Source organism: Ochlerotatus camptorhynchus, unplaced genomic scaffold, assembly GCF_037179485.1.
Source record: "Ochlerotatus camptorhynchus isolate MF236.1 unplaced genomic scaffold, CSIRO-AGI_Acam_v1.1 ptg000022l, whole genome shotgun sequence".
Lineage (NCBI taxonomy): Eukaryota > Metazoa > Arthropoda > Insecta > Diptera > Culicidae > Ochlerotatus > Ochlerotatus camptorhynchus.
Window position 1 is genome coordinate 3,013,283 of NW_027040514.1, and position 102,062 is coordinate 3,115,344.

The 102,062-nt window shown below is 41.5% G+C and overlaps 2 protein-coding genes across 4 annotated transcripts; one reads left to right on the plus strand and one right to left on the minus strand.

Moving 5' to 3' along the window:
• Nucleotides 1–27,183: 27,183 nt before the first annotated feature.
• On the plus strand, nucleotides 27,184–48,481 carry LOC135705800 (uncharacterized). Its single transcript, XM_065227654.1, has 3 exons — nucleotides 27,184–28,362; nucleotides 47,192–47,428; nucleotides 47,750–48,481. The coding sequence occupies exons 1-3, from the start codon at nucleotides 27,762–27,764 to the stop codon at nucleotides 47,920–47,922; spliced, it is 1,011 nt and encodes a 336-aa protein (XP_065083726.1). The 5' UTR covers nucleotides 27,184–27,761; the 3' UTR covers nucleotides 47,923–48,481.
• Nucleotides 48,482–65,602: 17,121 nt separating this feature from the next.
• Nucleotides 65,603–98,601, minus strand: cmb (combover). Of its 3 annotated transcripts, none has more exons than XM_065226894.1 (10): nucleotides 98,487–98,601; nucleotides 98,109–98,292; nucleotides 96,630–96,846; nucleotides 86,772–87,355; nucleotides 86,588–86,704; nucleotides 84,353–86,335; nucleotides 83,427–84,283; nucleotides 69,446–70,225; nucleotides 67,877–69,377; nucleotides 65,603–67,819 (listed from the first exon to the last, which is right to left on the minus strand). In XM_065226894.1, exons 2-10 carry the CDS (start codon nucleotides 98,265–98,267, stop codon nucleotides 67,796–67,798), a joined length of 6,222 nt encoding a protein of 2,073 aa, XP_065082966.1. In that variant the 5' UTR covers nucleotides 98,268–98,292; nucleotides 98,487–98,601; the 3' UTR covers nucleotides 65,603–67,795. The 3 variants fall into 3 exon arrangements, with proteins under 3 accessions (XP_065082966.1, XP_065082957.1, XP_065082973.1); XM_065226885.1 differs by having other exon boundaries at nucleotides 86,588–86,707; XM_065226901.1 differs by lacking the exon at nucleotides 86,588–86,704 and having other exon boundaries at nucleotides 65,604–67,819.
• Nucleotides 98,602–102,062: the final 3,461 nt, after the last annotated feature.

The following is a 102,062-nucleotide window of genomic DNA, read 5'->3' on the forward strand; positions in this document are numbered from 1 at the left end:
CGTTGTTTAAACTAATATCATCAATTAATTAACGCGCTCACAACCTCCCCGTGTTGACGAATCACTTTGATTGGGTTCTCGCATGACGGCGTCTTGGAATATCCCTTGAGCCCAAGCGAAACCTCAGAAGGCTAATTTTCCGCGCCCAACAGAGCCACTCTTCGCACCGATGTCGTATATGAATAATGCAATCACGGCTTCCCGAAGCCGTAAGTAGTAAATATATCACGCTCTACATCTACATCAGCACCGAGCGAACGACCGATGGTTGTTCTCAATCTTCTCATCCATAACACACTGCACCTTCTACAATACTGAATCTTCCTGCTTACCTACATCCCACAACCTAAGCGCTGTGCTGTAGCCCACGCGGACATCCACCATGAATTCGGAAACGGAAGCGAACCATCACCGTCGGAAGTTCGAAGGATACTGTTGGTCCTGGCCTGGCATCAACAAACGAGCTAGGCTTCCCTCACTCGTCGAAAGCCGGCTGTGCTGCCGAGCCGAACTTTGACAAACCGAACCGAAAGGATCGGGCGAGAATCCGACGAAGTGAAATCCGAATGCACCGCACGGCCACGGGGGAACCCGAACCGGCGGAGCACGTTGTTGTTTGTTATCAGTGCTTCGGTTCGGCTGGCTTCGGAGAGGTGCATCCGTCATGGCGTGGACGTGGTGGTGGTTCCGGTGGTTCCCGTGGGGTGGCCTGGGTTAGGAAGTGGAAATGTTGGAAAAACTGGACCACCAAACAGATGATTACGATGACGACGATGATGATGCGATGTTCCAGATGAGTGGAATGCGAATGATAGTGGACATAGTGGAGAAAATGACATTATTAAAGCTGGGTGGGTAGGATTCGATCTATTCCACTCCGGAATGGAATCATTTAAAGTGACAAAGAATGCTTTCAGCGCCTGGTCCACCAACGCTACAGGTTTGATATTCCATTATTTCGATACTAATGTACAATAAAGTCCACACGTCTAATCGAAGTGTTTAATTTCATTCCACAATCGCATTTATTTTAAGTGCCACTCAGAAATTTTTTCACGTAGATGTTACATGAAAACATATATAGATTTTTTCCATCTAGTTTTTTTTTACGTAAATTTCACGTTTTTCATATGTGGATTGTTTTGAAATTTCTAATTTAAATCCACATACAACTCTAATAGGCAGTATAGGATTTGGAAATAAATTTCACTTTATTTTCATGTAGCATCTAAGCGAAAATTACTCAAAGTGAAAAGTTCTTTGCCCAATCCACTAGAAAACAACATAGATTTATAGATAAACAATTCAAAAGGTCCTATCTGCATTTATCGATTCTCTTCAACGACTTTCTCTGCTGCAAAACCTTTCCCTGATGTATTTGACGTTTTGGACGCTAGATAAAAATCTACTTTATCAAACTGGGTGGTAAAAATAGCGCGAAATCTGTTTGCATAGCAGCGGTTATCAAAAGAAAAAGTCGATGAAGAGAATCGATCAAAGCAGATAGGACCTTTTGAAATGAGTATTTAAAAAATGATCAGAGTACTCCAAAACAGCCCTATTAACTTAAGGAAAACTACAAGAATTTTTAAGGAATTCCGAGGAAATATGGAATATTTCTAAGTAAATTTCAGGAAAGTCTCAAAACAAGGGGCATTTCGGGGTCTTCAGGGATGTTTTATGACCATTTGGAAAATTTTCTGGATCATAAGAACAAGAGCTCTTTCTTCCGGAATTATGTCCTTGTTTCTTTCGACTGTTCCGTTAGCGTTCTGGCTTCCGACTTCCTCCAGATTTTTTTTTTTCCAATCTACCTTAGGAAGTTTCTGCCAGCGTCTCCAGGATGTTTCTTCCGTCTTCTCCAAGAAGTTCAATTAAACTTCTCCCAGAAATTTATTTCGTCTAGTTCTGGAATTGTGTCCAGTTGCTTATTTTTTTTACTTCTATTGGAAGATTTTTCCGAGCTTCTTTTGGCTTCCCCTGGAAATGGCTACTTCTGGAATTTACTTCCGATTTCCGAAACTTTTCTCCCTTCCTTTGAATGTGAAATCTGATTTTTTTTTCTGAAAGTTTCTTTAAATTTTCGCCAGAAGTTTCTCAATTTATGTCTTGGAAGTTCCGTGGATGTTTTTCCGACTTCTCTCAGAACTTTTTTAAAATTTCCACCAGAAGAGCTTCTTTCCACCAGGAGAGCTTCTTTCCACCAGGAGAGCTTCTTTCTCTGGATGTTGTTTTCAGCTTCCTCCAGAAGCTAATTCAAACATTCCCCGGAGTTTTCTTCCGGAATGTTCCGATCATAGTCCAAAAGTCAATATTTTCACTTTCAAAAACGGAAAAAATATAAAATTAATTAAAATAGTAAATACCGATTTTTTTTTAGGTAATCCAGCTGGACTCGAGCGATGAAGGTGCAATTCGGTTGAGGATTCAGTTTGTCAAGAGCGATGTTGTTTTTGGTGTACGGTTTGCAGCTGGATTTCGGTGTTTGCTTTTGTGCTGATTACATTTGGGATGCTAGTTCGTCAGACGATGATTTCACCGGCAAAAGGCAGATCTTCGATACTGGACGGATGTAACGGCCGGTTGGTGTTTGGACGGTGACTACCCGGATGATTCTGGCTGTCTGCCACTTCATTGGAGCGATGTTTTCGTCGCGCAAAATGACGAGTTGGTTTGGCTGCAAGTGAATCGGTGGTCAGACGGAATTTAGGCAACATTCGATTTGACAGAGCAGAGCTACCATGTCGTCGTAAGCGAGAGTGTGTGTTCCGAGAACACGAACGAAGTGCTTCTGAGCCGATTTGATTGCTGTCTCCCATAGGCCACCGAAATGCGATGCTTTCGGGGGGTTGAAATGCCACCGTATTCCTTGCTGATTACATTCGTGGACGATAGCGTAGCGATGCTCCTTGCTGCTGCCAGATCTCGGAGTTCATTATTTGCTCCGACAAAGTTTCTACCGTTGTCACTGTGCAGATCCGAACAAAGTCCACGGCGAGACACGAACCGACGAAGCGCTTGGATAAATTTCGACGTGCTGAGGTCTGCCACCAGCTCCAAATGTACTGCTTTCGTGGCGAAGCAAATAAAGACAGCACTGTAGGCTTTCCGGGGTGCAGCACGGCGATGAATAGGTTTCAGCTGGATTGGTCCCCAACAATCGACACCCGTGACAGTGAAGGGTCGACTCGCTGTAGTTCTCGACGCCGGAAGCTCAGCCATGAACTGCTCAAACATTTGAGGGCGTGCTCGGAAGCAAGTAACGCAGTCGTGGATCACGCGCTTGGCCAAGTTTCTGGCCCCTATGATCCAACACCGCTGTCGAAGAAGATTGAGGAGCAATTGTGGAGCTGCGTGGAGATGTCGTTCGTGGTAGCTGCGGACCAAAAGCGACGAGAGTGTATGTGCTGATGGCAGAAGGATTTGATGTTTGCTATCATACGGTTGCAATGCATTTCCCAATCTGCCACCGATGCGAATCAGCTGTTCGGACGAGATGAACGGATGGAATACGCAAAAGACGCTGGTAGTCGGAGAATTTTCCGACGAGCAGGTCGACGAATGACGGTTCGGTTGGTGACGATGGTACTGCTACGGAGATTCGACGTGCTTCTTCCAACGCCTCAAAGGGTTGATCGTGTGTACCTTTAGATATTGGCCAGCAATCTTGGGGTTGTCGAAGCCATTCAGGTCCTTGCTACCAGAGATCGAAGCCGATGAGAGCATCGGCAGCATTCCGCGAGAAATGCAGTCCGCTGGGTTCTCTAACCCAGCAATATGATTCCACGAGCAGTGTTGAGTGGCAAGTTGGATTTTCGAGGTTCGGTTTGCCACAAAAGTGTTCCAAGCAGATGGAGATGCGTTGAGCCAGCAGAGTACAACTGTGCTGTCAAGCCATAAATAGCATTCTGCGTCGAGCTGAAGTGATGCTTTCACCTTCTCAAAGAGTTGCGCTGCTAGAAGTGCTCCACAGAGCTCGAGTCGTGAAATTGATTGCCTTTTGAGAGGTGCCACTCTTGACTTGGCAGTGAGAAGAGCAACCTTTACCATTCCAGAGGCGTCGGTTGACCTGATATATACACAGGCTCCGTAGGCGAGTTGCGAGGCATCGGCAAATATGTGGATCTGAATGGTTTCTGGTTCGGGTAGCAGGATACAGCGGTTGATGCGAAGTTCGTTGAGTCTCGGTAGCTGCGTCTGGTATTTGGTCCAGCGGGTGTTATACTCGAATGGTAATTCCTTGTCCCAGCTCCACGATGATCCATCTTCGTTTTTCAACATCCACAGGTCCTGCATAAAGACTTTGGCAGTAGTTACGACGGGGCCTACTAGGCCGAGAGGATCGTAGAGTTTAGATGACCTGATCTCGGTCGAGCTCTACGGAGGTCCTTAGTGCGCGATTCTCCGGTGGAATTCCTTCGAGTACTGCTTCGTCGTTCGAAGCCCACTTTCGTAATTGAAATCCACCCTTTGCTAGGAGTTCATCTAGCTGGTTCCTAAGCTCGACGACTTCCCGCCGGAGAAAAGGTCGTCGACGTAGACATCCTTCTTAAGAGCCTTCGCTGCGAGAGGAAAACGATGACCTTCATCGTCGGCAAGTTGGATCAGACCCGAGTAGCGAGGAAAGGAGCACTGGCGGTACCGTACGTTACGGTCTTCAGTTGGTATGTCTCCATCGGATGGTCCGGTGACGATTTCCAGACGATGAGTTGGACTCGGCAGTCACGAGGGTCGACGAGAACTTGACGGTACATCATCTTCGCATCGGCAACTACCATTACTTGATGCTTTCGGGAGCGCATCGTGATCGATCGGATGTCCTCTTGCACCGTTGGTCCAACCATCAGAGCGTCGTTGAGCGAAGGTCCGTTCGGGGTTTTACACGAGGCATCGAAGACAACCCGTAACTTCGTTGTCATGCTTTCCTATCGTATCACAGCGTGATGAGGAAGGTAAAAGCGCTGAACTGCTGGATTCTCATAGTCGTGAATGCGCTGCATGTGTCCGAAATCGAAATATTCATCGATGAATGCCTTGTACTGTTGATGAAGGTCGGGATTGCGAACCAGACGACCTTGAAGTAGGTGGAATCGCCGAACAGCAGTACGACGGTTATCACTGAGCTGGTTAAGGACGTCTTCCTTGAAAGGCAAGCGGACTACGTAACGTCCTTCCGGGGTACGAGCTACAGTTCGCTGAAAATGTTCCTCGCATTCTGCTTCTTCGACGGAGTACGCTGTCGATGAGCAGTCTTCCTCGATCGTCCAGAATTTCTCCATAAGTTTATGGATATCGGTGACGGTAGCAACGTTTGCAACAACGAGAGCAGTAGACGGACTCATTGTGGACTTTCCAGCTACTACCCAACCAAAGACGAAATTGACCAGCACCGGAAGATTGTCGCCGAGAGGAATTCTACCTGCGACCTTCAACACATCGAAAAAGATTTCGGCACCGATGATTATATCGACTGAATTGGTGCTGTCAAACGACGGATCCGCTAGTTGGATGCTGGATGGCATGTCCCAAGTCGAAGTGTCCACGGATGTAGCAGGTAGATTGATGGTCACTTTCGGCAGAACGAGGAATTCGACGTTGGTGAAGTACTCGCCAACTCGAGAACGAATGGTAGAAGAAAACTTTAGCTTGGCTTGAGTGGACGCTTGAGCAATCCCCGTGATCGGTAAGTAGATCTTCTTCCGTTGGGTTTTGATGCGTTGCGAGAAGCGTTCGGTGATGAAACAGCATTCGCTTCCTGAGTCCAGGATTGCACGAGCGATGTGTTTAACCCCATTGTCATCGATCACGATGATAACTGCAGTGGCAAGGAGAACTGTCACTGATTGACTCCATGACCGTAGCAGTCGCAGACGTGGTCGGAGGATCGGTAGCTACGGCAGGAGTAGCAGCTTTCGATTGCTGGAGGCTGACAGACTTCGAGTTCGACGACGAAGAAGAATCATTCGGGCAGAGCTGGGTATGATGACGTCCACGATACTTGCGGCAGTTGGTGGATGACGAACAATCCCTCGAGTGATGACCCTTTCGCCAGCAATTCCGACAGAGTTGATGACGACGGACTTCCTTCTCCTTCTCATCGATCGAAAGTTTAGAAAAACTCCCACATAGATATAGAGGGTGGTGGTCGGAGCAAATGACACACTTCCGAGCGTTGAACTGGCTGGCTCCGTGGCTCGAGACGGAACGTTGAACTAGCTTCTTCTGTGCTATTGATGGTCTTTGCTTGGATAGATTGCAACACCGTGACTCGTCGCTGGATGAACATTGTCAGGTTCTTGAAGGTTATTGCTTCCTTGGTCGATGAGTGCTCCTCCCAATCTCGCCTAGTCGTCGGATCAAGTCGAATGCTGAGCATGCGGATCAATATTCCGTTCGTTCGCCAATGATGGAGAACCTTAACATTTGCCTCAAATTTCTCTACCAGACTGTGGAGTTCCGCTGCCGATTCTCGTTTGAGTGAAGTGAAGTCGAAAAGAGCTTCCACATACGACTGTTTCAGACGAGCAGGGTTCTGAAAATGCTCCAGCAGAAGATTCCAAGCCACTGGATAATTGTTAGCGCAAATTGGGATACTTTGAATAAGCTGCAAGGCTGCATTCGACAACGACGATCGAAAATAGTAAAACTTTTGTATGTTCGATAGACCAACCGACGAGTGAACCAACGACACAAACAAATCGTGAAATCATCCAATTCTCCAGCTTTCCATCGAATACGGGGGGGGGGGGGGGGAGTTTTACGTCGGGCAAACGCACCTGCGAAGCCGACGAAAGGGATTGCGCTTCTGAATGATTTGGAAACGGGTTTATAGGTGTAGTTGGAATTTTATTACGGGCCAGCAGAAAGCCCTTCACGTGGTAGTAAGTGGACTCCAGGGACGTTCGCTCTTTTAAGTGAGCTTCGATGGCAGCTTCATCGAGCGTCTCAAACTCACTCTGGACGGTGTTGTAGCAACCGGTACCCCATTCTAGTCAAAATTCTAGTACTACACAATGTTTGTTTTGATTCGCTATGAAAGTTTGACCGATAAAATGAGGGATTAGTGGATTTTCCTATGTTTCGAGGGGTGTATCGATTAGCTTGGGATCGAAGATAGTACCAGAGCTGAGCCAGAAAGTTGAGCACGTTTCTTCGGGACCTACTAGTCTTAGAGTTACCTCTATGGTTGTAGTCCGACCATAGTCTAATCAGACTCTCCAATCGCACAGGCACCTCATCAGCTTGCGTTTCTTCGTCGAAGTCGTCGACGAACGATTTTATAAGATTCAGCGACGTCACCAGGCTTTTAAGTCGCAGTTTCAGCGACTTGATACGGCGCTCGGTCGACATTGCAGCAATTCTGTGGACAATGGACCAGCGTAGCACGCACAAAAGGAAAATAAATGAAGTTGGAGAGCTAATTACCTGCTAGATGCACTAAATTGCCTTGAATTATTCGGAATTCAACCGTTCTGCGTCGTGGCAGAAATTACAGCAGGGTTTCCCTCACGGATGACATTAGTTGAAGTAGTGGAAGTCGTAGAGTGCAGATGATGGGTCTGAAAGCGAAAGACCCGCGTAGCTCACACAAAACCAGAAATAAAGACTTGGAATATTAATTACCTGATTGAGGCAATTAATTTGCCTTGTATGGTATGCAATAGCTGCTTCAGGAAGATGGCGTTCCGTAGCAAGTTATTCAGCCGGAACAATGGCGTATTCTGGGCTAAATCTCCTTGGCCTCACCAGAGGACGAAATGGCGAATGTGCGATGGTGACTCACCAGGCGCTGGACTATTGGATTAGCGGAGATTCGACGTTATCCGGCTCGAAGGACCAAAATGTCGAGAGCACAGCGAGCAGCAGCAGAATTTTTTGATCCAGCCGAAGAACGACGGACAGGACTATGCAGCAGGTAAGTTGTTTCACTAATTTTTCTTTATTTGCAGGTTTCCTTGATGGCGAACCAGTCTCTCGGAAAAGTGAGGACTCACTCGCGAATAGTTAACTTAAACGCACTTTATTTTTAAACTTACTTCAATTCAAACTACTATAATTTACTTAATTTCACATTAATTACAATATCAATGCAATTTCACTTTCACTTCTATCGGTTTGTTTTGATTCCTATACTTCACACTGATGATTGTTGACCGCTGATGATGACGTCGCTTGCAGAAAAAGAGGATGGCTCCTGTCACTCTTCGGCTTTTATAAGGGGCGCTCCGGAAGACGATGCAACGCCATGCTACCAATATACGTGAATATACATTTCTCCTTTGGGCGTTTTTCGGTGTCGATGAAAGAGGGATTGTTCATTATTGGCGCTGACACCCAGGTGGCGCATCGATGTACTTTCATCACTTTTCGTGGTAGCGAACACAGTCATTCACAAAGTTCAGAAAACGTAGCCGTAAATAGGCAGTACTTCCTAAAATTTAATTTATTCTACAGAAAATAATTGATTCTTTTAAATAATATTAAGCTAAAACTGCTCATTGTTGACTCTTCCTAAATATATCAATATTTCAACCGGTTTTATTTCGGTCGCAAAACGCACATTTTTTAAATCTTCTTTCATAAGATTCAAAAGTTTACATTTGATATTAAATTTGTATTGACGATGTAAATGGGACTTGAAACTATCAATTAAAGGGCGAACACGAAATTATTGCGACACCGAAAATGTCATGTCAATTTTCTTATAATGTTTAGACTCGAACCAAAATTTTAGGGTAGTTTTATACATAGGGGAATTTACGTATTCTCGTCAATCTAAGCAGCGTCCGAACTTCTATTAGCGATTTCTCAGCGTCACACACATACATGACAGGTTTGTTTGTTGACATTTATCTGCTGCTTGCTGTTCTACCAATTCCAATCGACAGAATTGATCAAAACGGGTTGAACATGTTTTTACAACGCTCCAAACTTCTCAGGTGAGAGTGACTATTGTCGGCAGTCTCTTTCTCTTCGGCACCCTTTCCATTTGAACTGCGTGTTAACCAGCTGTTCTATTATCGGCAACTCGAAATCAGCCGTATTTTGTAGTATGTATATTTCTTTTAAAGAAAAATATGGTATAACAGGAATTCACAGTCGTAAAAATGTAATCAGATTGAAGCTGAAAAGGTAAGGAATCGGCTTACTACATTCAGCGAAGAGTTTTGATGGGAAAATACACTGAAATAAACGTTTCGATTTCGGTTGTCAAAAACAGTCAATGGGTGCCGAAGCCATAATTTACCCTATATTTACTTCAAAAATCAAAAGAAAAGTTAATCGATGGAGCCTTGAGTGTAAAATTGAACGCATTTTCGCTTGATGCCCTCCATCAAAGTCTTTACAGTGTCATCCGGTACCAGTTCTCAGTTTTTTTTTTCTTCCATTTTCTTAACATGTCCTTCTCGTCTTTGACTGTCTTCTTGCTCTTCCGAAGTTCCCGCTTCATTATTGCCCAGTACTGCTCCACCGGGCGCAGCTCCGGACAGTTTGGCGGATTCATGTCCTTTGGAACAAAATGGACAGAATTGGCCTCATACCACTCCAGGACACTTTTAGAATAGTGGCATGATGCCAAATCTGGCCAAAATAGCGGAGCTTCGTCGTGCTGCTGCAAGAACGGAAAAAGGCGCTTCTCGAGGCACTCAGATTTGTAGATCTCGCCATTTACTGTGCCCTTTGTCACGAAAGGCTCACTCCTCAGTCCGCAAGAGCAGATGGCCTGCCAAATGAGATATTTGGAGGCGAACTTCGACATTTTCTTCTTCTTAAATTTGTCGTCCACATCGAACTTGCTCTTGCCGGTGAAAAACTCCAACCCCGGAATTTGCTTAAAATCGGCTTTTATATACGTTTCGTCGTCCATCACACAGCAGCTATATTTTGTCAGCATCTTCTCGTAGAGCTTCCGTGCCCGAGTTTTAGCCGTCGATTGTTGCCGCTCATCGCGGTTTGGGAAGTTCTGTACCTTGTATGTATGTAGTCCAGCTCTCTTCTTTGCATGCGTAGCTCTGCGACATGCCGATCTTTTTAGCCAAATCACGGCTTGAGACGTTTCACCTTTCCCTCCGTCTTTTTGTTCTCCGGTCCCGGTTTTCTTCCAGCTCCTTTGCCGTGGTCCAACGTCAACCGCTCCTGGAACCGCTTCAACACTCTGGAGACGGTTGAATGGTGAATGTTCAACATTTTTCCCAACTGCCGGTGCGACAGGTCAGGAAATTCCAGGTGTTTGGAAAGAATTTGTTCTCTCAACTCGCGTTGGTTCACCTCCATTTTCGTTGAATCGAAAAACACGACTTCGAGTTTGACAGCATGTACACAATACACATCAATGAGAAAGTGTGCAAAATTTGGTTGATTTTTACCCAATGGTAAAAAAGTTATGCCCTGTTGAATGTGTCGCAATAATTTCGTGTTCGCCCTTTAGTTAAAAGTCATTCGAATTTTCCACTGAATTCGGTATCATTAGTGGCTTAGGAAAATGGCCAAACTGCCCCACTTTCCCCTAACGCCTCGCACTTCGTGTGCCGATAATTCACATTAGCTCTAGCATTAGCTTCCATAGAAGCATAAGTGTATAGTAAGATGATTCCCCACCCAGCACACGAAAATAATAATTCTAGTTATGATGCACGTTGTTGGCTTCTTGCATGTTGGAAGCCACCGTGCATCAGCAAATTGCAGTAACAACATTACCAACTAACATATATTGGCTGAGACTATTATACCTCTCCTAAAGTTAAACCTACATATACCTCTAGCTGGCGGAATGCAGCAACGTGTGGTTGATGACAATGAGATTAGGCAGCAGCTCAGGTAGTGTTTACAACACCTCCTAACGACGAGCGAGCTACGGAGAAACCATCTACAGACTAACGCGGATGCTGCTTTATTTACAGCGTGGATTCATTCATGTTTGGTTTCCCTTGTTATAAAACATGATACGTACGAAGGTGGCGGATCGGGCGGTGTTCCTACTAAAACAACAGAGGATTAGCCAGCAACGTTGAAATTGATTACCGAAGCAACTTTAGATAGTAAAACTTTAAGAAGCAAGTGTGCCAATACATGTTGTTTTATAACGATTGAAACTAAGAATGAAATTAAGCTAAATCTTAAAGCTTCCAAATGTTTAATTCACTAATTTACGTATCTTTTAAATTCATAAAGGAAAAGTATGGCAGCAACTTGCTGCCAGCAAGTCGGGGTAAAAAATGGCAAGTCAAATTATATTTTCAAATCTATCAAAGTCGTTCCGTCACTCAGCGCCAGTGCAGAAAATTGTCACCGTTACCTACCCTCACTGCATAAGTTTGATACAGGGGAAATGGTTCTAATGTTGGCGTATGGATCTAAGATTGGGCCCATCGCTAGAAATCTACTATTTATCAATTGTATCTATATGAACGCATCATTGGGACGTTACTAATGGGTATTTTGGTCACTATTGTTGAAAATTTAGTCGATTGCTGAATTTATGTTTTTGCTCAAATTAGGGGCATTTAGGCCGACATTACATCCCCTATATGCAACAAAACCACATGTAATGACATTGGGATTCGAACGATCACCAGCCGCTTGCCTTGTCATCTGAGCTATCCTAGAATACAACATATCCCAAGTAACCAAAAGTTGCGCATTCAACGATAAAACTCACTTTCAAGTTCCATAAAGTTTAAATAAAGTTCCAACACAACTTTCTAGCTAATTTAGAAGCTATAGAAAGCACACGAGGAACTTCAGGCTCCAAAAAGTTCAGATGCGTACTCCTAGCCAGGCATGGAGAATCATTTACATTCATTTCATGCATTCATTGACATTCATTTGCCCCTAACTTTTTTCATCAGGGATGGTCCATTAATTATGTCACGCAAATTTGGCACATTTTCAACCCCTCCTCCCCCCTTTGTCACATTTTTTGTATGAACCTTATTTTTTTTTATGGCTCGTCACAGTTTTCAACACCCCCCACCCCCTAAATGTGTGACATAATTATGTATCACGAATTAGAGCGGGCAGAAGTCGTTACTGTTTTTCAGTGAATGTAAAATACATTCACTGAAAACAATAGTGGATTCTGTTTGCTCTGGTTCGTCATGTATACGAGATACGGATTTGGGTTTTGACATAGGACTACGTCTGTGATTTCTATATGGGGGTACACTTTGTGAAAACCGAAAATGGAACATGTAACACAATTATGAAATATTTTGAACGTTAATAACTCAGCTGTCCCTGGACCAATTTCAAAAATTTTATCACCAATCGATCAGAAATATTCCTACGCATCTGTTAAAGTTAAGGTTTTATCATTTTCCAAAATGTCACTATTGAAAATTTCACGATTGTGCAATTGTTGCTATGATAATTAAAATAATCACTGATTGCCTGTGAAAAGTGATTTCCCTAACAGAGATTTCAAAGTTGAATTCCATTCGGTCTCACCAAACGGTGTTAATTCAATCACCGCGTGGCGAGTGGTGGTGTTCTCCAGTACACAACGAAAGGCTGCCTGCAAGCGTCGCTGTGGGCCATCTATGTCAAGCGCGTCATACTAAAGAGCTTAAACAGAGAGAACCCCGCTCAAATTCCTATTCCTACAGAAAACACAAGCTCCTGCTGCAGTTAACAAATAAGATTTATTATATAAGACCACGTAGTCCTATGTCACCATTGCGTACAACTCCATAGGGTTGTCCCTTGAAGTTTTTAGCAAAAGTTGTAGCTAATAACAAAACCTACAAAAGTTTCAAACATTATTTTGTGGAATTCTGTTGATGAGAAAGTTAGGGGAAAATGAATGTAAATGAATGCACGAAATGAATGTAAATGATTTTCCATGCCTGCTTCTAGCAACTTGAAGTTCAAAAAAAGTTCCAAAAAGCATCCCTAAGCACTTCTTAGGAACTTCAGGCAAGGTTGAAAACATGGCCACAACAAAGTTCCGAACAAATTCCCAGCGGAACTTCTTAGTAACTTTAAAGTATCTTAAAAGTTCCCTGTGGAACTTCTTAGCAACTTGAATGTTTCTAAAAAGGTCCGTCATAGCCCTTATATTTATTCAGTGCATCAATATTCCATCCAAACATGTAACAAGAGCAATTTCCTGAATTAAAACCTGTGTATTCGGCAAGCGATCTACGAACGCTAACCACTGTGCCTCAAGTGTGTTGGAATTCCATGCGGGCAAATACCAATTTAAAATCCATCAAGGTGTTGTGTTTCGTATTCAAGTCAGTCAGCTGTCACTGAAAACTCCAACAGTAGACGGGACAACATCTCACAGATGACTTAGCGGTTCGTGCTGGGGCTCTCTACGCAGAAGGACTGGGTTTAATTCTTCAAACAGCTTCAATACTACTACTAATACTGATAAATCAATACACGTTCATACCTGACTTTAGAAATAACTTTCATAAAAACCTGACTTTAAAAAATTAACCTTCTCAAAATTGCGAACTAAATATAAAATTTATCGAGTTGGTTGGAAATGCTAACATGAAGCTTTAGGGTGATAATTTATTAGAGAATTATCTTTAGAAGAGGGAAGATGGATAGTTCCGTTAGAGCACACAGCAAAAAAAATGTAATATCGATCAAAGTAATTCAAGCTGATGTATGAAATAATGATGTAATAGCAAAAAGCAGATACAATATTACATCAATGGGTGTAATTTTGTTCGCAAAATCGATGTACATCGCACAACGTTATATTACACAACCGATGGATTGACCTGCCCTAGAGTCGGTGTATAATGAGTCACGCCAAGAGTGAAGCCAAGTCTACCTATTGAACTGTCAAATCGGCTACCTATCGTGCAAAGTAAATAAACATTTCGATGCTATGAAAGGTCCACGAAAGGTATTGCAATGAAATATAAAATAAAATTGAAGAAATCATCATAAACACGCAGCGAGCATTAAATGGTCATGGGATACGTTTGGTTTTGATCAGTAATGAGAATTTCTACTATTTTTTGATAAGATAATTTGACAAAATCACTAATATTATGATTCACTACAGCCGTTATTTTTGGTTCTCGCTAGAAGTCATTTAAAGTTGATGTAGAAGTCCTCTGTTGCCAAGTGAAAAGAAAGGGAATCCTTCGGAAACCGTGATGCGAGTTCAACTGTTTTTCTCTTGGCGTGACTCATTATACACCGACTCTAACCTGCCCGAATAGAAATTGTAATGTACACTCAAAAAATATTGGAAGCTAAATAGTATAAAAGTTACGCTAAATCGCAACTCTCCGTGCCGACACAAAGGTCGGTATAAAGGGAGAGAACACAGACTTAGTATAAAAATGATTTATGCCTGCCATAGTATAAAATCGAAATATGCTTGCAATGCATACATACGGTTTATTCGAGGGAATGTATTTTCTGCTTCTTTTTCGTTTAATGCTTAATATTTATTAAAATTAAAGTTTTAATTAGAGCAAAAGCAGTAGCATAAAATTATCATTATCGAAACCCAGGTTTATCATTACCCGACGTTTTGATCTTTGATAGGCGGCTAAAACTTGGGTCCACCCGGAATGGTCATATTCAACGCTTTGGCCATTTGGTCATTTTGTCGAACAGATTGAAGAAATTACTGTGCATCAGCAGATTATTGGCTAATCGATACAGGGTTGCCATTGATGGCAGGCTCTGATTCCACTTCCAACAGGCTTATATTATCGTTTCAGTAGAAAACCGGAAAATCCCACACGCGCCAATTGAATTTACTCTAGTTCTGTACGTTAAACATAACGTCGGACATAGTGCGCTGTATTCACACAATAATGCGCTATTCAACGCACTATGTCCGACGTTATGTTTAACGTACAGAACGAGGGTAAAATCGAATGTCGCTTGTGGGATTTTCCGATGTCCAACTTGAACGACAATATGCTTCTTTCGATCAATGAGCGGACGATGTTTGCAGAACCATTTGAGAACGTTACCACCTTCAACGTGAACTGAAAAACGACTACGAGTGCCATCGTGTTTGAAATTGTCATTTTTGATCGTTTTAGTATACACCGATCGAATTCCACTCCGATAATCGGACTTAGTATAGTTTTGAAGAAAATATTAATCGGACCAATGTATAAATTGTGATTAATAATAAAATGCATAAAATTTAATCAATATTAGTTTTGTAATATTTTTGAGTGTAGGAAACATCAGCAGACATCTTCAATACATTAAATTTTAACGTGTATTGCTGTACCCTTAGGCTGTGAACCATTTGCCGAGTTAAATTTAACTCGTGGTTAAAAGTGACATTTCGAAAGTTATTCTTGATGTTCGAAAATCCCTGTGCTATCGATCGACCGGTTTTCGAGAAGAACTCAGCCACGGTTGGCAACATTTAACTTCTTGTCTGTCAGAAATAACCCCGCTCGGATAGCAGGGCGAGGGGCACGCAGAACCTATACTTGGATGCGTTGTACTCAAATCGTTAGCAGGTTCATGGTTGTAATTATGGACTTAAAAATGTACTTAACGTACTCAAAATAAGTACAGAAGTATTTACCTGTACTTTAAATGCGTTAATGTAATTAAAGCTGTACTTTAATTACTTCAAGGTATTTGTACTGGACTTAAGTACTCAAGTGTATTTAAGGTGTACTTAAAGTACTTCTGATTATAACTATTGTAATTAAAGTAATTAAAATGTAATTACGAATATGGTTATTGTGAATAGCAGTAGGATTAAATGGCAAGCAAAATAATAGCAAAAGATAAGCGACAAATAAAAGTAAATTTAAAAATCTTTTACCATGGAATCAAAATGGTCTGTATAGAAGAGGCGATGGAAGTGGGTAGGACGGGTTTAAGACATAAAACCCACATATTTAAGATTTGATGTGCCTTTGGTGTTTAGTTTGTGCATACAGTTATTCTTAGGCTGATGCACATATAAGCTTCAACATAAAATTGCGTCTAATTGATTTTCAAACTAAGTCATTGTTTATATTTGTCATTGACACGGATTTTTAGTTTCCAAGCAGGATAAAAAAAAAGTATTTCAACAGAATAGCCAGAAACATTACGACTATAATCAAGCATATCCTCGTTAACGTCCATGGAGTATTTTCCATAAAAAAAAGTTTTGCATAGATAAAAAATGTTTTGAACGTAAACGAGAACTTGGGTAAATATAAGAAAAATGTGTTTCTATGTTGCAAACAGGAACAGAAGTGTTTTGAAGAGCAATATTGGCGATAGGACTTCGAATATTCTTATGTTGATGGTTTTTTTTTTATGTTTTCCATATTGCTTTTTCGAAAATTTCTATAACTATTCTTACGGTAAATTTTCTAAGCTACAACTTTGCGGAAAATCGTTTTTCAGCTTAATGTAAAATTAAATAGCTATTGATTGTTTAAGAGATTGATAATCTTATGGCATGATCAAGCAGCTGTTCTGTGGGCAACACTGTACTCTGTAGTGTGACATAGTGGCCTTGATATTGGTGCTTCTTCGCACCAGAAATACCAATATTGCCTGCTGAACGCTTGAAGGAGCATAATCATAAGACATCAGTGACTTGAATCATTAATAACTTTTGTTCCTTACATTTGATTGAAAAGTGGTTTTCAACAAAGTTGTAGCTGAGAAAATTTGCTACAACCATGGCTATCATTTTTAAAATGATAGTGATATGGTGAATTGTTATATAGATATGAACAAAAACATAAGTTTTCGCATATAAATTCCCATATAAACTTGAAATGGTTTGTGCCAAGTCAGTTTCTTACTAAAGTAGTTCAAATTTTGGGAGGCTAAGCAGGACCCAATTTGGAACCGTTTAAGCACTGTGGAGCGAAAATTTCAAATTTTGTATCAGTCTAATGCACACTACACAGCAAAAAAATAATTTTGATATCACATCAAAGTGGATGCACTACAATCATGTCGAAAATTTCATGTAATTTTTATGACCACATAAATAAACAAATGCAGTTAAAGCAGCGTAATGTCAGTTCATGCATTGTATTAATGATAATTTTGTCCTTTTTAGCAAGTAATATTACACCATATTTTCGACATGATTGTAGTGCATCCACATTGACGTGATATCAAAATTATTTTTTTGCTGTGTACATTTAAATTTACCCACCTGTGCTGATTTTAGCCAAGAAAAACCACGAAAACAAAGTAGATTTAACTTAAATTTTAAAAGCCGACATCTTACGCAAAACAATAAAAATGCGTGACGTCTGATATTTTCGAAGATCAGTCAACTGAAAAAAACGTTTTCTCAACAATATTTAGGCAAAAGTAATAATAATAAATGACTGTTAAGAATTTTAACGTGTAAGCATGTATAGAGATTTTCACGTCCGGTTGTGTTGGTGCGATATGTGAGAGCGTGTTAGTGAATATCCGAGGAAAATACATAACAAATCGATGTCAAACTCATTTTGACAGATCTACTTTCATACATTTTTTGGATTAGCCAGAGGAAAATAATAAACAACTTTACACGGCGTTACTTCCGCTAGTGTGCGTGTGTCAAACGTCACTAATCTCTATATACATTTATATACCTATTGCAATTGATCCAAAATATAGCCCATTTTTACAATACTGAGCGGTACATGGGGCATGAGTGGAAACTGGTTCATTGATGGTACTTTCTTTAATGATAACCAAATTTTATTGTATTTATTGTTTATTCATATTCAATGAGTATCAGCAATGGGAAGACGAAGCTGGCTTAACATGTTGCATGCATGTCCCTTAGCATGACCATCACGCGTGGAAATCTCATCCTTACTTTTATTTTTCAGCAACTGAAATTAAAAAAAAAATACATATTTATAGTTCTCAGTGGTTACGATTATTATTTTGGGCTACCCACAAAAACTGCATAATGTCGTCTGGAACTGCCTCAACGTGTTCTTTCAGCGTTATAAAACGCTTTTTGCTGCAATACGTCGTCTTCCCGATCCTGTAAGCACAGGCAAAGTTAAACCAAGAATATAATTTGAAATTAATTTTTCTTACCATAATCACCAAGCTTAAAGAGAAATCTACGAAGGAATATATTTTTCCGGACCGATCACCACTTATTTTTATGATTTGACCACCAACAAAGCGAACGTGTGCGCGACGATAGCAGATCGAAATGAAGAAAAACCTCGAGAAAAACGTTAACATCATTTGACAGATTGTTTGCATTGAGAGAAGGGGGCATCTGTAAACAGTGGTACGATTTTGTGAATTGTTATGTAAAACTCATGTATCTTTTTTATTGTTCGAGCCTTGACTCGAGTATAAATATGCAAATTTAGCAAGGTACCGAATGGTACTTAAAGTAATTATTTTATTTCGTTGTGGAATCAATGTACTCAGAACCGTACTTTAAGTACTTCAGGTTTAATTACATGTACCGAATAAATTATTAACGTAATTTAAATAATTTCTCCGTACTTAAAGTAATTAACGTACTCAATAGGTATTTAAAGCAACAACAAAAGTATTCAATGTACTTAACTTACCTTTTTAAGTACGTTTGATTATGCTGTGCTGTATTTAAGTGTTCTTGCGTGCCCCTCGCGTTACATTAGAATCAAACTTCATCACGATGTAAATTGTTGTCCCTCGGTCCCTCGCCGCATGCAAAGTTCGCTTTGTCCTGAGTCAGCACTACACGGCAAATGAGAACGACCCAAATTTGAGTTTAGTTCACTCATAAATCGCAAAAAGTGCAAGAACTCAGTTTTCCAGGTTTTTCCAGGAAAATTTTTCCGAATTTGAGAAAAATAAAGATTGGATTCTTTGGATTTTCGTCAATTTTCCTAATTTTAGGGCAGATTTTTGAGGTTTTCCACAGGAAAACATGCGGTAAATTTACTCATCCTGCACTTTTTTCGATGTTGATTACACTGTACTCAAATTTGCGTTGATCTCATTTTCCGTGTACAGTTTTTTTCGCAGTGGGAAAAGTTTGGTTTTTTGAGTTTTTTGACGAATTAAACCGGGAAACTGCCGCTAATGTGTCCGTCGCGAGTTTTGGTGGTGATTCGATGTTTTTCAGGTAAGTTAATTTGAATTAATATAATGTCAAGAGCAAATTTTCATTACGTCGAATGTAACAAAGGTAAACAAAGTCGAGCTATCAGTGTCAATCGATGCTCCTGCTATTACACTATATACTGTCCGAATATAGGATCACATCCCATTTTTAAATTTATTTACCAGTCGAATTGCTTTTTGACGTAATCACCTTCCGCTCAAAATAGTTTTCGATGTTACTTAAGTCACCCGATTTCTATGGAGATGCCGTTTGCCTTAAGTAACAGCACTGATAAACCCGTGAAAAGTGTACTTTCGTCGTTTCACTTTCTCATTATTAAAGTGAATAAATCGAACTGTTTGTTGCTAAGATGATTTCGGTGGTCCTGAAATGATAAATGGGCTGCAAGACGTAATTGATAATTCTCTCGAATATCCTGGTAAATACACTTTGACTTAAGTAACAATAGGGGCCACCAAACGACGTATAATATCTTTTGACTCAAAAACCAGTATTTCTTAGCATGAAAGCTAGCGATTTGCCTTTGTATGATTAAAACCCGGCTAAATATGTTAAACATTGCTATCACTATGAGGTTATATGTGTTAAATTGGAAATAGGAATAACTTTTCGGTCATCAAAACAAAACTTTATTTTTCTCGGATCGGTGCGAATGTTACTTACGACATAATGAAAATTTGCTCTTGATGTAATGTAATTATGTTTTTTAGGACAGTGCACCTGCCCGAAGCCGAATCCCGGTAGAGAGTTATAAGCTGGATCCCGGCGGGGAGTTTGAAGCCGGATCTCTGCAGGTTAGTGAATGTGTTTACTAATAGCAAAAATAAAGTGGAAGTGGACCCCGATGGAAATCCGATGACGGATTCCATAGACGGATCCCGATGACGGGTTCCGTAAAAGGATACCGATGGGGAAACCGAATACGGATCCCGATTGAGAAACCGAATACGGATCCCGATGGGGAAACTTAATACGTATCCTGATGGGGAAACCGAATACGGATCCCGACGGGGAAACCGAATACGGGCTCCGATTGGGATTCCGTAAAAGGATCCCGATTGGGATTCCGTAAAAGGATCGCGATGGGGAAACCGAATACGGATAACGATGGGGAAACCGAATACCTATCCTGATGGGGAAACCGAATATGGATTCCGATGGGGAAACCGAATACGGGTCCCTACGGGGAAACCGAATACGTATCCTGATGGGGAAACCGCAACAATCTGCAACAATCGTCAAGCTCGCTGTAATGTCACCAAGTGCCTCGTCACCTACAAATTGGCGCCTATGTCATTGGTCTAATAACTTTTAGCGCGCTAATGGCATAGTTCCCCTGCCGCATAGAGAGTTGCCGCAATGATATTAGGTTAGCTAAGGTCAGTTAACTAACTGGTGGGAAACGGGAGCTTCAGCATTGACTATTATGTACGCATTTTTATGATGTTATCTAACAACAATGGTGTGTAGTGTTTACACGATCATGTTTCTAATTCTAATGTGTTGTAAATATAATTGAAAGCATTTGAAAAGTAAGATTCTAGTGTTTTGTATATCTAAAAACATTAGTCTACATTTGAAAACATTCAAACAACGTTTACTTTAAACGTTTTGTACATCTGAAAACATCAGAGAACAACAAACACGAAGTACAATTGAAAACATCCAAACAACGTTTAGTTCTAACGTTGTGTACATCCGAAAACATCCAAAAAACGTTTGGTTCTAGCATCGGGAGACATCTACGTTAGAAAACATCAGGATACATTTACATAATAAAACATCCGAACAACGTTCAGTTCTAACGTTTTTTACATCCGAAAACAACCGAAAAACGTTTGATTCTAACATCAGGAAACATCTACATTAGAAAACATCAGAAAACGTTTACATTTAAAAACATCCGAACAACGTTTAGTTCTAACGTTTTGTACATCCGAAAACCTTAAAACGTTTGGTTCTAATGTCAATAGATTTAAATTTTTGACGTCAGACCGACATTAGAATGGCAAAATTTTGTTCCAAAATTACTGATGTATACACCATGTTACGTTGCTTAAATACAACTAAATCATAACGTTTTCTAATGTTTGACATCAGGCATACATTTGATTTCGATGCTGATGTAGACATCAAAATCAAACGTTGGGCTAATGTAAATTTCTATTCGGGTGGTTGCAGCAGTTTGGATGTAATATTCAACAACTTTTTTTTATTCTGTGTACGGCAGTATGAAAATTGAATAGAAGTTGAAAATGAACGAAGGGCCATTAATGCGACAGTTTTTAAAGTCAGACGCACATCTTTTGCCTAACCCGTAAGTTCTACATACTTGAAGTCTCCGCGTACATCGTACGGGTTAGGCAAAAGGTGTGCGTTTGACTTTATACTGTCGCATTAATGGCCCTTCGCCTCGGGTTGAGTAAAGGTTTCCTCATATCGTATAACATTTGAATACAGCTTGATACCCCGGACAGACTATGGTTTATATCATGTAATATAGGCTGTCTTGCAATGAGCACTCATACATAGGATTTCCAGTGAAAACTAGATGTATGAGTGCTCATTGCAAGAGAGCCTATATTACATGATATAAGCCATAGTCTGTACGGGGTATGAGGCTGTATAAATGAAATGGGTAAGGTGGTTGCAAAAAAATTTAGTTGGGAGCACTCCCGATCGCAACTCTAGCTCCTTCAAGGTCCCTGTGGGAATGATTAATTCATTCAACGCAATTGCAATTTTTGCCGAGATTTGAACTCGGAAAATGCTTTGCTGAATATCAGCAAACAACGTCATGTTTGCTGAGATCTCAGTAAAATTTATTGCTGGACACTCAGCTGTGTGAATTTCGGTGAAAAATTGTCGAGGTTTGGCGAAAACAACTAAGTTTGTTCCTCTTTACCTCTCCAATTTCCAAGGAAAGGATGCTGGGTTATTTTTTAACTAGATCAATGAATTATTTATCGTGAATGATGTGTGATCGATTATTACACGGCGAATGAGAACAAACCAAATTTGAGTTTAGTTCACTCATAATTGCCAACAGTGCAGGAGCTAAGCGATGAGTAAAATTTGTCTCATGGTTTCCTGTGGAAAACCTAAAAAGTCTGCCGGAAAATGAGGAAATTGACGAAAATTTTATTCAGTTTCGGAGTAGTACCAATAGACTGCGTGAATCCAATCTTTACTTTTCTCAAATTCGGGAATTTTTCCCTGGAAAACCCTGGAAAACCCTGGAAAACCCTGGAAAACCCTGGGAAAACATGAGGTAAATTTACTCATCGCTGAGTTCCTGCACTTTTGGCGATTATGAGTGAACTAAACTCAAATTTGGGTTGTTCTCATTCGACGTGTACGATTTAAATTTATTTGACGTAGGTATAACACAAATGAAAAAAGTGTTGAGCTTGGGTTTGAACTCGTGACCTTCTACTTGGAAAGCAGAAACGGTAACCACTACTCTACTGATTTTGTCTTGTTATTAGACTGAACCAGTGTTGTGGAATAATGAACCTAATACCATAGAGGTAACTCAAAGACTAGAAGGTCCCGAAGAAACATGCTCAACTTTTCGGCTCAGCTCTGGTCCCAAGCTAATCGATGCACCCCTCGAAACATAGGAAAATCCACGAGCCCCTCATTTTATCTGTCAAATTTCATAGCGAATCAAAACAAACATAGTGTAGTACTAGAATTTCAACTATAATGGGGTACGTTAAACGATTTGCTTGGAACCAATAGGCTACTCAAGTATTGAGCCAATTTAAAATCGTTAGTTTCCACCGGTTGCTAATACGTCGTTTATAAAGCATTTACAAAGCAATCGATTAATACATGGACGCATAGTGGTATAAGAACTATTATCAACAATCAATTCGAAACTAACGATTTTAAATTGGCTCACTACTTGACTAGCCTATTGGTCCCAGGCAAATCGATTGACGTACCCCATTCTAGTTTAAATTCCAATACCACACTATGTTTGTTTTGATCTCGCTATGAAAGTTTGACAGATAAAATGAGGGGTTCGTGGATTTTCCAATGTTTCGAGGGGTGCATCGATTAGTTTGGGACCGAAGATAGTACCAGAGCTGAGCCAAAAATGATTGAGAGGTGAACGAGTCACTGACAGCCGAGCACTCAGTCAGCACGTTTATTCTGCCGTGATGGTACTCAATACTTGTTTTGAATGACTGAGCGTACATTTTCTATGGAAAAATGACTTTTTTTACATGCTGTGTGAGCGAAGGCAAGCGGTGTGAGTCGCCTGTTTGTGAGTGACTGAATATTTTTGTTGGCTCATTCATTGCCTCGTCCTTTACCCTTTGGTACAAACGGTCTGCACAGAGCAATTGAAATGACGTTTACTACCACTCGAAATTTGACATAAAACATTATTTTGAAATTTTTTCTTCTAGAACCTCGAGAAAAGTAGCCATGATTTGAGCGTTTCATAAAAAAATAGAAATTAGTTGGTCCAGTTTTGTGAAATCGTTGGTAGAAAGTTACGCCAAAACTGCTTGACAAAGTGGTCAATTGAATAGAGCAGTGCTTTCACACTCAACCTAAGCAGTCAATAATGTTACGCTCTGGAATGTGGACAAGGTTACCAAGACGCCAATCACGTGATTTGGTCTTGCGTTGAGCATCGTGGAATCAGATCTGAGCAGTGCGATTCCCTTCGGGCTCGAGGTAGACAACCTGATGTTCCAGTTCGGGATATTTTGGCTAGACGGGATCTGGAGTTTATGAAATTCAAATATGTTTACTTTAAGAACATTAACCCTAGGTTTTAAGTTTGATTAACCTTGTATTTAGTTTGTGGTGGGCGTTGGCCAAATTTGGATTTTTCAGATATAATCCTAAATAGGACCTAGATTATTTAATACTCTAGTAACCTCAAGTCCGTGCTCTGTCACAATGTTTCATTGTGACTAATCAACACTCAATGGGTAAAATATCAAATTTGCGGTAAATTTGAAAGAAAGGGAACTTGGAGTGTAGAGCGCACTGCCCACTGGACGATTCTGAAGCCTGACCAAGTGAGTGGGTTACGGGTTTATTTGATTGTACGTCATTTCCAAGTTATATATAGATACATTCATACCATTGGCATTTTGTATTTGAGATAAGACAGAGACAGGATGCGGAGGGCCCGCTTAGGGGGAGCGTAACCCATGTTATGGTTTCCATTTATTAAATAGTTCAGATAGGCTGGAAATGACATGTTCATAGTGAGAAAATGTACCATATGGGGCTCGTTCACTGATCAAAATCAGATTCACATCGTCAGACCCTGCCCAAGAATAAGGGGATTGACGATGACTTGTCAAGTTTTATTTTGAATTTGCGTTTTGCATTTAATACTCTAGTAAATCTCGCGTCCGTGCTCATTCACAACAGTGTGAGGTGTCAATACTCACTGGACCAGTTCCAGATTAGTTTGCTATTAATATCTTCTGCATCGCAGTTCGCGATAGATTACTAAATATGGGTTCTCTTTTCCGACCATAATAGTGTGAGGGAAGGGGGTGAGTTCTGGATCAACAATGGAGGGGGGCCCATCGGCATTTGTGGGCAGACCGTCCAAAGCCCATTCCTCACAGATCGGAGGCTGCTCACGCAGGCCAACATCATCTTCGTGTAGGTGGAAGTTTCCCCTATCCGATGATGGTGTTGGTTTGCGTGGGTGGCCTTCGCTTTGTGAGTGGGGGGCTTTGGAGCGGTTTGTTTGCGAGTGCTGATGGGCCCTTTTCTATTGTTGATCCAGAGTTAAACGTTGCGATATGGGAGCGAATAGAGGCAAATAAATAGGGAAGGCAACACCATGACCCAAATAAGTAACCAATGCATGCGGCTCACACTTAACTTGTTCTATTTCTTTCTTTCTTCCTATCATGTACTAATATTAACTACCTGAGGACAAATGGGAACACGACCAGAAGATCAATCGGAGAAAAAGAAAATTCGAACAAGAAAAGAAGAATTAAACACCGGCAAGAGGAAGCAGACAGAAAGGATCATGCCGGTTGGAGACAGCCAATGTATACTGGACGAAGCTTGTATCTAGGAAAAGTCGTATGTGCAGGAAACCGTAAGTAGGATAAGAATCGTAAAAGGTGTGTGCTTGCTTGATAAGATCCTAACTTTACTTTAAATACACGGTAGGAATCGAATATCCATTTATGATTAAGGTTTTGCCCATTTTTCAGTGGGAGTGGCAATACTCATTGATGAGTGATTTATCGTACCCATTTATTAGTAACTGTTAGTAGCTAATGATTAATTGATTTACCTATTTTAGGATTACCTATACTTCACATCAGAACCTCATTTCCTTCAATTACTACTCCGTCGCAGCACACACCTTGATCGCTAACCTTTATTTAGTTTCAGCATTTTCGACATTATAATCAAAAGGTGAGTTTTAAAAGTATTTTTACCATGCATATAGATAAGTTAATGTACCAGAACCTGGACGGACACGAGCCTACCCAGGGGAGGACCCGGATACGACCACCCATGTGTGTCTAGAGTATCGCACGAGCTGACGAGTGCAACGGGAAGGACAGTAGGTGTATAGACTAGGGGGTTGGTCCCTAGATAAGCCTTCTTAGCGGAAGGCACAGCCTATGCACTGAACAATTACAATTACAATTACAATTAACCTTGTATTTAGTTTGTATTTTGTACGTGTGGGTTTTTCAATGTTTGTTTTCATGATAAATAGAAATAAGTTCATGTTTTAGGATTAATTAAATATTTGTATCGTATATCAAATGTCAAACCTCCTTCTCTCTTTTCCCATCCAAAATATTGTAAATATTCACTAACCTCGAGACAACCGCGAGTATTCGGTCCAGTTTCTTTAACTTTAAATATAAAACATTAATAATGTATAACGAAAATGATACCTCGGCTCTGTAAAGTTTATTCTATTGAGCCTTTACAAATAAAGTAATTATTTAAAAAAAAAGAAGCTTATACAAAATGCTTGCCTTTCGCTGCGCCCCTCTAACCAAAAAAAAAACACGGGCAGGACAGAAATCAGAGAACACAGTAAACCTGCAACGGTCAATTCAAAGAAGAAAATTAAACCATACCGTACGCAGCCAGTTCGACGGGTCGTCGGCCGATCGACGTTGGACTTTTCCCAACCCAATTGAGGGTTTCACTTTTAGCGTGTTCTGATGTTTACATCAGAACGCAGCTGGTCCACCGGTCGATGAGTTGACCCCCACCCCCTCACAGCACTCAAAGGCTCTCGTCACAATGTACTCACATCTCTCTTTCAAGGCATTCAAGGTTGTTAATTTTTTTAGCTGGTTCAACCGGTCATTGCATCAGTAGTTAAAAATGGAATCTCTAATATCGAATTCAGCTTCTAACTTCAATCATATTAATTCAACGTCAATTATTCTTTGAACTCAATTTCAATATTGAATCATACGTATCAGTTTGCTAAAACGTGACGAGTCCACCATTACTTCTTTATGCATCTTGGAGGCACTCAACAATCCAACGGCGGTCTCCCTCTGTGGCGTCCAGTGATGCCGCTTATTCAAATTGTTCTGGAATGGTGCAGGTTTACAAAAAAACAAGGCCCAAATGCGGAAGCTTTACGGAGCCGAAATGGTTCTGAATGTATATATCGATACATAAGTATTATATAACACGGATAGAAATCTCCTTATACCTTTTGGCAAATTACTATTGCTGATTATTCATAAAATCTATAAGTAACCTAATAAACAGACGCCTTGCAAAAAGTTAATAAAGATCATGTGTCAAATGAAATGTATAAGTGGTCACACATACCTTTTATGCATTATTTTAAGACCTATGTGGTTTGTCTGATGTTTTGACAAAAATGTATAAGTGAAACACATGAATAAAGTAATTGATTTTCGTTTCGTGAATAGTTTTGGATATGTAATCTGTATACAGAACGAATTTTGTAAAAAATATTCAGTTTCATGCAGACTTTGGAAAAAATCTACAAATTCATTAAGACTTTCGAAGCTGTAAAAATTAAAAAAGATTGTTGAAGTTTAAAATACAGTTGAAGATTTAAAACAATTATGGCAGCACTGCCTGCACATACACCCTGCTTCAAAGAGCGCGCTGGTTTCAGTTGTTGTTAGCCGCGGTCGCGGAATTCTCTCATTAATTCGCTTCTAGCTGTTGCCGTGTCGAGTTCGTTTTTCGGTCGTTGGCTTCTACGCGCGTTGTTCGATTTACCGCTTGTGACTTTCCGGGAGTTAGTATTTAGTGCCGCGCGGATTCGCATCTTCTCCACTCCACAACACAATCAAACCAATACGATTCACCAGCGCAAAATACATACGCTCTCAGGCATCACAGGGCCTGAGTTTCGTACGGTGGTTTTCTGCGACGGATGGGTGGCGAAGTGCTAAGAGTGGTGTCTTGAAACGCGGTAGTAAAATTGTACTACAAAGCCAATCCGAATCACTCGGAAGGAAAGTCGAATCGCGTTGTGTTGTATATCATCTGACATTTAATTGATCTATTTTTAATATCGTTACTAACGCGTTTTCCGTATGCGGTGGCGGTCGATGACTATTTTCACCACCCCCAACGCGGCCACCGGATTCGTTTGTGGATTTAGCAGCATTAGTGATTGATTGAAGACATTCGGCTTGACGCCAACCAACCTAGTGGAGGACAGACAACCAATATTGGGACCAAGCGAGCAATGGTATTTTCCAGTTACAGCAACACGTCCTACTTACCACTAGACAACGATCAGGGTGTAACTTTTTACAAAAACGAGAACTTGCTGTTTCCACCACCACCAGCAGCAACGGCAGCGGTAGTTGCATCGCCTTCAACGCTGGTTTGCCGACGTAACACCGCTGCAGCGGCAGCAATGTTAACCGCTACTACCGGAAGTAGCCCTTTCGGCAGTCAACCGTTGCACCACGGCTCGCAGCATGGCAACGTTTGTGATGACTTCCAACCTGTGGCCCATCTCAGCTCCAACGGTTACTACGGGTACGTGCCGGCCAACTCATTACCGAAGATGATGTCAACAGAGGGAACGCCACCCGCCGCTGTTGCTGTCAACGGTGATGGTGTTGGTGTCTTATTGGATTGCCATCCGGTAGCGGCATCAGTCGTCGATAATAATTCCTCCTCGATGATGGACTGCGGTGGTGGAATCGGCGAAGTGGAAAATTACCATCACCATCAGCAGCAGCAGCAACAACATCTACGAAAGCGAAAAGAGTACAGTGAGGAAGTGGAAGTAAACTGCAAACGACGGAAGACTTGGCTGGAACAACCGAACGATGCAGGTAAGCATGTTTTCCGAGTGCCATGAATCGATACACATTCATGCACTTTGGTTGAGACCAACATACACACACACGCTCACATGCCACAGCGGCGCTTTAAGTGAGTATGTGAATGTGAGTGACCCACCGCCGGCTGTTTATTGCACAATGTGACAGAAATTTAAATAACCTTACACCCGCATGGGCTGGTAGTGGTGGCGGTGCAGTGTTTACACAACACACCAACCCGGCAACATTCGAGAAAACAACAATAATGTGTAAAAAGTACATCGCGGGAAATTTTCATTTATCGACGAACGCCAGACGAAAGTAGGTATGATGCATTGGAGAAAAGGAGGTCAACCTCAAACGAGCGTGAGTGGCTGTCGTAAATGTAACAATCGCACTGTGAGGCACACGACACGACATAACCTTAAATTGAAGGAAAAGGTTCATGTGCGCGCGGAGCTAAATATTACAAAGCAAAACAAGCATCAGCTTGCCGCTTCGCAACAAGGAGGATGAGTAATACCTAATATTGGACAAAACGACGCTGTTTGAAAATGTTTTATTGCAACCTGTGGTGAACTGATAATCGACCGTTATAAAATCCACCATAACATGGTGATAGAGGAAATGTTTTAGCAAACAGAGCTCCAGTTTTCGAAGTTGAGGGCGGTGCGATATGAAACACTAATACCGCATGATAATCTGTGAATATGAGCATTATTTGTGTAATCAATTATGAGCAAATCCAAAAACTATACAAGTGTGACCATGGATGTGATCATAATTTATTAACTTGCTTAGGCTATAATAGATACCATAGATAAGCGGAGGAATGTAGCCAAACGTTGGTCTTTGCGGGGGAAGTATTGTAATATTACGAACACAAAACGCTTTGCACATTCCGATTTATTTCGCAAACAACGGAAGATCAAAACATTACGTTGGAAAGGTTTGCTTTGCACTTCATTTTGAACTTTTGCGCGCGAAAAAAAACTGCATAACGAAGAGTTTTATTATGGCATGAACGGTTTGTACGGATGCCAGTTAAATCATTTATTTTCCATGGTTGCAAAAAAAATGCACTCAAATATCATCCACTAATAGAATGAAACATCAGACCAAAGAACAGAAGGGGAAGTGCAAACAAATCGGTAAATCAAAAAGTGGTACGTTTTTCTGCTCAACAAGCGATGCGTTGTGGTAGCGGGCTTTCTATGCGCACTCACACTATCATAGCATGCTGCCTATCTTAACTGCAAGCAGAAGATGGCTTCTACCGCTAGGTGCGCTAGTGTTCGCCAAAGAAAACTAGAGTCACTTTCTGATCCGAAGTTCTACTTCTGTTATGCAGGGTTTCAAGTCAACCTGGAAAACCAGGAAAATGTCGGGAATTTTTTTTTACCAGGAAAAACCGGGAATTTTTTTAGCAAAACCAAATAATAATTTATAGTTGTATGTCGGTGCCTTTTCTTTTCACCGAATTAACAAATCTAACTAAACCAGTTATGGATAAATGGGTCAAACCGGTGCTTTTGAAATGTGAATGTCAAATCGCTCACATGTGTCGAACTTTCTGATGATTCTTTCTTGCCGACAGCCAAAATTGAGCTGGGATTTGCTGTGAAAACTGCGGTTGGAAGTGGGGAAAACAGGGCTGATAGCGGGTCACTTTTTAGTGACTTTTTCACTTTTTTGAAGGTGGTCACTAAAAAGTCCCTATTTTCGACAAAAAGTCACTAAAGTCACTATTTTCGCCATTCCCGCTTGCATTGCAATGTAAAATTTGTTAAAAAATAAATAAAAATTGTAACAGTGCTACACTATGCTTAGTTCTTAGTTGGAAGTTCATTAAACTAACTTACGAAAAAGTACGCAGAAGAAACCAAGACGATACATCATCAAAGCACACTTTTATTTGAGATTTCGCACCTTGTAGGAGTCCAGATTCAACTGCAAAATTAAATAATCAGTGTGACCGGAAAATCGGGATAACTGGAAAATGCCGGAAATTCGATGTCACCGGGATAAACTCGTGAACTTCGATGCCAAATAGAAAAAAAGGTGCTTCTTCTCTCTTTAAAAAATCTCAAGACCCTTGGATACAGTTACTTTAAAGAACTATTAAAAGAACTTTTTTCCAAAGCAGTTTTGAACAGATTTTAGAATAGATTCTAGAGATATGTAATACCATGGTACTTCGGACAGTAATTTTTCAGGTGAAAATTTCATAGTTGAATACCAAGGAATAGGAGCAAAATTCAACGGTAATTCCAACGTATATTCAATTAGAATTTAAACAATACCTCTAACGGATTTCTTAGGAATATCCTTAGAAAATTCTGAGCTAAATTTCAAGTGGATTTCGAGGAGTATTCTAAGGATATTCCGGTGTTATTTTTTTTCTGATAATTCAAAGGAGAATCCAAGCAGCATTGTCATTGGCCATATCTTGCTGGACCTTATTAATGAATCATTATAAACTGGACATGTGCCACAAATTTGGAAGGAATCCTTAGTGGTCCCTATTCAAAAAATTGCTGGAACGATTAAAACCGAAGAGTTTCGTCCCATCAACATGTTGCATACATTAGAGAAAGTTTTAGAACTTGTTGTTAAAGGCCAGCTGTTGGAGTATTTAAATAGAAATAGTTTGTTGATACCAAAACAATCGGGATATCGGGAAGGTCATTCTTGTGAAACCGCGTTGAATTTGGTATTAGCGAAGTGGAAAAATAACTTGGAGTGTAAAGATACGATTGTTACTGTTTTTTTTTTTTTGATCTTAAACGCGCTTTTGAAACAATTTCTAGGCCCTTATTGTTAAGATCAATCAAGCGCTTTGGAATTACGAGTACTGCATATAAATGGTTTGAAAGCTAATTGTCTGACAGAATTCAGCGGACTGTTTTTAATGATTCTGCTTCCAGTCCCGTGGGAAATAACCTTGGAGTGTCCCAGGGAAGTGTATTAGGGCCCCTGTTATTTATTATGTATATTAATTACTTGTTTTACGATTTTGCGATATTAATCTTTTCGCAGATGATACTGTGTTATTCAATGCAGCTAAGGATTTAGATGATGCCGTTTTACAGTTGAATGAAGATTTGTGTTCTCTAAGTAGATGGTTGAAGTATAAGCAGTTGAAATTGAATACAATTAAAACTAAATTTATGGTAATTTCGCGGAATCGAGTAAATGAGAACGTCTCTGTTGTAATTGATGATGAGACTATTGATCGCGTTCGGGAGATTAAATATCTTGGCGTGATTATTGATGACACACTTAAAGGGGTATTCCCGATCTTTTTTTTCAAAAAATCAAATTTTTTTTTTCACGTTTTTTTGTACTTTAGACTATATACTTTCATCCCCCCAAGCCGTTTTCCGATCAGCGAATTCGGTGTCCAGGCATAGCTGACTAATGGTAAGAACCCCCAAATGGTTTTAACTAAAGTCAAAACTTTAAACGCGTTTTTCTCGAAACCACATTTTTTTATCGGGCGAAGATTTTTCTCAGAAATTATAAGAGATATTGACTTGAATCTTTGCGCATTTTGTTCCTTATTAAATTCTTTGGAGCTTCTCCCACTTTCAGCCAAAAATATTAACATTTAACATTGTTTGAAGCACCTTAAAGCTGCAAAAAAGCGGGCTAAAAATCGCCTGTTTTTTCATATGGCCGCCATTTTGTTAATTTGCAAGATTTTTTGCTGCCAACGGGAGAAGCTCCAGAGAATCTTATCAGATTATTAATTTCATCACGAAATCTGTTTCAGATGAAGCCGTTCCAGAGAAAAGTCTTCGCCCGTCCAGGCGTTTGCGGCGAACAGGGGTCTGTTTGCCGCCATTTTGTGACGTCAATAATGTCTTTTTTTATGTCGAAAAAAATTTATTTGTAAACTTTAATGTTCAATAAACAAGAATCCCAAAGAGTTAGGCGCATTACTATTCATTTTCCTTGAAAAAAAAAATAATTGAAAAACAGGCCGAAAAAAGGCAAAAGATTGGGAATAGCCCCTTAAGTTCAACTCTAACATTGACAATGTCATCAAGAAAATTGCCAAGAAGTATGGAATTCTATGTTGACTGAAAAACGATTTAACTATTGCCAGTAAAATACAGTTATACAAATCAATCATCTCTCCTCATCTAGGCTTTTGCCCTTCTCTTTTATTTCTGGTCAATGCAACACAAATATCGAGATTACAGCGCATGCAGAATAAAAAAATGCGTTTGGTTTTGAAATGTAATCGATTTTGTTTGCTAACCTGGTTAAAATGTCATATTTAATTATCTTAATCATCATTAGCATTATCAGCATTTCGAAGAATTTTTGGGATCTCCTAGCAGAACTAAAAAGAATATTCCTAAGATAATTCTATGGGAATTTCAGGATAATATTAAGTAAATGCTGAGGAGAACTCCAAGTGAATTTTCAGGAGAATTCTTCTGGCAATTCCTAGCAAGAATTTTTAATAATGTTATGAGCATTGCAGAGTCAATTAAAATAGTTTTCTTAAGATGTTGTAATATCTCAATTTAAAATGTTTCCATTTTACATTTGGATTGTATTTTCGAAAAATGCGTGAAATTAGGATCATAGGTTAATGAAACTATGGTACCGTAAAACGGGGTATCTTTGATAATGCGGGTAACTTTGATAGTATAATTTAAAGATTAAATTTACTCGTTGTGCTTTTTCTAAATTAGTAACATTGCTTTAATATTGTAGCTTAGGGTATTTTCGTTGATATCGTATATAGTTCTTATATAGTATGTGCTACATATTTTACAAACATATTGAAAAACAAATTTCGTGTTTTTCGCCTGTTTGAAAAAGCACTCAAACCATCACTTATGAAATGTATTTACGATATAGCCATCACAAATTCAATGTTGTATTCTTATTGTTATGATGTTTTCTGATTATGTACTCATTCAAAATTTCATATTTAGAGAACTGAATTGTTTGAGTTTGACTCATTTTTTTTCTACATTCATCGAGCACTATCAAAGTAACCCCAAATCAAAATACTGAAGTTCGGTCACAGAACTTAAAAAATAGTGCAAATCAGTGCTAACATTTGAAAACGGCGCAAAAGCCATTTGTAAACAAATGGTTTGTGGGCCCTTTACTCGCTACCCGAAGAACGCCCACGCAAACCAACAGCATCGTCAGGAAGAGGAAAATTTCCCCTACCCGATGTTGCTGTTGTGTCGCGTGGGTGTACTTCAAGTAGTGAGTAAAGGGCCCACAAACCATTTGTTTACAAATGGCTTTTGTGCCGTTTTCAAATGTTAGCACTGAAATGCTTTAATTTCCGTTAAACATATTACTAACGCATTAAGTCTTGGATCGTCAGCACTTGTTTTAAAAATATAAAATTTGAAAAACATTCATTGCTGTAAAAAATATTTAGAATATACTTTAAAAAACTATCAATGTTACCCCGTTTTACGGTACTTTATGGTAGAAACATTCGGAAAAACCTGTCCCAAGACGACCTAATGACTTATTCAGCCTTGTTCGGTCCAGTAGATCTTCGGCACAGTAGATGTTCGGCACATGAATAGCAACTCCTGTTGTAGAAGAATTCTGCTTTTTTTTTGTAATTCAAGAATTAGATCTGGGTAACTATGTTATTTAATATTTAAAAACGCTATCTCGACGTTTCATTCCTCACTTCGTAAATAGTTCTAATAATTAGTAATGTCTTCTTATTAGGTAACCAAGCAAACGCGGAGCACCTTCTTGATGCAAGTTCGCAGATCGCATAAAGATTATCATAGTTCATATCTAAAACGCGTGACGTGTTAGAGAATAGATTTACTCTAGACTTTAATTCAGGAGACCATAATCATTTCAAATATGGTAAAATATCTCTGTTATTGGACGTCGTGTTACACAGTGTTGCTAGTTTTTAAACTAGTTGTGCAAGATCTTGCAATATAAACTTTTAACGAATTCGTACAGATAGAAAATCGATGCCTACATTTTTTTTGGGTGACTGACAAATCAATTTGCATAATTCTATTTCTGAAAGTTTTCTGATAAGGTTAGTCACTTTTTGGTAACTTTTTAAAATGATTTTGGTCACTTTTTAGTCACTTTTTATAATGATTTTAGTCACTAATTCACTATTTTTATTGCTTAACACTGCTATCAGCCCTGGGAAAAACATAGTGTCAGAGAAAACCCTCGTAATTTTCCGACAGAACTGTAAGGATTTTTACGTAGCAATCCTTCGTACAATGCAAGACCGATCACCATTGTCATACCCTATGACCAGATATGTTTCTTGCCTCGATCATGCTGTTATATCGAATTCTCCTGAAATAGGTAAAAAGCAGTTGAATTTTTGTCTTGAACAATTAGTGGAGAAGGATAATATTAATGGTACGGTAGCGGACAAAATTAAGGTGGAATATAATGCTCTTAATTTTAAGGAAATTATGAAAAATTATCGTAGAAATGAGGAACGTTTGGACAGATTGAGGATGAGGCTTATGAATGTTACTGGCAAAGATTTTTCCAAACGTCACGAAAATTCTTAAATTGTCGCATGGAAATGCCACACTGGAACAGGGATTTTTCGTAAATAAGCACTCCTGGTGATCAACCAGACAGAAGAAAGTCTTATCGCATTGTTCATAATTCAATACGCCTTTTTAATGCACCACCAACGTAGAGTGCGCCACGCGAGTTCGAGAAGAAACGTCAACCAAACCGTTTGTTTACATCAGAATAAGTATTTTTCCCCAACGCAAATAACAGCATTTTTCATTCAAAATCTTAAGCATTAATTTTAACACGTGGATTTTATATCTGCCCGATAAAATTGATCCATCCGATCCATTATTATCATTCAAAATTCACGTACCACAAATTACGTGAAAAGCATTTTAAACAAAACGATATGTCACGTAAGAGTTACTAGTTGTCCAGTGTTTTTCACCCCGATTTCACGTAAGCAGTATGTGGAAATCAGGTCTTATTTACCTGACTAATCACGTAGATAATCGAAACTGGATTTTGATCGGCTACATGTAGTTCCGGCAAAAGTTACGTGAAAAATAGGGTGGACGAAAACCACCTACGTTTTCACGTAAATCGGACGTGAAGATTTTTCAGAGTGTACGATTTTCCACAAATCTGAACTGATTTGCACCTTAACTATTCACACACAAGAAATCCGGAAGATCATAACCACTAAGGCACTTTTCTAATTTTCCATTTTGCTCAACAAAAATATTCCTGAACACCAGAAGGATCTTTTCAAAAACGTTACAGAATTAAATTTTTCAACTGTAGATTAAGTTTTTCAGCATCTCAGATGAATCAATTTATCAGGAAAAGTAAAAAAGTGTTCCGCTTCCTATGTCTCAAGGCAAAAATTTATGCTCACAACACTCTTTTTGACGTTCTCCTTCGCGTTCTCCTATTCACCACCAGAGGTTGAATCGATCGTTTAGTTTCTATTAAAAAGGCCTATAATGAAAGCTGGAGGCGTGACGGAAGTCGGAATCACGAAAAGTCTTGTTCCATAGGCCAAAAACTCCTTCGATCGGTACAATGAAGCTATCAGACTATCGATAGGGACACTAAACAAAACAAAAAACTCTTGCATCAGATGAGCAGATGAAACATCTTAACCCTTAAATACGCAATATTGTTTTAAAAATTCTAAATATTTTTTTTATTATCTGGTTTGACACATGACATGCATTGTAGTTAACGAATGCCATTTGGTTGGTGAAAGGTTGACACAGCTCAGCGAACGTTGAATATACTTAATGGAATGCTTATTTTACTTCTGTTTCTCAAACCAGTTTAGTATGCATATGAAGCATATAATTTGAAGTATTTCACTAAATACATATATAATATAGTTCAGTAATTTCTCTTATGTAGAAGAATTATAGGAAATATGCAAAACTGATAGATTTAAAGCTTTTTTAAAAAAACCGGAATTTTTATACAAGAAACCAGGAAAACCGAGAAAAAACCAGGAATTTAAAATCAGAAATTCCCTTGCCACCTTGATTGTGTAATCAGACCATAAATCGAAACATCGAAATCGCCTTTTCGAATGATAGCTGCAACCGGATCGAGGAAAAAAATTCTGTTTTGCTGTGTTTAGCTTCGCGCACGCTGAGTGGATAGAAATAAGATTGATGACGATTCTGAAGATTTCCTGCAAACATATGATGCACAATGCAAGTAGATGCGAGAAGATTTTTCGAAGGTTGATTCGCCTTTGTGAGCATCTAGAATTGAGATTTAGATGTGTCGCCCCCTTCAACCGAATGACGGTTGTTTTGAAATCAAGATGAACATTGTTATGAGAAGGGTTAGGGCAGGCCTGCCCAAGCTTTCTAAACTTGCTTTTTTCAAATGGCTGTATCTATGTTCAATGCACGTGTTTCTACCTGCATTTTGTTTATTTCTCATTCATTCTGGTCTTAAATTCATAATGATGAAAGAAAATTGCCACAATGATTTCACTGCTGAAATCCAGAAACGACGTCCGGCCTGCAGAATAAATGGCATCCTAAATTGAAATGCATATGACCTCTTCTACAACATTCCCCCGAATACCATTCACCAGTCTACCAGTCTATTCTTGATGAGGGCTTTAAAAATGATTACGTCTGATCTGCCTTGGACGTTCACTTCCATTCAAAAATGTGTACCTTTTGTCGGTAGTGAAGAAAATAGCTACGTTGCGTACTATCTTATTCGAAGTTATAGGAAAAGTGACAAAATTTAATTGTACTCCTATTGTAAAAACTATCCAATTGTTGGATCACGCAGCCCATTTACATAAATAACGCTGTTAATTTTAAACGCTCGTCGTATCTCAGCTAATAAGCTTGTTTTGCGATAGCCAGCAACGCACGCAACGTCGTTTGCCGCGTCACCGGAGCAAATACTTTCGTCCTGTTTGAGCTTAAATACCTATTTTTCACCAATCACTTTCTTTCCGATCGGCAAACTCACGAGTTCCCATGTGCCGTTATGTTCATGGACTCTAATTTCGTCTTTCATAGCACTGTTCCACTCAGGTGTCGGTAATCATCCGGCACACATAATTGTCCAAATGTTTCGGTAGAACTTCGCGAGTTTGTCGCTCGGATCTTCTCAAGCACTGCTGTCAATTGTTTTGATTTTCTTCTTCTTCATCTAATTTGACTCACTGCTTGACTAGCCTATAAACCTTTTTTGATGTTTAATCATCTTTCTCTATCTAGCACACATGGAAGAATGGACGGTTTGTTTTTCCACTAATCTGTTTCCCTCTTGCTCGCACTCGTTCGCTTTAAATGGTACAGTAGTGTGCGCCGATTAAACGTCAAAAAGCTCTATTGGTCCCAACTACATCTATAAGCGTACCCCATTCTAGTCGAAATTCTAGTACTATACTATGTTTGTTTTGATTCGCTATGAAAGTTTGACAGATAAAATGAGGGGTTCGTGGATTTTGCTATGGGGGGAGAGGTAGCTCATCGATTCTTCCGGTTCGTCTCCTAGCATCGTGCTATAAGGTACCAGGCGATAACCAGGGTAGTTGGTCGATAGCTCGATGACGTCATTTCGTTGGCGTCTGCAATGGGAAATTCTCATAGCATGCGTTGACGATGGGACGTTGTCGAGTTGTTGAATAGCAACTATCGTGGTAACTCACCGATTACGTGTCGATCTGCCAAATTTGGAAAGACGTCTGCATTGAATTGTCTCATATGATAATATCCCGCCCACTATATCACAAGAAATTGCGAGTAGCTGAGTGGAATGGAGATAAGTTAAGCATTGGGTACAGGACCAAGTCTCCCCTGGGTGGTGTCAAAAGATGAGGGCAATAGAATCATCAAGTTGCCATAAGGCACGGAATGAGACTATTGCATGGCTGGGTAGTCAAAGTCTTCCATTCGTTAGTCATTTCAGGTGGATTAGAACAGGTTTAGGTTTAGGCTGGGCGTTGGCCAGATTTGGATTTTTCAGATGTAATCCTGGATAGGACCCTGTCATTGAACGTCGCGTGAAAGTGGAACTTAATGAAGGCCTAAGTACTTTTTCGTAGTTTTTAGTTTTCGGATTTGAAAGATCGTCGGTTACAGTGGCCTGCTTACTGAGCAGAAAAACGCGGTCCCAGGTCCTTACATATCAAATAGATTTATGGTAAAATCGCTTGTGTATCGTGTATTTTGCGAAACTCGTTGTTGTCGTTGATTCCGGGTTTGAATGGATACACAAATTTGAGCAACGGTATTATGTGATATGAGGGGCTCGGTGGCCTTAGAGCAACCGTTTTTGCTTACTGAGCAGAACATCATGAGTCTAATCTCAGGCCCATCCACATTCAAGATTCGTCAATCGTTTTATTTGTTAATATGACTACATGGTAATAACAGCAACTCGGTGATTAAAAAGGTGCTCGTCTGCCTAGTGGCAAACGTTTTTGCTTACTGAGCAGAAGACCGTGGGTTTAGTCCCAAGCACCTTCGCGTTATATGATCGTTAGGACATCAATTCAGCTTATCGTTTACCAAAACGAACCCTGCTGCAAACCCAACCCTCTTATCCAACATCCCAGTGATTCCTCGTGGAAGTGCAGAGGTGTTCTCGGCTTCCATCAAAGCGAGTGTCATGTCAACACAATCCTTCCCATTCCTTTCTTGACCTGTGTTCGGGCGCGGCCGGTGCTGGTATTGCCTAATTTAAGATCACCAGTTTTTACACATTGAGGATGATTGCTAGTCCCAAGCATCGTTTATTGGTTCTCTGTGTAATTACAGCTGATCTGGCAGTAACAGAGTAGCAACCGTGGGCGGTCAATCAAGCTCAAGCTCAAAATGAGGGGTTCGTGGATTTTGCTATGTTTCGAGGGGTGCATCGATTAGCTTGGGACCGAAGTAGAGTACCAGAGGTGAGCCAAAAAGTTGAGCACGTTTCATCGGTACCTTCTGGTCTTAGAGTTACCTCTATGTCACCACTTCACATCCACTATCAGCTGCGTCTTCCTCAGGAACATATAGCAATACACTCTGAAAATCACTGCAAATCCCTTCAGTGTCAATTTTCGGACTGAAACTAGGCTTCCCTCCAGCGACGGCACGAACAGAACGTTCTCCAACCTGATTGCCATCACCATTTACGCCGAACAGAACACCATTACCACATACAGCTGACTTTGTTGTGGTACCATCAGCAAAAGTTACATCGACAATAATATCCCTTTTTCAACTCATTGAAAAACTCACGGTCGTTTGTCATATGGCACGTGCATTTACTATCCACCATCCAGGCTCCTGGAATTGCTCCAGGTAACTCTAAGAATAGTAGGTCCCGAAGAAACGTGCTCAACTTTTTGGCTCAGCTCTGGTACTATCTTCGGTCCCAAGCTAATCGATTCACCCCTCGAAACATAGGAAAATCCACTAACCCCTTATTTTATCTATCAAACTTTCATATATGATTCGCTATAGCAAATCAAAACAAACATTGTGTAGTACTAGAATTTTGAATAGAATGGGGTACTTTAATCGATTTACTTGGGACCAATAGGCTAGTCAAGTAGTGAGCCAATTTAAAATCGTTAGTTTCGTATTGATTGTTGGTTGATCTGCTGGTTTCGGCATCGCCTGAACCTGCTTCGCTTGCTGTTAGCGTCCTCTTTACAGCCACAAACTTCCGGCAGTTCTTTCGCAGGTGACCCGGCATGCCACAGAAGAAACACTTTCGTGGGTCACTCTTCGGTTTAACTTCTGCTTTCAGGGCACGCTTCTCCTTCCTTACTGCTTCCTCCCGGCTGACTAGTTCGTTTTTTGAAATTCGTCTAACATTCTAATCACAACCAAATCCATCGTTAAGTCCTCCTGCGGACGGTTTTCCAAAGAGGTAAAGAAACTGTTGAACGACGGTGGCAAGCTCCGCAGCATCATTATGATTCGCAGCAGCTCACTCAGTTCCACCCCCGCACAGTCCAGGCGCTCGTAGAGGTTTTTAATATCTTCGATGTGCTTCTCCACATCACCGCCTTCGCTTAGGTTCAAAGCACACAGTTGTTTGCCTACTCGTGGTACGTTTTTAGGTTATACCACATTTCCTTCGCTGGCGTTGCCTTCTTGACGAACTGGTTATCCTCCACGAACAAAGCGATTGTGGTACGAGCCTGCCTACCGGTCATCCTTCTGCCATTGCCGAAATACGTGCCAAACCTCCACCCGCTCCAACATCGTCATCATACGGTACCGGTACGGTTACCGCACCTCAGTTGTTATTTGAAGGAAGGCATCCAGTCGTAGGTTTGGAAATTGCAACTATTGTTTACCCCTACCACGATATGTGTTCCTGTCATCGTCGACTTGACGATCTCGACGATGACAGGAGCACAAAGGGGGAGTTTGGTAAAGAGAGATGAAAAAGTTGGAAGGGTTGTATACTAGATACGACCGCAGGGTTGGCGTTGGATAACGTATGTTATGTGTTGTACTTAATTGTGTATATTATTGTAGTGATACAGAAATCGTAGTTGAACTCTAAAATATATTGTAGATAAAACCAGGTACATATTTATTATACAGAATTCAATATTTAAATAAAAATAATAACACGGTTAAATGTAAGCACAACCCAAACGCTCACTGCATCATGTTTGGCAACCAGGCATGTAATTAACGCAAAGCCTATGCGTTTTGGCAGCATTTCCGGAATGTTCGGTCACATAACTGAGATGCGAATTGGATTCATTCCGTGTGCTTATTTCATGAAAGCAGGACGTGCGCTTCAACGTGGGATACGACCTCGGATTATATTTTAGGAATATTCCTTAATAACTCTTTTGCGAGAGTTTGGTGGCCCTGAAAAGGGCCGTTTTGTTGGGCTGATGTTGTTGACAATGATGGAACGGGCGACCTTGTTGGACGCTTAGTAGAACAGAACATATCAGAGGTGTCAGATACTCGCATACGTACGTTAAACTCTTTCTTGATAATGTTGTGGCCCTGAAAAGGGCCATTTTCCCAACGCGCTCGGCGTAGTTGCCCTTGCGGAGCAGACGGCGAATACGACCGACTGAGAACTGCAGCAGCTGGGCATTCCATGACGGCGGCCCAGTATACCGGAGCACTGGCACCAACGCACTCGGCGTAGTTACCCTTTCGCCCCCAGGCTCTGCTGCCGCTGCTCTGCTGCCGTTGCTCTGCTTCCGCTGCTCTGGTACTGCTGCTCTGCTGCTGGGTCGACGATCGGATAGACAATGATGGAGCGGGCGACCTTGTTGGACGATTATATAGTAGAACAGAAAATATCAGAGGTGTCAGATACTCGCATCTGATGTCTCGGTTGGAGAAAGTATAAGAATATAAAAAAATCAATCGATTTTCACCATCTTTAGACAATGGTTTACTTTTAACCATTTTTCAATAGTTTACAGAATGAAATCAATAGTTTTGAAACATTCAGCAAATTGCTAGAAATATTTCCAATCGATTGATGCCATTATCTCGTAAATCTATCGAGAGACGGTTGAGTTATTATCGTTCAAAATCTTTTAATTTTTCGTAACGCATCCAAAATGACTGTTTTCAATTTTGTACCCCCGTATGTTGCCGAAAGACGTTATCCAACGTCAAAAACCGATTTGTACCTTCCTTAAAAGTTGTCCTAGCTCGCTATTCTACTATCTATATGCAATTTTCACACTGCCGTACTCCAACGAAACTATCAACTCTATACTTTCATCTACTCCATCTATCGTATAAAAATTACCACTACAGTCTGTTATTTGAAATTACCATCTTCAACTATGTAAATCGTTGACTTCACGCAGAAGTAATACTAAAACATATAGTCAAAGTACGAAATGTAGGTTATAGAGTGGGCTCAAGAGAAAGAGGCAGTTATTCAGCTTTTCGACCCTTAACTCAAATAATGATGCAACTCCAAGGGGTAGGTCACTCCGCACATCAATCTTGGGTCATCTTTTTTGTCAGTGTGCCTCAAGTGTGCAGCAGGTATGTCGATTGTGCCGGTCATAAAGGGTGATACGGTCAAAATTTGGTCAATATCAACTTGACGTATTTATTTCAATTTTGCATTTAAAAAAACCTGAACACCCCTCATTTTGAAGGTGTGTGTGTGTGTAGAATGTTGCTCCTATTTTGATTTTGGAATTCACTCTTCAGTTGTCAAAATGCCGTCCAAGCAAGAAGAGCAGCGTATCAAAATTTTGCTCGCGCATCGCGAAAATCCGAGCTACTCGCACGCAAAGTTGGCAAAATCGCTAAAAGTTGCCAAATCAACCGTTACAAATGTAATTAAAGTGTTTGGGGAACGTTTGTCGACAGCCAGGAAGTCTGGATCGGGGGGAAATCGAAAACCGGAAGCCGCTGAGACGACAAAGAGAGTTGCCGGTAGTTTCAAGCGAAACCCTAACCTCTCTCTCCGAGATGCCGCAAATAAGCTGGGTGTATCGTCTACAACCGTGCATCGAGCCAAAAAACGAGCCGGACTATCGACTTACAAGAAGGTAGTGACTCCAAATCGCGATGATAAACAAAATACGACGGCCAAAGCGCGATCCCGGAGGCTGTACACGACGATGCTGACGAAGTTTGACTGCGTGGTAATGGACGACGAAACCTACGTCAAAGCCGACTACAAGCAGCTTCCGGGACAGGAGTTTTATACGGCAAAAGGAAGGGGAAAGGTAGCAGATGTTTTCAAGCACATGAAACTGTCAAAGTTCGCAAAGAAATATCTGGTTTGGCAAGCCATCTGTACCTGTGGCTTGAAAAGCAGCATTTTCATAGCTTCCGGGACTGTCAACCAAGAAATTTACGTGAAAGAGTGTTTGAATAAACGTCTGCTGCCTTTCCTGAAGAAACACGGTTGTTCCGTACTGTTTTGGCCGGATTTGGCATCTTGCCATTGCGGTAAAAAGGCCATGGAGTGGTACGCCGCCAACAACGTGCAGGTGGTTCCCAAGGACAAGAACCCTCCCAACACGCCAGAGCTCCACCCAATTGAGAAATATTGGGCTATTGTCAAGCGGAACCTAAAGAAGACCAAAAAAACTGCTAAGGGCGAGCAGCAGTTCAAGGCAAACTGGCTTTCTGCGGCGAAGAAGGTGGACAAGGTGGCTGTACAAAATCTGATGGCAGGGGTCAAGCGTAAGGCCCGGCAATTCGGATTTGGAAAAGCGGAAGCCTAACTGAATATTTTTCCTGAATTTTATACTAATTGAACCTGAAAAAGAAATTTAATTTGATTTTTTAAATAAACAATTTCACCGATTTACACGCGTTTTTCCTTGACCAAATTTTGACCGTATCACCCTTTAGAGCAAGCTGCGATTGTTTGTAAAATACCCATCCTGGCAACCCGGTATTTTGACACTTTGAATGTTTTGGTTTGAAATCGCAAGAATAAGTTGGATTGAGGATGACGCGGGAAGTTGAGGGTGTGCGAAATTTCGGTGATTTGTGTGTATACAAGTCCTGTGTTTGAGTGCTTTAAAATGCCCTTAAAGGTAGACCAGAAACCTAGCTTTTCATGATGTGAAAAGCATCGGTCTATCAGCGGCCAGAAAGAGTTGGAACCGGTGGGGAGCATTGTTGGAGACCGACTATAGAGGATGATGAATAGACTGTTTTACTTTATTTTGCGTGAGTTGCAGCATTATTTGAATTAAGGGTACTAATGCGGTACTAACTGCCTCTTTCTCTTGAGCCCACTCTAGAGCCTACATTTCATATTTAGATCTACAGCTTTCCCCCGAAGAACGCATTACCCACTGAGTTGCACTCACCGCTTTGTCTCGGTGGGTTTTCAACCAAGCGCTCTGATTTTCTGTGAGTAACTAGTTCTCCATTGGCACTACTTACATGCAAAAAATCAGACCGACTGGTTGAAACACCGCCGAGAAAAAGCGGTGGGTGCAACTCAGTGGGTAGCTCGCTCTTCGGGGGATAGCTGTATAAGTGAACTGCTGGTCTGAGTTCCTCTTGTATACTCAATTAGAGGATGTTCCTGAAAATGCAGTCAATCAGCACGTAATGTTGTGAACAACTTCAACGACAGTTGTCCAGCAGTGCTCCCATTTTATTTACAACAATTCAATGCCTACAAGATTGTGCCGAAGGTATACCGATGGATGTGCCCAAGCTGTGCCGATGCTAATTTCGGCACAATGTGCTGAGTGACTTACCCCTTGTGCAACTCACACAAACCAAACTACAGTAGTCTATTCATAATCCTCTATAGTCGGTCTCCATCAATGTTCTCCACCGGTTCCATATCTTTTCGGCCGCTGATAAACCATTGTTTTTCACAGCATGATAGGCTAGGCTTCTGGTCTGCCTTGGAGGGCATTATAAAACCCTAAAACACAAGACTTTTACCATCCTATGAACATAAAACACCAACACCCGCCACTTCCCGCGTCATCCTCAATATGATGGTTCCTTGCGATTTCAAACCAAAACATTCAAGGTGTCAGAAATACCGGGTTGCCGGGATGGGTATTTTACAAACAATCGCAGCTTGCTCTATGACCGGCACACTGGCGGCACATTGACAAAAAAGATGACCCAATATTGGTGTGGGGAGTGACCTACCCCTTGGGTATTTCCCTGAAGCGTAATTGCTGCCGTTCAGCTTGGCAAACGTAACCCTCACATTATCAGCCATCTTTTCTCGCTTCGTTCAGCACAATCAAACCTTCCGGAAAACAGCTTTTCTCTATGAACATCCACTTCTTCCGAAACGGGCCCCGTAACCTGTAGGAAAATTACGACGGAAATATGGATAATATCAGCGGAAAACTCACAAGCGCGTAATACTCGAGAAAAGGAACAATTTTTATTAATAACGGTTTCTTTTAGGTAACATATTTTGACACTAAGGATAAAAGTATGTGAGAAACAAGGTTGTATAATATTCTTCTCTACGGCTCAAAGAGCGAGGGGCGACACAGTGGTTATTCTTCTCCCCTAGAAACCCTAGAAACTGCTACTGTTTGTTAGATAAATACCAACCGGTGGAAACTAACGATTTCAAATTGGCTCACTAGTTGACTAGTCTATTGGTCCCAAGCAAATCGATTAACGTACCCCATTCTAGTCGAAATTCTAGTACCACACTATGTTTGTTTTGATTCGCTATGAAAGTTTGACAGATAAAATGAGGGGTTCGTGGATTTTTCTATGTTTCGAGGGGTGCATCGATTAGCCTCGGGACCGAAGATAGTACCAGAGCTGAGCCAAAAAGTTGAGCACGTTTCTTCGGGACCTAGTAGTCTTAAGCAAACCCCACACGTATCAATATATTGACGCGAAGAGGAATTATTGACATTAATATTGATGATGTGAATACAGAAATATTGTCAATACCGATGTATTGACGTCAATATTGAATGTATTGACAATACGATTATTGTCAATAAAAGCAATCGTGTACGGTCTACATTAGAGTTACCTCTATGGAAATACTTTCCAATGGGTATTCACCCTTCTTATAATCACATGCTGTTCTTTTGAGATACAGGCATTTCCCAAATAGCGCGATGGATGGTGCCATCCACCGCAATTTCTCTACTATCCTCTATCCAATTGAACAGCATTCAATGTTTCATAAAATAATTCAATGAAAATTAAAAGAAAAATAAAGGAAAGATCTCACCCGATGTTGCATAGAAATCCATGACATCACGATGATTTCGAAGATCTCCCATAGATATGCTGCCGCTACTTCAACCGGTGTTAAAAATAGCACTCTCGCCTTTCGTTCCTCATACAGCAACATAAACCCTCATCTTCTTCTTCATTCTAGTCTTCATTCCTTTATTCTACGTCGGTCTCTGTTCCGCAATCTAGTACCAATCACCGACGGACATCGATTACCATCTATTGACGGCAATCGAATGTGCAGGTAGGCAGCTTCTACACCTGCGTAGGATATTGCACCAATTCAAACACACATGGGCCGGAACCAACGACTTTACTATCCTTCCGAAGGAAGACGTAACCAGAGATTTTTATGCCTCAGAAAAATCCCACCGACCTCGGCTGGGATTGAACCCTGGCCCATTGGGGTGAGAAAGCAGTAACGCTTACCACTACACCACCGGCGCCGGCATAAACCCTCATCAACCAGGAAACACACTCTAGTTGCTCGAGGTAGAGGGACCTCAGCAGATAAAAAAAGGACTGCGTCCAGTTTCCATCACCAATCACTCGCCGCGACACAATGGCTTCAGTTCGCCAGTACACAGTGTTGTAAGACGCAGTTCCTCACCGGCCGAATCAACTCACGGCCAGCGACTGCAAACAAACGCGTCTAATAGCGACCACGGCACACTTCGATAGCATTTCAGAAAGACAACCTCAACGCTGAAAGCCAAACGTGAACTGCTTCATAAGACCTTCCAGAAAATTTCCCAAACCATCTTCTTATAGTCCAAGAATCAACCAGCACACACACGCAAGCAAAAGAACGTTAGAATTCCATAAGAAACACTTTTGAATTTTAGCCACAAGAAATCAGTATGAATTTCATTGATTTGCTTTATGAAAAATAATGTTAACAAAAAATAATAAATCGGAGCAGACTGGAACCTGTATGTCTGTATGTTGACCACTCGTCTTTCAACGCTTGGAACAATGGAATGGTTGAAGGCGTACAAGAGCTACCTCATGTTACCCGAAAATCATTCATAAGTCACGCTTATGAAATTCATATTTGTTGTTCATAAGTCGAGCCTTATGAAATTCTTAAGTCTATTCGCCTCAGTGTATACATAACTTATAAAACTCTCGCTAATCTCCTGCTACCTTTACAGGTTTCACCCATGTCCCAAACTGGCAGCAGGCATCTGTCCAGCAGATGGAATGCCACGATCAACCCATGGACACGGTTTCAGCTCAGCAATTCAATGGATCTCCGATGACCATGAACGCAGCTACCACCACCTTCAACGGTTTCCAGCTGCATCATCATCATCATCAACACCAAGCATTGATCACATCCCCACCGATGCCAGCCGCACCGCAGTCGCAAACAGTCCTGCAGCCGAAAAGTAAATATACCGAAACAAGTCGCTGCATGATGTCCCACATGATCTAGGACCTTACAGCACAGCTGTACACCAAGGGCGGTTCTGTACTTTGACCCAGCCCAAAATGGGTCCAACAATGCAATGCCTTCTCTCAACGTTTGGAAGAAGATTTTAGCTCAATTGTATTCTAACACTTTTAAGGACTTGCACTAATTCCACCCGTAGGTTAGATCCCCACACACTCCCCCCATCACCACCCACTTAATCTAATTTACACCCTGCGCCCACCCTTTGATTTTTGAAACATTTCTCTCTATATTGTTCTTTTTCCGCCTCCTGCAGATCGTTTGTTCGGTGGTTGTTCACCTTCCCCCATGCCACTGTTGCTGGGGTCCCAACTAGCGGAAAAACACACCTACCGTCAGATTCATCCCAATCGCTTCGGTGACAACTGCCAAGAGCTCGAGGATTTATTCATCAGCTTACATGGGTCCGGGTTTTATCTATCGTGTTGAATTGCCTGGTGTTTCCTAACAGGTGGCGATTTATGACGCTCCCTCTCACACACACACACACAACTAACCATGTCCATGATAAATCCAATTATGTCTTTATTACTAGTGTAAATAGTTTGCTGTAGGGATAAGTTCGACTAACACATTTCTTTAACGCCAGTTCAAATCATTGTACCTTTTTTTCCCCCATCCACAAATGTTCAAAAAATGTCCAACGAAAATGGAACTACCTAACCTTATTATTCATTAGTCTTAGTTTTTTTTTTTAGTTTTATTCCTTCAACCTGTGCAACTAGTTTGTAAGAATTTAATACAATCTCGGATGAACTTTTGTTATCTGATAGTGCTAACTTTTGACTTACAATTAAATAAATGAATACTAGATACCTATAACAGAGTACTAACATAATGGCACATATCATCGTTCAAGAAAGTGCTGGAACAATGCTACAATTACGACTTAGGGGAAGAGGGAGAGCGATAGAATATCGGGGATAACTTGTCTGTGAAAAATGCAATGTAATGTGCTTTTAAGTGATTAAATAAAGGATTTTTTTTTGTGTCTTAAAACAATGCTTGTTTGCCATTAGTTATCCGATCCGAAAGCAGTTCCGGTACGACTCTGAGTGCATTTGATTCTGAACACACTCTTATTGTTTATTACTCATCAAATTTTAATAATTGAGCGGTTCCATTTATTCTTGTATTTCTTGATTTGGGTGAAAATTTGCAGAAACGTTCCATTTGTCCACAAGTGCAATTTGAATCAAGTCTTATTTTTCAAAAGGACCTATGAGCAATTCTTGCTGAATCCGACCCACTTTTTGCACGAGTTTCTCAATAACCAACTTTTTTCTAGTTCTTCCTAGTTATGAAACGAGTTCTAGTTAGAACTCCCCTTATTGTTTATATATCATTGAAAAGGGGAAAATCAGGGCTTTCATTTGGGGAATTCGGCCGCCACATTGGATTTTTCCTTAGAAATGCGTTTTTCATGAGCTTACCTCCCATTGATTTTGAAAAGAAGCTGACCATTTTTTTTTTTTTTTGCTTAATTAGTTTTTCGTCGATTTTGTTTTCCGTGCTGAACACCAATGCTACCGATGCCAGGGAGGCAGTTCCCGCACCTGGACCCTACCTATAGACCCATCAACTCATGAACCGGGGACCAACGGCTTTACTTCCCTTCGTAATCAGAGATTATGCCTCAGAACATCTCGGCGGCGCCGACTGGGATTGAACCATATTAAACTGAGTTTAATGTCAAATTGATTTAAATTTCAAGCAAAATGGGAATTGTTCAATTTATCAGTGTTGCGAACGCCCCTCGTCCGACGCCGCACCTACCCGTTCACCTTATTTACGCAGCAACGCTGGATCAGTCCAATGAGATACAGACAGAGGTAAAGCAGATCGTGAAATATGGTTGTATTAGTAATCCAAAAAATCAACGTAAGCGCAAGTAGTGACGTCACTAATTGCTTGTATCGTACAGGGGTTTTACTCACACAACTTAACCGATTGCTTCACCTCGGTAATCCAGCTCATTGGGATCAGTCATCGTGCGTAGAGTGAAGCTGGCTGCGGTCACCAACGGACAGGAGGAGCCCTGGGGGGGGGGGGGGGATGTGCTGTCAAACCAGCCTACTGATCATCTTGTATGAAACTGGTTCCAAACGTAAACAAACGCTGTAGGTTTCTTATGGCTTGTTTACGTTTGGAACCAGTTATGCGAGGTAGGCGACGATTGTTCGTATTTGACAGCCACCTCCCCCCCCTTGGAGGAGCCGTCAATCAATCCGTGAACCTCACGGTAACCGCAAAATACCCAATAATGACTACAAAGTAAGCATTATCGAGGAAGACTGGGACTACCCATTAAATGAGTAAAATTTTACCCATTTATGAGTAATTACAACTACAAAAACAAATAGTAAGTATTCATTTTTGAGTAACAAATACTCATAAATGAGTAATATTTTTACTCATTTAATGGGTAGTCCCAGTCTCCCTCGAAAATGCTTACTTTGTAGTCATTATTGGGTATTTTGTGGTTACCGTGCGAGGAAGAAACGTCAAGGGAAAAGTGCAAAATAATCATCAACGAGTGAGGTGGAAAAAGTTTTCTTAATTCAGTTACTTAAAATATAGTTAATACCTTGTACAGACAAAAGAGCTACTAAACTATAAATAGAGGAAGAATAGCGCTGCCGTCGCTGTCGAAACCTCTTTTCCTTTACATCTAATAGGGACACAACTGTCAAAGCGAGAAAAAACTATGCAGTTTGACCACAAACGAAGTGACAGACGGAGCGGCTCGAAGTTTGATTTGACGCACTTTCATTTGAAATTTTCGAGTGTACCTCACGGCAACACTATCTACTCATATGTACTAGCTTAAAGTAGTTGATGCTATTGGGGCACCGCCTGTTATCTCTTTTTCTCTAACGAAAATTGAAAGGGAAAGCCTGTTGTCAAACAGCATGTCACTATGTTGTGTTCATTGTTATCTGCACTTCTTTTGTATAATGGAAGACCATAGGCCGAAATGATTAGGGGTAAACACATCGAGTTAACACTTGCTTAGAAGTAAACGATGTTGAGCTGTCAATGACTCGCGCTTGTTGGCGGCAATTGTTGCTAAAGATTTCATCAGTCGGTGCTCCTAACCAAAGCCACGGTCATTCGCGACCGAGAAGACATCGTTGTTGGACGCCAAACAGGACCTGCCCGTAAAAAAAACCAATGATTTTGAATGGAGATTTTTGTTGATTAGGGGTAGGAGGGGCATAGTGAGCATTCCGCACTTTGGCTCTGAATCTCCAGCTGCATGAAACAAATCAACTGATAGTAGGTTGATATTGATCCTACCACCAACCAATTTGTTCCAAACAGCCGGAAGACCAAGTTGGGGCATGGGATCCTCACTATGCCCCTCTTACCCCTACACAGCAAAAAAAAATGTAATATCGATCAACGTAATTCAAGCTGATGTATGAAATATTGATGTAATAGCAAAAAGCAAATACAATATTACATCAATGGATGTAATTTTGTTCGCAAAATCGATGTACATCGTACAATGTGATATTACACAACCGATGGATTGACCTGGTTGCAGCAGTTTCGATGTAATATTCAACAACTTTTTTTGCTGTGTACCATAAAATCACAACGAAAATCGTGGTATATGAGAAATGTACAGTAAAAAAGGGGGGTTGTTAAGCATCCTAACAATAAAAAAATTGATTTTTCTCGAACAAATTTGATCTCATCAAATTAATTTTCATTGATAATTGTTTCGTTAAAAACGAAATTTATTTTTTCTCCCGTCCAATAATTTAACAATAAATTTTTAATGTGCCCAAAATTCAACCGTAAAAATCATTTGATTTCGTTATTTAATTATATTTTTTTGCGGCCATACTCGGTATGCATTCGCTCCTCCGTAGCGGAACCGGAAGCTCTCGACGAGGGCGATCTGAAGGAGGAAAATTTACTCCAAAATCATGTCGAGATCCATCGAATCAAAGAGGCGATCGACGTGCTGGAGGTGAGAATGAAGGAGGATCGGATGGAACCGATTTTTTTTTAAATTTATTACGGCTAAATATGCTGTATGTCAAGCGTTTGAGCATGATTGCGGTACGATGCTCTATTCTGAACCGGTCTACTAGACGTGAAAAAACTAGTCATTATATTGCGCATTTCACACCAAATTGGACTAATAAGCGCGTTTTCACTTATTAAAAAGTGTGATGAAACTGCAAGTTTACTTCTAATCGTCTTGGTGTCTTCGGTGCACTTATTTCTTATGATGCAAGCTATAAGTGCTCCGAAGACATCAAAACGATTTGACGGAAACGTGCACTTTTATCACACTTTTTGCATTTTTGGGACAGTCCAGTTTCAGATGCAATCAGCAATACCTGCTACGTGTATCTTGTTACCTGAAGACGAGGAGGGAATCTTCGGATACATGGAGGAGGACTTCAGAAATGAGGAAGCTCGTATGCGAGGACAAAAGTCTGCAAGAAACGGTATGCAAACGTTTTGTGTTGCGTGAAGAAGTGCTTCCGTTCATTTCATACGCTTTGTGGGATGCAGAATGAGTGCCTGTCGCATTACGTGGATACGTTCCAGTCGTGGTGCGATAAGCACGTAGTGCTGGTGGGTAAGGTGAAATACTCCGAGACCGAAAAGACGAACCACAATAGACAGTGACGACAGCGATTCCGATCTGGTTTCTAAACGAAAGAAACCAACGTCGAAGCGACGACTGTCCACGTCTTCGTCTAGTTCTTCCTTGCTCGTTTCTTCGAATGGCGAATAAATCAGTTTGGAGGAACTGGTCAAGAAAATTCCACTCGAGATTCCACTGCCACAAGGAACTTCTGTCGAAAAATTGCTTCGAGCCAAACCGGTCGTAAGGCTCGAGAAGCTCAGCTCGGAAAAGATCAAATCGTTGACTTCTTCGGACAATGAAGACGAAGCATCCTCCTCCGGATCGTCAACCGTGAGGTCATCCGTTCCGACACGGACACGCTAACGGATGCCTCGGTGGGACAGGAAATCGTGCGTCCCAAGACGCATTACAGAAATCTTTTGAAAAGCTAATTGATTTTTGGGTCGAAACCCGTTCCAAGAAAACGGTCCCTCAGCGAGTCTGATACGGAGTACGTTACAGCGAAGAAAATTAGGTTGATTTAATTTTAATGGCGACCTTCCTTAGACGGCGAATTTTCCAGCGCTAGTCAGGTCTTTCCCACGGCGCAGTAGATTACTGCCAACGGTGCCACCTCAGTGGGAATGCGATTCGAAACCGGGTTGACGTTGATGCTCAAAAGTGACAAAATGTTCCGGATTTCACATATTAAGCGAATGTCAGCTGGTATCACGTTGCTTGCAGGTACTGAGGGAGAACCTTCCAAAACTTCTAGTGTTTGGACTGGTGGTATAGAGATTGCTAAAGTATGATTGTGTTAGTGATTTGTTTTCATCGGGAAAATTTTCCGCTATGAAGTTTTTTTTTCTCCCGATGAAAACATTTTGCGTATACGTATACGTGACGTAGTGTGCGTACGATAAACGTCAGCAATCACTATGACACAAATAATGCACCTGAAACTGACGGAGAATCGCAAGTGCTGTGATCAATGTGATTGGTCAGGCAGAAGGAAACAAGTCAGCACTTTCATTATCACGACGTTCTTATGCATAATCTACACAGCAAAAAAAGTTGTTGAATATTACATCGAAACTGCTGCAACCAGGTCAATCCATCGGTTGTGTAATATCACATTGTACGATGTACATCGATTTTGCGAACAAAATTACATCCATTGATGTAATATTGTATCTGCTTTTTGCTATTACATCATTATTTCATACATCAGCTTGAATTACGTTGATCGATTTTACATTTTTTTTTGCTGTGTAGTGTGACGAAACGTTGGATCATGCGTAAGAACACCGTGAGAACGAAAGTGTCGACTACATTCCTTCTGCCGCACCTATAGTAACGCACACGGTTCCCGCGCTGACTGTTCCTTACTTTCTCACTCTAATCAAAATTTCCTTCGATGAGTGAGAAAACAGCTCCCCGTCAACGCGAGTTGCCAGATCATTGCACACAAAACCAACTTGAATTAATTCAAAACAAAAATACTAGCGAACCTGGCGGTGAGGGGCGGAAGGTGGACTAAAATTCTATTACAGAGAACCACATTATTTTAATTAATTTCTTCGGAGAAAGTCGTCTGTCACTTCGTTTGTGGTTTGACTGTTCTGTACCCGGTATTATCACAAACGAAGTGACAGACGACTAACTGGCGAATAAATCCATTTAAATAATGTGGTTCACTGTAATAGAATTTTCTTGGAAGCTTGTGCCATCATCCACCAGATGGGTTAGTTTTTTTGTTTTGATTTGAACAAAGTTGATTTTGTGTACAATGATTGACAGTGTGCAAAGAGTGCGTATCATTTTGTCATTTTTTATGCATTTCAGTTTTGAGCACAAACGGCGGTGAGGGGCGGAAGGTGGACTAAAATTCTATTACTGAGAACCACATTATTTTAATTATTTTCTTCGGAGAAAGTCGTCTGTCACTTCGTTTGTGGTTTTGAGTAGAGTGAAAGAGATAGAACCAAAAGATTCTAGTACATTTGGTGAAAATGCTAGTTCAATCTAGTAGTAGTGTTGCCATGTGGTACAATCCAGTAGTAGTGGTGTTGCCATGTGGTACACTGAAAAATTGCAATAGCAGGTTAGTCACCAAAGTTTTCGAGCCGCTCCGTCTGTCACTTCGTTTGTGGTATTATTCCGATGTGCGGTACACAGCAAAAAAAGTTGTTGAATATTACATCGAAACTGCTGCAACCAGGTCAATCCATCGGTTGTGTAATATCACATTGTACGATGTACATCGATTTTGCGAACAAAATTACATCCATTGATGTAATATTGTATCTGCTTTTTGCTATTACATCATTATTTCATACATCAGCTTGAATTACGTTGATCGATTTTACATTTTTTTTTGCTGTGTATAAGAGGTGAGGAGAAAGGAAACTAGTGGACTCTTTCGTTCTCGCGTCTTCTTACGCAGGAACAGACGTGACGTCACGTCTGCTGTTGCATAAGAACACCGTCAGAATGAAAGAGTCCACTAGTTTCCTTTCTCCTCACCACTTATACCGCACATCGGTATTATTCAACATCGGAACAAAGGGAACACCAGCGCTATTCTTCCTCTATAGTATATTAGCTCTATTGTACAGACATACAAAGTACACTCAACCGGCGGAAACTAAGGATTTTAAATTGGCTCACTAGCCTATTGGTCCCAGGCAAATCGATTAACGTACTCATTCTAGTCGGAATTCTAGTACTACACTATGTTTGTTTTGATTCGCTATGAAAGTTTGACCGATAAAATGAGGGGTAATTTAGAAACACTGGAATAAGAACCAGCGGAGAAAAAAAACATGAATTTGGCAACAAGATAAACATCATAGCAATCCTCGCATCACTTGCATTTGTAACTGCTTGCGAGTGACTTCGCAAATGCACCGACGAGCGGGTTCATGAGTGATTGTTAAACGATTTTAATACTCCTCCCTAATTGAAGCAAACCATTTGTAAACATTGCAGATTGGAACCACTTTTGACAGTTCGATTGGAATCATAACAGTGTCTCCGCTGGTCTCTTATTCCAGTGTTTCTAGGGTAATGGTATGACCATAGAAGTAACTCTAAGACCAGCAGGTCCCGAAGAAACGTGTTCAACTTTTTGGCTCAGCTCTAGTACTATCTTCGGTCCCATGCTAATCGATGCACCCCTCGAAACATAGGAAAATCCACGAACCCCTCATTTTATCTGTCAAACTTTCATAGCGAATCAAAACAAATATAGTGTAGTACTGGAATTTACACTATAATGGGGTACGTTTATCGATTTGCTTGGGGCCAATGGGCTAGTCAAGTAGTGAGCCAATTTAAAATCGGTAGTTTCGTACAACTCCAGGCGAGTATGGTTGCGATTCTGAACTTTCGGTTCCAAATTTCCTTCGGTTCCCAGCTCCCGGGATCGCTTCTCGAATGGCCTACAAATTAAAAAATCAAAACGTGCGTGGGCTGAAGACTAAAATCGACTCGTTTTTCTTAGCTGTTGCGGAAGTTGAATATCGTACTGACGGAAACGGGACTGGATGACCGGATCTATGCATCGCAACTTTGGATCACTTTATTCCGTCTTCAAGTGACCGATCTCCCCTGCACAGTCAAATATCGCGCGGTGAAGGCGTTCTGGTTGCACAAAACATGCTCAGTATTGGCGCTGTCTACCCACCGACAAACCGGCATGAATGACCATACAAAATATCATCAAATTTATGATCAAAGCAGAAAACTGACATCTGCCGCCATGTTCCCGAAAATTGTGTATCCTAGCCACGAACACGCATACACTCAAAAATATTAGTAATCAAAGAAAGTTTAAAATTTAATCATTTAATGTTTTAACAATGTTTATACATTGATTCAATTAAAATTTATTTTTAAATTATACTAAGGCTGTGGTCCATTTGGTGAATTTTCACTTAAATTTGACACTTCGAAACTAAATTATAATGTTCGAAAATCCCTCTGTTGTTGATCGGCCAATTTTCGAGAAGGTGTGTGACAAAATTGATTCCTTGTCTGTCAGATATAAGTCTGCTGGAATAGCAGGCTAATTTGGAAATTTTCCATCTGTCAAGTTTAAGTGAAAATTCGCCAAATGGAACACAGCCTAAGTCCGAGAAATTTGATAAGGGGTGTATACCGCTGATTTAGTCTTTGACAAGAGTTCAAATATTTAACAACAGAATATCAACATCTTACTGATGTAAGTTCCGAAAAACCATAAGTCAAAAGCGGGATGTGAGCTGAAAAAGTACTCCGGTTTTGTTGTGAATTCTTTTAATAGCTATGACTTGTTCCAGATATGCTTGACTATTGGTTCGAATCCAGTTCGATGTCATTCTTCTAGAACCACAATCCAATTACTGCAGATTTCATGCGCAACAATTTTGATTCGATGAACCTGTTCACTATGCACTTGTTCAAGCATTTGAACTGAACCGGGCTGGTACTGTCTGGTGATAAGCAGAAGATGAACAATTGCAAAGATTACTTCCCAGATGCAATAGAGGTTGTTCAGAAGTATGGTGCAAATATGCTGCGGCACAACTCACTGGTGGTTCGCGCGAATAATTGCAAGTAAGTTAATATTACTGTTAAATTAAGTATATGCATTACTTCGTTCATGACACGTCCTGTGGTATTCCTTAACAAGAATACCTACGGGTGAATAACTGCTTGCAGTTTTGAAGTTGTAGTGAATTAAATGCTTCCATCATGCTCATCACACGAATGAAATTATTCTCCCCTCTCCAACTTCCCATTTTCAGGGTAGAAGATGTTAGAGACATCATCAAAGACGTCTGCTTACCGTAGTAGAACGCATTCTGATTCTTGATACAGAACATCGGTCACTTGGAGAAGGACGATACATCGTGTGCCTAGCCGAACACATCTCCAACAACGTGATGGACGTTTGGATGACTTGCTTCAAGAAATTCTCACGCCCGGTGATCGATTTGGATGATGATTTTGTGTAAGTGAACTCGGAGCATCTGAACTAAGCAAGCAACGGACCCCTTTACGGTACATAGAAAAGGAAACGCCGGACTAGGTATATTGTCGTGTCTCGAACGGCCGGTTGCAGCTCAAAGAAATCTGGATCGTAAAAAATAACCTAAGCCTTTAAAACCTTTTGTCATCAACCATTCACCAGCTTCGATTTCGAAGAAGTAATCCCTCCAGTCATTGGATTCAACTTCATCAATCGTCCCAGATGCAAGATGATAGTATGCAGTTGCTGGAGGTTCGGGGTTTTGTACTTTAGGGCATCGATGGTAGCAGAACTGCAGTGTGCGTATCAAATCCAGGTTACCGACAGGAGGATTATGTATGATAGCGATTTTTGGCTTTTCAGTGGACGGACGGAGTATGAGAACCTCGTCGATTAGCAAAAGTTGGTGCTAGAGTTAATACGGCGGAAAGCATCAAGCGGTTTTCAATTTAGATGATGTAATTTATTTGTTATTCAATTTAATGTAACTTGTGTTAAAAATAAAACTGATGAGCATTTAACAATTGCTTACATTTCAATAACAAATCCAAGACAGTTCGATAGTACAGCAATAATAGATTTGCCAAATAGAGCACAATTAAACATTATTCGCATACTTGCACATTATACATTGGATGCAGAATCGATTTTTATACTAAGTTCGTATTCTCTCTCTTTATACCTAGCTATGCGTCGGTCGGGAGAGTTGCGTTTTTGCGTAGCTTTTATACTATTTAGATTTGAATATTTTTTGAGTGTACGCAGGTGTGGAAGCTGCCTTCCTGCACATTCGATTGTCGTCAATGGATGGCAATCGGTGTCCGTCGGTGATTGGCACTAGATTGCGGAACAGAGACCGACGTTAAATAAAGGAAAGAAGAAATATCTATGGTTTTGACAGATGGGATCGCTGCTTATTTGAATCCACCGTTACGGATTCTCGATCAAGAGTTAAGTTTAAGTTTCATGTCGGTTTGTCGGTGGCCTACCTGCCGACTGCACGATCATCCGTGAGGATCATCGTTAGGTCTCCATTGAGTCCCCGCTCTCCCGCACTACTATTTGCCGACTACAACCAAGCTGGTTTACAGTGGCACTTTATCGACAGCGGCACACCATTCATTAACCCACTGCTATTGCATATGCCAGTGGCTTGCTGTACTCTTTTGGACGGATTTAACTTACACGGGTTTAGTCAAGTAAAAACTTGTCCCGACCGAAACGGACGTTAGCTAGATCTTGTCCTGGCAAATGATTTCGCATTACCGGCCACTGATCAGTCTAGATGCTGACCATCCCGCTCTCGTCGTGTCATTCAGGTTACCAACTCGGCTACAAAAACATTTCCTTTGTCGTATTAGATGCTAGATTGTTGCGTCTTCCATCGATCTGGGTGTCCAAAATATCCGGAAATATCTTAAAACGGCCGAGATCGATCCAAAGATAAAGTCGATGAAGAGAATCAATCAATGCAGAAAGGGCCTATTGAAAATTGACGCGAGAATTTTATTATGTGTACAAACAAGACTGACGCCTAATATAACGACAGTGAGCATGCATAAGGGCGTAAACGCTATGATCGATTCTCTTCGTCGATTTTCTCTTTTGTTTATAACTCTCTAGAATTAACGTTTCTCGGTGCGTTTGCTGTTGCTTTTGATAGCCAATACAACCTGTTACAGCACTGCATTGAGCAAATTCTAGAAAAATGTTTCGCTTAGCTGTAGCAATGCAAAGAGAAAATCGATGAAGAGATACGATCATCTCGTATACGCCCTTATTAGACTGACCCACAAAAATAAAAGTTCATATTTTCCACGGGCCAACCTCTCCACGGATAGAAATCTCCTTATACCTTTTGGCAAATTTCTATGGTTGATTATTCATAAAATGTATAAGTCAACTAATGAGCAGACGCCTTGCTAAAAGTTAATGAAGATCATGTGTCAAATGAAATGTATAAGCGATTACACATACCTTTTATGCTTTCTTATAGGACCTATGTGGTTTGTCTTATGGAATGTATTAGGCTGATGTTTTGACAAAAATGTATAAGTGAAACACATGAATAAAATAATTGATTTTCGTTTCGTGTAGATTTGTGCCTTGAGCCATTCTCTGCAAGTTTTAGCTCATTTGGTTGTAGGATGAACTGGTGCTTTTAGTTTGAATTTTGTATGAGGATTTTGGATTAAATACATGAAAAAACTACACTCCTACACGTTGAGCTCGTTTCTTCGGGACCTTCTGGTCTTAGAGTTACCTCTATGGTTGTAGGCCGGAAGTCCCCGATATTTGTTGTTGTTTTGCTTGACAGCAGCTTTTCGGCTTCGCACCTCCATGGATATGTTGCTGTGATGCGAAAAGTGAGAAAGCAAATGACTCGCTGAGCAATGTGAGTTACTCGAGGTGCCTCAAAAGCAACTCTGAAATTGCTCATGATTCGGAGCTGTCTTGCCCCTTGGGGTACGCTTATAGATTTACTTGGAACCAATAGGCTAGTCAAGTATTGAGCCAATTTAAAATCGTTAGTTTCCACTATAGATTCCATAGATAAGCGGAGGCAAAGTAGAATGTAGCCAAACGAACTGTCAGTTAGTGTAGCCAAACGAGCATGACATCATCATGGTGTTTTTTTACGGGAGAAGTATTGTAATATTATGAGCACAAAACGCTTTCTGCACTTCACATTACGATTTATTTCACGTAAACGGAAGAAGGGAATATAACGCAAACCACTCCTCGATTCATTGTTGTAAAGATTTGCTTTGCGCTTAATTTTGAACTTTTGCGCACGAAACAAAACAAAACTGCTCAACGAAGAGTTCTATATGGTTCTATGATGGCATGAACATTTTTCACGGATTCTAGTAAGATCATTTATTTTGCATGGTTGCCAAAACAACGTTTTGCGCCTCCGCTTATCTATGGAATCTACAGTATCTATAGTTTCCACCGGTTTGTTTGAAATTGAAAAAAATACTACTTATAACCACTTTTTACAGCTACAACTAACATATAACTACTATATACACCTAACTTACTATATACAAATTGCTTCTCAAAGCATGTTCTGATGTATTGCATTTCTGAACAAAACTTGTCTTAATGTCAGCAATTTTTAAATCTAATTTAGGAACGTTCGCCTCTAGATGGAGATCGGCAATTCTTTTATCGAAAGGACGATCAAGTACCATCCTCAGCACTCTATTCTGAGCGACCTGGATTGTGTACCTATGAGTCTGTGCACACGATTCCCACATCGGAGCTGCGTAGAGGATCGCAGGTGCTATGATTTGTTTGTAGACAGCCAGTTTGTTCAGCGAATACAGACACCTAACTAAGGCAGAACACTTAGCTACGGTTTTCTCTACATGCGATCGGAAGAGAAGCTTTTCATCGAACAACATCCCAAGATAATTAACTTCGGCGGACCACTCAACCCTTGTGCCATCCATGATTGCAGTACAAGAGGGAGCCGGTTTTAGTTTGGGTGATTGTCTGTGGAGGAACATGATTACTTGGATTTTAAAGGCATTGATTTTAATCTTCCAAGTGTTCGCATAATCAGCAAAGGCATTAAGGCATCGTAGAACGCGAGGCATCCTTCCGTTTGACGGCTATTGCGCAACCGTCTCCGAAGGGAGGAATGTCGGAAGTGTAGATGCTGTAAAGCCTTAAAGACCTTTGCTGGAGGCAGTTACGGGTGATTTCACCCAGTTGTAATGCGTAGTTGAAGTTACAAAGCTTGTACACAAGTCCGTCAGGCCATACGCATGTCAAACGCCTTTTCAACGTCTACCAAGGCCATGGCTGTGGGCTTTGATACAGCCTTGTTACTTCGGATGTTATTCATCACCCGTACTAGCTGGTGATTGGTGGAGTGCCCCTCATAAACCCGAACTGTTCCGGAAGGAGAGGGTTGTTTTCCTGGACAAACTTGAGCAAACGATTGAAAATTAGATTCTCGAACAATTTGCTCAGCGCTGAAAGGAGGTTGACTGGCATGTAGCTTGATGACAATGTTGGGTCGTTACCAGGTCTGCGGATTGGTATGATTTTAAACACCTTCCAGATGCTTGGAAAGTAGTGCAGCCACCGACAAACTGACATGAATGACCATAGAAAAAACAATACAATTTCTGACCAAAGCACACTACTTACATCTGGCTCAGTGTTCGCGGGAAATATTTAGCTAAGCCATGAACCCGCATGCAAAAGTTATGTATTGATCCGTGTCTGATCTATTCTGGACAAATTATTTTTATCTAGATCAATAAATCCTATGGTATTGACAGTTCGGATCACTGCACATTTAAATCGGCCGTATTTTCGGGCATAAGTCAGAATTGAGTGTCATGTCGGTTTGTCGGTGGTGCAGCTCCAAGCATCAGACAGTGAGCATGCATAAGGGCGAATACGCGATGAGCGATTCTCTTCATCGATTTTCTCTTTGCATTGCTACAGCTAAGCGAAACAATTTTCTAGAATTTGTTCAATGCAGAGTAGTAACAGGTTGTATTGGCTATCAAAAGCAACAGCAAATGCACCGAGAAACGTTAAATCTAGCGAGTTATTACCAAAAGAGAAAATCGATGAAGAGAATCGATCATCGCGTATACGCCCTTATGCATGCTCACTGTCGACTGTTGAAGATAGCGGTCAAAAGAGACTGCACTTTCATGCTGAGTCTCTTCAAGATTAAGTTGAATATACCGTCAAATCCGGGAGGCTTCTGTACTGTAATCTTATCACCGGAGTTTTGTACGCATTACACAACCTGATAATCGAGCGACTATGGATATTCAAGCCAAGCAAATGCGATGAAGCGACATGCTCCCCGATCGCATTTGCTTTATCCTGTGGGGTGATTAAAAGCCGATCGTCATCATTTTCGTCTCTGAGAGGTGGAACGGGTTTGGGATGAGTTTTCAGGACCTTGGCTACCTTCCAGAATGGTTAAGAGCGGTCGTCCAAAAATGTTCATTTCGAAGTGAGTCCATTCTGGAAGAAATCTTCCTGTTCAGATCGAAACTGGCGTCTACGCACATTTTTCAAGCGAATCAGTAATTGGGTGTGAGAATCAATAGCAACAAACTTACACATCAAGTCGGATAATGATGTGGTCAGGTAATGCTCAGAAGCTGTCGCCGGACTTTAGGTGGGTCTCGGTTAGAAGGCCCACGTCGATGTTATCTTCAGAGAATTCCTAAAATCTTATGGAGACATCTATTGGGGTCATTGGGGACTATCAGAGAGAGTCGCACGAGAAACTTTGTGGCAATGCTTAAAAAAATTCCAAGGACATCCTGTCAATGGTTCAAATGGAATTATCATGAAATTAAATACCCGAGGGAGACTCCCTAATGAAATTCGTATGGTTATTTTGCTTAACGACGTGTTCAGGGCATCATCAAAGCCATTTGTGGAATGGTTCTATCATTTGGGTTATCGTTCGGGTATGTTTTTTTTTCTTTTATTAGCGTTGTTCGGACAGATGAAGTAAGACATTTTGTTTTGCGTTAGGGAATAGTTTTATTATAATTTGTCGTCCTGTTTGTTTTCTAACACTACTGAGTATGATTGTGGCGGCATTTACTACCTTATGTAATAGTTATTGAGCTTCGAATGCAAAGCAATTGCTCCAAATGTTGTACCAGAGAGCCAGATTTTGTATGTTTCTATGTATGCATGCTACTCATAATCGACGTCATTAGACAATTATCCGATTACGGGCAGCATGTGGGTATGAAATCACTGTGGTCGATACCAACCTAGTCAGCCTAACCGGTCACACTTTGTATGTTGGTCGAGCAGTCGGATTGTTTATGCTTTGTAAGCGATGGCGACGGACGGCATAATGCTGATGCAGCGTGTGCTACGTTGACTGTTGTCACCCAGTTAGGAGTAGATTGAAATTGAAAATAAATTATCATTGCTGTACCAACCACCGGAGTATCAACTGGATGTCACACCACCAATGGTAGTCACTACGATAGCGACTAGTTCATTTAACATAATTTATTTAGACCTTGTCGGGCCATGACGACGCAGTGTGAATTGACGAAATTCATAACTGCAACACCTATTAAGGATAAGGACAAATCAACAGAAGTTGTCGCGAAAGCTTTCGTTAAGAACGTTCTTTAAAGCCCAGTAACGCCTGGTAAATTACCTTTTTGCGGTGCGTTACTGGCGTTAAGATCGACCACCGATGCCTAGTCCGAACTACTTCAAATTAGGGAAACAGGATTCTTTTTGTCCACCGAGGATGATCTTGAAAGGTGAATATTTTTCACCTCTTGATAGAGCTGGAATTAGGGCGTAATCACTTTTGTAAACAATCTCTAGATCTGCATGATTCCTAATCTTTTATTCGCTGTTCTCTACCTTGAAGTGGTTAAGGATTCTGATGCATGCTCATTATCGCCTTTGGAGGGTGTTCCAAGGGTATAAAGAGCGGGACCTTAGAATTAGAGTCGGATCCTTGAGATAAAGGCAAGAATGACAACTAAATCAAAACCGAATACTTCATCATTTCTAAATAGTGATGAAGTAACACGACATGCACTGAACTAAGGCCACGGGGGGGCATACACAATAGACCGCAGTGGATTTATGTCCCGAACAGAGGAAAAACAAAAAGCTATGAAATTCCGGATGAGATTAATACAGACCGTCGAACAGAATTTATGTCCGAGCATCTGCGAATTACTGAAAAATAAATAAAAATTAAACTCGACTGCATATCACCATTAAACAGTGGGAGCTTTATAGAACTCGCATAAAGTTGTGGGAGTGCATCAGGAACACAAGGTAATTGGCCATACAATTTACCTTTAACCCTACACACATGCGTCAGGGTATGCTTTGGGAGCAGTGCGGTCTAACCAAAATGGAAGAACAGTGGCATTTGTTTCTAGAGCTTTGCACAAACTCGACCTATACTACGGAACAATAGAAAAATAGCTTCTGACAGTGGCAGTTTCAGACCATAGACGTTGCGACCGATGACAACTGCAGTCAGCCTATGCATAAACCAGGATCCAAAGTACCTCAAGTCTTGGAGAGATGCATTTTGTCAAGCATTCAAGTTGACACCGGGTGTGGAAAAGATCGCTTGAGTTTTGGCCGCTAGCAGAACTCGGTTTCCTGCTATTTTGCGACAACTGGCTGACATCGGACTATTCGCAGTGACTCGCTCGTCAAACAAAGCGTTCATTCCCAATTGTCATGTGCATCCCTACAAATAAACCACGACAATAACCCAATCTTAAACAAACAAAGTCATTCCCTTCAGCCTGAACAAAGTTCATAGCCTCAAATTACATAGAATGCAATTGCAACCATATATATGCGGCGATTGCGCCACAGCGTTAGAGTTATTTCATTTCTACTTTCCTCTCCCCGCGTGAGACCTGGCCCGATGTGCAAACGAAAGGTTCCATGTTGCACAGTCGGGCAGGATCACCAAGTCACCAAAAGTGCAGACCTTGCGAAGAACATGTAAATGCTATATAAACCAAATTATTCTAAATACACACGACGTCCTACCGGAGTCATTCGAAGAAGTCGATCAGTGTCTGCAAACCATCGAAGAGGCAATATCCCGTGCCAGGGAGCAACACGTACCAGCGTCCAGACTGGTGAGCTATACTCTGAACCTTGACAGCCCAACCAAAGATCTTATCAGGCTCCGCAGCACCATTCGTAGGCAGTTCCAGCGTTCTGGGCTGCCCCACTTGCCCCAAATAAGTCAAGACCGATCCCTCCACTATCCTCTGTTGACCAGAACTTGGATCCATCCCTACTCATAACCCCAGTTGAAAAGGCCAATGCTCTTGGCCAGCATTTTGTGATTTCACATAATCTTGGTCAAACCATGGTGAGCCCCCATGAGCCTGCCGTACTGGAGGCAATGTCTAGAGTCGCTCACACTCCCGTAGTAGTGCATGATGATAGTAGAATATCGGCTTATGAGGTGATATGGATGGTGTAGTCAACCTCGAGTTGAAAAACTTGAGTATTGACTTCTTCAACCATCTTACCGTTATCTTCAACAAATGTTTGAAGCTTGATTCCAATACACAAGCCTGGCAAAGATCCTACCAGTGCCAAAAGCTATCGCCCCATCAGCCTCTTGTCCTCCATCTCGAAGCTATTCGAAAAATTGATACTCAGCCGTCTGCTGGTGTTTTCAAATGATAATAACATCTTTCTCAAAGAGCAATTCGGGTTTAGGAAAGGCCACTCTACCATCCACCAACTCGCACGGGCTACTAACATCATCAAGCGGAACAAGTCCGTTTCCAATACATCTGCCATGGCATTGCTGGACGTCGAGAAGGCGTTCGACAATGTCTGGCATGATGGTCTAGTGTACAAGCTGCATCGATACAACTTTCCGATCTACCTCGTGAAGATCATCAAAAACTACTTGCAGATCATTCCAGGTCTACTTGAACAATGTCCCCTCTGATACGTTCAACGTTGATGCAGGGGTCCCTCAGGGTAGCCTGCTTGGACCTATCCTATTCAACATTTTACGTCAGACGTTCCTCCCCTGCCGGGTGGTGGTATTCTGTCAATGTTCGCAGATGAAACCTCCATCATCTATAAGGGGTCGAGTGATCCGTGCTCTGGCGAGTAAACTCCAATCAGGCCTGGATGTTCTGTCCGAATATTTCAAGAGCTGAAAGATTTGTATCAATGCAGCTAAAACACAAACCATTCTGTTTCCACACTCGAATTCACCTCGGCTGCTAACGTCAAGATCCATCTTGATAGCACTCCCATTGAATGGGCGAGTGAAGTGAAGTCTACCTTGGTCTCACCCTCGATAGCAAATTGCTATTCCGATCCCATGTGGACAAGACATCCACCAAGTGTAACATCATGATCAGGGCGCTCTACCCTCTGATAAACAGGAAGTCCACCCTGTCCCTCAAAAACAAGCTTGCTGTCCACAAGCAGATCATTTTGCCGGCTATTGAGTATGGTATGCGGATCTGGGAGAGTTGTGCTAAGTGCCACCACCTAAAGCTTCAGAGGATCCAAAACAAAATCCTCAGAATGATCCTTAACAGTCCACCGCGAACTCGTATTTTTGAGATTCACCACCTGGCCGGTCTTCAAACACTCGAGGAGCGAAAGACTTCCACGCTGGAAAGGTTCAGAGTCGCCGGTCTGCGATCAAACCACCAGATCATTCGTGATTTGGCAACCTAGTTTAAGTAGCTAGGTAGGTTCCTGTGCTCAAGTACCTAGGTAGGTTATCAAATTTTTAAATTCAATCCCATAAAGGGTATCCTGTAAATTAGCGATAAACGCAATCATCCCATTAGAATAACCAATTATTAGTTAATTGGCAAAGATGAAGAGCCAAAGGCTAACCAATTGAAATGTTACACATAGTAGTAAACGTAAATTTGACTACTTACTAATACACACGCCAATTATCGATCAGCAGTCAAACTCTCGTTACTGCGGTCCTTACGGGTAGATACTTTTAATAAGTCTACCATAGGTTTCGATACCGCATGACCAAAGAAAGCCCTTGTCCAATTGAAGTCTGCTCGATTGAACCATGTATTCGAAAACCTGCTACACAATACAATGCTGTTGACTTTGTCAGAGAAGCAAGTAGCCTTCGTCCTTCCAGCTGAAGCAGACCGCGTGCAGTGTGTTACTCCAAACACCAATGTGTGAACATCATTATTGCATAGTGCATCGCATCCCTCAAAAATCTTTCAAAAAGAATAGAACCAAGGACTGCAGTAAGGAAACTGCATGCTAGTAAAGTAACATTGCATCCATTACTTGATCGGATTACACCAATTTTTGTTAATCAGCAATATGTGCTGATCTGCTAGCATTGTACCAAAAAGTAGCCAGCATAATGTAAACAGGGTGTCAGCATCTACCAGCATGAGATTTCAGGATCAACTTGAGTTTGTTGATCTGGTTAAGCCAGTGAAATAGCATTATAGTGTAAACACCCTATTAGGCTATAAAAGCATCACTAGCATGTGGTTTCCTTACTGCTAGCAGGGGATGTCATCCACTATGCAATAATGATGTTCACATGTGGTTGTGGTGGTTGGAGTACAAATCATTTCGTTTATTATAAGTCGCTGTCTCAGCACATGCCATTCGTCGTGCATCGAACGACTCACATAGTTTACGCTTACGCAGCATAGCCAACGGCGTCGTTTGTCGCTCGACCGAACCTTGCATTATGCTAGCGATGCCTAGGTAGGTATCCACCACAGTATGCTTAATGCTTGCTATAAAATAAATATTTCACGATAAATGAGATTCGGCTTGCCGCAGTTGTATTAATAATAGTAATAGTAGTAGCAGATCGTAGACTTGTCAGCACGTTCAACACCTTATGCTCCCCTTGCCTAGTAACTGAGGCGATGCCGGCGCTTGGAGAGTACAGAAACTATCACACACAACAGGTGCAGCAGAAACGAACTGTGGCTCACATCGGACCAATAACGGCTGCGACAGCGCTGCACGGAAAGTTGTTGATTGCTCTCAGCAGTATCGTCCGTTTTCTGTGCACCTAAATTTTCACTTGAGATCATATTCGTCATTATTGCTCGGTAATCGATAGGCAACCGAGAGCCGTTCCAGCATCGACGGACGTGGCCAACGCAACAGTTGTAGCACGGTTGGCGGTACCAGTCTCAGTAGAATATTGGGAGCTGTTCCTGAAAGTAGTGATTCTATATTAGCATATCAGATATTCACGTGGCATTACGACATACCTCCGGGTCTTCGTTTTCCTCATCCTGCCAGCCTTCGTTTGCTCTTCCACGTGATGCTGGTTGTTGTTGTTGCTGCTGTTGCTGTTCCTGGGCAGCCTTTTCCGCTAGTCGATTCCTTTCCATTATATCCGCCAAGTCTCCATCCAATTCGTTTTGCAGCATCCGCCAACGGTTATCGAAATTACCTTGGGGCATTTGTTCTGCTCCACCGTTGGAAGTTCCACCCACCGCTCCCGGTGGATGAACCTTGTCCAAGTCACAAATCTGATCGGCTTCTGCCAGGTCGTACGTCGTCAAAGCATACCCATTCGAACTGCTGACCCCGTTAGACATCTTGTCACTTTCCGATGTACCGTATACTCTGCGTGTTCCCCCGCCACCACCAACAGCACCCGAAGCTGTCGATACGTGCGATGAAAATGGATTCTCACTACCTACGCCAGCGTACGGTTGGAAGGTCTCGTTGTTGTCTGTACTGATATCGCCCGTCGTATTGTTGTTCCCATTGCTGAAACTGGATAGGGAATCATGCTGCAACTGTTGTTGATGGAGTTGCTGCTGTTGTTGTTGAGCTCTCATCTGTCCCTCTTCATCTCCGGTCATGTTGGACGAAGAAACCGCTCCCGCGTCACCCTCCGCGGCCGATGACCTCAGCAAAATATTGTTCAACAGATTTTCCAAATTCGATATAAATTCATCTTTATCAGTGCGATTCCAGCTCTCCAGGTGCCTCAGGAAATCTTCCCTACTTATAACATCAGTCTCATTCTGTGTCAAGAAGGCAGCCATGGATGGTCCTAGCATCGGATTTCCCAACAGGCCTTGCTCCTGCCCTTGCTGTGGAGGAATCTGCTGGAACAACCCATTCGAAGCCCCCGTTGCGTGATTGCAAATAACCCCGGCAATCTTACATAATACCGAATCGTTGATGTAGTCTACCGAATTGATCACTCCCACAATGTCCCCCATAATGATGCTGATTATCTCCGAGCTGGGCATCCCCCCGAGTTCGTTCCCTTCCAAATCCTTGGTAGGTGCAGTCATGTTTGCATTCGTACCGATACCGCTCCCAGCAGCAGCCACCGCAATTGGGGTACTCTCCGCCGAAGGAGCAAACGGAAATGGTGGCTGCTGTCGAACGTTTGTGAAGCTCTGCGATACTTCCACGACTTCTACGTTTTCAGCAGTCAAAGGATGTTCACTACCTCCGCTAGCCGCTTGGCCACCCCCGACGGTAGCATTTGACGACAGAAGATTGTTGCTACCCACGTTGTTGACGTGGCCTTCCTGTTGCTCCTGCTGAAGAGTTGATTCAATATAGCGATTGTACAGTTCCTGAATCGATTGCAGTGTTCGCTGCCGCAGGGGATCCGAGGAGATCAACTGCAACTCGCGGAACAGCTGAATCAGGAAGTGCGGACGCGATTCGTTTGCGGTAATGAGATTCTTCACCTCCTGGTAGACGTTCTCCTTGAGCGCTTCGAACAGCTTAGATGTTGATCTACCAAAAAACAAATAAGTTTATCAATAACCACCCCCAACCAATCAAACCGAACCAAGCCAACTTACTTCGAATCATGCTGATAGTTGCTCGCCGTGGCAAGATTCAGATCGCTCACCATTTCGGCATGCGCTCCGACACCGTAGAAATTTGAGCTGCTCTCCCCACCGAGGTTGTTCCCGTCCCGGCAGGACCGTAACGAAAGTGGATACTTTTTGTTTCCACTACCCTTCGGAAGACCGCTCTTGTTCGCCAGACCTAGATTGATCGGATTGGTGTGGAACTGCAGCTCGCCCAGATCGAACGAAGTCGACTGGCTTAGCGGAGTGTGATGATGCTGCTGTTGATGTGGCTGTTGTTGCTGTTGTTGCTGTTGCTGCTGCTGCTGTTGTTGTTGTTGAGCTTGAGGTTGATGCTGCTGCTGCTGCTGCTGGAGGAACGGTGATTGACCTATAGGTTGGAACTGTGCCCCATCCTGTTGTTGTTGTTGATGCGACTGTTGGGGTATCGTTTGATAGTGCTGCGATGGTTGATGATGCCCTGATACATTCGGCTGCTGCACATTCGGTCCCAAATCGGTGGATGCATTCTGCTGCTGGTTGACGTTACTGAAGGAATTGTTCCGGTTCAGGTTGTGCGGGTATTTGGTGCCGGTGGAGCCGCCAACACCACTGCCACCACTGCTACCGGATGCGTTATTGCTGTTGTTGTTGAAGTTGTTCACGTTGCTATTGTTTCGCTGGATTTGATTGTTGATGTTGTTGTTGGTACAACTGTTCGTACTGAATGTGCAGGAATCTTCGTTGCTCTTGCAACTGTTGCTCGACAGGAGGTTTTGTCTCGAGTAGCTGAAAAGGGGAGAAACTGGTTAGCAGTTGGAATTCCTTGATTGAGAAAATGGAAACACTTTAGCCACACAAAAACATCACACGGAAAATCAATATGTTTAGTGTCATAACTACAACTTTGCAAGTAAATCATCAAATGGTAGAACGACGGCCGCAGAGCCCCACAGAATGAAACAGAACAACAGAAGGAGTTCAGATGCATTTTGCTGTTCCCGAAAAGAAAAATTTCCTATTTTCATGATCACCCCTCTTTTCGCAATTAGAGCCATATTTACGGAGATAAATCGATTTAAAGGTTTGGAAAGTCCACCAGCCGACAGATAAAAGATTTTGGAATATTATATACTGGAAAATCCAGGTATGAAAATTTCGAGCATTTGAACACCCCTCTTTTCGCGATTAGAGCCATATTTACGGAGATAAATCGATTTAAAGGTTTGGAAAGTCCACCAGCCGACAGATAAAAGATTTTGGAATATTATATACTGGAAAATCCAGGTATGAAAATTTCGAGCATTTGAACACCCCTCTTTTCGCGATTAGAGCCATATTTACGGAGATAAATCGATTTAAAGGTTTGGAAAGTCCACCAGCCGACAAATAAAAGATTTTGGAATATTATATACTGGAAAATCCAGGTATGAAAATTTCGAGCATTTGAACACCCCTCTTTTCGCGATTAGAGCCATATTTACGGAGATAAATCGATTTAAAGGTTTGGAAAGTCCACCAGCCGACAGATAAAAGATTTTGGAATATTATATACTGGAAAATCCAGGTATGAAAATTTCGAGCATTTGAACACCCCTCTTTTCGCGATTAGAGCCATATTTACGGAGATAAATCGATTTAAAGGTTTGGAAAGTCCACCAGCCGACAGATAAAAGATTTTGGAATATTATATACTGGAAAATCCAGGTATGAAAATTTCGAGCATTTGAACACCCCTCTTTTCGCGATTAGAGCCATATTTACGGAGATAAATCGATTTAAAGGTTTGGAAAGTCCACCAGCCGACAGATAAAAGATTTTGGAATATTATATACTGGAAAATCCAGGTATGAAAATTTCGAGCATTTGAACACCCCTCTTTTCGCGATTAGAGCCATATTTACGGAGATAAATCGATTTAAAGGTTTGGAAAGTCCACCAGCCGACAGATAAAAGATTTTGGAATATTATATACTGGAAAATCCAGGTATGAAAATTTCGAGCATTTGAACACCCCTCTTTTCGCGATTAGAGCCATATTTACGGAGATAAATCGATTTAAAGGTTTGGAAAGTCCACCAGCCGACAAATAAAAGATTTTGGAATATTATATACTGGAAAATCCAGGTATGAAAATTTCGAGCATTTGAACACCCCTCTTTTCGCGATTAGAGCCATATTTACGGAGATAAATCGATTTAAAGGTTTGGAAAGTCCACCAGCCGACAGATAAAAGATTTTGGAATATTATATACTGGAAAATCCAGGTATGAAAATTTCGAGCATTTGAACACCCCTCTTTTCGCGATTAGAGCCATATTTACGGAGATAAATCGATTTAAAGGTTTGGAAAGTCCACCAGCCGACAGATAAAAGATTTTGGAATATTATATACTGGAAAATCCAGGTATGAAAATTTCGAGCATTTGAACACCCCTCTTTTCGCGATTAGAGCCATATTTACGGAGATAAATCGATTTAAAGGTTTGGAAAGTCCACCAGCCGACAGATAAAAGATTTTGGAATATTATATACTGGAAAATCCAGGTATGAAAATTTCGAGCATTTGAACACCCCTCTTTTCGCGATTAGAGCCATATTTACGGAGATAAATCGATTTAAAGGTTTGGAAAGTCCACCAGCCGACAAATAAAAGATTTTGGAATATTATATACTGGAAAATCCAGGTATGAAAATTTCGAGCATTTGAACACCCCTCTTTTCGCGATTAGAGCCATATTTACGGAGATAAATCGATTTAAAGGTTTGGAAAGTCCACCAGCCGACAGATAAAAGATTTTGGAATATTATATACTGGAAAATCCAGGTATGAAAATTTCGAGCATTTGAACACCCCTCTTTTCGCGATTAGAGCCATATTTACGGAGATAAATCGATTTAAAGGTTTGGAAAGTCCACCAGCCGACAGATAAAAGATTTTGGAATATTATATACTGGAAAATCCAGGTATGAAAATTTCGAGCATTTGAACACCCCTCTTTTCGCGATTAGAGCCATATTTACGGAGATAAATCGATTTAAAGGTTTGGAAAGTCCACCAGCCGACAGATAAAAGATTTTGGAATATTATATACTGGAAAATCCAGGTATGAAAATTTCGAGCATTTGAACACCCCTCTTTTCGCGATTAGAGCCATATTTACGGAGATAAATCGATTTAAAGGTTTGGAAAGTCCACCAGCCGACAAATAAAAGATTTTGGAATATTATATACTGGAAAATCCAGGTATGAAAATTTCGAGCATTTGAACACCCCTCTTTTCGCGATTAGAGCCATATTTACGGAGATAAATCGATTTAAAGGTTTGGAAAGTCCACCAGCCGACAGATAAAAGATTTTGGAATATTATATACTGGAAAATCCAGGTATGAAAATTTCGAGCATTTGAACACCCCTCTTTTCGCGATTAGAGCCATATTTACGGAGATAAATCGATTTAAAGGTTTGGAAAGTCCACCAGCCGACAAATAAAAAATTTTGGAATATTATATACTGGAAAATCCAGGTATGAAAATTTCGAGCATTTGAACACCCCTCTTTTCGCGATTAGAGCCATATTTACGGAGATAAATCGATTTAAAGGTTTGGAAAGTCCACCAGCCGACAAATAAAAGATTTTGGAATATTATATACTGGAAAATCCAGGTATGAAAATTTCGAGCATTTGAACACCCCTCTTTTCGCGATTAGAGCCATATTTACGGAGATAAATCGATTTAAAGGTTTGGAAAGTCCACCAGCCGACAGATAAAAGATTTTGGAATATTATATACTGGAAAATCCAGGTATGAAAATTTCGAGCATTTGAACACCCCTCTTTTCGCGATTAGAGCCATATTTACGGAGATAAATCGATTTAAAGGTTTGGAAAGTCCACCAGCCGACAGATAAAAGATTTTGGAATATTATATACTGGAAAATCCAGGTATGAAAATTTCGAGCATTTGAACACCCCTCTTTTCGCGATTAGAGCCATATTTACGGAGATAAATCGATTTAAAGGTTTGGAAAGTCCACCAGCCGACAAATAAAAGATTTTGGAATATTATATACTGGAAAATCCAGGTATGAAAATTTCGAGCATTTGAACACCCCTCTTTTCGCGATTAGAGCCATATTTACGGAGATAAATCGATTTAAAGGTTTGGAAAGTCCACCAGCCGACAGATAAAAGATTTTGGAATATTATATACTGGAAAATCCAGGTATGAAAATTTCGAGCATTTGAACACCCCTCTTTTCGCGATTAGAGCCATATTTACGGAGATAAATCGATTTAAAGGTTTGGAAAGTCCACCAGCCGACAGATAAAAGATTTTGGAATATTATATACTGGAAAATCCAGGTATGAAAATTTCGAGCATTTGAACACCCCTCTTTTCGCGATTAGAGCCATATTTACGGAGATAAATCGATTTAAAGGTTTGGAAAGTCCACCAGCCGACAGATAAAAGATTTTGGAATATTATATACTGGAAAATCCAGGTATGAAAATTTCGAGCATTTGAACACCCCTCTTTTCGCGATTAGAGCCATATTTACGGAGATAAATCGATTTAAAGGTTTGGAAAGTCCACCAGCCGACAAATAAAAAATTTTGGAATATTATATACTGGAAAATCCAGGTATGAAAATTTCGAGCATTTGAACACCCCTCTTTTCGCGATTAGAGCCATATTTACGGAGATAAATCGATTTAAAGGTTTGGAAAGTCCACCAGCCGACAGATAAAAGATTTTGGAATATTATATACTGGAAAATCCAGGTATGAAAATTTCGAGCATTTGAACACCCCTCTTTTCGCGATTAGAGCCATATTTACGGAGATAAATCGATTTAAAGGTTTGGAAAGTCCACCAGCCGACAGATAAAAGATTTTGGAATATTATATACTGGAAAATCCAGGTATGAAAATTTCGAGCATTTGAACACCCCTCTTTTCGCGATTAGAGCCATATTTACGGAGATAAATCGATTTAAAGGTTTGGAAAGTCCACCAGCCGACAGATAAAAGATTTTGGAATATTATATACTGGAAAATCCAGGTATGAAAATTTCGAGCATTTGAACACCCCTCTTTTCGCGATTAGAGCCATATTTACGGAGATAAATCGATTTAAAGGTTTGGAAAGTCCACCAGCCGACAGATAAAAGATTTTGGAATATTATATACTGGAAAATCCAGGTATGAAAATTTCGAGCATTTGAACACCCCTCTTTTCGCGATTAGAGCCATATTTACGGAGATAAATCGATTTAAAGGTTTGGAAAGTCCACCAGCCGACAAATAAAAGATTTTGGAATATTATATACTGGAAAATCCAGGTATGAAAATTTCGAGCATTTGAACACCCCTCTTTTCGCGATTAGAGCCATATTTACGGAGATAAATCGATTTAAAGGTTTGGAAAGTCCACCAGCCGACAGATAAAAGATTTTGGAATATTATATACTGGAAAATCCAGGTATGAAAATTTCGAGCATTTGAACACCCCTCTTTTCGCGATTAGAGCCATATTTACGGAGATAAATCGATTTAAAGGTTTGGAAAGTCCACCAGCCGACAAATAAAAGATTTTGGAATATTATATACTGGAAAATCCAGGTATGAAAATTTCGAGCATTTGAACACCCCTCTTTTCGCGATTAGAGCCATATTTACGGAGATAAATCGATTTAAAGGTTTGGAAAGTCCACCAGCCGACAGATAAAAGATTTTGGAATATTATATACTGGAAAATCCAGGTATGAAAATTTCGAGCATTTGAACACCCCTCTTTTCGCGATTAGAGCCATATTTACGGAGATAAATCGATTTAAAGGTTTGGAAAGTCCACCAGCCGACAGATAAAAGATTTTGGAATATTATATACTGGAAAATCCAGGTATGAAAATTTCGAGCATTTGAACACCCCTCTTTTCGCGATTAGAGCCATATTTACGGAGATAAATCGATTTAAAGGTTTGGAAAGTCCACCAGCCGACAGATAAAAGATTTTGGAATATTATATACTGGAAAATCCAGGTATGAAAATTTCGAGCATTTGAACACCCCTCTTTTCGCGATTAGAGCCATATTTACGGAGATAAATCGATTTAAAGGTTTGGAAAGTCCACCAGCCGACAAATAAAAGATTTTGGAATATTATATACTGGAAAATCCAGGTATGAAAATTTCGAGCATTTGAACACCCCTCTTTTCGCGATTAGAGCCATATTTACGGAGATAAATCGATTTAAAGGTTTGGAAAGTCCACCAGCCGACAAATAAAAGATTTTGGAATATTATATACTGGAAAATCCAGGTATGAAAATTTCGAGCATTTGAACACCCCTCTTTTCGCGATTAGAGCCATATTTACGGAGATAAATCGATTTAAAGGTTTGGAAAGTCCACCAGCCGACAGATAAAAGATTTTGGAATATTATATACTGGAAAATCCAGGTATGAAAATTTCGAGCATTTGAACACCCCTCTTTTCGCGATTAGAGCCATATTTACGGAGATAAATCGATTTAAAGGTTTGGAAAGTCCACCAGCCGACAGATAAAAGATTTTGGAATATTATATACTGGAAAATCCAGGTATGGAAATTTCGAGCATTTGAACACCCCTCTTTTCGCGATTAGAGCCATATTTACGGAGATAAATCGATTTAAAGGTTTGGAAAGTCCACCAGCCGACAGATAAAAGATTTTGGAATATTATATACTGGAAAATCCAGGTATGAAAATTTCGAGCATTTGAACACCCCTCTTTTCGCGATTAGAGCCATATTTACGGAGATAAATCGATTTAAAGGTTTGGAAAGTCCACCAGCCGACAGATAAAAGATTTTGGAATATTATATACTGGAAAATCCAGGTATGAAAATTTCGAGCATTTGAACACCCCTCTTTTCGCGATTAGAGCCATATTTACGGAGATAAATCGATTTAAAGGTTTGGAAGGTCCACCAGCCGACAAATAAAAGTCTTTGGGATATTATATACTGGAAAATCCAGGTATGAAAATTTCGAGCATCTGAACACCCCTCTTTTCGCGATCAGAGCCATATTTACGGAGATAAATCGATTTAAAGGTTTGGAAAGTCCACCAGCCGACAGATAAAAGATTTTGGAATATTATATACTGGAAAATCCAGGTATGAAAATTTCGAGCATTTGAACACCCCTCTTTTCGCGATTAGAGCCATATTTACGGAGATAAATCGATTTAAAGGTTTGGAAAGTCCACCAGCCGACAGATAAAAGATTTTGGAATATTATATACTGGAAAATCCAGGTATGGAAATTTCGAGCATTTGAACACCCCTCTTTTCGCGATTAGAGCCATATTTACGGAGATAAATCGATTTAAAGGTTTGGAAAGTCCACCAGCCGACAGATAAAAGATTTTGGAATATTATATACTGGAAAATCCAGGTATGAAAATTTCGAGCATTTGAACACCCCTCTTTTCGCGATTAGAGCCATATTTACGGAGATAAATCGATTTAAAGGTTTGGAAAGTCCACCAGCCGACAGATAAAAGATTTTGGAATATTATATACTGGAAAATCCAGGTATGGAAATTTCGAGCATTTGAACACCCCTCTTTTCGCGATTAGAGCCATATTTACGGAGATAAATCGATTTAAAGGTTTGGAAAGTCCACCAGCCGACAGATAAAAGATTTTGGAATATTATATACTGGAAAATCCAGGTATGAAAATTTCGAGCATTTGAACACCCCTCTTTTCGCGATTAGAGCCATATTTACGGAGATAAATCGATTTAAAGGTTTGGAAAGTCCACCAGCCGACAGATAAAAGATTTTGGAATATTATATACTGGAAAATCCAGGTATGGAAATTTCGAGCATTTGAACACCCCTCTTTTCGCGATTAGAGCCATATTTACGGAGATAAATCGATTTAAAGGTTTGGAAGGTCCACCAGCCGACAAATAAAAGTCTTTGGGATATTATATACTGGAAAATCCAGGTATGAAAATTTCGAGCATCTGAACACCCCTCTTTTCGCGATTAGAGCCATATTTACGGAGATAAATCGATTTAAAGGTTTGGAAAGTCCACCAGCCGACAGATAAAAGATTTTGGAATATTATATACTGGAAAATCCAGGTATGAAAATTTCGAGCATTTGAACACCCCTCTTTTCGCGATTAGAGCCATATTTACGGAGATAAATCGATTTAAAGGTTTGGAAAGTCCACCAGCCGACAGATAAAAGATTTTGGAATATTATATACTGGAAAATCCAGGTATGGAAATTTCGAGCATTTGAACACCCCTCTTTTCGCGATTAGAGCCATATTTACGGAGATAAATCGATTTAAAGGTTTGGAAGGTCCACCAGCCGACAAATAAAAGTCTTTGGGATATTATATACTGGAAAATCCAGGTATGAAAATTTCGAGCATCTGAACACCCCTCTTTTCGCGATTAGAGCCATATTTACGGAGATAAATCGATTTAAAGGTTTGGAAAGTCCACCAGCCGACAGATAAAAGATTTTGGAATATTATATACTGGAAAATCCAGGTATGAAAATTTCGAGCATTTGAACACCCCTCTTTTCGCGATTAGAGCCATATTTACGGAGATAAATCGATTTAAAGGTTTGGAAAGTCCACCAGCCGACAGATAAAAGATTTTGGAATATTATATACTGGAAAATCCAGGTATGAAAATTTCGAGCATTTGAACACCCCTCTTTTCGCGATTAGAGCCATATTTACGGAGATAAATCGATTTAAAGGTTTGGAAAGTCCACCAGCCGACAGATAAAAGATTTTGGAATATTATATACTGGAAAATCCAGGTATGAAAATTTCGAGCATTTGAACACCCCTCTTTTCGCGATTAGAGCCATATTTACGGAGATAAATCGATTTAAAGGTTTGGAAAGTCCACCAGCCGACAGATAAAAGATTTTGGAATATTATATACTGGAAAATCCAGGTATGAAAATTTCGAGCATCTGAACACCCCTCTTTTCGCGATTAGAGCCATATTTACGGAGATAAATCGATTTAAAGGTTTGGAAAGTCCACCAGCCGACAGATAAAAGATTTTGGAATATTATATACTGGAAAATCCAGGTATGAAAATTTCGAGCATCTGAACACCCCTCTTTTCGCGATTAGAGCCATATTTACGGAGATAAATCGATTTAAAGGTTTGGAAGGTCCACCAGCCGACAAATAAAAGTCTTTGGGATATTATATACTGGAAAATCCAGGTATGAAAATTTCGAGCATCTGAAAACCCCTCTTTTTGCGATTAGAGCCATATTTACGGAGATAAATCGATTTAAAGGTTTGGAAGGTCCACCAGCCGACAGATAAAAGATTTTGGAATATTATATACTGGAAAATCCAGGTATGAAAATTTCGAGCATTTGAACACCCCTCTTTTCGCGATTAGAGCCATATTTACGGAGATAAATCGATTTAAAGGTTTGGAAAGTCCACCAGCCGACAGATAAAAGATTTTGGAATATTATATACTGGAAAATCCAGGTATGGAAATTTCGAGCATTTGAACACCCCTCTTTTCGCGATTAGAGCCATATTTACGGAGATAAATCGATTTAAAGGTTTGGAAAGTCCACCAGCCGACAGATAAAAGATTTTGGAATATTATATACTGGAAAATCCAGGTATGGAAATTTCGAGCATTTGAACACCCCTCTTTTCGCGATTAGAGCCATATTTACGGAGATAAATCGATTTAAAGGTTTGGAAAGTCCACCAGCCGACAGATAAAAGATTTTGGAATATTATATACTGGAAAATCCAGGTATGAAAATTTCGAGCATTTGAACACCCCTCTTTTCGCGATTAGAGCCATATTTACGGAGATAAATCGATTTAAAGGTTTGGAAAGTCCACCAGCCGACAGATAAAAGATTTTGGAATATTATATACTGGAAAATCCAGGTATGGAAATTTCGAGCATTTGAACACCCCTCTTTTCGCGATTAGAGCCATATTTACGGAGATAAATCGATTTAAAGGTTTGGAAAGTCCACCAGCCGACAGATAAAAGATTTTGGAATATTATATACTGGAAAATCCAGGTATGAAAATTTCGAGCATTTGAACACCCCTCTTTTCGCGATTAGAGCCATATTTACGGAGATAAATCGATTTAAAGGTTTGGAAAGTCCACCAGCCGACAGATAAAAGATTTTGGAATATTATATACTGGAAAATCCAGGTATGAAAATTTCGAGCATTTGAACACCCCTCTTTTCGCGATTAGAGCCATATTTACGGAGATAAATCGATTTAAAGGTTTGGAAAGTCCACCAGCCGACAGATAAAAGATTTTGGAATATTATATACTGGAAAATCCAGGTATGAAAATTTCGAGCATTTGAACACCCCTCTTTTCGCGATTAGAGCCATATTTACGGAGATAAATCGATTTAAAGGTTTGGAAAGTCCACCAGCCGACAGATAAAAGATTTTGGAATATTATATACTGGAAAATCCAGGTATGAAAATTTCGAGCATTTGAACACCCCTCTTTTCGCGATTAGAGCCATATTTACGGAGATAAATCGATTTAAAGGTTTGGAAAGTCCACCAGCCGACAGATAAAAGATTTTGGAATATTATATACTGGAAAATCCAGGTATGAAAATTTCGAGCATTTGAACACCCCTCTTTTCGCGATTAGAGCCATATTTACGGAGATAAATCGATTTAAAGGTTTGGAAAGTCCACCAGCCGACAAATAAAAGATTTTGGAATATTATATACTGGAAAATCCAGGTATGAAAATTTCGAGCATTTGAACACCCCTCTTTTCGCGATTAGAGCCATATTTACGGAGATAAATCGATTTAAAGGTTTGGAAAGTCCACCAGCCGATAAATAAAAGATTTTGGAATATTATATACTGGACAATCCAGGTATGAAAATTCCGAGCATTTGAACACCCCTCTTTTCGCGATTAGAGCCATATTTACGGAGATAAATCGATTTAAAGGTTTGGAAGGTCCACCAGCCGACAAATAAAAGTCTTTGGGATATTATATACTGGAAAATCCAGGTATGAAAATTTCGAGCATCTGAACACCCCTCTTTTCGCGATTAGAGCCATATTTACGGAGATAAATCGATTTAAAGGTTTGGAAGGTCCACCTGGAACAACGTGAAGGTGCCATTGGGTTTGTGGAGCGAAATCGTCGGAACGATTGGTTCGACGAGGAGTGTCAGACGGTTTTGGAAGAGAAGAACGCAGTGCGGGCGAGGATGCTGCACCAAGGAGCCCGGCAAAATGTGGAGCGATACAAACAGAATTTTGACCGACTAACGTGAGGTGATTGCAAAGTGGAAGCAGCACTACGATAAACATCTGTATGGCGCAGAGGCAGAGGACCAAGACAGAAGGAGGAATGGCTTCGTCGGTACAGCGGATGAAGGGGACATGCCAGCACCCACGATAGTTGAAGTGAAGGATGCTATCCGACAGCTTAAGAACAACATAGCAGCTGGGAAAGATGGTATCGGAGCGGAACTTATTAAAATGGAGTGGAAGGAGAGAGTTATATGCCCAATATATAAAAAGGCGACAAGCTAGAATGTGAAAACTATCGAGCGATCACTATTCTCAACAGATCCTCCAAAAGTGTCGTGAATATCAAGTCCCTACGCACCACCTATTCATCGATTTCAAGGCCGCCTATGATACTATTGACCGTGAAGAGCTATGGAAGATTATGGACGAGAACAGTTTTCCCGGGAAGCTGACCAGACTGATCAGGGCTACGATGGATGGTGTACAGTGCTGCGTGAAGATATCGGGAGCGTTATCGGACTCGTTTGAAACTCGCAAAGGACTTCGACAAGGCGGTGGTCTTTCCTGCCTCATGTTCAACATTGCGCTAGAAGGTGTTATGAAACGTGCGGGCTTTAACATGCGGGGAACGATCTTCAATAAGTGCAGCCAGTTCATCTGCTTCGCTGACGACGTGGACATTGTCGGAAGAACGTTTCAGGCCGTGGCGGAGCAGTACACCAGGCTGAAACGTGAAGCAGAGATGGTTGGATTAAAGGTGAATACGTCGAAGACAAAGTATCTGTTAGCTGGAGGAACCGAGCGGGATAAGGCTCGCATAGACAGAAGCGTGACAATCAACGGGGATAAGTTCGGGGTGATGGATGAATATGTGTACCTCGGATCTTTGGTGACGTCGGATAACAACTGCAGCAGATAAATTCGTCGGCGTATTATTGCCGGAAGTCGTGCTTACTACGGACTCCACAAGACCCTGAGGTCGGCTAAACTTCACCTCCGTACTAAATGTACCATGTACAAGACGCTGATAAGACCGGTACAAGACGAAGAGGAGCACAGCGAGCAAGGTGGTTAGACCAAGTGGAGCAGGATCTTGGAAGTGTGGGACGGTCAAGAAATTGGAGACAAGCAGCCACGGACCGAGTGAATTGGCGCAACATTGTGATTCAGGTGCAATATTGAGGGATGTCGGACCAGGATAAGTAAGTAAGTAAGTAAGTAAGACATTAAAATGGTCAGCGAGTACTGTGCCAAGTTGCCGAGCGTCACAACTTAACTCCGCTCTGATGGAGGCGAACCAGCCCCAGGCTGAAAGCCTCCCTAATAAAGATAAATTAATTAATTAACTTAACTCCGCCGCTGTGGCCGGGTGGTAAAGCCGTGCGGAACGCGCATGCATTTTACTAATGCACCATACGAATGCCCATAAATGCATCACTAAAAGGGCTTAGGAAAAGTGGAAGATATTTCTGAGATAGCAAATTAATGATCGAGGAAGGTTCCACCATTCCACCATGTGAATGGCATCATTACCTTCATTCGGCAACAGCTACACACAGCATCAAACACAGGTTCCACTTTTGCTCAGAAGAGGCGTTGCCGTTACTGTCTCCTGCTTTTTGGCAGAGTTGCCAGTCTTCTTGATTTGTAGTCTTCGATAATATTGACTGCTTCTAATAATTCTCATTCAAATTTCCCGTACAAATTACGTGAAACGCATTTTAAACTAAATGGAAAATCACTAAACGTTACCTGTTTTCCAGTAGTTTTCACCCCGATTTTTACGTGAGCAAAACGTGGAAATCAGGTCTTATTTACCTGACTAATCACGTGGATAATCGAAGTTGAATTTTGCTCGGCTACGTGCAAATCGGACGTGATGATTTTTCAGAGTGTACTTTTAATGTCTCACTAAGTTAGAACCCGACACGCACACATTTCTAAAATTGTACTGGATTCTCTAACAAAACCATTCATTTCAAACCGACCAATCCAAAAGTTACGTTGAATGTTCACGTTGTAGCTTTTTCCACATCGGTGAAGTGCATCATTTTCGATGAGATATTACCAACTATTTTTTACTGTGCTAGTTGCCTGTATGATAAGGGAAGAGTAGTCAACAATGAGACGGCTGGAGCAAACCAAACCTGAACAGTTATGTGTTATCACACCTGGTAGAGCCGAGGTTATAGGGGAAAATTAGTACGAAAACTGATGCCAAAACATTCCGGTTAAGTCGATCAAACACAACACTACCGTCCAAATAACACTTACAACACTTACCATTGGTAAAACTCAAAGCATGATGTACCAGTATGTCGAGATATTTCTACAGACTTCATACAGAGCAATAGTAGTAGAGTAAGAAAGCGGGAGAGGAAAGCGGCAACGATCGTGAGTATGAATGGAAAATGCATAGCGCTAACCAGAGAATAATAATAAAAAAAATGTGCACCCCACGGACTACGTCCTAACTATTGTTTACACTTACATGATTACCTATCATCGAAAGATAGGAAAACTACTGCTACCTATCTACTACATCTACGACACTAAAGAGTTGATTATTTTATGTATGATGCTTGTGTGTGTGTGTGACTAGAGAAATGGGTTTCCCAGCATTGTGCCTTCGGCTAAACGAAAGAGGCGATTACCTTCGGAAGTTGTCCCAGTAGTTGTTGGCACGAACCCCCGGCAGCACCTGATTGTTCAGCGCTTGTGTCTGCTGCTGGGAATTGTTGTTCAGATTGCTGCTGTTGTTCAAATTGTTCAAGCAAGCTGCCGACTGTGGCGGCGGTGGTGGCGGAACCATTCCTCCCGTCGACGGCCCATTAGCCAAATTATTGATCATATTCGACGGGCCGAGACTACCACCGCCACTAACGGAAACATTGTTGAACGATTGCTGCTGCTGCTGCTGTGTTTGCAGATTCGAATCATCGTTGCCACCGGTGCCGTTCTGATTCATAAAGTTGTTCAAATGCAACGGTACGTGGTGATCGTACAGCTGGTGGTGAAGCTGCTGCTCGTAGATGGCATTGTTAGCAGTGTTAATGTTAACATGTCTGAGATTGCGATAGCTACGGTGGCTACTGCTGCTGCTGGCGGTAGCGGCGTTAGCGTTAGAATTTGAGATGTTAGTGTTATTGCGTTGGATTTGCTGATTGATGGAGTATTGCTGGGTGGATTGCTGATGCGGTTGCTGTTGATGTTGGGAGGTTGATGGGGTAAAGGAAGGGAAATGACTGGTGCCAATAAGGCTACCGTACGAGGCTTGATGTAGGTTTGGGGGGATCGTGTGGTACGGGGAGGTTGGTCCTTGCTGATGAGCCATAGTTGGTTGCTCGGAGCGTGCGCGTCCGTACAGGGATCCGGTCATGCTTGGGGCAGAGTTGAGAGAATTGTTCGGAGGCGTTGACTCGGCACGGATGTGAGAACCGGCCCCAGGAACGTGACCACCATCGTTCATGAGAATACTGTTGTTGGCGTTGTTGAGAATTCGTTCTTGGAGCTGCGTAAAAGAAAGCAAGTCATATTAGAATAACTGATTGTAATGCACATTTACCAATTCAGTACTTACCAACAGCACCGCATTGTTAAGATTGTTGATCTCCCGTTGCTGAATCCAGAGCAGCTGGTTACACTGGGTAATGGAGTTCATCAGCATCTGCTGGGTCTGCATAAAGTGTTGGATCATCAGCGGATCCGGTGGGGGTGGAGCCGAGTTCGGTGTATGCGGCGGCAGAAGGTTCGAATATGTCGGATATGTGTTGTAGTTTGGATAAGCAGAGCTTACATGGATATCCGATCCGGCGAACGGATGGAAATGTGGACTTTGCGGTCCCGTGTTGGAACTGGATGGACCTGCTGCGCTGAACAAATGTGCTGGCCACGGGGAAGTCCGATCCGTGCGAGCAGTCGAAGTTCCAACATCCTCCGATTTGCGATACCGTTCGGCACGGTTGCAAATGTCCGGCATGGGTGGGACCATGTTCAAGCTACGCGTGCTACTGGATTGATAGCTTCCGGATTCAAGGTGAGCGTTGGCAAAGATGTCCGTTACGCCAGAATCTACCGAGTTCTTCGAATGATTGGTCACATTGCTACCGGTCGTATTGTTCACCGCCGATGGCACCGGTGGAGGAGGAATCACCGGTGGATTACTTTGAGATCGGAGAGACTCTGCTGACGATACGGAGGAAACTTTAGGCGGAGCCACTTCCGTATTCTGACGAGACAGTTCAGTGTTCTTTTTGATGTTTTGAGTCATGTTGGCGATCCGGTCCAATTCGCGTTTTTTCTGCTCGAGTTCGGCTTTCAGAGCCAACTGTTGGCGCTCTTTCGGACCCGTCGGAATGGAGGATACAAACGAAGCCACATGATTGGTCAACTTTTCAGCGGTTTGAGCCTCGGCTTGTTGCTGCAGCTCGGTAACATTGTTACGACGCTTCTGAATTTCGGTATGAGCATTCTTTAGAGCATCCCGTTCCGCAGCAATCGATTTTGCCTGTTCACGAAGATCCCGAGTCATAGCATGCAGCGCTTCGACTCGTTGATTCAACTGTTCTCGTCTCTTATCTGTAGGTCCTCCAGCAGCTGCTCCTTGGTCACTGATCTGACTTGCCACACTTGGAGACCGAGAATTCTCAACCGAATCCGGATTCTCATCGTTCTCTTCCGGAGCATCCTCCTCTTCATCGATCGACTCGCCAGTCTTCATCTCGATAAGCTTAACCGTGTCCATCATTTCCTTCAACCGTCTCAGCTGGGACTTCATCGCATTGATCTCGTTGATCTTCTCGTTGAGCATCTCAGCCGTTCCGGTGATGGCTTCCGGATCTTCCTCTTCTTCCTCCTCTCCTTCGTGCAGCTCAGTCTCCCGCCCATCCGCTACATTGTCCGCCTTGGGCGTAATCGAACCACCCCTAGATCCTGAACCACCACCATTCATCATTCCATGATCGATGTTGTTCTGATTGAAGGTCTTGGTCGCTTTCCTCATATCGGCAGCCGGTGCCGGAGCGTGCGTCAATTCGATCGGAACGGTTCGTTCGATCGACCCTGTGGTTGATGCTCCATCAAACTGCCTACTCGCATCTACGTTCATATTCTGCAACTCCGCGACCAAGTTGTGCATCTGTGCTTTCTTGTCACGCAATTCCTGGAACTTCTGCTGTAGCATCACCTGCTCGTTCAGCACATCGTCGTTGTCTCCGCTGAGCATGTTTCCTAGTTCCTGTTGGTTCTGAATGAACGTCGCCAGGACACGCATCCGCTCCATAATGCCACTGATACCGTCCTGAACCTGATCCACCGATTCAAAGTTATCCAGCGGAATGGCATTGGCCGCGGTCTGGCTACGCATCATTTCCATCTCCTGCAGCTGAAGTCGAGCTGCTTGCTGCAGGCGTAGCAGATGGGCTTGCTGTTCCTTCAAAGCTTGCATACTCTTGCTCTGGCTTTCCATCTTGTAGCGCAGATCGTCGTACGAAGGCGTTTGCACCGGAGTCGCCGAGTGGGTGGTACTGATGCTCTGCACCGACTGAGGCCGGGGACCGTTCAACTATACGGATTGGGAAAATTAAAAATCAAAATTAGCGTCGTCTAGAGAATAGGTACAGACACTTTCAGAGGAATGTGAAGGTAATGGCAGGAGAGTCGAAGATTCGTGTCAGCCTTGCCTGGCGATTAAAGAGAAATGTTAACAGTAAACTTCATTAGTAAAAGGATCATGCGAGGGTATATTACGTTAATTCCGCATTTCGTTTTTTTAGTAGGGACGCAAACACAACATTCCGAAAAACAAAACACGCACCTCGGAATCGCTTTGCCGTACACTCTCTAAGGTAGTGGAGTTGATTGGCACAAAATAGCAACTTTCGTCACCCATCTTCGGAAAGCCGTTGCCCTCTGCCTGCGATTCCTTCTTATTCTTCTGTGGAAAACCTCAATCGCTCTTTAATCTTGAATGCCACACGCAAACAACTCTCAACACTCACGTTATCCAGCTGCACCGATGAGATCAAATTGGTGGTCAGCTTGATGTACTCCTGAATCTGATGAAGCTTATCCTCGACGTTCGCTTTCGAATGGTTAGCTCCGCCTACGGCACCACCACCCTGTAGCAGTTGCTGGTGTTGTTGTTGTTGTTGTTGTTGCTGTTGTTGTTGCTGTTGCTGCTGCTGCTGTTGTTGTTGCTGCTGTTGTTGGTTGGAATTCTTGTTCAGATTCAACTGATTCTGGGAAGCACCGTCCGGAACTCGGGAGCTTAACGGCGAAGCTCGCAGATTTGGAATTGGCGGAGGTTGTTGATGCTGCGGATGAAATGGATTCAGAATGTGCTTCTGACTGATGGAGTTGTTCAGTAGGTTGTTAATGTTTGACGATGATCCAGCTCCGCTTGTGCCGGTATCGTTCAAACGGAACGTGTGAAGGGCGGAGTTCGGTGTGGTGGGAATGACCACTCCCACGGCGGTGTTGTGCGGTTCACCCTGTTCGGCACCACTGCTTTCGCTCAGGAGATTTCGGCGGACGATCGGACGCACCGGGATGTAGCGGCTGTTGTCCTGCAGCGCGAGGTTGTCTGAAATTAAAAACCGGAACTTTAGTCAGCGCAAATACCAAATACCGAGATCAAGACATAAAATTTTAATCGAAACTGAACCGGTCCATGTCTACAAGACAATTTAGACAGTACGACGGCAGTGATTTTTTAGTAAATCATGAATATTTCCTTCAAACACTCTTAGGTTCTCTGGAGGTCATCTGAACTTTCCCTGGAAGAGCAACAGCATGAGCGAGCATTTATTGGATTGTATGGGTGGATTTGAGATAAGCAATCCATTCTTAGTGTGCAAATTCTGTATAGTATCTGTATCATTAACGGCGCCAGTCACGTGCTTACGGCCATCGAAGTAGGGAAGGATAGACGTAGCTTTTGTAGACCGAGAAAACCTCTGCTTCCAAGAAATTTATGTTAGTGGAAAAAGTAGCGGATCAGGATTCACAATGGAAGCTTGAATTAAGGCAATTTAATGCTGGACTGACAATCATGAGAAGGACCAAAAAGATGTGGGTCCCCTGTGGAGAGAGTTAAGGAACATGAGATTGAACCCATGATCTTCTGCTCAGTAAAAAAAATCGGTCACCCTTTGGCCACCGAGCACCTCTGATGATTGAGTCTTGAGTTGTTGTTAAATCATTCAAACCGGCGACGGTGACGACATTCAATGTTGAACAACCCTGAAATTGAACCCACGATCTACTGCTCAGTAAACAAACAAAACCGGTCGTTTTAACGGCAAAAATGTTTATGTTTTGAACAAAGATCAAAATATCAAATAAAAGGTAATTAAAAATGCTTTTAAGGAAACATATAGTGATATTAAAAATATGGATTTTGTAATGAAAACCATTGATTATATTTGTTTTTGTTTTATGGTTTTCATTACTGTTACGAGAATTGTGAGGAGAATTCCAGGGAAATCGAGAGCAATTCAAATGGATTTTTGAGCAAAGAATTTTGAGTAGCATTTCCGGAAGATTCATAAGAATGTTCCAAGAGAAAATTGAGACGAATTCTAATCAGGGTGGCAACTGAATTTAAGAACTTAAATTCCCGGGATTTTCCCGGTTTCATATAAACAGCTAACATGGTGAAAAACGGAATATCGACATAATTGAAAAAAAATGCGACATTTTTTTTTAATCCAGAAAACCAAGGACCGACAATTTTGTAAATTTTCAAGGTTTCATAATTAACATAATTTAGATAAGTACGAAATTTTAAAAATTCTTAAATATCTCTAAAGTTACACCAATCGATCAGAAATATTTCTAAAATTTAAGACTTTGTCATGTCACTATTGAAAATTTAACACATGTGGAACTGTTGCTATGATAGTTAAAATTATCACCGATTGCCTGCGAAAAGCGATTTCCCTAACACAGATTTCAAAGTTGAATTCCATTCGGTCTCACCAAATGGTGTTTATTCTATCCCCGCGTTTTGAGCGGTGGTGTTCTCCAGTACACAACAAAAGGCTGCCTGAAAGCAGCGAGCTGCAGCCCACATGGGCATGCATAGAAGGAGGAAGAAACCGCACCGCTATTGATCGGAATCAGTTGCTCTTCGTGAGTTGCTGTGGGCCATCTTGTTATACTAAAGAGTATAAACAGAGAGAATCCCGCTAAAATTCCTATTCATACACAAAACACAAGCTCCTACTGCAGTTAACAAATAAGATTTATTATATAAGACCACGCAGTCCTACGTCACCATTGCGTACAACCCCATAGGGCTGTACCTTGTAGTTGTTATTAAACAATGAGATCCGCGGAATAAAATTTGACGTATTTAACGTACTTTCCGCAGATTAAAAAATCATGACTCTTGGACTTGGACAAGGATTCTGACACTCCGAAGCATTGACAAGAGAATTATGTTGGAATGCCAAATGAGTTTTGATGAGAATTGGATTCTTTAATTTTGAAAAATGATGAATTTTAAGATAGTTTTGAAGAGACTATTATCTTCTGTTGTTGTATCAAGCGGAATTTTCAGTTTAGTTTTCGGAAATAAATTCGCGACGAACTATTTTGCGTTGTATCTTGTTTGGGTTTTTATTTGCAACTGACTAAACAAAGGTACATAATGCGCGGGAATTCACTTGAGCGAGGGAGTGGTTGGTTGATGTACTCTAAAACAATTCACTCTAAACAACTCCCCAACTTGAGGCAGGAGCCTCAATATCTTAAGCTGTCGGCAGCGGTACCAACTTGTGGATCGGTCGTTGGTATTCAGATGATCCTCTGCGAAGTGTGACAGTCCTCACAACACCTTGACGATCCGGATGGACCGCGATAATCCGGGCAAGCTCCCACTGTGCTGGTGGAGTGTTCTCATTTTTTACTAGAACAAGTCTGTTGATCTGCAGGTTATCCTCCATAGATTGCCACTTGGTTCGTGGTTGCAAAGATGAAACGTATTCATTTCTCCAGCGCTGCCAAATTTCTTCTAGCTGCTTCTGACATATCTGCCAAGAGTCGAGTCGATTAACGGGTACGTTTGGGACTGATGGTTCTGGCAGCAGATTCATCGGCTGCCCAATGATGAAATGCCCTGGAGTCAAAACATTGTAGTCGTCCGCTGAATTGGATATGGCACACAACGGTCTTGAATTAAGGCAGGCTTCTACTTGGGTGAGAATAGTATACAGATTTTCGAAGGTTTGCGGTCCACGACTGAGCACCTTGTATAAGTGCGTTTTGACACTCTTCACTGCCACCTCCCACAAACCACCCATGTGGGGTGCGGATGGTGGTATGAATGTCCACTTGATGCCTACATTCGAAGAAAAGCGGCTTGCTTGAGCTCTAAATTCATCGGATTGGAAAAACTCCTGCATCTGGCGATCAGCACCGATGAAATTTGTCCCATTGTCATACCAAATCTCTGTACATAAACCACGACGAGCGATGAACCTCTTGAGCGCTTCGATGAATACTGCGAACGACAAATCACTGGCAGCCTCTAGATGAATAGCTTTAGTGGAAAGGCACACGAACACAACTATGTAACCCTTGGTTAGGAGAGGTTTACGAGGATTACCGCTTTTGAGGATGATTGGACCGGCATAATCAATCCCAACGTGGATGAAAGCTCGCACTGGCATGGTGCGAACGGCTGGCAAGCAACCCATAAGTTGAGTGGCAGTCTTCGCTTTCATACGACAGCAGCGGAGGCAGTTCTGTACTGCACGACGAATCATGTTCTGGCATCCAATTATCCAAAATCGTTGATTGAGTGTAGCTAGCAACAATGTGGGTCCTGCATGTAGATTGACAAGGTGTGTGTCTTGAATAATCAGCTCCGTGAAACGATGGTGACTTGGTAGAATTGCTGGGTGCTTCATTTCGTAGGGGATATTGGCGTTCTGGAGTCTTCCTCCTACACGAAGTGTTCCTTCTCCATCGATGAAAGGATGTAGCGAGCGTAATTTGCTTTTACTGGGCAGGTTGGTTCCTTTGTGGAGACATGTCAGTTCGGTGATGAATGCGTCGTTTTGAGCCATGTGTATTAGCTGTAGGGTAGACGCTTGTTGTTCTGTTGGAGTTATTGTTCCCACTTTTCGGTCTTCTCTACGAACAGATTTGAGGTTACAAATGAATCGGTTGATAACCGCGAGAATTCGACATACTACTCGAATCGAAGAGTAGCGATTCAAAAGATACTGTTCTATGGTGAAATCACTCCTTGGGACAATATTGGTATTTAAAATCGTGACTTGATGGTTTGCTTCACATATTGCAGGTTGTGCGACTAGGTGATCTAGGAATTCATCTTGCTTGTAAAGCCAGGAAGGTCCTGTCCACCAAAGTGGGTGCTCCAAGAGTTCAGATGGCGTTATTCCTCTTGACGCACAGTCCGCTGGGTTTTCTCCGGAAGCTACATGATGCCATGAGCTTCTTGGAAGTACATTCAGGATGGTTGCAGTGCGATTGGCAACATATGTTTTCCACTTTCGTGGGTGCGATGATAACCATTCTAGAACTATTGTTGAGTCCGACCAAGCATGCATCTGCAGATTGAGGTGATCGAGAGCAGAAGAGATCTTCTTCATCAGCGTCGTCAGGAGCAGAGCAGCATTCAATTGGAGGCGTGGTAATGTAATTTGCTTGATAGGTGCTACCTTGGTTTTAGCGGCGATTAGTGTAACTCGTACTTCACCGTTCGGATCAATCGAGCGGCCATAGACTACTGCGGCATATGCGGACTCTGATGCGTCTGAGAACCCAACAAGCTGCATTCTTCCTTCGTGATTAACAATCCAACGTGGTATACGGACCTTTTCCAAGAGGTGAAGATTGTTTTTAACGCCAACCCACTCTTCCTCAATTGCTGCGGGAAGTAAGTCATCCCAGGTCAAGTCGTACAACCAGAGCTGCTGGAACAGGATCTTGATTTTGACGATGCACGGTGAAAGCCACCCAAAAGGATCGAACAGCTTCGATGCAACCGACAGAAGCTGACGTTTGGTGTTGCTGCTATCGATGTTTAGATACACCTTGAAGTCGAACGAGTCTTCTCTGGGCGACCAACGTATACCCAAGGCTTTAACAGAATCCGAGTCATTTGTAAACTGCAAAGGAATTGGGCCATGTCTACTATCTGCAATGTCCTCGACGAGTTCTGGTAAATTCGACGACCATTTCCTAAGGACAAATCCAGCATGGCTTAGAATTGTTGAGATTTCGGTGACTAGTTGTTTCGCTTCTTCTAGTGTGTCAGCGCCAGACATCAAATCATCTACATAAAATCCTTTGAGGATTCTTTCAGCAGCAACCGGGAAATTTTCAGCACTATCTCGAGCGGCTTGTCGAAGAGATTCTGTAGCTAGATATGCAGCACATGATGTCCCGTACGTAACGGTAAGCAGGCGAAAGCGTTGGATGGGATCTTCGGGATTCTTCCTAAACACCACTCGAAGGTAGTCCACTTGATCCTCAGCTACCCATACTTGTCTATACATCTTCTCTGCATCGCTTGTGAACACTACTGGATAACTACGAAAGCGAGACAATACATCCAGCAAGTTTTGAGTGTTATTAGGTCCAATAAGCAATCGATCGTTGAGCGAGATTCCCGATGAACTAACACATGAACCGTCAAAAACGACACGTAACTTAGTCGTTGAGCTATCTTCATTGTGCACAGCGTGATGCGGTAAATAGAAACATTCGTTCGGCTGCTTGTCGATTTCCTCGTCCGGGACAGGTTCCATGTGGCCCAAACGCAAATACTCCGACATAAAGTGTTCGTACTGCTGCTTAAACGTCGGATTCACCAAAAAATTTCGCTCCATGGCATGCAACCTCTGACGGCTGCCACTAGCGATTCTCCTAGCGCAGTTTTCGTTTCGTCAAATGGTAGCCGAACCACAAATCTGCCAGTTTCATCTCGCTTGTTAGTCGTTTTGAAAATCTCACTAGCACGGATCTCATCAGCTGTGAGCACTTTCTGCGACAGAACTTCTTCACTCTCCCAAAACATTCGCAGCGATTTGTCGATGTTGACATCGGAGTCGACATTGAGGGACGTACAATGTGTTTGAATACAAGCCCCTCCTTCGAATCGTCCAGCTACCAGCCAGCCAAACACCGAGTTCTGTGCTACTGGCAATCCATCTTTATCGGTAATTTGACCCATTCGGAGCATAGGTAGGAACAACTCTACTCCGAGAATGACGTCGATTTCTCCTGGTTTCCAAAAGTTTGGATCAGCTAACGGGATCGCTTCCAAGAACATCATTCGCTTTACGTCGAAAGTCTGACTTGGCATAGTTGTAGTCAAAACATCCAGAACGTATGCTTGAGTAGTCAGGATTACTTCATCGTTGAATCGAGATGACAGTTCCACATGTACTATCCCCTTGGTAGTACCAGCTGCGGCGCCTGCCACCCCAGTGACAGCGAACCTGGCATTGCTTCGGTTGAGACCGAGACGCGTCATACAAGCTTCACTGATCAGCGACGCGCCGGAGCAGGAATCGATCATGGCTCTCACTATCTGAAAAGAACCACTCTTACCTCGAATCTTAATGAGTGCCGTAGGTAGCACCGCAATATTGGTAGGCGGCTGTGTTGGAAGTACATCCGCTTTGAAGCTCGAGACCTCATTCGTTGAGCGAACCGCTGGCTCTGAGGCCGGTGAGCTGTATGCCGATTGAATTGACGGTGCTTGCACTAAATGCGCTGCCTGGCTGTCACCCTGTTGACAGAGGAGCGTGTGATGTCGCTGATTGCAACCATTGACCCTACACGAAGACTTCGATGAACAATTCTTCACTGAGTGCGACGGCCTGAGGCAGTTGAAGCACAGTCTTGACTTCTGCACTAACTCCCTACGGTCAGCGACGCTTAAGGCTTTGAAGGAGTCACACTGATAGATCTGATGCTGTTCTGAAGAGCACTTCGGGCACAGCTGGGGTGCGATGTGAAAGCTTTGAAACTTCCTCTCTATCGGCTTCGCTTGATCCTTCCGAATTTCCTTTTTCGTAGCTTCCGGATTCGTAAAGATCTTCCGCGTGAACGAGGAACATGTCTCGAGGGCATCACAACGGTTTTCGAGGAATTTCAGGAACTCTTGAAACGTAGGATTCTGCATATCGACGATTTTTGTATCCCACTGATAACGTGTTTCCTTGTCGATTTTTTTTTCCAAAAGGAGGTGAATGAGCCACGGGTCACGCGATTCGTACTGGGCACCCATGGCACTCAGTTGTCTAATACCTTCGTCGGATGTCGTTACTAGTTTCCGAAGGCTGCTCGGGTGCGTAAATGACACGACTGGCTGTTCAAGGAATTCCTTCACTAGCGAGAAAACGGTGTACTTATGTTGATCATATCGTTCCACTAACTTGTCCCACACTTGGTTGTAATTCGCATCCGTGATCGCAAACGAGCTCACCAATGCCTTAGCTTCACCGTCAAGGTATGAAAGGAGATACTGCAGCTTTTGTGAGTCACGCAACGTCTCCTTGTCGTGAATGGTACTAACAAAAAGGTCCTTGAAAGCGCGCCAGTCCTTGCGGTCACCATTGAAGATAGGAATGTTGATTGGAGGGAGTCGTACGTTGAGCATTGGTTCAGCTGCAGTGGCACGAAGTGATGCTTGTCGAAAGTCCCCTAGCTGGGCAGTTAACGCACTCGTTTGGCTTGAAACTGCAGCTTGGTTCGACAGGAGCATCCGTTGCGTTTCCAGCAGTGCCGAAACTGCATGCCGTAGATTGTTGGTTGGTTCCTCAAACGTGTCATCACCACCAACAGACCCTTCCTCCATCTGCGAGTAGATACATTTGGCTTCATAATATAACTCCTCAAACTCAGTCCGGTAGTTGAAAACCGATGAAACTGCTTCCAATGACGGCGTTTTGTCTTCGATTTCACTCTGCAAGTCGAAAAAATTGTTTCCGAGGTGGTGCAGCCGATCGACGCGTTCCCTAACCTCACAAAGTGGATGGCTCCGGCTCTGGACGCGTTTCGCCGTATTTAGCTCCCACTTCATCTTCTCGAAGAGCGAGTTCCGCTTGATCATCAGTTCTTCCATAGTCAACCGTTAATCGTGACATCCGGAACCGAAGGACCATAAAATGTTGTTGTATCAAGCGGAATTTTCAGTTTAGTTTTCGGAAATAAATTCGCGACGAACTATTTTGCGTTGTATCTTGTTTGGGTTTTTATTTGCAACTGACTAAACAAAGGTACATAATGCGCGGGAATTCACTTGAGCGAGGGAGTGGTTGGTTGATGTACTCTAAAGCCGGGTTTAGACAGGGCAAGTCAATTGATCAACTCAGTTGAATTCAATTGACTTGAAAAGTTGAGCCTGGTTCAACTTTTTTCAATTCAAGTGAGTTGATCAAGTCAGTTGAATGGTATGGTTTACACGTTCAATTCGCGTTCAAGTCAGTTGAATTCAACTGACTTGATCAATTGACTTGCCCTAGCTTAAAACAATTTACTCTAAACGTCTTCTTCTTCTTCTTTTTCGCATTGCAAGCTTATTGCATATCGCATATTAGCTTATTGCGTGCTTTCAACTTAGTGTTCTATCTAGATGCATTTCCACAGTTATTAATTGAGAGCTTTCGATGCCTGTACCATTTTTGCATTCGTATAATTGTGTGGCAAGTACAATCATACTCTATGCCCAGGGAAGTCGAGACATTTTCCAACACGAAAAATTCCTAGACCGGACCGGGAATCGAACCCAGCCACCTCCAGCATGGTCTTGCTTTGTAGCTGCGCCTTTCCGACTGAGCTAAAGGAGGCCCCAAAAGAGACTATTATGGGGATTGAGAATAGTATTTAAGGGAACTCAAAAGCAAATCGGAAGGAACATCAAGAAGCAAGAGGTGACGATACTGATTGTTAACGTACGATTTCGTCTTTCGGCACATATTGGAGGAGCAATTTCGAAAAACCAAAATCGAATGCGTTACGAAAAGTGGTCAAATTTTGACCACTTATAACTCTGTCAATAGCGGATGGATTTTAATTCTAAACAAGCTAACCGATTTTTCTAAAAATCTGAGGCAAATTTACTCATCGCTGAATTCCTGCACTTTTTGCGATTATGAGTAAACTGAACTCAAATTTGGGTTGATCTCATTGGCGACTTTTCGTGGAAACCCTTTGAACTTCATATTAAAATTCGTGCAGCATCCGGTCTAGAAGACGCTTAAACTTTCTTCCATCTCTTAAGGTCCACCCACATTAGATCCGGATCTGACGCATTGCGGCAAACTGACAGCTAAATCTATTGTCATCGGACAATTCTCAATTGATCAATCGGACAAACAATCAGAAGGAGGTCCAGCAGCACTTCAGAAAAAAAAATCAGTCACATGCAGCATTATTAAACAACAATAAACGTAAATGACAAAAAATCTGCGGCATTCAGTTGAGTAAACTCTCTCTAGTAGACGTCGGCTTTTAATTCTATTTCGTATCCACATTTTTCACTACCTCCAAGGTCAAGTCAACCCAAAATACACATTCATCCATGTGCCTCAAATCCATCTCGCTTTTGAAGTAGCTACACGCAAAGTTCACTGCTTGAGAACCAAGAAACTGAATCGAAATTCTTCGCATCCATTCTATCAATCACCCACTCGAGTTCTAAAATTATGCACATGTACTCACTAACGCGTGGGAATATAGGCAGTAGTTTTGCAAAACGATGACGTTAATGCCATCAATCTGTGCTGTGGGTTTGTCCTACTTCTGCTCGTCGCAGGTGAAATTTAACCCTCCTTTCCTCCGCGCAAAAGAACAGAAGTAAATTTTCGACTCACCAATTTCGTAACACGTTCCTTCGCCCGGTGTTCGGTTGTTTCTCGGCTTCAGTAGAAAGTTCTGCTGATGGCTGCTGCTGGCTCCCACACCTGACGACGACGACGATTGCTGATTCGGATTAGAGTGCTGCTGTTGCAGCTGCGAGTGACCTTGCTGGTGCTGGTTATTGACAACTGCAGCGGCCGCGCCGGAAACCGTTGCCCAATCGACGAGAACCTTGAACAGATAGCACACGATCGCGATTAGCACGAACCAATCGATACAGTTCATACAGACCGAACGATGCACAGATGTGAGAAAAATGTGTGCGCAGTGCGGGTGCTTCTGGGCGTTCTACGCAGCGCGAAAAAGAATACGACCGATCCGAGGAAAATCTTCGTTCAAAACTGCGAACGGATTTTCCTCTACGAACTGCGAGGAAATCGTCTTCATTCACATTCACCTAGTATCAAGCATATGCGCCGAAAAGCTGACGACACCGAACCGAAAAAGTCTAATTATAAAACACTAGCGATCCGATCGGATGAAGCACGAGCGCTTCAAACGATCGCTACCGGTCGATGGTATTAATGTAATGCCAATAACAAAAATGATAGGTAATAGTAAACAACAGTTTTTTTTTTAGAAAACTGTAATCTTTTTCTTGTAAAATTTCTCGAAGAATTACATATTACATAGAAGAATTTTCCACAATTGTGAGCAACTTTCAAAACAAATAACATTTTCAAAGAATACTAATAATGATTTCGATTTTCTTGATAATAAATTCAATGAAACCTAACCCGAAGCGAAACAGACGGTTTTGTTTTGAGTCGGCTTTTTCGCGTTCGGAACGTAAACATAAACATTGCGCTGGTGGTGTTTGTTCTGAAGCTCCCACTACCCCCACTATTTCTAGACTAACATTTGAAAGGGGCGAAAGAGCCAAAATGTAAACAAACCATATTTTGCCACATATAGAGCGAACTGTTCACAAACTACTCAATTAACACGAAAAAAAAAATATAGCAGAAAACATCATTTCAAATCATCAAAAACGGTTCCTTTTAAATGATGGATCTGGTTGCTACGCCTTGTACCAAAACTACGAATTATATTGTTTTAATTTGCAAAACGTACGATTTTGTAGTATCTAGTCACGCCCGATTTATTTGAAATGCATCCGATTGATATTTCACGAGTAAAAAATCTCCACTCTCACAAAATTTGCAAAGGAAGAACCAAGGCGGAACAAAAAACAAAATCTCCCGAGGGTGTATTTCCACGGCGTAACATGTAAGAAATTATCATGTCAAGCTAATGAAATCATTCAGAAAATAGCAAGTCGTGAAATGGGATTATTTTTTAGATCATCAACATTCGGAAGTGGTTTTCACGAAATGGTGATTTTGGAATCCCGCCCTTTTCTGATGTTAGTCTAGATTACCTCTTACCGCACACGAGCACGCACACAATCCAATCTCGCACCGCATACTCACATTGAGCTGCTGCTGGAGATCCCGTCTGGTCGGGGCGACTACCTCTCGGGGAACGGAATTTTTCTTCGAGGCTTTGATTTTCGGCCGCGTCCCCGTCTGTCGATTATTATTATTATTATTATTATTCTGGTTGTTCGATCCCGGTGCCATCCTTCTCATGGACAAATTACTAATATCTAGGTACCTGGAAACACCGATAAAAACAAGACAGAAAAATCGCATGAAAATCGACTGGCTACTCCCGTTATGACACACCACTGGAGGAAGACATGTTGGAATCGAACGGGTCTCTGCCCCCGCTGATGTTTTCGCACTTTAGGCACCCGAATGAGCGTTTCCTTCAGAGAATTCACCTTTAAAATGAGCACCGCTACTTACCCTACGGAAGGAACTACAATTTACTTTGTTCAACACGATTTTAGCGAAGATTTTCACGAATTTTCATTGGACTTTTTCTGGTTTCATTTTTCTGCTTGCTGACTGGAGCTTCACGAAGCGACGAAGCGAAAATCGGCAGCTTCTCTCTCACACACTGACAAGCAGCTTTTGACGTTTGGCGGAGGGGAAGCTCGACTTGTTTTGATTTTCCGGGTGGATTTTGCCAGAGTGGTCGAAAAGGTGAACGGGATTAGGTCCACGGTGGGTTTGATGAAAAAATTGCTTTACATTTTTCCCTTAACAGTGCGATGATTGTTTGAGCAAGGTCGGTTCACACAATACACAGAACCTGAGTGGTACCAACAATCAATACGAAACTAACGATTTTAAATTGGCTCACTACTTGACTAGCCTATTGGTCCCAAGCAAATCAACTACCGTACCCCACTAACGGCTCTGAACCATTTGGCGGATTTTTTAACTTTTGGTTTGAATTTGACAGATAGAAAGTTATCGATTAACTCTACTATCCGAGCGTGGTTATATCTGACATACAAGAAGTTAAATTTTGACAACCGTGGCTGAGTTCTGCTCGAAAACCGATCGATAACACAGGGATTTTCGAACATAAGAAATAACTTTCGAAATGTCAATTTAAACCACGAGGTAAATTTAACTCGACAAATGGTTCACAGCCTACATCAAGGAATACAGAAGATGGAGTGATGGAGAAACATTCACATTGCCTCTCATGTCGTATGGAGGAAGAAACCATAGGATTTTTCGGTTTCAATAGAGATGAATTTAACAGTTAAAAAAGGAAGCAAGACAATGGAAAACAAACAGATGAGGACATTGACAATTTCAATGTTTAATGGTTTATTTGTCGTCAATTATGTTTGTAGACCGTTTTTATTACATTGCTTTATACCCCGTTCACATGCAATGGTCTAGCAATGAGCACTCATACATAGAATTTCCAGTGAAAACTAGATGTATGAGTGCTTATTGCAAGACAGCGTATATTACGTGATATACGCTGTAATATGAACAGGGTATTAACATAGAGGTTATTCTAATGGCGGTAAGCTCCAATCGGTATTATCCTTGAATTAAATCCCAATCAAGAATGCCCGGCTGCTTTGATGTCGACATCAGAGTTATTCAACACGATGCTATGCAAACACTTCGCAGATCATCCAAAGAGGGACGGTATTAAAAGTTAATCCGAGTTGGAGCTTACCGCCATAAGACTAGTAGGTCCCGAAGAAACGTGTTCAACTTTTTGGCTCAGCTCTGGTACTATCTTAGGTCCCAAGCTAATCGATTCACCTCTCGAAACATAGGAAAATCCACTAACTCCTCATTTTATCTGTCAAACTTTCATAGCGAATCAAAACAAACATTGTGTAGTCAAGTAGTGAGCCAATTTAAAATCGTTAGTTTCGTATTGATTGTTGGTATTAACGTTGATAGTTTGGGTGTTCCAAGTTGAAGGCGGAAGTGGTTGCGAAGGCAAACGAATTTCGGCTGATGGATGGATTTCGGAAGTATTCGGTGAGGAATGGAGGTCTAGATCTAGATCCAGGGGTAAGTCACTCTGCAACATTGCAAATTTTAATCTATTCTGGCACCACTGCTAATATTGTTTACATTCGATTGTTGTTGTAAAAAAACGTCCTCTCCAGGCGGGTTCGTAATTTTAGCTGTGAATTTTTTTTTGTTTGCTGTAAGAACTGTCATTCTAAAGTTAAAATAAACAACAAAACGAAAACAAACCCTACGCTTGCATGGTAACAGTCAAATACCCTTTTTGAAGTCATGTCATGTCATGTCGGTTTGTCGGTGGTAAAGCCGTTGGTCCCGGCCCATGTGTGCTGAATGGGTGCGATATCCTACGCAGGTGTGGAAGCTGCCTTCCTGCCGAGGGGTGCGACACATCTAAATCTCGATTTTAAATGGTCGAAAAATCTCACACTAGCGGATCAATCTACGAAAAATCTTTTTTCATTTCTTGCATCTAAACCCATCTACTCGCTTCGTTCTCCACCTTTTTGCAGGAAATCTTCAAAATCACAATCAATCGTGTTGCTATCTATTAAGCGCTGCATTTTCGAAACAAAGAAAAGAAAATGAACTCTCCGCAAAATCGCTTCATTTCGAGCAATATCATTTTCGTGTAAGTCATCGTGTTTTTTGTTATCGAGTCACGATGAACATTCCTCTTTTCAAACATGACAGGACTATCACTTGTTTCGTTCGTCGAGTGCTTAAGTTCCTTTCATTTGAAGCAAAGACTTGTTTCAATTGACGCAATGAATGACTCGAAAACTGCTTCCTTCGTTTTTTCCACTTTCACTTCAATTCGGGGCTCATTCGACTTGTCACGACCTGACGACGCAGGCATCAAAATATAGTATCTGGATAGTATCCGCACAATATAGGTTGCCGATAGAGAAGGCATCCAGATTAGGTGTAGTAATAATATATTATTTTATATTGAACGAAAATTAAATTAACGAGGCCATTCTGGACTCCAAGATGGCGGCCATCGGGGTCAGGAAAAGCCTCAAATACCCCACAATATGGGTATTTTCGGAACGAAGACGACATGAAGGTGCGGAAAATCGATATTCGACGTTATTTTGGAATCCAAAATGGCGGCCATCAAGTTTCCTAAGACGTGTCAAATACCCTAAGATATGGGTATTTTCGGAACGGAGACAACGCGTGGCTGCCGAAAATCGATATCCGATCCTATGTTGGACTCCAATATGGCGTCCATAGGGTTTCAGAAAAGGTGTCAAATACCCAAGCAAATACCCTACAAATGGTTAGTTTCAGAACAGAGACAACGCGTAAATGCCAAAAATCGATATCAGATACCACTTTGGAATCCAATATGGCGGCCATCAGGGTTCAGAAAGTGTCAAATACCCTACCATATGGGTATTTTCGGAATGATGACAACGTGTACATGCCAAAAATCGATATTCGATGCCATTTTTCTGGGTTTTTTTTTTGAACGGGGACCACGCGTAGATGCTGAAAATCGATATTCGATGTCATTTGTAGGCTATTTGATACTTCTTCTTAAATTGAATTTCAAGATGGCGTCGCACATCGATTTCAGGTTTCTTGATGTCAGCCCGATTCCAAAAAAGACGGCGTGACATCAATTTTCGGCATCTATGTCTCATCCCCCTCCTGAAAATACCCACATTTTAGGGTATTTGACACTTTTCCGCAAATCGGAAGCCGCCGTTTCGATTACAAAATGACGTCGGATATCGATTCCCGGCTTCTAGACGTTACCCGGATTCTTAAACAAAAAACCATTTGTATGGGTATTTGATGGATTACAAAATGACGTCGGATATTGATTTCCAATCTCCAGACGTCACCCTGATTTCAAAAATACCCATATTGATGGGACGGCATCAGCATTTCCCATTTTTTTCTGAAATAGGAAGCCGTCATATTGGATTTCAAAATGGCGTCGGATATCGATTTCCGGCTTCTAGACATCGCGATTCCAAAAAATACCTATATTGATAAGTATTTGACAATATTTCT

What these genes read in the sequence shown, in the direction of transcription:
- LOC135705800 (XM_065227654.1), top strand. Translation starts at nt 27,762, where the DNA reads ATGGTATTTTCCAGTTACAGCAACACGTCCTACTTACCACTAGACAAC. An exon ending in GGAACAACCGAACGATGCAG is followed by an intron (nt 28,363 to 47,191) that starts GTAAGCATGTTT and finishes CTACCTTTACAG; the next exon opens with GTTTCACCCATGTCCCAAAC. An exon ending in AACAGTCCTGCAGCCGAAAA is followed by an intron (nt 47,429 to 47,749) that starts GTAAATATACCG and finishes CGCCTCCTGCAG; the next exon opens with ATCGTTTGTTCGGTGGTTGT.
- cmb (XM_065226885.1), bottom strand. Translation starts at nt 98,267, where the DNA reads ATGAGAAGGATGGCACCGGGATCGAACAACCAGAATAATAATAATAAT. An exon ending in TTAACAATGCGGTGCTGTTG is followed by an intron (nt 84,284 to 84,352) that starts GTAAGTACTGAA and finishes TCTTTTACGCAG; the next exon opens with CTCCAAGAACGAATTCTCAA. An exon ending in AGGAAAACGAAGACCCGGAG is followed by an intron (nt 67,820 to 67,876) that starts GTATGTCGTAAT and finishes CACTACTTTCAG; the next exon opens with GAACAGCTCCCAATATTCTA.